This window comes from Bufo gargarizans, chromosome 1, assembly GCF_014858855.1.
Source record: "Bufo gargarizans isolate SCDJY-AF-19 chromosome 1, ASM1485885v1, whole genome shotgun sequence".
Lineage (NCBI taxonomy): Eukaryota > Metazoa > Chordata > Amphibia > Anura > Bufonidae > Bufo > Bufo gargarizans.
The window spans coordinates 545,566,609-545,710,787 of NC_058080.1; the positions used below are offsets into that span (position 1 = coordinate 545,566,609).

The following is a 144,179-nucleotide window of genomic DNA, read 5'->3' on the forward strand; positions in this document are numbered from 1 at the left end:
TCCTTGACATCCACAGGTGTTTTCAATACCTAATCGAAAACACTTGAATGAACCTCTGTTCTTAAGAGTGGTAATCTTTAAGGGGGTTGAATAATTGTGTCAATGAAGAAATCACAAAAAAAAACATTTAATACTGTATTACAAAAACAATTGATGTCATTTTAGTTGCATTTGGTTCTTTAAAAAGTCCTTGTAAGATTTCATTCTGAACACAATTACAAATGTACACTAAATTCCCTAAAACCCTTTACAGCATTGGGGGTTAAATAATTTTGAACACAACTGTATAACGCTCCAGCACTGATAAAACCTCCAGATACATTACATCATACACTGCCCGTCCCAAAAATATTTTGTTGGACCGCCTTTAGCTTTGATTACGGCACGCATTCGCTGTGGCATTGTTTCGATAAGGTTCTGAAAAGTCACAAGATTTATTTCCATCCAGTGTTGCATTCATTTTTCACCAGATCTTGCATTGATGGTGGTAGAGTCTGACTGCTGCGCAAAGCCTTCTCCAGCACATCCCAAAGATTCTCAATGGGGTTAAGGTCTGGACACTGTGGTGGCCAATCCATGTCTGAAAATGATGCCTCATGCTCCCTGAACCACTCTTTCACAATTTGAGCCCAATGAATCCTGGCATTGTCATCTTGGAATATGCCCGTGCCATCAGGGAAGAAAAAATCCATAGATGGAATAACCTGGTCATTCAGTATGTTCAGGTAGTCAGCTGACCTCATTCTTGGAGCACATACTGTTGCTGAACCTAGACCTGACCAACTGCAGCAACCCCAGATCATAGCACTGCCCCCACAGGCTTGTACAGTAGGCACTAGGCATGATGGGTGCATCACTTCATCTGCCTCTCCTCTTAACCTGAGGCGCCCATCACTCTGGAACAGGGCAAATCTGGACTCAGACCACATGACCATCTTCCATTGCTCCAGAGTCCAATCTTTATGCTCCCTAGCAGATTAAAGCATTTTTTCTGGTTTGCCTCACTGATTAGTGGTTTTCTTACAGCTACACAGCTGTTCAATCCCAATCCCTTGAGTTCCCTTTGCATTGTGCGTGTGGAAATGCTCTTACTTTCACCGTTAAACATAGCCCTGAGTTCTACAGTTGTTTTTCTTCAATTTGGTTTCACCAAACGTTTAAGTGGTCGACGATCACAATCATTCAGGATTTTTTCCCGCCACATTTCTTCCTCGAATACGATGGGTCCTCACTATCCTTCCAGTTTTTAATAATGCGTTGGACAGTTCTTAACCCAAATTTTAGTAGCTTCTGCAATCTCCTTAGATGTTTTCTCTGCTTGATGCATGCCAAGGATTTGACAGTTCTCAAACAGACTAAGGGTACTTTCACACTAGCGTTTTTACGGACCCATTGACTTGAATGGAGCCACAGAATGTGATTTGCGGGCAATAATATGACATGTTCTATCTTTGAACGGAAAAACGGAATGAATAGGGAATACATTCCTTTTTTTTGTGGAACCATTGAAATGAATGGTTCTGTATACGGAACGCAAAAAACATCTCGTAAACGGAAAATAAAGACGGTTGTGTGAAAGAGGCCTAAGAAATATAAGAGGCCCCACAAAACAGATGTGTTTTTAGGACGCACCTAAAACTGCGGGTGTCAGCGATTAACCTGATTGTTGGGAGGGGTCACATTTCAGAGAACTGATGCCGCTCATGTCTTGGTGGGAGTGAGAGGTTTGGATTATGGCTACGGTTGTCTTTACGTTGTACTTGTAGTCAGGAAATGAAATTGCTGACGGAGGCTCAGGGCACTGTAAATGGAGGCTGACTGTCCTCCCTAGCTCACAGGTGGTCTCTAAAAGTGGTTGTCCGGACTTGGAGCCTACAACCTCTATCATCCGGAGCTGTGCCCCTAAACATAAAAAGTGAGACTCACTTGCCCATCACTAGGTCACAATGACTTGAACATTACGTCACAGCTGTGAGGTACTGTTCAAGTCGACGTGACCACTGCGGCCTAGGATTGGCTGCAGTGGTCACAGGATTGGAAGCAGCACTGGCCAAACTGTCGTGGCAGGTGATTCTTCTATTTATATTCAGGGGCACATGTCCAGATGATAGAAGTTCTGGCTGGACAATCCCTTTAAGTAGAAGCCAATACTGAATATAAGTGAAAATCCGCAGCATTTTACTAGCAAACAATTCATTCTAAAACTGTAGCCAGAGCCCCTCGATACGTGACATGTCCACAGCAGACCATCGTACAGCCTTCCATCCTCCCAGCTGGTGAGACGCTCTGGAACACGCTCGCTCATCTCTACCATTGCTCTTCCTTGTGACATACCATCGAGTTGACTGCCGCCGCGGTGCATTGTGGGACTGTGGAGGTCTGCGGTTGGGAGGGGCCCGGATTCCAAAGTAGAGCGGCACCGTGATCTGAGCGCCCGGTGTGTCCAAGCGGAAGCTTGAAGTGTCTGCGGTCAGGTGAGGGGGGCCGGCGGCCATGGTCTAGTATCTGCTATAATGCATAGGCTGCCTTCTATGTACTGGGTGGGCACCTGTGTGGTCCATACCTGTCCTGTCACACACAGGATAGGATTGTCACCTAGCACTGCACTACTTCCCCAGGTGCTAGGCTTCCTGATGGCCTCACACTGTATGCATGGCTCCTGGTATACAGTGCCATTGCCTTGATGGGTATATACTCTGTATACTCAGCTGCCAGCTTGGCATATGCAGTCTCAAGGCTGGATCAGGGTTGGCAGATGATTTTTATTTATTTTTTTCTGTGCAGTTTACCCAATAATGTTAGACAGCCAAAATTCTAAATGCAGAAATGTGTGTTTTCTGTGCGTATCCTCTCTCTGGCCTGCTGTCGGGGAGGAGATGAAAGGCCAAGCTTTCCTCCTGTCCGTGTTTCCGGCTGGATAAAGGGGTTGTCTGAGGGAGCAAAAGGGCCAGAATAGGGTAAAAATAAAAAATAATACTCCGCAATCCTCCACCACTGCTCTTTACTGTCTGGCCCCTGCTTGACCCAAATAAATGGCTGGAAATGCCCTCCTGGCTGAACGTTGGCGACCTGACCAGTGTGGGAAAGAAGGGGATCAGTGATTAATGATTTTTTTTATTTTATTATTATTATTATTATTATTATTATTATATATATTTTTTTCTTTTAGCACATCCTGGCTGTTTTGACAAAAATAAATAAATAAAGAGGAGCTGTCATTGCTAACATGTCTGTTTTAGTAACTACTTTTTATTCCCCATGTGATAACAATTCTGGGGTTTCTATTCATATAATTCTATGTTGTGCCGTTCTTCTTCTTCTATTCCCGCCAGAGGTTTGCAATGAAGGTCCACATGGCTGTTACCAGTTGGGAGTATGTCCCTGCAGGATGGGATAGTGGCAGACTCTGCAGGGACACACCACAACGGGTTACCCATCTGGACTTTTATTGCAGACTTCTGGCAATTTACTAATTGTCTTCTAGGAGGAATAATAGAATGGCACACCATAGAGTGATGAGAATAGATGCCCTAGAATTGTTGTTACATGGGGAACGCAAGTAGTTAGTAAAACAGACCTATCAGGAGCGGTGACAGCTCCTCTTTAACCACCTCAGCCCCCCTAGCTTAAACCTCCTTAATGACCAGACCACTTTTTACACTTCTGCACTACACTACTTTCACCGTTTATCGCTCGGTCATGCAACTTACCATCCAAATGAATTTTACCTCCTTTTCTTCTCACTAATAGAGCTTTCATTTGGTGGTATTTCATTGCTGCTGACATCTTTACTTTTTTGTTATTAATCGAAATTTTTGCAAGTTGTCATTATAGAGGGATATTTCTCTCACCCAGCATGGGTATATGTAAAAAGACACCCCAAAACACATTGCCTTACTTCTTCTGAGTACGGTGATACCACATGTGTGACACTTTTTTGCAGCCTAGGTGCGCAAAGGGGCCCAAATTCTAAAGATCACCTTTAAGGCCTCTTTCACACGGGCGTCATATTTTTGGCAGGATAACAGGCGGGTGCGTTGCGGGAACACGCGCGAGTGCAAAACATTGTAATGCGTTTTGCACGCGCATGAGAAAAATCGCGCATGTTTGGTACCCAAACCCGAACTTCTTCACAGAAGTTCGGGCTTGGGATTGATGTTCTGAAGATTATATTATTTTCCCTTATAACATGGTTATAAAGGGAAAATAATAGCATTCTGAATACAGAATGCTTAGTAGGTGATCAATTGAGGGTTAAAAAATAATAATAATTACCTCACCTTCTCCTCTTGATCGCGTAGTTCCCGGTCTCTTCTTTACTTCTTTAATGATGAACTACCGGCTAGGACCTGTGGTGACGTCAGATCACATGGTCCATCACTGTGGTGATGGACCATGTGATTGGAGCATGTGATCTGACGTCACCACAGGTCCTTTAGCCCACAGCTCATCATTAAAGAAGTAAAGAAGAGACCGGGAACTACGCGATTAAGAGGAGAAGGTGAGTTAATTATTTTTATTTTTTTTAACCCTCAATTGATCACCTACTAAGCATTCTGTATTCAGAATGCTATTATTTTCCCTTTATAACCATGTTATAAGGGAAAATAATACAGTGAATAGACTGTCACCTAGAACCCATGCGTGAAAATCACACCGCATCCGCACTTGCTTGTGGATGCTTGCGATTTTCACGCAACCCCTTTCATTTCTATGGGGCCTGCGTTACGTGAAAAATGCAGAATATAGAACATGCTGCGATTTTCACGCAACGCACAAGTGATGCGTGAAAATCACTGCTCATGTGAACAGCCCCATAGAAATGAATGGGTCCGGATTCAATGCGGGTGCAATGCGTTCAACTCGCGCATCGCACCCGCGTGGAATACTCGCCCGTGTGAAAGGGGCCTTAGGATTTCACAGGGCATTTTTTATGCATTTGGATTCCAGACTTCTTCTCACGCTTTAGGGCCCCTAAAATGCCAGGGCAGTATAAATACCCCACGTGTGACCCCATTTTGGAAAGAAGACACCCCAAGGTATTCCGTGAGAGGCATGGTGAGTTCATAGAATTTGTTTTTTTTTGTTTTTTGGCACGAGTTAGCGGAAATTGATCCATTTTTTTTTTCCTCACAAAGTCTCCCTTTCTGCTAACTTGTGACAAAAAGTTCAATCTTTCATGGACTCACTATGCCCCTCAGCGAATATCTTGAGGTGTCTACTTTCCGAAATGGGGTCACATGTGGGGTATTTATACTGCCCTGGCTTTTTAGGGGTCCTAAAGCGTGAGAAGAAGTCTGGAATATAAATGTCTAAAATTTTTTATGTATTTGGATTCCGTGAGGGGTATGGTGAGTTCATGTAAGATTTTATTTTTTGTCACAAGTTAGTGGAATATGAGACTTTGTAAGAAAAAACAAAAAATCAATTTCCGCAAAAAAAATAATAATTCTGTCACTGCAGTGGGGCGGACTGAACGCAAGTGTGCGCACAAGATCAGGCCTGATCGGGCGAACACAGCGTTTTTTGTAGAGCCTATAGAACATGTCCTATTCTTGTCCGCAATTGCGGACTAGAAAAGGCATTTTCTATATAGTTCTGGCAATGTGCGGATCCGCAAAATGCGGAAAGCACATTGCCGGTGTCCGTGTTTTGCGGATATGCGGTGTCCGTGTTTTGTGGATTCGCGGATCCGCAAAACACATACGGACGTCTGAATGGAGCCTTACAGGGAGGTGATCAATGACAGGGGGGTGATCAGGGGTTAATAAGTGACGGGGGGGGGGGGGGTGTAGTGTAGTGGTGTTTGGTGCTACTTTATAGAGCTACCTGTGTCCTCTGGTTGTTGATCCAAGCAAAAGGGACCACCAGAGGACCAGGTAGCAGGTATATTAGACGCTGTTATCAAAACAGCGTGTAATATACCTTTTAGGGGTTAAAAAAAATCACATCTACAGCCTGCCAGCAAATGATCGCCGCTGGCAGGCTGGAGATCTGATGAAACAGAATGTAAAAATACAAAATGAGGATTACGGTGCAATTTGAACTCCCTGGTCTTAGAAACGGACCAGGAGTCACAAAGTAAGTACCTAGAGTAGAGGTTTTCAGAGGCGCCAGGGGGTGAAAAGTCAGTTCTATAGAGAACTATATATATATATATATATATATATATATATATATATATATATATATATATATATATATATATATATATATATATGTATATATATATTATATATGTATATGTGTAGGAGTTATGCTCGTCTGCAACTATAGAACAAGATAGGCAGCTCAAGCGCTTCAGAGGGTCAAGGATTGCCCTTGCCCACGTTTAGAGAGATATAGGCGATGTAGAGAGGACAAAGAAAAAGAAGCCCTTTTACACCCGTGGAGAAAAAGTTTGAAACACGTACCAGGCGCCAAATCTCTTAGTCATTAGTCGTGATAAAGATACAGATTAGTTCTCATCAGTGTTTAAGATGTAGGAAAAGACCTTCACCTAGGTCTATTATGAGAGCTCGGAGTTTTAGAAAAAACACCTCAGCTTTATAGTGGTGATATTGGAAATCATAAAATACTAAAATTAAAATCAAATCCACTCACTTCACAGGGGGGGCAGTCACCAGGATAAGCTCAAGACACCTGGGACTATTTTCCCCCCCGGCCAGGATCGTATATAGAGATGTGAATATTTGAACGCCGCCTACACACGTGGCTTCTGGTCAATCATTTTATTAATTTAGAACTCAACGTGTTTCGAGGGTCTGAAGCCCTCTTCTTAGGTATCTTGCCCTGGCTTTATTTTGCCATGCTGGCAGCTGAATTTCTCCATGCATTCCTGTAATATTAAAGGGGTTATAGATATGCGCTTGGAAGCGGAGGTGCAGTAGCCCGGTTCTGCCACTAGTTCATGGATCCTTCTGCTTCCGGCTGCATTCTTTGTTAGGCTAGGGCTACACGCTGACAACAGAGTAGCGGTGATCCCGTAGAAATAAATGGGGTTGCAGCGCGAGTCGTAGAAAATCCAACACTGCGCTGCAATCCCATTCATTACCACTACTCTGCGAACCTAGTCATGACCAGTGTAGCCCTAGCCTTAGTTCTGGCCGCTGCTGTGAACAGCAGGTTCGGTGCGTGTGTCGGACCCCCACCAATCTGATATTGGTGACCTATCCTGAGGTTATGTCCTCAGTATCTATAACCTGAAAAGTCTTGTTATGAGTTTCTGTTAAAGGGGGCGTTCAATCTCGACATTTATGACATATCCATAAGAATTGGATCGGTCACAGGATGCTAGTGTGAACAGAATCACTCCCATCTGATGGGAGTGATTACTAGTAATGTGGTATAGACATCGCATTCACTCTGATGAGAAGAGCCTTCATCTCCTGCCGGAAATCCAATCAGAGCTTCTGCTGGACCCTGGGCACTTCGTCCGCAGGGCTGTTTCCTATGGCACCCCGGTTTAATCAGCAGCACATCATAGATATTCCTGAGATGCCCGGTTCCCAGAATTGTGCACAATCTGGCCCACAGGCGGCCTGTGAAGGGAGAACGTGCAGCGTCCTGGCACAAAAGAAATGGCACTTTACCCCTTGTCTACGTTCAGTTTTAGGAGGGAAGTAAAATGCGTTCCCAGGAAGTGGGGTCCCTCTCTCTGAGACATTCCACGAATGCTTGTAAAGAGCGCTCCTCTTGTGAGAACCATTGAACGGGGAGGGGCAGTGACACTTTTAGGGTCTCTTAAAAACAACCTAAAAATTCTTAAGGAACAATAGCATCCAAGTGCTGAAATGCAATATATATGTTCTGTCTCCACTGCTCAGTATGCGGACACTTTAGGCACCCACACATGGGTGCAGGTTTCGTAACAGAAACTCTGTGTGGATTTCTCTGCTTTTCCATACCATATAGGCACCAAAATCTACATTTTTAACTTGCAGGTGCGGATTTCACCCTTTGTATTGCAAGTCTACCACACAAACAGTTGACACACTGCCGGTTTCAAAATTCGCACCGCAGGTCAAATTCTGCATGGTAAATATTGTATAACTCGTGATCCGAAGCATGCGCAGGTAGCCTTTAGCTGTCGGCTGAACGAGTGCGTGTATCCGTATGGCTTGTGGCAATGTGACGGCTCGGATAGGAGTGTTTCTCAAGCTTGAGAGGTTCATGATTGAAACATCGTTTAGTGTTTTTTCCTCCCGCAATAACAGAGGTTTGATGATATGATGATGTCCTGCTACTGTAATGGGTGGATGTGCCGTTTTGTGCTGTTTCCTGATCAGCAGGGGTTCGAATGAGGGGGTCCCCCCACCATTCACGAGAACAGGAGCCCTTCTTCCCCTGTTTGAATGGAGCGGTGGGCACACATGCACACTGCGGCTCCTTTCAACTCTAGCGGACTGCTGGAGATAGCCGAGCGCTACTTCCAACCGGAATGAAGTTACAGACATGCGTGCATATCTGCTACTCCATCCCAAATGTGGGAACACAGCCCCTGTGGTCGGACCCCGGGAGATCAGATGCTTAGCCCCTCTCCTGTATATAGGGCATAAATCTGATCCACCGGGGTCCATAGCCTTTAGAACAGCACAAACTCGCATTGTGTTGATAGTAGTGAATAATTTCTGTTCATTCATAGCTAACATTTGGCTGGTGAATAAAACACTGCAAAACCTGACATCCCTGTGTGACTGCGCAGCTCAATGCCTGTGACATCCTGTGCAGGCGCGCTGGTCTGAACAGGATGAGGGGCTTGGCATTTAACACAGAGTTGGGTAAATAGTTTTTCTTGGAATGTGATTAAATGATTTCTGTATCCTGTATTGGCGAGGGTGGGGTGGGGCGGGTAAACGGCTTGGGCATCTGAAGAGACTACATGGCCCCTCAGCTTCTTATTTCTTGGCGGAACTTTCTGTTCACTTTCCTTTTTTCACGGTCAGGTGGGGAGTGGGTTGCCTGCCCTATATTCTTTATTTTTGTTGTTGGTGGACATTTTATTATTAGTGTTGCTTTTCTCAGGAATAAGTGATACTGAAATGCAGATAGAATATTTTACAGTCTCTTAGCATGATATCCATATGGTCACGTGGTTAGGAGCAGCGGGAGCATGAATACAGCCATTATCCAGACAGCAATCTATTATTAATAATATTATTATCTCATTGGACCCCAGCAAAGGGAATCAGCGGCGCATGGCTCTGGAGGGTGGCTTCATCCAGGTTCAAAATCCCACAAAGCTAACGATAGAAAAAAACGCAGCTCTGTCTCCAATATGCAGTTTAAAGAATATAGTAGCTTTATTCACTAAATAGGGATAGGTACATATCACATTTTGCCATCCGTTTAATGTATGCAAAAAATGTATAGATTGTCGGATGCCTCTGCTGGATGCCATACAGTCGCATTGAGTTCCATTGTAAAAAAAAAAAGTATACGTTTTATTACCAGACTCTGCGGGATGGAAAAGCGCGGTGTGCTACACTTTTGTATCCCCTTTTTTTTTTATTTTATATTACAACGTATATATCAAATGGATGCCAAAAAACGTGATGTGAACCCCCCCCACCCCAAGTAGGGCTGCAGTAAACAATTATTTTAGAAATCGAGTATTCTGCAGATTATTTTTTTTACGATTAATCGAGCAATCTATTAAGAAAAAATGAATTAGACTGTTTTCCTTTATAAAAACTCATCAGTCCCCAACTTCCTTCGTCGTCAGCAGATTTGTACCTATGACACTGGCTGACCTGTTCCATGTGCGCTTGGCCGCTGAAGGCATCCGTGTTGGTCCCATGGTCATATGTGCCTGCCTTGCTGAGAAAAATTATGTTTTACTATATGCAAATGAGCCTCCAGGAGCAACGGGGGCGTTGCTGTTACACCGAGAGGCTCAACTCTCTCTGCAAAGGCTAGTTGATGTCTATGATACATAGTATGTTATTCGCTTGCTGCTGAGGCTGGCTATTAGATGGCCCTCTCCTATAAGCATGCTTTCTGGGGTACATGTCTATTTTAATGGGTAGAGGACGGTGTTTTTTGCTGCCTAACATTAACCATTAACACAAGAGAAATGACCAGAATTGTATCCTTTGTGTACCCCCCTCAACAATGATATTTCCGTCTGTCGTGTGGCCATATCTTGATGTTATAGTTGGCTGGTCAGACTAGTAAATGTTTGTGTACTTCTGGACTTCTTTAGTCCATGTTTGGTCCCCATTCACTTCCTGTTTGTGGCAGGGTGACATTTAGATGAGTCTGTATGGAGCATTAGTCATGGTGTGACTCAATCTCGCCGTTAGAACAGCGTCCATCTCTGAGGCTGTCTCATCACCATTCTCCAGCAAGCTCTCTCCTTTCCATCAAACAGTATCAGGATGGGGGGAAATAAACTTTGGGGGACATTTACACGCCGTTCTTCATCCCTCCTGCTCTGGTGGTTCGCCTAAGTTATCTAGAGGTGCCGGCCTGTACATAACTTAGGCTGACTTTAGACCATTTAATACACCTAAAACAGGTGTAGAAAATGATAAATGAGAGGGGCCTGCCCTTTACCACCCCCCCCCCCTTCTTTTTTTTTTTTTTTTTTTTTTTTTTTAGACCTAGCGTGAGCGGCGGAAAAGGGGAAAAAAGTCGCATATTGCGGCTCAAATAAGCCGGAAAGTTCCTTATATCTGTTCGTAAATTACCACCATTGTCTTTTACTTCCCTGCAACAGACTGTGAAGCAGCCACAAAAGCTATCCCTTAAAGGGGTTTTGCTATTGATAGCCTGTCCCCAGGAAAATCAGCAGTTTGAAGAGGCTGCGGTACTGGTGTGACAGATGGTTACCTCGTAATATACACACAAAGATGCCGCATGCTAATGAGCTGATTCGAGTCCGGCGTGATGTCATTGAGTCCAGCGTTTTTTCCACTTCATCACCACGACGGCTACAAGGAGATTGACCCCTGACCTCTGTAGGGGCAGGAACAGAGAGAGGGTTTAAATCCCCCCCTCCCACCACCAACACCAGTGTTTCCTGTCCCTACAGAGGACAGGGGCAGAGAGAGTCTCCCTGCGGGGAGATGAAGATATAGCAGAACTTCCTGACACCTACCGGGTGTTCCCCCTGCCCTCCTGCGGTCTCCGTACTAACGCTGGGCAGGGGCGAAGGAGGGAGGCCTCGCTCCATTATTATATGTGAGCCTGCTCCCGGTCGCGATCTCCCGCCGGGCCTGTTTGGCTATCGCCGGGTGCGCGCCTAAGCGCTTCAGGATAACGGCCGTCGTCACTTCCGGGTGCCGAAAGGAAGTGACGTCATTCAGAGGCGTCTCCGAGTTCAAATTTTCGCGCGCAGCAGCGCCGATTGTCAGTGTACCGGAGCCAGTGTGCAGTCATGTCGGCTGAACCCCGCTCCCCTGGAGACCCTTCTGTGCCGCCTGTAGTAAGTCCCCTGTGGGGAAGCGCTTTTTTTCTTACCCTGTACTTGTCTTTACACTGTACCAGGTTACTTGTTCCTCCTCCTCCACATCTCTGGCTTGGGGCTATATCCTGCTGTTGGCATGTGTACTTACCATAGCTAATTAGGGTTGTTCTCCCCAGGTCACTAAGGAGGCTCAGAGAAAGATCAAAAAACAGTCCAAATGTGTGTCCTGCCTCAAACGGCTACCGGACGACTATCGTAAAAAACTCTGTAAGGACTGCATATCTAATGTGATTGCCGAGGAACAGCCTTCTTTCCTTAAAGATCTAAGGTCCATGATCCATGAGGAAGTCAAAACCTCCTTTTCTCAGATACCTTTACCCAGGGATGAACCCCCTTCAAAAAGACATAGGGGCCCATCCCCTTCACTATCTGATCCAGAGATTATAGAGGAGGAGGCCTCGTCCTCCAGAACACGGGAGGACGAGGTGGTCTTCTCTGATCTTGAGACTCCAGAATCAGAACAAAGATTCTGCTTCTCCTTGGACGAGATGCCTGACCTATTAAGGGCAGTCCGGGCCACTATGGGGGTCGAAGAAACCCCTAAAGCACACTCAGTCCAGGATGAGATGTTTGGGAGGCTCAGGGTTAAAAAAACCCGGGTATTCCCAATCAATGAGAACATACGGGATATGGTGCTGGACGAGTGGTCCAACCCAGAAAAAAGGTTGGGGGTATCCAGGTCCTTTAGAAACCGGCTGTTGTTTGACACGGACGAAGTTAAAATCTTCAGCGAAACACCAAAAATTGATATTCAGGTGGCAAAGGTCAATAAAAAGACTGCCTTGCCCTTTGAAGACACCTCTCAACTGCGTGATCCCATGGACAGGAAAGCAGATAGCCTCTTAAAAAAATCTTGGGAAGCAGCGATGCTTGTCTTAAAAACAAACATCGCTGCTACCTCAGTGGCAAGATCCATGAAACTGTGGCTAGAGGAACTGGAATCTCGTATCACAGATAATACTCCTAGGGATGAGATCTTGAGATCCCTCCCCCTGTTAAAATCCGCCACAGCATTTATGGCTGACGCCTCAGCGGAATCGGTCAGATTCGCCGCAAAGGACGCGGGACTCTCCAATGCGGCCCGTCGCGCCCTATGGATGAAAAGCTGGTCGGGCGACAACACATCGAAGATGAAGCTTTGCTCCATCCCGTTCTCAGGGGAATACGTCTTTGGGCCCGTCCTAGACCGTATCCTGGAGAAAGCGGCGGACAAGAAAAAGGGATTCCCAGAAGAGAGACCCTACAAAAGGAAATATCCCTTTCGGGCCCCCACTAGCCAGAACAATCCCTTTAAGGGTAAAGGGAAGTCAGGACGCTGGAGTTACCCTAAAGGGGGCAGGGGTAGGATTACCCCCTCCTCCTCCCAGAGTAAACCCTCGGATAAACAATGACGTCAGAGTGGGGGGGAGATTGAAGAACTTCCTGACTCCTTGGGAGTTCATTACTCCGAACCCTTGGGTCCGGGACATCATAAGATCCGGGTACCGGATCGAACTCTCTTCATCTCCCCCAAACCGCTTCATTGTTACCAACCTACATTCCCCCAAAGTACGCGGAAAGATATTGGAAGGAATCCAAAGCCTTCTGGCAACGGACGTAATAATACAGGTCCCGCCAACACAGCAAAAACAAGGTTTCTACTCAAACCTGTTTTTGGTAGAGAAAAAAGAAGGCTCGTTCCGTACGATCATAAATCTGAAAGCCCTGAACAAATTTGTCATCTATCGGAAGTTCAGGATGGAATCCCTGAAATCCCTGATTCCATTGATAAAAAGGAATGCCCTGATGTGCTCAGTAGACCTCCAGGACGCATACTATCACGTCCCAATTCATCCAGAGTCACAAAGGTTCTTGAGGTTCGCCATTCAGGACCACAAGAGGGTAATCCGTCACTACCAGTTTACGGCCCTTCCCTTTGGGATATCATCTGCACCCAGAGTGTTTACAAAGCTGGTAGTGGAGATGATGGCCTTCTTGAGACACAAGGGACTGGTGGTCATACCGTACCTGGACGATTTCCTCCTAGTCGGCAACTCAGAGGAAGAACTCAGAACAGACCTGCAGTCCTTTCTGTCCCTTGTCCAGGATCTGGGTTGGTTGGTGAACTTGAAGAAATCAAACCTAGTGCCCTCCAGCACTATCCAGTTCCTGGGCGTTATCCTGGATTCTCAAACACAACGTACCTTCCTTCCGCCAGACAAGGTCAGAAACCTTCAATTAAAGGTCCGACGATTCCAGCACAGGAGGTCCTGTCCTATAAGAGAAGCTATGAGTCTCCTGGGTCTCCTCTCGTCCTGCATCACGTCCGTCCCCTGGAGCCAGTCCCACTTCAGATCCCTCCAGTCGTGGATCCTGAGAGCTTGGAACAGACAGCAGGCCTCCTTGGATCAGAAGGTCATGATCCCTCCGGCAGTAAAAACCTCCCTAGATTGGTGGAAGAACACAAGCAATCTGTCCTTGGGGGTCGTTTGGGAGAAAATCCCCTACATTCAGGTGCTTACAGACGCAAGCGAGAAAGGATGGGGAGCGACAGTGGGAGACCGTTGGTTTCAGGGTTCCTGGACCCCAACTATCCGCTCTCAGTCCTCCAATTTCAGGGAACTAGAAGCGGTCTGGAAAGCCCTGAAAACCGCAGAGATACTTCTGAGGGGTCAACATGTAAAGATTCTCTCAGACAACACGACGACGGTGGCGTACCTATCTCACCAGGGAGGCACGAGATCGGAGAAACTGATGTCTATTACAAAGAAGATCTTCAACTGGGCAGAATCCCACGTGAATTCCATCTCCGCAATCCACTTAAAAGGGATACTGAACGTAGAAGCGGACTATCTCAGTCGCCAGTCGATAGACCAGACAGAGTGGTCCTTGAATCCAGAAGTGTTCCAGCTGCTGGCAGGAAGATGGGGCACTCCACAGGTGGATCTATTCGCATCCAAAAGAAACGCAAAGGTACCGACGTTCTGTTCATTAAACCCACGGGACAATCCCTGGGCGTTGGATGCGCTCACAATTCGTTGGGACTGGGATCTCAGTTATGCGTTCCCACCATTGCCTCTACTTCCCAGAGTAATCCAGAAACTCTACCTAGAAGATACGACACTAATCCTGATAGCTCCCTATTGGCCGAAGAGGAGCTGGTTTCCTGCTCTAAGGAATCTGTCAGTAGAGGACCCATGGCCTCTTCCTGCCAGGAGGGACCTGCTTCACCAAGGCCCAATACTACATCCAGACCCAAGCTTCCTCAAATTGTCAGCTTGGATCCTGAGGTCCAGAAGTTGAGGTCACAGGGGCTCTCGGACCAAGTGATAACTACCCTTAAAGCTAGTAGGAAGAAGGTTACCTTCTCAATTTATCTAAAAATTTGGAAGAGATTCTGTACATGGATGGGGAACCCAGCCCCAAACTTAGAGCCGCCCAATTTCTTGAAGATCTTGGACTTCCTCCAGCAGGGACTTGAACTAGGTCTCAGACCCTCTACCCTAAAGGTACAGGTCTCGGCACTAGCCTGCTTCTTTGATCGCGATATAGCCAGTCATCACTGGATCAGGAGATTCATGAAAGCTGCCTCCCGTCTACGTCCCTCTCTAAAATCTAGGATCCCCAACTGGGACCTTAACGTGGTACTCACCGGCCTAACTCTCGCTCCATTCGAACCCCTATCTGATTGTTCCATCAAACATCTATCATTTAAAACCGCTTTCTTGGTGGCCATCACGTCTGCAAGAAGGATAGGCGAGATCCAAGCATTATCGATACAGGAACCCTATCTCCGTATCACCGATGATAGGATTATTCTTAAATTGGATCCGGGGTTCCTGCCTAAAGTTGTATCGGATTTCCACCGAAACCAGGAGATAGTCCTACCCTCCTTTTGCAATAATCCCTCTAACGATAGGGAATCGGACTTCCACTCTAGACGTAAGACGCTCTGTCTTGCGGTATCTTGGTGTCAAAGGGTTTCCGTAGATCTAATAACCTGTTTGTCCTCTTCTCGGGGAAGAATAAGGGTCTGAAAGCCTCCAGATCCTCTCTAGCACGGTGGATAAAAGACTCCATTTCCATTTCTTACGGGTCCCAAGACCTGTCTTGCCCCTCAAATTTGAGAGCTCACTCTACCCGGGCCATGTCCTCCTCCCAGGCAGAACGGGCCGGAGCTTCCCTTGAAGACATTTGTAAAGCCGCTACGTGGTCTAACATCCACACCTTTACAAAACACTATAGGTTAGACCTATCCAGCTCAGACTTGTCTTTTGGACGGAAAGTCCTTCAGGCGGTCGTCCCCCCCTAAGCTATAATTTTTTATATCTCCTTGTAGCCGTCGTGGTGATGAAGTGGAAAGCCGGAATTAGACTTACCGGTAATTCAATTTCCACGAGATCACCACGACGGCACATATATTCCCTACCCTTCCTTAAGCCTTACCTGGGAGGTTATGAAGTAATACCCTCGGTTTAGTATGTTTTGTTCTCACCACTTTTTTTCTGTCTCTGTAATTTTGGACACACTGGTGTTGGTGGTGGGAGGGGGGGATTTAAACCCTCTCTCTGTTCCTGCCCCTACAGAGGTCAGGGGTCAATCTCCTTGTAGCCGTCGTGGTGATCTCGTGGAAATTGAATTACCGGTAAGTCTAATTCCGGCTTTTTATTCAGAGCTATAGCTACTCCCCTGCCCACCTGCTGCTGATTCATATGGAAAATAACTGTCATTCAGCAGCAGGTAGGCGGGGAGAGTCAGGAGCTCATGAATATTCAGGACTCCTCATTATGAGCTGGAGCTTTTCAATACAAGATGTTGGCAGATTGACTGGGTCAATCAAAGAAAGTGACCCAGCATTTTGCTCAAAGAATCAGTCACTTATTTATGTTGCCCTTAGTTAGGACACCATAAAACTGGTGACGGGTTCCCTTTAAGCCTCTTCCCAGGCCAGTGATGTCATGTTCATCGGTCACATGGCCTAGGTCAGAGATGGCGAACCTTTTAGAGACCAAGTGCCCAAACTGCAACCCAAAACCCACTTATTTAGGGCGAAGTGCCAACACGGCAATTTAACCTGAATACTACAGTCCAATATAGTATATCTGCCATGTACTTTATCATTTAGCTATAATACCCTGCCTACATACAATGCGCGGCCTGTGCTGTTCATAGTGCGCCCTGTGCTGATGAATGGCAGGAAAACTCTAAGGCATATTGGTACACCATAGACTTTTTCCAGGGTGCGGGTGCCCACAGAGAGGGCTCTGAGTGCCGCCTCTGGCACCCGTGCCATAGGTTTGCCACCACTGGCCTAGGTGCAGCTCAGTCCCATTCAGATAAATAGGGCTGAACTGCTATACAGTAGGGTTATTTCGGGTATCGAATTTTCGATACCCAATCGATACTTTTGTCCGGTATCGACCTCGATACCGGGATTAGCCTTTTTTTCAATACTAGGCTTCACTATTGCGCAGTCTAGTATCACAGAGCATGGAGAGCGCTGCTGTCAGCGCGCTCCATGTTCTCCTCAGCAGCACAGGGGAGGAGTCGCTCTCTCCCTCCCCCTGTGCCGCCGCTGCCATCAATGAGGAGAGAGAGGGGCGGAGGAGGGGCGGACGCACTGCGCCACCAATGAAAGTTAACATTTAATACAAATACAGGAGGCTGGGTGCAGAATCACATAGCCGTTGCCCAGCCTCTATGAAAGGAAGCTGCGATCATTGGGCAGTGCGCCCTCCTCCCCAGTATTTAAAATCATTAGTAGCACAGTGCGCCTTCCCCTCCTCCTCCCCAGTATTAAAATCATTGGTGGCACAGTGCGCTCTCCCCCCAGTATTAAAATCATTGGTGGCAGTGGCCAAAGGGTCCCCTCTCCACTCCTCCTCATTGGTGGCAGTGTAAGCCTGGGGCTCCGATCGGTTACCATGGCAGCCAGGAAGCTACTGAAGCCCTGGCTGCCATAGTCAGCTCCCTGCTGCTGTGTGTACAAAGCACAGGGCAGCAGGGAGAGTGTGAAGTTCTATTTACCCTAAGGCCTTTTTCACACTAGTTTTCCCGCGCGGGCGCAATGCGTGAGGTGAACGCATTGCACCAGCACTGAATCCGGACCCTTTCATTTCTATGGGGCTGTGGACATGAGAGGTGATTTTCATGCATCACTGCTGATGGATCATGTGATGTGCGCAGTGACGTCACCAAAGGTCCTTTTCTCCCAGGTCATCAAAGAAGAAGAAAGAAGAGAAGCCGGGTGTTCTGAGGTGAGTTGAAATTTTTTTTTTAACCCCCTCCATCCCTATTTTACTTAGCATTTTGTATTAAGATAGAATGCTATTATTTTCCATTATAACCATGTTAAAATATGCATGATTCGACTTTTTTTTCACCTTGTCCCCCCCAAAAATAGGATAGACTGATCGATTATGGGCCAGACGTTCCATAAAATGCAGAACTCGCTCTACTTTTTCTGGTGTTTTAATTTTTTATGTGTGGTATCGAAACCGAATCAAAATGTTGGCATCGAAACAACCCTACTATACAGTGTACAGCGCTGTGCTTGGTGAACCGTGAGGAAGTTCAACTGAGCTCTGGTGAGTGCTGCAGCCTCCTATTGGCAGGCGTCAGACCCCCTCCCTATTGATCACCTATCCTAAGGATAGGCTATCCGTATGAAAATCCCAGGGAACCCCATTAATCTTATTTACACTCAAGTTTCTACAACAAGAACTGTTGTTCCTTAAAGGGAATCTGTCACCTGCTTTTACCATTTTAAGCTGTCACCATCGCTATGTTCACTAAAGTACCTTATTTCCAGGAGTCTTCTTTTTACTTTATTTCGTTTTGTAGTTTTGATATAAAAGCGCTTTTTATGTTATGCTAATGAGGCTCCAAGGTGCCCAGAGGGGCGTTTTTTTCACTCTCCGGTGCCCAGTGACGCCCCCCTGCAGTGCCCAAGAACGCCTCCTGATGCTCAAATAACCTCCCACAGCCCGGCAAACGGTTCCGCCCCCTCCCCACGTCATAGTCTACCTTATAGAAATGCCCCATCCTTCTTCCTGTCTGCGGCCAGAAAACTCGCGCAGACGCAGTACCGCCTGCGGCCTGCGCGATCATCAACCTCCTGAGGGCAAAAGTCTCACTGGGCATGCGCCGAGCCCAGTGATGTAACCTGAGCGCTGTTGCCCTCAGGAGGTGGTTGATCGCGCAGGCCGCAGGCGGTACTGCGCCTGCGCAAGTTTTCTGGCCGCAGACAGGAAGAAGGACGGGGCATTTCTATAAGGTAGACTATGACGTGGGGAGGGGGCGAAACCGTTTGCCGGGCTGTGGGAGGTTATTTGAGCATCAGGAGGCGTTCTTGGGCACTGCAGGGGGGCGTCACTGGGCACCGGAGAAGGAAAAAAACGTCCCTCTGGGCACCTTGGAGCCTCATTAGCATATCATAAAAAGCGCTTTTATATCAAAACTACAAAACGAAATAAAGTAAAAAGAAAGACTCCTGGAAATAAACTACTTTAGTGATCATAGCGATGGTGCCAGCTTAAAATGGTAAAAGCAGGTGACAGATTCCCTTTAAAGGGGTTGTGCGCATGACCATTTTTTCTAAAGGCAATGTGGGCAGTTATTTTTATTTATTTATTTTTTAAATTATTGCATTCTGCTCTTTTTGGGCTAAAAATAATTAGTCATGTTCCACTGCTGTTTCATGGTTTGGGATGCAGCTGGATTGGTAGACAACCCATGTATTAGGTCATTTCACAGCAGATATGTTGCATGAAATTCTGCGACTGCTCATCTGAACATGCACAGCCCTATCGTGTGTATAAAATGGATTTTCAGCCAAAAAAATACCTGCCAGATAAGGTTATAGTTAGGGGTGCACTGAAATGAAAATTCTGGTCCGAAACCGAAAATTCAGGATGCCCCTTGACCGAAACCGAAACTGCCTTTTTGCCCAAATACTTTTAAAATACTTTTTTTTTAATGATTTTATTAATAATTTTTTCATGAATTTAATAAATCATATTACCCACCCACCCCATAACAGTGCCATCCACAGACCCCCACCCACCCCATAACAGTGCCATCCACAGACCCCCACCCACCCCATAACAGTGCCATCCACAGACCCCCACCCACCCCATAACAGTGCCATCCACAGACCCCCACCCACCTCATAACAGTGCCATCCACAGACCCCCCCACCTCATAACAGTGCCATCCACAGACCCCCCCCCCCCACCTCATAACAGTGCCATCCACAGACCCCCCCCCCCCCCCATTGCCGCTCCAGTACAGACTAGTTATAAAATGTGTACAATTAATAGAAAATAGCGGGGAGGGACTGGGAGCCGGTGCGTTCACTGTGCTCCGGCCCCCAGCTCCAGTAGTTATAAAATGTGTACAATTAATAAGGATTCTATTCATGAGGCCCCCTCTGCAGTAGAACATTCAATATAGCCACATCCTACTCACAGGGCTGTTATCTTAATGCTGGCCGGCCGGGCAGACGAGCGGCAGCGTCACGACTGACGTCACATGCCTGCGCCGCCTCCTTCATTCAGAAAGTAGGCCGGGCACATGACGTCAGTCGTGACGCTGCCGCTCGTCTGCCCGGCCGGCCAGCATTAAGATAACAGCCCTGTGAGTAGGATGTGGCTATATTGAATGTTCTACTGCAGAGGGGGCCTCATAAATAGAATCCTTATTAATTGTACACATTTTATAACTACTGGAGCTGGGGGCCGGAGCACAGTGAACGCACCGGCCCCCCAGCTCCTCCTCCCAGTCCCTCCCTGCTATTTTCTGCCGATATGTACAAATATCGGCCGAAACGGATCAGGTTCATTTTCGGCCGATATTTTCGGCCGCCGGAATTTCGGTGCACCCCTAGTTATAGTCACACATGGCAGATATTTTTCATTAAGAAAAAAAGACAATGCAACAGCACTCTGCAAACCAAATAAAGTACAATAATGCCATAGTCATAGAAAACATTCTGGTGCTAATGCTACGCTTATTTTGTAAATTTGAGATTCTTGGCAAATACTTTTTGTACAAAATAATTTGGGCCCGTCTGCCAAACGTCAAGGCGATCTCTGTAAGGGTTCATTCACACGTCCGTAATTTGGGTCCGCATTCGTTCCGCAATTTGCGGACCCATTCACTTTCAATGGGGCTAGAAACTGATGCAAATCCACATTTTCGGGATCCGCATCCGCATTTTCGGGATCCGCATCCGTTTTTTCGGGATCCACAATTTTGTTCCTTAAAAAAAATAGAACATGTCCTATTCTTGTCCGCAATTGCGGACCAGAAAATACATTTTCTATTATAGTGTCTGTGATGTGCGGTCTGCAAATTGCGGATCGCACATTGCAGGTGTCCGTGTTTTGCGGATCCGCAAAACACTTACGGACGTGTGAATGGACCCTAAGACGGGAACCTAACACTAAATGCTACCTATTATGTGCCATAACGGCCACCATAAAATTCAGGGAGTGCAGGTTCCACATGCTTGCTGGGTCCACTCTGCTTTTTACCATTTTTGGTGCCATAATGGCCTCCATTAAATCCAGAGAATGCAGGTACCAAGAAGCATGCTGAGCCCACTCTATACCTCTCCTGGTGCCAGACGGCTTCCAATGAATGCAATGAGAGCAGGCCACAGCTTTATACTTACACTAACTAAAATGCGCCTATGGGGCAGACGGGCTGGTCAGGAGTGCACGACTACACCTCCAGCTCAGTACAACTGTAAGAAGAGGGGGCTCAGTCAGCATATCCCAGTTGTATATTTTTCATTGGCTTGGTGCTATTTGGGAGCACCTCTCTGTGCACTGCCCTTCTATCAGCATCCCTTGATTTACGCGTTATACCTTATTTTCTGTAGGAGCAGGTCTGCTCTCATCTAACATTAACGAATCCTGAAATTTTCCACGTTGTTAACAGCTACCCAAACCAGGAAAATCGTCCTCGGGCATTGATGAGAAAGTTTATTTCTAGCTTCCTGGAACAAGTGCAGGAAATGAGACTAATTCCTTTCCTTTTTTTCCCTTCTGTCCTCGTGCTTTCCTGCATGTGCGTAGATGCATCTTGTGAAATGAGATCATTGTGGCTGATCCGTCACCGCTGTGGAGGAGCTGGTTAGTACAGTACGTATCAGACCGTAAGTGTCCACGTAAGAAAGTGACACCCATCGTATGGCCATTATTGACTTCAATCTGGAACTTTTCCATCATTATTCATTTTCATTAAAGGGATTCTGTCACCTCCCCTAACCCAAAAAACGATTTTAAAGCAGCCATGCAGCACAGCTTACCTGGATTAGGCTGTGCTCTTTTATCTTGTAATCCGTCCAGCAGTTACTGCAAAAAACGACTTTTATTGATATGCAAATGTAAGGTAAGCTGTGCTTCATGGCTGCTTTAAAATCGTTTTTTGGGTATGGGGAGGTGACAGAATCCCTTTAACCCTGCTTCTACCATTAAACCAAAAACCCACAGATTTTAAAGAAGAAAAATTAGCATTCAGCTCAGTGTGCATATAGAAAATGCTGCTGTTGCAAACGCACAACAGCAAAAAACTGTGGTCCATGCTAATCTGTTCCGTCAGAACGCCAACCTCTAGGTTTTTCTTCCATCAGATGTGGTGGAATCTGTAAGGCTACTTTCACACTGGCATTTTTGGCTTTCCGTTTGTGAGATCCGTTCAGGGCTCTCACAAGCGGTCCAAAACGGATCAGTTTTGCCCTAATGGATTCTGAATGCAGCGTTTTGGTGTCCGCCTAACGATGCGGAGGCAAATGGATCCGTCCTGACACACAAGGTCAATGGGGACCGATCCGTTTTCTGGCACAATAGAAAACGGATCCGTCCCCCATTTGACTTTCAATGGTGTTCAAGACGGATCCGTTTTGGCAATGTTAAAGATAATACCAACGGATCCGTTCTAACCAGATGCATGCGGTTGTATTATCAGTACGGATCCACACCAAACGCGAGTGTTAAAGAAGTAGCCTAACACAGAGGTAAGAGCCTCCGATGAGGATGTGATCTAAGGGTACTTTAACACTTGCATTTTTCTTTTCCGACATAGAGTTCCGTCCTAGAGGCTCAATACCGGAAAATAACTGATCAGGCATATCCCCATGCATTCTGAATGGAGAGCAATCCGTTCAGGATGTCTTCAGTTCAGTCTTTTTGACTGATCGGGGCAGAGAAAAAAACTGCAGCATGCTACGGTTTTATCCCCGGCCAAAAAAAAACTGAACACTTGCCTGAATGCCGGCATTTTTTTCCATAGGAATGTTTTAGTGCCGGATCCGGCATTTAAAATACCAAAATGCCGGATCCATCCGATCCGAAAAAAAGGTGAAAAAAATAAATGCCGGATCCGTTTTTCCGGATGACTGACCAGGCATTTTTCAGACTGATCAGGATCCTGATCAGTCTTACAAATGCCATCAGTTGGCATACGTTTTGCCGGATCTGGCATGCAGTTCCGGCGATGGAACTGCTTTCCGGTTCACTCTGCCGCAAGTGTGAAGGTAGCCTTAGGCTACTTTCACACTTGCATTGTTTATTCCAGTATTGATATCTGACAGAGGATCTCTGTATCGGAATTAAACTGATCTATTTTGATTTTGCACATGAGGATGCATCCGTTCAGTTAGGGTGCCGTTGTGTGAAATCAAAACGGGCAAAAAAAGGGTTCCATCAATAAATACGCTGAAAGTCAATGGGTGGATGATGGATACTTTTTATTTTTTTTATATATTTTTTGGCTCTTAAAAAAACGGAACCGTCACCATTGATTTCAGTGCTCGATCGTTCCCCCAAAGACCCAACCTCCCCCTCCCCCCCCCTTTTTACGACCGGACACAAAACCGAATGCTGCTGGAACGGAAGACACCCTGATGCATCTTGAACGTATCTCTTTTCATTCAGAATGCATGAGGTCTAAACGGAAAAGTTGTTTTTATTCGGTATTGAGATCCTCTTCCGGATCTCAATACCGGAAAACAACAACGCAAGTGTGAAAGTAGCCTGAGCCCTACATGTATGAGGGCAGCTTGGGTTCCTACCTAACTGTCTGCTTGTGGAGCACATTCCAGAGTGGTCTTACAGTTGTTTCCCTCATGTAGTGCGCCGCTCAGCAACGTGAAATCTTCTCCATTTCCTCTCAGAATTCTCCTCCCGTGGAGATTGGAATGCATTTTGATAACGTGTATGCAAAGCAGTGACCGGACACCAGTTATGTACTTAAAAATGCTGCAGTTCCTTCTACATGTTTTCATGTCACTTACGTCATTTGTTGTAAGTGTTTAAAGCGCCACTCTACCCAGAGGAGTACTTTGCACCCAGTGGAAGCCATTTTACTAAAGAACCAGTGTTTTACACGTAGGTCTTAGTAAAAATGGCGGCAGGAGATCAAGCCAATTAATTAAGAGGAGCGTGTCTCTTACTAAATTTACTGTCCGTGTGCCTAGGGCTGGAGTAGCTTTCTGGTGTAATGTACTCCAGTTTTCGGGTGTATGTGTTGGCGTTTCACACCGCGGACCTGTTAATTTCAGTGGGGCCTCAAAAAACATAGTTCCATTCTGTGGCCCCGCAAGAAAGTTAGAGCAAGTCCTATTCTTGCCCGTGTGCAGGCATCCTAAGGGTACAGTCACGTGTGCGGTTTGTATAATTTCGGCTAGCAGATATCCATGTGTTTGGCACAGTAAAAATCCCATACAGATATGTGGAACTACTTTGATAGAAATGCATTCAACAAATCTGCTGTATGTGAATATATCTTTACCGATCCTGCTGTTTTAGTGGGCTCAAGCAACGTTTTGGGGCCTCATGCCTGTTGTGCATGGAAGAAGACATTACTTGGACTGTAAAGCCATTTGTGTTGTAGCCCATATGCCACCGTGTGGTGCCTGAGCGCCACTCCTTTAGGCACTGTGTTCTCCGCTGGTTTGGCCAGGTCTGTAAAACATCAGGCAGTAGAGCATGCCTAAATCCATGAGAGATGACCTTCACACGCAGGTACAGTGGAGGCCATACTGTTCTCTTGTGCCTCATTCTAGGACTTGATTATAATTTGACCCTCACTTTACAAAGAACCATTTCTAGATGGTGGGGGCATTCAGTAGACTAACGGTGGCTTTATGTGGCCCAGTGTGGGGCGGTAATGAGCCCTGATCAATGATAAAACAAGTCAGTCGGTGCTTGTTTAAAGAACCTTAATATTAGCTGATGAAAACTGCATTGGGGGCAAACGATCGTTACCTTTTATCCGCCATGTAGTATACATCATGATGTAGCACATCCCGTTTACACAGAGAGATGTGCTGCAGACAATCGGGCATTTTTACAGTTGCATAAAGGGTCAGCCATTAAGAGTTGATTAATGCCCTGTTTACACTGGTCAGTGATCAGGAACAATCGTCTGCCTGATCACTGGTCCATGTAAGGGGCCTAATATGAAGGTACAGTAGTACAATACATATTGTTCAAGGCAATGTGACCGCTGATTCCTGTGATTGGCCGCAGTGATCATGGGACTAGGCCTTTTCCTGGTCCTGTGGGGACTGGAAGCAGACGGCAGTGGTGCAGCGGTGGAATCGCGGCCAGGGGAGTGGTGCAGTGGTGGAATCGCGGCCAGGGCAGTGGTGGTTTTTCATGTTAAAGAACACTGGTTAGGACCCCAGGGGTTGTCAGCTCCACGGCCAGATAACCCCTTTTAAAATGAGCAATGCTCAAAAAAATCGATTCATATACTCATGTCTAAGTGAACTTGCCCACTGTCGGCCATATCCGACAGTGAATTGGGTTCTTGGTGTCGGAGAAACCTCACCGAAGCGGGATTTTATTATAATTCAACGCTGAACTAGTATATCTTCACATTTCTTGGGGGGGGGGCTAGACACGTATTGACCCTCTAGAGCTCATTAAAGATTTATATGTCCAGACCTTAAGGCTAAATGCACACGATCAGGATTGCGTGTGGAAAATCTGTACCGTAGGTCATGTATATTGTATTCTGTTAGAATTTAAAGTTCTAATGCACACAATGCAGATTTTTTTCAGTGCGGATTTTAAAATCCGCGGCATGTCAATATTTTTTTTTTTCCTGACCGGATTTTCTCCATTCACTTCAATGGGGAGAGTAAAATCCACACTAAATCCTCACCAATTGATGCAGATTCACCTGCAGGGTTCAGTGCGGGTTGTCTGCACATAAATCCTGAACGTGTGCATTTACCCTAAAAGGAAAACATTATAAAAATGTTTATTATTCACAATTTTTCATCATTTCCAAATAAAGTTTTACTGCTGTAGAGGTTGTGGCTACTTAATGGTTGTTTTAAGGATCCTGTTCACTATCATGTAACATGTTTTTTTCACTGTTTTGGTCTAATAGTGGGAACAAAAAGTCATATGCGGTACAAGATAGTGATTCGGTACAGGGTCAGACAGAGGCCAACAGGCAAACAGTAGGTCAGACGGACGTAGATGGGGCTAAGGTCAGAGCATGTACTGTATATATAGTAGTAGTCAATCTATTCTAGTAGCATAGGGCAGAGGACAAGACATGGAAGGACGGAATAAACAGCTTCTTAAGGCTAGAAAGGACCTGGAGCAGGAGGTCAGATTGAAGAGATCCAGGCAATGAACTGGATTAAAAGCATTCTTATGAGGCCTATGAGATTATATGCTAAATGAGGTTCTTTCACGTTACTTTTCAGGTTCTTTTTTGCATATGGCTGTCTAGCTTTCCTTGAAGAGTTCCTACCCTTTAAGGCCTCATGCACACGGCCGTGCCGTTTTTTGCGGTAAAAAATGCCTATTCTTGTCCGCAAAGCGCGGACAATAGGACATGTTATATTTTTTTAACGGGGCTGCGGAACGGCGCCACGGATGCGGACAGCACAAGGATAATATTGTGACTTGAAGAACATCTTATCTTGAATTTATCACATGAAAATGCAGTGTAAGCTACATGCAGCATTTTATAGAGCAGGAGGAGCTGAGCAGACTGATATATAGTTTTATGGGACAATATTCAGTAAAATTTGTATTTTATACATTTATATCTCTGCCCATTCTGGGTTTTGAACCTTTCCTGTATTGCTGCGTCTACAGAGAAAACTGTCAATCACTGGACTGCCTCCTTCAAAGCTCAGAATGAGCAGAGATGTAAATGAATAAAATACAACTTGGGGTACTTTCACACTACCGTTATTCTTTTCCGGCACTGAGTTCCGTCACGGTCTCTATACCGGAAAAGAACTGATCAGTTTCATCCGCATGCATTCTGAATGAAGAGTAATCCGTTTAGAATGTCTTCAGTTCCGTGACTGAATGGCGTTTTGGACGGAGGAAATACTGCAGCATGCTGCCGTATTATCTCTGTCCAAAATTCCGGATCAGTTGCCGGAATGCCAGAGGGCGTTAATTTACATTGAAATGTATCAGTGCCGGATCCGTCCTTCCGTTGCAAATGTGAAAAATATATATAATGGTTCCGTTTCTCATCCCTCTACAAATGCTGTCCGTTTGCATGCAGATTGCTAGATCCGGCAGGCAGTTCCGGCGATGGAACTGCTTGCCGGATCACTCTGCCGTAAGTGTGAAAGTAGCCTTAGGCTAGTTTCACATCTGCGACTCTTCTCTCTAGCAGGCTGTTCCGGCGTAGAACAGCCTACCAGAATTCTTCGGATACTGCCGCCTGCCTGCCGGGCCCTATTGACTATAATGGGCTGAGAATTGGACAAATATGCCGGGAATCACTTGGACAAAAAATGCTGCACGCGGCAGTTTCATCCTGCCGATTCCCAGTATTCTATGCCAGAACCGCCTGCTGCAGAGGACATACTAGTCTTATAATGAATCTTCTCGTATAAAACAGCTCGGACACCATGATCAATGTGAAGGTCCTGTGGAGTAAAGATAGTTTCAGCAGTACTTACTCGTCCGTCATGCCGCCGTCTCCACTGCGCTCAGACTGGCTGCCGTCTCTACATTTCAGCTCCCGATCGGATATGTTCCTATAACTCTCTGTACAGCTGCATATATGCAGTGTAGGAAGACTCGGGAACACACCTGATTGGGACCTGAATGGAAGAGTGCGCAGCGTCGGTGGCGAAATGGATTGGTCAGTACTGAGAAAACTATCTTTCTTCCATAGGTGAGAAGACTCCAGGATTTTCTTAAAAATAAATAAAAAATATGGAGAACCCTTTTAATTTTTTTCTCTGTCACTTTCTTAGACCTCCTACACTGTAAATAGTAAAATGTCTTGATCATACTATGAAAACCTACATTGTGTTAATGTCTTTCTAGGTCCTCTGCTTCAAAGTAACACAGCATGTCTCAGACTGGAGAGAAGGTCAAGGTAAGTGCTATATCATTAGACCAAGTTCTTCCCATTGCCGGTGTCTTCTTAAGACTAGTGGCCTGTATGTTCTCATTTATCTTCTACATACACTTGAGCAAACTGTATAGGGAAGTGCTATATTGGTGGCAAGTGTGCACATACAGACCATCCACCTAACTATGATGTTGTTGTTGTTATTGTATGTTTTTCCTAGTTTTCAGACTCTGCTGGCTATGTGGGATTTGCTAATTTGCCCAATCAGGTTCATAGGAAATCTGTAAAGAAAGGATTTGAATTCACGCTTATGGTGGTTGGTAAGTTGTGTGACCTTTTTCTTCATAAGGCTACTTTCACACTAGCGTTCGGGCGGATCCGTTCTGAACGGATCCGCCCATAATAATGCAGACGGAGGCTCCGTTCAGAACGGATCCGTCTGCATTAAAATGGCAAAAAAAAATCTAAGTGTGAAAATAGCCTCGGACGGATCCGTCCAGACTTTCAATGTAAAGTCAATGGGGGACGGATCCGCCTGAAGATTGAGCCACATTGTGGCATCTTCAAACGGATCCGTCCCCATTGACTTACATTGTAAGTCTGGACGGATCCGCACGCCTCCGCACGGCCAGGCGGACACCCGAACGCTGCAAGCAGCGTTCAGCTGTCCGCCTGTCCGTGCGGAGGCGAGCGGAGCGGAGGCTGAACGCCGCCAGACTGATGCAGTCTGAGCGGATCCGCTCCATTCAGACTGCATCAGGGCTGGACGGCTGCGTTCGGGTCCGCTCGTGAGCCCCTTCAAACGGAGCTCACGAGCGGACCGACGAACGCTAGTGTGAAAGTAGCCTTACATTGTGAGTTTCTTCCCATGAGGAGTAGGGGGATTTATGACTCCAGTAGCATAATGATGGGTTTACACTGGCTGAGGAGCAGCTGATTATTGGGAATGAAGCCTTCCTTCCCGACAGTTGGCTGCTGGTTCAGTGGGGGTGAAGCGCTCCCTTACATGCAGCGATCGCCTCCACGGTATGAGAACAAGCAATGGCTATTGCGATTGCTCGTCCCCATAGAACCGCATTGTTTCTGGGCAGCAGATCGCTCTTTAGATAGCACTTTCTGCTGCCCAGAAACGATAATTTGTGTCTGCATATGAACGATAGTTTCGCCCGATGAACAAGCGTTTTGCTTTTTCATTGTGCGATCAGCTGCACCTTTACATGGGCAGATTGTCGGGAACGAGTGTCGCTGAAAAGTTCGTCCCTGACTATTGGGATATGTAAAACCTCCACCAGGCACCTCTGGCAGGAGGCTTATCTTCCCCAGAACAAAAGAATAGGGCATGTTAAAATCCCTGAATGCCAAAAATGCCAAGCCTCGTCTCCCCCCGAAATCTGCCATCAGGGGAGCTTTGGGATCCCCTATATACAATGGATGATCTACTGATCTCACTAAAATAAGCTGGTTCTACTGACATAGATCTATTCTATGGTCAACTTAAAGGGGTTATCCCATCTTTGACAATGGGGGCATATCGCAAGGATATGCCCCCATTGTCTGATAGGTGCGGGTCCCACCGCTGGGACCCGCACCTACAAGGAGAACTGAGCAGAGAAAGTGGAGGAGGGCGCACTGCGCATGCGCAGCCGCCCTCCTTTCATTTCTATGGAGCCGCCGAAAATGAATGGGAGCGTTGGTCGCGCATGTGCGGTGCGCTCCCATTCACTTAAATGGGAGAGGCGGGGAGCTGTGCCTGGTGGTGGTCGGACCCTGGGAAACCCGGGGTCCTCCAGCCACCACTCTCCTCGGCTCCGTTCTCCTTGTAGGTGCGGGTCCCAGAGGTGGGACCCGCACCTATCAGACAATGGGGGCATATCCTTGCGATATGCCCCCATTGCCTAAGATGGGATAACCCCTTTAAAGTGGGCATTGGAAGTAACTTAGATGCAAAAATGGTCTAAGTTGGCCTAGCAGCCAAGATGAGCTTTACCCAGGGGCAACCATACTCTTAAATGGGGATTCTTATCTTGTAAATTAATGCTATGCCACCACTTCATGACCAGTGGGGGTCCAGCTTCTGAGAATTAAGAGGCTGCTGTGGAGTGCAAAACCGTGAAGCAGACGCGGTGCTACACCGACACTGGAGCCCCTTCATTCTCAGGATTGATGAGTCCCTTCATTTTATAAAGTGATAGCTTACCCTAGTGGTATATCACTTTACAAGATGGGAATACCCCTTTAAGCATTTAGATTTCATGTTGTAGGATATATATATATATATATACTGTATTTGATAGCACCTGTTTCTAAAGATGCTTTTACTTGCAGGAGAGTCAGGACTGGGGAAATCTACCTTGATCAACAGTTTGTTCCTTACTGACCTGTATCCTGAACGGTACATACCTGGAGCTGCAGGTACTTGCTGACACTTGTCTGACCCATGACCTCATTTACACATTCATAGTTGTGTCATTTGCTAGTTTTACCCCTTTCTTTCTGTTCCAATGTTGTCCACACATAAAGAATGAACAGTGATACTCTGTACAGCGCCGCAGAGTATGTTTATGCTATATAAGCAACAGGATGTAAATCGGTAAAGATTTTGCCCTAACGTTGCCTGTTTTAGTAGTGTAAAAACGTTATCATGTTTCTTCTGGTCAGTTGCAGAATATTGTTGACTGCCTTTCCTTATTTATGTTGGCATATGTTCTGACCAGCCTGAGATATATTACAGGGGCTCCGGCTGGATGATAAACCTGGTGCAGGGATAGACTTTTTTTCTGACTCTGTACAGACTATTGTTTGGCTTAGTTTAATATTTTTTACTCCCAGAATTGTGGCGCAATTATGGTGCATCTTAGACCTACCCCCTTCTGTGAAGCGCCACACCTTCATCCTAAGTTCTGCCCCTTGTTGAGCATGTTGTAAAAAAGTGTAGAAATCCTAGATTTGCCAGATTGCAGCAATTTGCGCCAGTTATTTACACAGATTTTTGCCACAGCCACGTTAGTAAATCTGGGCCTATGTTGGATGAAATTCAGTTTTGATACTGCAAGGTACCTAATTGCCGTTCTGGACTCTGCAGGCCCAAATGTGTTTCCTTATAAGAGAGAATATTTTTGTAGCGTCCTTTTTGGTCGAGGCATGCTGCTCGAGACAAATGAATGGCTGCAGAAGTTACGTGACAACGGGACGTCACTGGTCCACTGGGGACCAGAAACAGACGAGACAAAATAATTTTGTGTTGCCACATTTCAAGAGTCATAACTTTTTTTTTCTCTCAATGTACCTGTATAATGAGGGCTTATTTTTTTGTGGGATAAGTTATACTTTTATTGATACTCTTATTCTCTTTAATAAATATCAGTTGACTGACAGCAGATGTGGGGGCCTTTGTCAGTCCTTCGGTTGCTGTGGTAATGCATCAGCATCCTGCTATAATTTCCCTGAGTCAGACACCTTACATGCTGCGGTTGCTATTGATCTCTGCATCTAGGTGGTTAAACAACCAGGATTAGAGTTATCTCTGATCTTGGCAGTGTAATAAAGCCCTGCCTCCATAACAATTTTGTAAGTGCATTATGATGGATATATCTGTCTAGATGTGGAAACAAGCTGTCGCCATGAAGGGATTAACAGAAGGGGCACAATGGTCCATTTGGAAAACCTAACCACAAAGCCTGTCAATATGTGACCTTAAAGAAAAGCATGACATTTAAACGGGTTGTGCACGTTTGCCAACCTCAACCCCTGCCCCCCGAGCAGATGCTTCCCGACTCCCGCGCTCTCCAGCCTACGATTGGGTTCTTAGATGTAAACTTCTGGTTTAATGCTGCTGTTACTGGCCACGGAGCGCAGAGGTGACCTTGAGTCATGTCAAGTGATCACATGACACAAAGGGAGCAGGTGATTGGCTGCAGCAGCTTCAAACCGAAAGTTTATATCTAGGGACCCAAGCAGAGTAGTGGAGGCCGGAGAATGCAGGAACCAGCGTCGGGAAGCAAGTAAGTATCCTTTCCTTGGCACGTCGACCCAGGAAGGTAGGTTTCCCCCCCTAAACGTTCACAGCCACTTTAACCTCTTCAGGACAGAAGGTGTCCTGGTACTTAAGGTGAAATAAGGCTGTGTCCTGAAGGGGTTAATGCATCCTATTCTTTTTATCGTAGTTTTTGGCTATGTCTTTTAAAAGCAGCTCTTGTACACATTCCAGGATCTATATAGTTGACATTAGATGCTGTTGTTCAACCTAGAAATGTATAAATAAATGGACAAGCTGATATCAGTGGAGGGCATGTCTCCGCACCGCCTGACACTGTCCAAGTCGGTGCGTGGACAAGGGGGTGACATAAGTTTCATATGTGGAATGGAGGAGAGGTGCAGTGTGGAGTTGTTTTATGGTGGGAAGACAAGTATTTACTAAAACAGGCATGTCAGGGGTGTTACCAGGGTCAACTTTAATGTAAAGCACTATATTTAGTTGCACGTATTCCACAATATCATTTTACTCCTTATTTATTTTCTAGAGAAAATTGAACGAACGGTTCAAATTGAAGCATCAACCGTGGAGATTGAAGAACGCGGAGTGAAACTTCGCCTAACCGTTGTAGATACTCCAGGCTATGGGGATGCCATCAACAGCCAAGATTGGTAGGTTGAGAAGAACATTTCTGGGAAGAGTGAACAGTTCTTTTCTCTTAGGGCGGGTTCACATCACGTTTTATGCCTCAGTTTGACATATACGTTACAAAAAAGGTTACAAAAATGCAATACACCACGTTCTTGTGACCTGCACAGTCTGATAATTTTTATTTTAATTTTTTTACAATGGAACTCTATGTTGAACGGCTTCTGTTTAATGCAGTGGTGCACAACCTGCGGCCCTTGATACCATTCTGTGCGGCCCCCAACCATCTGGTCACAGACATGTATGTCTGTCTTGTGGCTGCTCACATGTATTTGTCATGTATTCTCCCATTAGATGGGAGTCCTGGAATTGTAACTAGACACTAGTTGTATATACTGTATGTACGCTCTTCCATAAATACAGTATTTCAGTTGCTAATACCCCTGTTAAATTTTTTTTTTATATATATGCGTTAAGTGGATGGGGAAAACATATGAACCCAGCCATAAATGTTAGGCTAAAAGTGTAACTGTTTTGGTTTATTTTCAATCTAGTCTAGGAGCAGGGACGTGAAACATTGTTTGATAGTTTTGTACTAGAAAACATGGTGTAAAGAGTTTTCTTATCAAAGTTCTAACTGAGCTTTGCTTAGAAGAATCTGTCTTCGACGTTCTGCCGATCGCTGCATGACTTGTGGGGATATTCCTGTCCACCTGCCAGTGATGTATAGCTTACTCCCTATGCACAGTAGGGTTTTTTACAAGTTTGTAAATCACAGACGTGATCGTTAGTGTTTATTCATACATTCTTGTTATTTTACCTGACAGTGGGTCAGTGAAGAAACAATGGAGTATTCACTACTTTGGTCCATATTGCTTACCAAACACACCCATTGAAGTCTGTGGAGCCTTGAAAACCACTGATTGAACATGGATAGCATCTGTGTTCTGTCAGTAGTTTATACGGACCATTGGTAGGGGATTCTCTAGAAATGCCTTTTTCAGAGTAGCAGTGCACTTGGAATATGGACAGACCCTTTACAGACACCTTCACAGATTAAACGCTGCTAAATTATAAATATTTTTTTTATGGGTGTAAAATGGACACCGATGTGTGAATAAGACCTAAGGGCCAATGGATCAGTCACAGTGGAAAAGCATGCAACCATGTCTTACCGGTGCTTTTGAGGCCTTACAGGGAGAACGCTATCAGTCATCATTGATGTAGTCAGCACATATAAAATCTTCAGTCTTTATTTCCGCTTTTGATATTTGAGCTTATTTTCTGGTACATTTTCACTTCAGTATTAAGAAAAAAAATCTATTGCTACCTGGAAGTCATTGACAAGCTGACAAATCAGTGTTTTACCTTTCTGCATAGTTTGAGACTGTTGATTTATTTTATTTCCCCCCCCCCCCCCCCTACATTTTCCACTGGATATGGAAGAAACTCAAAAGTTCAAAATGCAAAAAAGTTAATTAATATATATTACAAAGATGATAAATATGACATTTGCCGACTATATAACCCAGTGATGGCGAACCTTTTAGAGACCGAGTGCCCAAACTGCAACCTAAACCCACTTATTTATCTCAAAGTGCCAACACGGCAATTTAACCTGAATACCAATATAGTATATCTTCCATGTACTTTATCATTTAGCTATAATAACTACCTACATTCAGTGCTCTGACTGTGCCATTCATAGCACGCTCTTCGCTGATGAATGGCAGGAAAAGTCTAAGGCTTATTGGTACACCATAGACTTTTTCCACAGTGTGGGTGCCCACAGAGAGGCCCGTGCCATAGGTTCGCCATCACTGCTATAACCTATGCTCAAAGGTGGAACCTGTACCTGAAGATGACGAGATGTGTGTTTGTAAAAGAATACTCCGTGGCATCTCTGGGACCTTGCAGAATTTCCTGTTGATTCACCCTTCCCTCAATATGGCACTGGAAAAAAGCATGAGGCTGTGTGTGTCTCCATTGGATTAGGGGTTAAATGTGATAGCTGTGGCTCGCAGTGGGTAGCTAGAGAGCGATGTGCAGGAGTCCCCCGTTTCCTTCCGTTGCCGTCTTGCCCCTGCGAGAGCTCCCAGCCAGATTATTGTGTTTTAAGCAGTTCTTCCTGTTGATTGTGTGCGAATTCTACTTGTTTATTCCATTGAAATCTTTCTGGCTGCCTTACTTGGATTCTCGTAACAATGCGCAGGTCACGGGCACCAGCTGTAATGTGAAATCTGGAGCCACTACGGTACATGGATTTCTTATCACTAGTTTTCTTCTGGAACACTTTTACACAAAGTTACATTTCATTAACTGTAATCTGATTTAAGGGCGTGGGATTTGGGCTTAGGTCTGCTGGTATTTATTGTAAAGTAGGAATACCAGTCGACCTGCAGCCAAAATGATAGATTATTTAGCCTTATTTAATGGCCCTAGCGGCGACAGACTGAATAATATTTAAAGCACTTTCACTATGAGTGCGAGAAGAACTGGAGTTTGTTCTGTTTGGAGCTTGTTTTGTTTTCTTTTATATTTCTTTTTATATGCTTTTCTGGCATAAATACATAAAAAAAAAAAAAAAAAAAACAATTACGGCTTTCAGGCTGACCTGGCGTTTTTAGTTTTAGTTTTTTTTTTTGTTTTTTTTTAGCAGACACCATATTCATCAACAGGTATGGCGTTCTCTGCCCGTGAAAAAAGAGTTTATCAGTTTAAGACCAAGCAATTTCTCCTCCTTCCTGATCAGACACAAAAAATGTATTTTTAATACATGGAGCTTCAAAAGCCATAACCTTTTTTCTGTATGGTTAGGGTATTTAAATCATTTTTTCATCTATTTCAGTGATGCACAGGACTTTACTTTGAAGCCTTTTTTATGTTACTATTTAATTACTTTTATTTTTTTATACCTGTGAAACTATAAAAAAGAAAAAAGTCTATTTTTCATGTTTTTATTTTGTGAAAGCACAAAATGTGACAAAAATACTTTTTTATGTCCCATTTCCTTTACTGTTGTTTTGATATAGGTGGTATATAGTTTACAGCCACTGGGGCCCAGAGCTTTGTTTTATTTTTTTGCATAAAGTCAAACAAGACCTTTGGGAGGGATTATAACATCACTGCTTTCTGGGGTAGCTTTGGCTGACATATTAGCCCTAGTTACAGGAGGAATACAGCCTACTGACATGAACTGCAGAGGTGATCTGGTAAGATCCAGCAGCTCCTGCAGTTACCTGGCCCCAGCGATTACATGATCACAGCAGGAAGTGGCATTGCTGCTTCCTGATCTGTAGACACAGCACTCATTGTTCTGAGAAATTTCTGACTACATTTAGTTAGGTGCTACCAGTTGGAGGTGTGTCCCTGCACAGTCTACTACAGTCCAACCAGTGCTGACTGTGTAGGGGCACACTTGTTTCACAAGGGAAATGCTAACGCCCAGTTTATTCATACATTTCCAGTAGGAATAGCACAGGTGCATGAGAAAGGTTGCTCCATAAATGATTTCATGGGGAATGCAAAAGGCTAATAAAACAGGCAAGTCAGGTGAGCGGATGGGTCCTCTTTTATTATTCTTCCAGTCTGTGGAACTCTTGGGGCTGTTTCACACGAGCGGATGCCGTGCGTGAATGACAGCCAAGACCCGATGCGGACTAAAGAAGCACGGAGCATTAACATGATTGATAATGCTCCGTGCCTCTCTGTGACCTCTTTACTATGAAATCAGGGTGACAACTTTATCTCATTGTGATTTCGTAGTAAAGAGATCAGAGAGACACGGAGCATTATCAATCATGTTACTGCTCTGTGCTTCTGCAGTCTGCATCGGGTCTTGGCTGTCATTCACGGAGCGGATGTCACGCATGGCATCCGCTCGTGTGAAACAGCCCTTAAAATAATAATTAAAAAAGTTCTTTCCAAGCCTCATCTGATCTGATCCAGTGTTCCTGCTCAGTCCTCCCTGGAACCGTGACATATTGTTTTGGCTGCAGCAGTGATGTCCCTGATACCACTGCAGGCAGTCTACGGCATTAGAACACTGAGACCAGTGATTGGCTGCTGTGGTACAGTAGACGGCATCGCTGCCCCCTGGTGGAGATGACAAAATTTGTAAATGGTTAGTATTTGGCATCAGTATTAAAGCTGGAATGGCTCCAAAACAGAGAAGGTGGTCGATCGTTTCCATCATACCTTCTTGTAAGATTTCACTCCTTGTTTTTGGCAGAATTGGGGGTAGCTTGCATGCCAGAGAACTGCAGGGCGGCCACGTGGAAACCAACACCCATTTCCTTCAATGGGAAGTCCCGCTGCTGTGCACGCAGTTGTGGTTTATCGCTGTGCCAATAAAGGACATGTCCCTTCTTGCTGCGATAATAAACCGCGGCATCCCATTGAATACAGTGGAAAGCGGTTTCTGTATGTGCAATCCGTGCCAACTTCTGCCTGCTAAAGACACTGTGTGAACGGCCCCTAAATAAGAGATTGATGTAAAGAACCAATTATGAAAGAACGGCATTGGTGAAATGAAATTTCTAGTTCTCCTGTGATTTTACAGACATATTGGTGCATGAAATAACAAGAAATGAGTGAAGTCATTTCTGGCCATATGAGGTCACTTCCTGCTGTGTGTTTTTTCGGTTTTATTTTTCACGAACACTGGCCATTGTATCATGCGATGGGAAGCACCTGGTCTCTGAGGGCATATCCTGTGATAACAGCTGAATGGCTTCCAAAGAAGAAGGCGGCCGAACCACTACCAGTATTCAAGAAGGTCTACAAGTAACTGGACTGAAAATCGAGCCCCGGTTATTAACGTTATATTGTTTAGCACAGACGATTGGAATACCAGCATTAGGACTGACGTACTTTCTCAGCTTCTCGTTTGCTCTATGTTTAGCTGGTGTGGTCACTTTTCCTCCCTAGGGTCACATAGTAATGTCACCTGTCTTAATTGCTCCAGCGCCTGGTCTCTGTGCTGACACCGTGCATGCGTATTCTGCAGGAAGCCCTGGTCATTTCGGGCTCTCTCATTTCCTAGGATTTGATGTTTGTGATCTTGGTGCAGGAGGAGGATGAGCCTCTGTTATAACAGCTGGCTCCACTCCTTCAGCTCGCAGTTTGATCGCTTACTGACCTTCACAGAAAATAATGAAAAGTTGTGAAATGTAAGAAGTTATCATGTAGTGTAGCCTTGCATCTAATGAACATTATATTTTTCCTCCTCCTTTCAGTTTTAAAACCATCATTCAATACATAGATAACCAGTTTGAGCGCTACCTTCATGACGAGAGTGGTCTGAACAGACGCCATATAATTGATAACCGTGTGCACTGCTGCTTCTACTTTATTTCACCGTTTGGACACGGGTAATGTACAAGTCACCAACTTGTGATGGAGAAACTTATTTATCAGTAATACATATGTATTGTGAGAGTAATCAACCTATGTTACACAATTATATCTATACGTTTGTTGAATTAATTTACACTTCAATATGCTAGCTTCAGCAGTCTAGAAGAATGTTACCTTTTATCATATATTCCACTGTAACAAAGACTAGAATTAAGGTCATCTGAAAAGAAGTAAGGGGGAGTATAGTATCCAAATTGGCTACAGGAAAAAGGGAGTTATAGGGAGTTTTTATGTTATTGTTTAAACTATTTGATGAAAATTGTGAAATGTCTTGTGATCCTGTGTTCTTGAAATTCCAAGAAATGTGGATATCGATGAGCCAGATGGCCGAGATGTGTCCAAGCCAATTTTGGGAATCTCCTCCTAACAGACTGATGTCTTCCCTTCTTTTCAGATGACCTTAATTCTAGTCTTTGTTACAGTGGAATATATGATAAAAGGTAACATTCTTCTAGACTACTGAAGCTAGCATATTGAAGTGTAAATAAATTCAACAAACGTATAGATATATCTGTGTAACATAAGTTAATTACTCTCACAGTATAATATATAAGTCGAAAAATTAGAATATTGTGCAAAAGTCCATTTATTACAGTAATGCAAATGAAAAGGAATTGCATTAATGCAGCTTAAAATTAGACTTTTGTGAAAAGGTTCAAAATTTTAGGCTCAAAGTGTCACACTCTAGTCAGCTAAGTAATCCATAATCCCTGAGCAAAGGGTATCTGAGATTGGGACTTTAGGGTTTCATAAGCTGTAAGCCATAATCATCCAAATTATAACAAATAAAGGCTTGAAATATCTCGCTTTGCATGTAATGAGTCTCTCATCTGTTAGCTTCACCTTTTAAGTTGCATTACTGAAATAAATTAACTTTGCACGATATTCAAATTTTTCGAGTTTCACCTGTATATAGACAAAATTATTGGGACACACCTCTTAATCACTGAATTCAGGCGTTTCATTCAATCCCATTGCCACTGGTGTATAAAATCCAGCACACATGCAGTTGCCTTTACAAACATTTCTGAAGGAACGGCTCGTTCTAAAGAGCTCACTGAATTCCAGTGTGGTCCTGGAATAGGATGTCACCACTATAACAAGTCAGTTCATGAAATTACTTTTCCCTCCTCCTATATATTCCACAATCAACTGTGAGTGGTATTACAATAAAGTGGAAGTGTTTAGGAACCAAAGCATCTCAGTCATGAAGTGGAAACCATATAAAGTTACAGAGCGGGGTCATGAGAACTGGGGCACAGTGCGGAAAAATCGCCAATGCTGTGTTGACTCAATAACTGCAAAGCTCAAAACCTCCTCTGGTATTAATATCAGCACAAAACCTGTGAGCCAGGAGCTTCTTGGCGTGAGTTTCCATAGTTTGTGGGAACAGTTTGGGTAAGGCCCTTTTTCTGTTCCAGCATGGTTGTGTCCCAGTACTCAAAGCAAAGGTTCATAAAGACAATGTTGGGTAAGTTTTGTGTGGAAGAACTTGACTTGCCGTCACAGAATTCTGACTTCAACCACATAAATGTATTAGAGCAGAGATTGCAAGCCAGGCCCTCTCGTCCAACATCAGTGTCTCACCTCACAAATATTCGTCTGGATGAGTAGGCAAAAATTTCCCCAGGCATGCTCTAAAACTTGTAGAAAGCCTTCCCAAATGAGTGGAAGCTGTTTTAGCTGCAAAGCGCCATAATAATGTCTATGGGTTTAGAACAGGATGTCATAAAAGCACCTGAGGTGTAATGTGTAGGTGTCCCGATACTTTTGTCCATAATAGTGTAAGTTATTACTTGTGTTTTCTCCTAAAATTTCTTTTTATGAATTTCTATCCTATTTATTTATTTTTGTATAAATAGAGGTTTGTTCTATAAGGCTGTGTTCACACCTAATGTTCCTAGATCCATACAAGTCCTGATACATCCCCTATGGTTCTTTTTGTTGATTTCTTTTTACTGGATTGAGTAGTGTGAGCAAAGCCAGAATCGCTGACTCGCTAAAATGTCGCAACAATAGAAATAAGTCTCCATATTCAGGTCCCTTTACACGTGACAATTTAGCAGGTGATTGTCGGGAAGTTGCCAATGTGAAAACTGCAGGATTTTATGGTTTTTATTTGTTACTATAGAGAACATCATCAAAAAGTATATTAAAATATATGGTTAAACGTAAAAATGTGATTTACATAATAGGTAATTTTCTGATTACACATTCCCTTTAACCCGTACAGTACCAGCGCCTGGACTGTGTTTAAAATACCAGCGCTGTAGAGCTATGGCATGCTGATCAGACGGGCGCAGGAGCTGCAACTGCAGGGGTCCGGCAGTCCCTGTATGCGCCAGCATCGGTGAAACCGTTGCCTGCGCATTAACCCTAGATGTGATGTCTGTGGAGGGAGGGAGTTCCCGTCGGGTCCCCGCACTGCTGTGACGGGGACCTGATGGCATGGAAGGCAGCACGATGCCTTCCTTAGGCATCATGGCTGCCTTCCATGTGAGCCTGTGAGATCCTGCCCCCTGGATATTACAGTGTGTAATACACTTACAGCCAATGCATTACAATACAAATACATTGTACAGGGGATCAGACCCCCAAAAGTTCAAGTCCCAGATTGGGACAAAAAAAAAAAGCTTTACACAATAAAAATATTAAGGTTTCAAGTAAAAAAAAAAAAAAGCCTCCTTTTCCCAAAATGAATGAAAAAAAGAAAAGTAGACATATTAGGTATCGCCGCATCAGTATCAACCAGCTCTATAAAAATATCACATGATCCAACGCGTCAGGTGAACGCCGTAAAAAATACAAACAGTGCCAAAACAGCCATTTTCTGGTCACCTTGCCTCACAAAAAGTGTAATACCAAGCGATCAAAAAGGCGTATGTACCCCAAAATGGTAGCAATCAAACAGTCATCTCATCCTGCAATAAATGAGCACCTACCTAAGACAATAGCCCAAAATAAAATGGCTCTCGGAAAATGGCAACACAAGATTTTATTGTGTTCAAAAATGCTTTTTCTGTGTAAAACTTAACAAAAATTACACATTGCATGTCGCCAAAACTGTAACAACCAGCAGTATAAAAATATCACATGAGATGACCGCCCATGGGGGAATACTGTAAAAAAAAAAACAAAAAAACAAAAAACAGCCTTTTGTCACCTCGCCTGACAAAAAGTGTAATACCAAGCGATTTAAAAAGTCTTATTATACCCAAAATTGTACCAATGGAAACATCACCTCATCCCTCAAAAAATGAGCCCCCACATAAGATGATCTTTAAAAAAATAAAAACCAATGGCGCCCATAAACCAATCCATCAAAATCCAAAAATCAAAAATAGTTTCCAAACTGGGGTAACTTTTTGAGGGTTTCCACTGTAGGGGTACGTTGGGGTCTTTTCAAATACAAAATAGTGCCTAAAAACCATTCTACCAAAATCCATATGGCGATCCTTTACTTCTGACCACTGCCACGTGCCCATAGGACAGTTTACCGCCACATATGGGGTATTTCTTATGGGGTATTTCTGTAAACTGCAGAATCAGAATAATGTATATTGAGGTTTATTTTGCTGTTAACCCTTGCTGTGTTGCAAGAATTGATTACCATAAAAAAAATCAACAAAAAATTAAAATTTTAAATTTCACCTCTATTTTTCTTTAATTTTTGTGGAACACCTTTCTAAAATAGGGCAATTTATGGGTGGTTTCTATTACGTAAGCCCCTCAAAATCACTTTATAACTGAATTGGTGCTTAAAAAAATGGTTTTGGAAATTTTGTAGAAAATTTGAAAAAATTGCTTCTAAAATTCTAAGCCTTCTAACATCCTAAAAAAATAAAATGACATTTACTAAATAATGCCAACATAAAGCAGACATATGGGGAATGTTGATTGATAACCATTTTATGAGGTAATACCATCTGTCTTAGGCTACATGCACACGAACGTTGTTTGTTTCAGTGTCCGTTCCGTTTTTTTTTTTTTTGTTTTTTTTTTTGCGGATAGGATGCGGCCCCATTAATTTCAATGGGTCCCCAAAAAACACGTGTGCTGTCCGCATCAGTATGTCCGTTCCTTAGCCCTGCAATTTTTTTTTTAACATGTCCTATTCTTGTCCGTTTTAGGCATTGGTACAATGGATGCACAAAAAAACAAACGGATGGCATCAGTTTTTTTTTTTGCGGATCCGCAATATGCAGACTGCAAAACACATACGGTCGTGTGCATGTAGCCTTTAAAAGTAGAGAAATTGAAATTTAGAAAATTGGGAATTTTTCTAAATTTTGGGTACATTTTTGAATATTTTATAAATAAAGGTGACATATATCGACTCAAATCTACCACTGTCATGAAGTACAATGTGTCACGAGAAAACAATTTCAAAATGGTTTGGATAAGTAAAAGCGTTCCAAAGTTATTAGCACATAAAGTGACATATGTCCGATTTGCAAAAATCGGCCTGGGATTTAGGCTTCTTGCACATGAACGTGTTTTTTTTCGGACCCATTGATAATAATTCCGCATACGGTCCGCAAAAAAACGGAAGTTACTCCGTGTTCATTCAGTTTCCGTATGTCCGTATTTCCATTCCGCCAAAAAATAGGACATGTCCTATCATTGTCCGCATTACGGACAAGGAAAATACTGTTCTATGAAGGGCCAGCTGTTCCGTACCGCAAAATACGGAATGCACACGGATGTCATCCGTATTTTTTGCGGATCCGTTTTTTTTTTCGGACAGCAAAATACATTTGGTCGTGTGCAAGAAACCTTAAGGTGAAAAGTGGCTTGGTAGTGAAGGGGTTAAGTAGCCCATATACAGTTCCTCGTTGTTGCGGTGGATCTAAAGAACATATCTATCAGGGTGAAACTTGCACAAGGAAACTCATTATTTCTTGACAGAGCCATGTACTAGGTAGCCATGCATTCAGTGAAATGTTGGTACAAGTGAACGTTACCAGTCTTACCATCAGTAATGAGCATTTTTACAACAGCATGCTACAATTATAAGTTAATGATAGTTCTATTTGCCATTGTAATCATGGCCTTAACCCCTGTCGTATATGTACGTCTTTAAACATGGCACCTGGGTTTCTGTTGTTTCAAACAAGGCCATAAGGCTGTTCGCATGCATTTCACCTCTCAACTGCCATGGTCAAATGTGACCACGCCATCTGAGCAGTCCAGAAGCTGGAGCCGATCGGGGAACCTGTTACATTGTACTAATAGCCCGAAGTCTCAAGCAGGCTTCGGCAGCTATTAGTGGAATATACCACACAATGGTTAAATCTAATGATTGGCCGTTATAATCACTCAGTGTAAATAATAAAAAAAAAAAAACAACCTCATGGGCATTGCTGCGTGCAAAAATGCCTGCACTATTTAAATATAACAATATTAATCCCATACAGCAAATGGCGTAATGGAAAAAAATTAAAAACAGTCACTTCACCTCCTAAAAATTGATCAAAAAGTCACACACACTTCAAAATACTTCACTGAAAAGTACCGTATCTCTCTGCAAATAATGAGCCCTCACACAGCTTTCTACGCATAATTGCAAAAACGTTATAGGGGTCAGAATATGGTGATAAAAAATAAAAAAAAATTCAAGGTTTTTCATTTTTTATTTTTTTTTAAGTATTAAAACACAAGAAAAACGATACAAGTGTGGTATCGTTGTCGTCATACTGACCTGGAGAATGAAGGTTTACAGGTCAATTTTACCGCAAAGTGAATGCCGTAAAAAAAAGTGTGAATTGCTTTTTTTTTTTGTAATTGCACCCCATTTTGGATTTTTTTTTTCTTGCTTCCCACTACATTGTATGCAACCGTAAAAGGGTGCCATTAGAAAGTACAACTTGTCCCGCAAAAAATAAGCCTTCATAAGACTATGTGAACAGAAAAATAAAAAAGTCATGACTCTGGGACTGCACGGAGTGAAAAACACAAACGCAAAAGTGGAAAATCCCCATGTCCTCTAAGGGTTAAGTGTAGTCATCTAGAGCCTAGAACCAAACCCGTGATGCATTTCTGCTTTCTCTGCCACAGCTCCAGCAGTGCCCCTAACAATACATAGCTCCTCCCACCCAGCTAGTTACATACACCCCCCCCTATCACTGCCCCTGTTGCTGCTTTGACACGCCCATGGACATGACATCACAGGATGCAAGGACACGGTCGTAAGTGTTGAGCAAACTTGTTTTTTAAGTTTGGCGTCTTAAGTTCGGGTTCGGGTTATCGAAGTATTCCATTATGGATTCCGCTACCATGGACCATAACGGAATTTAGAATCCATAACGGGATACTTCGATAACCCGAACTTAAGACGCCCAACTTAAAACACAAGTTCGCTCAACACTAACTGTCATGTGATCACAGCCCAGAACAGACGATAGGAGCAATATAATAGGTAAAAGAAATACATTACAGTTACCCTCATAAATGAGTATTGTGAAGGATCTTGATGCAGACCGCAAGAACCCCTTTAATTCTGGAAAATCTATCTACAGTATCTCACAAAAGTGAGTACACCCCGCACATTTTTGTAAATATTTTATATCTTTCCCTGGGACAACACTGAAGATCTGACACTTTGACACAATGTGAAGTAGTCAGTGTACAGCTTGTATACCAGTGTAAATTTGGTGCGCACTCAAAATAACTCAACACACAGCCATTAATAAACCACTGGCAACAAAAGTGAGTGCACCCCTAAGTGAAAATGTCCAAATTGTACCCAATTAGCCATTTTCCCTCCCCGATGTCATGTGACTCGTCGGTGTTACAAGGTCTCAGGTGTGAATGGGGAGCAGATGTGTTAAATTTGGTGTTATCGCTCTCTCTCATATACTGGTCACTGGAAGTTCAACATGGCACCTCATGGCAAAGAACTCTGAGGATCTGAAAAAAAAAAGAATTGTTGCTCTACATAAAGATGGCCGAGGCTATAAGAAGATTGTCAACACCCTGAACCTTAGCCGCAGCACGGTGACCAAGACCATACAGAGGTTTAACAAGACAGGTTCCACTCAGAACAGGCCTCGGTATGGCTGAACAAAAAAGTTGAGTACACCTGCTCCGCGTCATATCAAAATAGACGTATTAGTGCTGCCAGCATTGCTGCAGAGGTTTAAAGGGTGGGTCAGTGCTCAGACCATACGCTGCACACTGCATCAAATTGGTCTGCATGGCTGTCGTCCCAGAATGAAGCCTCTTCTAAAGATAAAAGCCCACAGTTTGCTGAAGACAAACAGACTAAAGACTTGGATTACTGGAACCAGGTCTGTGGACTGATGAGATCAAGATAAACTTATTTGGTTCAGATGGTGTCAAGCGTGTGTGGTGGCAACCAGGTGAGGAGTACAAAGACAAGTGTGTCTTGCCTACAGTCGAGCGTGGTGGTGGGAGTGTCATGGTTTTGGGGATGCATGAGGGCTGCCAGCTGTGGGGAGCTACAGTTCATTGAGGGAACCATGAATGCCAACATGTACTGTGACATACTGAAGCAGAGCATGATCCCCCTCCCTTCGGAAACTAAGCCACAGGGCAGTATTCCAAAATGATAATGACCCCAAACACACCTCTGAGACGACCACTGCCTTGCTAAAGAAACTGAGGGTAAAGGTGCTGGACTGGCCAAGCATGTCTCAAGACCTAAACCCTATTGAGCATCTGTGGGGCCTCCTCAAATGGAAGGTGGAGGAGCACAAGGTCTCTAACATCCACCAGCTCAATGATGTCATCATGGGGGGGGTGGAAGAGGACTCCAGTTGCAACCTGTGAAGCTCTAGTGAACTCCATGCCCAAGAGAGTTAAGGCAGTGCTGGAAAGTAATGGTGGCCACACAAAATATTGACGCGTTGGACACAATTTGGTCATTTTCACTTAGGGGAGCACTCCCTTTTGATGCCAGAGGTTTAGACATTAATTGCCGTGTGTGGAGTTATTTTGAGTGCACACCAAATTTACCTTGTTATACAAGCTGTACACGGACTACTTTATATTGTATCAATGTGTCATCTTCAGTGTTGTCCCATGAAAAGATATAATAAAATATTTACAAAAATGTGAGGGGTGTACTCACTTTTGTGAGATACTGTATGTTTTTCCGTTCCTGTCAAGCCCAGTGATATTAAATCTAGTCGTTTTTATTAAATGTGGGTTGTCCGTTGTGATATGGCCGTCTGCTGCATCTTCTTTCTAACAAGCAGCTTAGCAGCAAGGTAATCTTTCTATACTGTGTATTAGAGGGTATGTAGATAATGATTGGAGCCGCCACTGACCTGTCTGCAGGTTAACCCCTTATTATAGAAAGTGGATTTAATCTAAATTGTGTTAAAGACCATTGATACGTTGCCTACACCAATTTACGCTTCAGAAATGACTTGAAGAAGCTGGGGAAATTATTTTAATGTACACAAAGCAGCCAAAACATTAAGATCACTAAATGGTGGCGTGAATAACACGAGAGGTATGATGTGTTGGAAGCAGGGGCAATGGACAGGCATAGAGATCTGAGCGACTATGACTAGGCACAATTTGTAATGGTAATACTGACTGGGCTAAAGCATTTCCAGGACAGCAGGGCTAATACCTACTAAAAATGGTCAGAGGTAGGACAACCAGTGAAGTGGTGATGGGATCAGGCTTGCTAGGGCAAAAAAGCTAATACTCTGGAGAAACCCTGTACATTTCCAGTTATATTTGACAGAACATGTTACTCACACGTGCCCTGTTTTCTTTTTCAGATTGAAACCATTGGATGTGGAATTCATGAAAGCACTTCATGGGAAGGTCAACATAGTCCCAGTCATCGCTAAAGCAGACACCTTGACTTTGAAGGAAAGAGAGAGGCTGAAGAGAAGAGTGAGTACTCGTACATTCGTAAAATGGAAGAGTTAAAGGGGTTATCCAATCCCTATAATGACCCCCAGAATGCACGGGTCCCTCCTCTAGAGCATAATTACGTGCACCCCAGCACCTGCAGCCGTGCAGGGACCCGGAGGGAAGCGGGTGCCAGGGAGCATGTAAGTATACTCTAGAGGAGGGCTATTCTGGGGGTCATTATAGGGATTGGATAACAGGTTTCATCAAAATGTATCAATATCCTTAAGTGCACCTTGACGTAACTAGTTTGCTCGTCTTGATATATGGTCACACCACTGGGATTGCGCAGGTTCAGAAGCTGTGTCTGCAAAATCGCATGTCATGGATGGGATTAGTGCTAAAATTGTAACGACAGCACATAGCAGCCCAAAGGATGGTATATGCTCGATGCATGGGGGCCTATGGATATATTCAGTGTGTGCATTGGGAGTGTTGATGAGTGCATATGCTGAATATGAAGAAGAGACTGTGTGAACACAGCCCTAGGGCTCATGCACACTACCGTATGGGTTTTTAAGTGTTATGCTGTCCCTTTTTTTTTCTTTTCCGTATGCCATATACAGTATACAGTAATTACATAGAAAAAACATTTTCAATAGATGGTTCTGCAAAAATGGAACGGATACGGAAGACATACGGATGCAGTTTTTTGCAGACCCATTGACTTGAATGGAGCAAAGCACTGTGATTTGCGGACAAGAATAGGACATGTTATATCTCTTCACGGTACGGAAATACTGAAACGGAATGCACACGGAGAAACTTAATTTTTTTTTCTGCTGAACCATTGAAGTGAATGGTTCAGTATATGTACCGCAAACTGAACAAAAAAAACGGCCAGTATACTGAACGCAAAATACTGTTGTGTGCATGAGCCCTTAGAAGAGTTGTCAACTTCAAAGAATCCCTGATTGTTAAAAAGGTTCTCTAACCATAAGATGGTCACAACTTACCCACTGCTGGGACTCCAGTGATTTACTGTAGTCTGTGGAGATAGCGGCCCCATTGGGCAAATTATACATTACACATTCCTCATTTAAATGAATGAAATGATGGAATCTGTAACCTACCTCCAACAAGACATGAGGATCCTACAGTCTGTTTTTCGGCCGACAGCCGGAATTTGTGCCGGATGAGGCAACTACATTCTATTAACTCAGAACTTCCTTGTAGGGTACATGAAAATGGGTTCCTTAAGCTGGATAATCCCTTTAAGACAGAATGTTTTCTTCCAGAATTAGAACACCCATCCAGCAGGTCAGAACTGATGGAAAGCTGTGTGCCAGTGTGAAAAGCTTTGACTATTTTGCAGACATTTGTTTTTACTGCTTCAGCATTTTTAAGCACCCACAGCCAGAACCCATCCCATCGGCACTGTTGACAAATCCCCTCCTTTTTCCCAATTTGTACTCCTTTCTCATAATATGGCACTTTAGTAGTTCATGTATTGGGATTTTCTGATCCCACTTTCCACAAGAACAACCTGTTGCTATACACTACCTAGGTGTACCTGGTGTTTTGGGTTTTCCTTCTTTCTCCATACAGGAACTCCCTTAAATCTTGCTTCCGTTACCCTTTTCTTTCCAGATCTGAAAGGAAACCATAAAATCTTTCTCACAATGCTGTGTATGCCAGACACCGGGCTGCATGTGATTTGTGCTTGGCAGGCGCACTTTGAGCACAAAACAAAGGCAATTCTTTCTCCCAACTCCTTGGGAATTCAGAGAGGTGGACCTGGTCATTACTCCATCATGTACAGTAAAAGTCCTTTAATCCAGCCTTGCATGTGACTTGGCAAGCATGCTGGTGTACGGAGCAGTCCGTATTCTCAAATTAACATATAGGCTCATGCACAAGACTGTAGCCTGTTTTGCGATGTGCAAAACTCAGATACTGGCCATGTGTGTTCCACATTTTGCTGAATGGAACATCCTGCCCTCTAAAGAACATCTTTGTCCATAAAACGGACAAGAATAGGACATGTTCTTTTTTTTTTTTTTTTTTTGTGGGTGTAAGGGAACGAACATACAGATGCGGACAGCACACTGTGTGCTCTCTTCATCCTTTGCGGCTCCATTGACGTGAATGGGTCTGCATCGGACCCGCACAAAATGCGGATCTGACACAGATTTTTTTTTTTTTTTTTTGTGTGCATTAACCCTAAGAGTAAAGCTGCATTCACACAACCGTATTATTTTGCGGTGGGAAAAGCTTGTATCTGCAAAAAATACGGATGACATCCATGTGCATTTTTGCGGCCCCATTGTAGCAAATCCTATTCTTGTCCACAAAACGGACAAGAATAGGACATGTTCTATCTTCAGTGCGGGACTGCAGAATGGACATACGAATGCACACGGTGTGCTGTCTGCTTTTTTTTTGCGGCCCTATTGAAATAAATGGGTCCACATCCAAACTGCAAAGAATGCGGATTGGATGTGGACCAAAAATACAGGTGTGTGTAGAATGTATGGCTGGTGGCAATTGAGCGCATTCGACCAACTCAATGAGATGGACAAAAAATAAGGAAAAGAGCAAACAGCAGGTGGCGCTATACAGATACATTTCAACCGGCGATTGAACACTCATTCGGCCGACATCTCTCTTTCCTCTCCCCCATGCATGTGCACACTTGGCTTATTCTGAAGCTGCTGACATCTCCGGCAATGGCTTTTCTTCCAGATGTCCAGCGGGCAGTTTGGCAGACATTTATCCAATATGTATCAAGCATGTCCGTCATTCACTTCGATTTTGGTGGGATTTGCCACATTAATTTCAGCTGAGCATGTCTGTGTATGGGGGGAGATCGGGCAGATAGCCGTCAACCAGACACTGGTCCTGCTGTCAGTTATCTCAGGTGTATGGCTAGCTTGTCGTGTATATCTGCCATTCATTTCCAAGGGGCTTTTATCTTCTTTTTATGTCTCTGAAATACTTTTCTCATCTCTGAATCGCCTTTTACCATATGAAAGAGCAGTATGGTTTTGCACCCATCCCCCTACTCTTCCGATGTTCCTTAGGATGTTGTTTTTGGGTGCTGTGTTCCCTGGCAGCTGTTTATTCACGTGCAGCTGCATTGTAAACTGTCGAGGTCCTTGTCGTAAAGTCATTTTTCCCGCCATTGTTTGAGCACAGGCATGTTATCTAGGAAATCTCCCAGCTGACAGATTTCTCTTGTTCCCGGTTCTTGTTTTGGCTTCTGTGCCGGCCGCTTGACGTTGTAGTTAGTACATACATACTTGGGTATATAGGCGCAGCTAGGGTCGACCAAGTAGAGTTCTCTCATGAATGGGTTAAGCTGCAGCTTTTTCATTGTCCATGGCATTGCTATCTGGAAATGAAGCCGTCATCATAGGGTCTTTCTCCTGCAGCCGCCCATTAAACGTTCCCAGATACGCTTTGTAGGAATATGTTCTTTAAGAGTCAAGGCTGACGGTTTGATGTTTTTACAGTAAGCGGGGGAGTCTAGAAAAGAAGACATTTGCCACTTAATGAAAGCGCATTCTCCCAGGATGATTTTGGTACATAGTGTTCAACTGTGAAAATTTGCGACTGTTCCCATGCTAGCCGTCTGTCAAGTGATGTGTTATAGCAATTTACCCTCAAAGTACCTGGGACAGAATGTACTCTGCAAGGAGTCCATGGCGTAGTTCTGACAAGTACAAGTACTTACCCGTTCTTCATTGCAGCTTGATCTGGAGGGCGTCTGGGTTCATCATTCACCCTTTAAATATCATTTAGCAGTATATAGCAATTTCTACCTTTCCTAACGTAGCATCTTGTACAGGGGAAACTTGAAAAATTCGAATATCGTGCAAAGTTCATTTTTCAGTAATCCAACTTAAAAGGTGAAACTAACAGATGAGAGACTCATTACATGCAAAGCGAGATATTTCAAGCCTTTATTTGCTATAATTTGGATGATTATGGCTTATAACTTATGAAACCCCAAAGTCACAATTTTGAGGTACCCTTTGCTCAGGGGGTTTGGATTACTTAGCCGACTAGAGTCTGACACTTTCAGCCTAGAATATTGAACCTTTTCACAAAATTCTAATTTTAAGCTGCATTAATGCAATTCCTTTTAAGTTGCATTACTGAAATACATTGACTTTTGACCGATATTCTAATTTTTCGAGTTTCGCCTGTAGATTCTTCAATCCAAAGGAAACACTGAACAAGAAAAGAAACCCTTTTTCGTGTTGTTGTTGTGTGTTTTTTTTTTTTTTATAATGTTTTTAACCAGTGGATTGCATCTAGTGCAGTATTTCTTCAGGGGAAAGAAAAGCCAGATATTGCTTTCCAGGCGATAACAGGTGATTGACTGTGGTTAACAGAAGCCTGCGGCGATCAGCTGATTATTAGCTGGGTGTTTAGTCTCTCTTCAGGAGACAACCTCTTTAAGGGGATTGCCCAGCTTTTATCCTTGTTTTAGGCCATCACTAGCTGATGGGTAGGGGGTCTGACACTGCTTGTTAGCATTATAGCTCTGGCATCAGAAGTTGGCAGTGGGCACCAGAACTATACAGCTCCATCAACTGGATAGTGGACAGAGGTCATCAGTGCTGCACTGTTCCTATTGACTTCAGTAAGCTCCCTCTGCTGCAGCTGATCAGACCCCTGCATATCTTATACTGAGGACAGGCCATCACCTAATCGGACAGTCCCTTTAAGTAAACAAGAATTATAATGCAGGACTTCCAGTCTCATGTCCTCATCTGATCTATACTGGCACTCAGCAAGTCTGAGCCTCACGTTGCGACACATTTTATTATTACAGTTTTGGATAAAGTTACAGTAACTACAACACTGTGTGTGTAACTGTGCGTAATACAGTCTAAACAGCAGGAGAAACAATAGTAAGCCAGCAGGACGTCCAGCTGGCCCACTGGCCTGGCCACGGGCTCACCTCTGATCATGCCAAGAATGCCGGGACCATACAGCATGCTGCAGGTGCAATTTTCCAGCTTCCAACATTATATAGCGTAAGATAGTTACAAATATAATGTTAATAAAATAATTAATATTTCTTAATTCAGAATACCCTAAAGTATGTTGCAAATATTTCAGATGTGCCACTATTAATTTGGTACGATCCTTTTTGATTTGTGCACAGATTTGACACTATATGAATAGCCAAGTCCTTTTTAGCTTCTAAACTGGGGGCACTTGTTTAGAGACTTCATTGCATAACTGCAGAGCATTCCTGAATAATCCCCTTTGAGATTTTTCCATTGCATGCCAATGTCCTAAAACCTGACCTTGAAAAATAAGAATACATGAGTCGACGCTTGATGTACAGCAGCCATTTGGCTTGATCCTGTAGAAATAACCCGAGGCAGGATTAACTCTGCTCTCCACTTCCAGAGATTCTTCTAGTCTTTAGTTACTTGGTTCAGCTTTGGCCCACTCTAGGGAAATGAGTGTGCTTCTAATACAATACTGGGAGAGATGACATCGTTTCAGATCTTTAATATACTTGCCAAATCATTTCATACTTTTCAGAGCAGACATTTGCTTGGTAGAGGGACTCGGCCTTCATCTGTTACATTTATTCATTTGTGGGCCAGTCCCCATTGTAAGAACATTCAAAGTGCAGATCTTAGAAAAATAATCACAAGGCATTCCTCCCCAGAGAGGAAAATACATCATTTCTGGAGACTGAGTTCATTATAACACACACTTACGCCCAACTTGCTTTGATGTTTTGGCAAAATGTTAAACTCTTGGTTCTCGCTATGGCTTATTATTTTTGCAAAACTCTGGGGAAAGTTAGTGGTGGAACATCCGTTCACACTGAGCCCCATTAAACATTTGTTCCCAGTCTGAAGTCTCCCTTCTACGAGAAAATTTTTTCATTTTGTGAGCTTTGGTAGAACTGGCGCCAGCACTGCTATACCCTCCAAAGATGACTCACATTGGCGTTAAAGTTGGAATCATGACAGCAGCAGCAAATCAGTCACATGACGGGCATCACCGGATCCTGACAGACCCCTTTTACTTATAATGAGCTCAGTCTTGGTGTCCGTTACTTTAACCTGCTTCAATGATCTTCCCGAACGTCTTGACGGCTGTGTAAATAAAATGCCCATTATTCTGCTTTCGCTTATCAGTTATCTTCTTGGGTGACATTTTCTGTTGCTTGGTGGAAAACACACAGTCATGTAATGTTTCCTGTCATTTACAGGTCCTAGATGAGATTGCCGAACACGGTATTCGTATCTACCAGCTCCCCGATGCTGACTCCGATGAAGATGAGGAGTTTAAAGAGCAGACTCGAGTATTAAAGGTGAGGTGTTAGTAAATCCATGCTCGCTATTGTTATGGAAATTACGACTTAATAGTGATATTTGTTTTCTATAAAAGGAAAGTCTATAAGCTCCAACAGCCTAATCTTCGATTCTGTTCTCTAAAAATGAAACGTCTGTGCATTCCATGAAGTAGAAGAATTTATATCCATAGGGTAGGCTGTAATACTCTAGCCACAGGTCGTGGACTATACAAAGCAGAAAGAAATTCCTAATAACGCCACTTAATAAGCCCTAACCAGCAGGATCACCTCTTGAGTGATGGGGGTAGGGGGGGGGGGATTATGCTGCCTTTGCTTTCACTGGTGTGTGGCATTTGATGGTCTCAAGGCTAAGCTGTACATCCAGCGTAAACATGGAATAAATCTCTCAGGCAGAGATTTGGGAGCAATCGCTCGTATAAAGCATTATTGTGCCTTGACGCCATGTGCAGCGTTACGTGTACTTACTCCTGACCCATGCAGTGAACTCTACAGGAGTAAGAGGTCATTATAGTCATAGATGTTTTTCAGTGTGTTGCACAAGGTTGTTACTGCTTTGTAGGTTTTCTTGTACAGCTCCCTGTATTTAGGATGCTTCATGCATCATTTCACTTGAGTGCTCCTATAGCGGTGTTGAAAATGGTGGCAAAGTGAAAATAAGTTGAGTGTAAGGCTAGTGTTATAGTCCCGGCAGAGAGAAGCCTGCCAAAGCTCTTCACATCCAGCATTGCCGGATGTTACTGCAATGCCCGTCGGCGGCATTATAATTAATGGGATCCAGCAGAGATCTGGCCGATACCCGGGAAATATGCCAGGATTTGGCCAGACAAAAAACTGAATTCTGCCTGAATCCCAGCGTATTTTCTAGGTAGCAACCGGATCTCCACCGGACCTCATTATTGTCAGTGGGGCCGGCAGGCATTGCGGTAACATCTGGTAATGCCGGATCCAGAAAGTTCCCGCAGGCTATTCTCTGCCAGGAACTATACCACGAGTGTGAAAGAAGCCTAATAATATAACTGTAATCAGGGGCGGATTGGGAACTTAAAGTGGCCCTGGAAAAAAATACTAAAAGTGGACCCATTTTGGAGTTGGGTCTAAATTGATGGAAGGCAGGGCCATCAATACCATATTCTGGCACATTAAACCAAACCAACTGAGCCAAATACCACAGTCCATCACAAAATACTGGCAGCAGCACAAAATACATCCCCAAAAACTTCCACTCAGGCGGACCTCGGCATCAGCACACCGGGTATTGACTGTAATACTGACTCACAGCATTAGGCTACCTTCACACTCGCATTTTGTGCGATCCGTCATGGACGGATCTGTTCAGATAAAACAACCGTCTGCATCCGTTCAGAACGGATACATTTGTATTTTCTTTAACATAGCCAAGACGGATCAGTCTTGAACACCATTGAACGTCAATGGAGGACGGATCAGTTTTCTATTGTGCCAGATTGTGTCAGTTTGGCTCCTGCAAGCAGTGTTTTGGTGTCTGCCTTCAGAGCGGGATGGAGACGGAACTGATGCAAACTGATGCATTCTGAGCGGATCCTTTTCCATTCAGAATGCAAACTGATCCATTTTGGACTGCTTGTGAGAGCTCTGAACGGATCTCACAAATGGAAAGCCATAACACGAGTGTGAAAGTAGACTAACGTAATTTCAAGTTTTTTTTCATAAATCAATAGTACAAGTAAAGATAAACCTTGTTATCTAGTTATCTATCTTGTTAGATATAAACTGCCTCCTTGTCCACTTATAAGGCTGTCTCTGCCTCCTGCATTGGTCATTCACTTGCAATTTACTGATAAAAGCCATCTTTAGTGAAAATGGGTTAACAGCTTTCAAACTACACCAGTCCAATGCTTCTAGCTGCTACCATTCAGGAGATATCAGCAGCTAAAGCAGCCCTCCCCCTCCACTTCTGCCCGAGCTCAGCTTGGGCAGAACAGTCAAGTACTTTTCCCACAGCAAAAGCTTGTTTTCAAGGAACTATTAGTGTCTGGAATTGAGCTTTTATCTTCCGTTTTGTTTACATGGTACGGTACTTCCACATGTAATAGATTTGCTTTATAACATTTTCCTTGTACAGATAACGTTCTAAAATGATTCCCCTGCCGTTTTTTGTTTCCCGGCCTCCATTGAGGACGTGTCTACTCGTATAACCACTGCAGCCTGTGCTTGGCTGTAGCAATCACTTGTTGACACAGCTTGCATCACTATAGGCCAGAGAACAGAAACTGGCCGGGGACCATGGAAGCGTCCCCACGGTAGCGCAAGGCGATTTGTAACTGGGTGTATTGCAGATCCACAGATAATCTGCATTAAAATCAAACATACTCTTTCCACATTTTTCCATCCTGAAAAATTCCTCTGCATGTATATGATGTTTATTGAAATCTCATCCATATGGCTGGTACTGTAATCTGCTGCAAATCCACAGTATATTGGTGTCTACGGACATACCTTTAAAGTAGTCAGTGATGTAATTGGAGTCATGTTATTGTTTCTACTTAGGCCAGCATCCCGTTTGCTGTCATTGGCTCTAATCAACTAATTGAGGTAAAGGGGAAAAAAATTCGTGGACGGCTGTACCCATGGGGTGTTGTGGAGGTGGAGAACCCTGAACACAATGACTTCTTGAAGCTCCGTACAATGTTGGTGTAAGTATGAAATGGCCAGTGGATGTTCCACAAAAACAGCTATTCTGTCTGGCTCACTTTCTGCAACTTGTAAGATTTCAGATTTTCTTTTTTCTCCAAAGAACAGATGGATAAAAGTTTTCATATGCCTGTGTGTTTATTCTTCCCATAAGAAAAAAAGAGCAATAGAACACAAGCCACCATTTTTTTTTTTATTTTTTTTTTACTTTTAGAAAGGACCTGTCAAAACCAAATGCAGTGCAACCTGCAAATTACTATTTTGTTTTGTGGGAAAAGTTTCAGTAAAACTTATAAAGTAATTTATACATTTATATCTCTGCTTTTTCTGACTTCAGTTGTACATAGGGGAGGTGTTTATCAGTGATTGATGGCATTCTCTGTGTAAGTGTGTATACATAGATAACCGTCAGTCACTAATAACTGCACATGGGTGAAGTGTTATCAATGATTGATGGCATTCTCTGTGTAAGTGTGTATACATAGATAGCTGTCAGTCACTGATAGCTGTACATAGGGGAGGTGTTATCAGTGATTGATAGTATTCTCTGTATAAGTGTGTATACAGAGATAGCTGTCAGTCATCGATAGCTGTACATGGGGAAGGTGTTATCAGTGATTGATAGCATTCTCTGTGTAAGTGTGTATACATAGATAGCTGTCAGTCACTGAGTGTGTATACAGAGATAGCTGATAGCTGTACATGGGTGAAGTGTTATCAGTTATTAAGTGTTCTCTGTAAGTGTGTATACACAGCTGTCTGTTACTGATAGCTGTACATGGGTGAACTGTTATCAGTGATTGATAGTATTCTCTGTGTAAGTGTTGTATACAGAGATAGCTGTTAGTCACTAATAACACCTCTCCTGTGAACAATAAAATCTGAAATAGCAGAGATTTCAATACAAAAATCACAACTTTTACTGAATCTTTTCCGACAACATTATATCATAGCTACCTTTCCATCTCATCTCCTTCACACACAAAAAACTCCACAAAAATCATATTTGACTGGCGGGTGCATAACTTGGCTAATCCTGGGTATGGTCCAAAATAGAAATGCCTATAAAGAATAACAATAGTTAGTTCTGGGAATTGCACATTGGGGGCTGAATGCTAAGACTGGAATTCTGCTAAAGAGCATTTATTTGTTCTCTTGTTGTATCTCTTGCTATTTATAATGTTAATTAGTCAAAACAAGGAAATGGACTATATAAAGATGAATACATTTGAGAAATATATCAATTTTATTAACCCCCTTATGAATCATAATTTTTTACATTTGTATCTGCCATCCTCATGGCCATTACTAACCGGTGAAAAAGTAAGTACAGACTTGTGTGTATACATATTACATTTTATAATTTTACAACCAGTTTGCCAACATACTATGTTAATAAAAATGCCCATCCTTAAACAAGTAATATGACACGCCTGTAAAGCACAGAAGCTATGAGTTATCGCAAACGTTCTCAGAACAGCAAAATATGTTCTGGTAATAAAAGAATTAAAAGGGTTTTCCAAGGCTTTAGAGCTGATGACCTATTCTCTGGATAGTTAATCGGTATCTGATCGTGGGGTCCAACACTCAGGACCCCTGCCAATCAGTTGTCTGAGAAGGCACCAGTGGTCCTTTAAGAACCGCAGTCTTCTCCTTGCTCACCAAGCACATTGTATATTGGCCGTGCTTGGTATCGTGCTCTGCCCTATGCACTTCTATTGGGGTGAACTGCACCTGGGCCACGTGACGTCACTGTTTTAGGGAAAGCTGAGAGAAGGTCACGGCACTCAAGGAAAGCTGGTGCCTTCTCAGACAGCTGATTGGCGGTGGTCCCAGGTGTCTGACCCCCACCTGTCAGATGCTGATGACCAATGCTGAGGATAGGTCATCGGTAACAAGATACCGGAAAAAAACAAAACTTTAATGGGTTAAACTTGTCAAAATAATAGTGGCTACATCCAAAGATACGATATGTCATTATTTTCTGATTGGTGTGGGTCCGAAAGCTTCCAGATGTTGTACAGCTTGGCCATGTCACGTGAATGAAGCTGACTTCAAGTACCTGTACTGAATGAGAGTGGCACTGTGCATGGAAAATTTTATTTCATTCTTTTGTTTTATGAATTATTTGGCTTCCCAGCAGTTGGCCCCCCTACATTTGGCAAGTGATGAGATGGCAATATGGTCTCTTGCTTAGGTAGGAAGCTCCTTTAATAAGTTGCGTCTCTAATGCTAAAGATAATTCTAGATGTCTTTTTATGAACTACTTGAACCACAGCGACCCCTGCTGGTGACAGTGAATACTCTCCTAAATAACCAGTGAACTGTTTATAGATATGATTTTTATTTTTTGCTGTTCTCCTTTGAGTATTGACAGTATTGATTTGGGTACATAAATGTGTTACTATGTGCTTCTCATACTTTAATTACCTTTTTTGTACTTGGATTATTTAATCTTAGATTAATGAAATTTAAGCTAAAGTGTAATTGAAGTTTAATTGTTCATTGCATAAATTCAGCCGTGTAGTGAAGTTCTCCTAATGGCTCCGCTTTCACAGTTGGGGGACTGATCTATATACAACTGAAAGTAACAGATTCCTAAACGAGTCATATTCCCATTACTGATGTGTCTATGCCGGGGATAATGTCGGAACAATTTAATGTGAGCGTGTAAATGAAAGTAATCAATCACACTGTTACAGTGTAGGACTATATTGTCCTATATTCATAAAACCTCGAATGAGAGACTATTAAATGGGTTGTTGGCTTCTTGGTTGTTTTACTGATGATAAGATTAAAGTAGTCGCCTGCTGGGAACTCCTGTGATCAGCTATTATGTATGGGGAAACCTGACAGTAAGTATTTCATTTCCCTGCAGCGCCACCACAGGAGAAATGAAGTATTACAGAGTACCTATTCAAATCAATGGGCTATCTATGTACAGAGGGGGATACTCTTTGTAAGCACTCTCCACTCTGGCCACCATCTGAGGATCAGCTATTAAAAAGGACCCATCACCTCTCCTGACATATGTGTTTTAGTAACTACTTTTATTCCCCATGTGTTAACAATTCTGGAGCATTTATTCTTATAAGTCCATGTTGTACTATTCCTTTATTACTCCTGCTAGAAGTTATAAATGAATTACTGTCAGTTTGCAATGAAGGTCCAGATGGGTGTTACTGGTTGGGGCTGTGTCCCTGCACAGTCTGACCCTGGCAGCACGTATTGAGGAGTAGCAGACTGTGCATGGACACGGTCCCAGCTGGTTCTTCACAAACTGTTAACAGGAATAATTAAATAATGGCACAGCATCGTCGGTAATTAAAGATGCTTCAGGATTGGGATTACATGGGGAATGCAAGCAGTTACTAAGGCAGTCATGTCGGGAGAGGTGATGGGTCCTATTCAACTCAGAATTCCCTAAAAGGGGTGTATGAAAATAGGGTTTTTCTTAATTGGCCAGCTGTACTAATCCAAAGGCATGGGTGTAGTGGTCGACCTATATGAGGGCAGACTGGATAGGGAATCGGGTATCTCTGCTAAGGCATTGGTGAAGATTAATAAGCCACGTAGAGGATTGATGCCCAAGGAGCAGCTTCATCTGTATAGAAATGAGCGTGTACATTCAGTAGATTCAGATCTATATTATAGTTGCAGATATTTAGGGTGACACCTTGGAGCCATATAACCATTGGATGGTTATTATCTTATCTGTCCAAATTTTACAGTGGACTCCACCTTTTTACCAAGTTTAATGTCTGAGCAGCTAATGACACATTATACAGTTGAAAAGCAGTACCAGTGATGTAAAGCAAACTGTTTAAAAGTGCAAGCACGTTTTATCCAAGGCCGGGAAAGTGTTCAACATCGAAAAATATGCAGTCGCATATACGCCGTTCTGACCCAGTGAGTGAGGATGCTCCCGTACCTGCCTCTTCTGTTCCCCTATGGACAAGGAGTGTCAAGCCCTGTCTGGTCACATGCACTGCCGCAGCTATTCACTGGCCTCAGCTGTGATATGTCCCCAAGACGCTGTGTTACCACAGTCCACCAGAGTCCTCAGCGCTGGATCAGAACAGTATGGAATAGGTGAGTATTTTCTTTATGTGAAACACTAACCCCACTTGCATAAATTAGCTTAAAGGTTGGATAACCTCCAGCGAGCCTTACTAAGTATAGTGATACATGTATAGAACGTCTGCGCTGACTCCAGATCAGTTATGTGTCCATACACAAAATCACTACCCGCTGTGTGCCCACAACCCAGTCCTGGAATGAGAGGACTCCTGAGCATGTGCACATAATGTAAAGGACTCCAGGAGATCTCCTCTCCAGGGCGGTGGGGTTGAGTATGGACATACCCATCACTGATCTGGAGTCAGTAGCAGATGATCTGTACATGTATTACTGCACCTAACAGGGCTTGTCAGAGGTGAGTTGCCTTTAAATTTTGGCATACTGTAATTCATAAGCAGAGTTTTCCTTGACATATTTTTATTTTATTTTACAAAGGTTTGTCTTTCTTACATGTTGAACTGACCAAATGTCAGTTATATTACTTATACAGGGAATATGTCCACACAATGTAAAGCATATTGTTCTGAAAAAGGAACTCTTAAGGCCTGAGATCTCCAGCCCAACTCCTATTGTCTAATTGTTCTCCTCAGTGGGAAGAGGTTCTTTCATTTTATGTTGTGTGGTCAAGCACGTTACAATGATGATCTATGAATGTTTTCATAGGCTGGCTTTCATGGTTTAAAGGCTTTGGTGTTTTATCTTCACAGGACGCACATGCAGGACCTACAAGAGGTCACTCAGGATCTGCACTATGAAAACTTCCGCTCTGAGAGATTAAAACGCACTGGAAAGTGAGTGAACATTGATTTTGTTCAACATATCAGTCTATGAAGCTATTGGCAACGTCAAACTAAAGGGCTCTTTACACGGGCCAAGAATGGCCCAGATTATCATTAACGAGCGTTCATAGTAACGCTTGTTAGCGATGATCGGGAGGTGTAAATGTACCACTGATTACCCGATGAACTAGCGAAATGCTCGTTCATCGGGTAATCCGATCGTTTGTGTTCCCGCAAAAGTAATCGTTTACTGACAGCAGATCTTGCCATGTAAACATGATCTCTTGCCGGCAAGCAACAAGTACTTATGGGGAAGAGCGATGGCATTAGCGATCGTTCCTTCCCATACTCTACCGCCAGCGAACAGCAGAATGTCGGGAAGGAACGCTGTCCTCCCAACAATCTGCTGTAATATTGTCCTGTAAAGGGACCTATAAACTCAACATTGTTGTCTTGTTGTAGGCCAGTGGAGGAGGAAGTGATGGACAAGGACATGATCCTGCAGCAGAAGGAGGCTGAGGTGAGTGAGCCCTGGTCATTGCTGGCTTCAGGTTCTCTAACGTGCACTCTAGGCACCATACATACATACATCCTTTTGTGCTCATATTGCTCGACCGTTTCTTTAAAGATTGTCTTTCACTTTTTAGGGTATCTCTGGGATTCCTGGCACAGGGCACATGAATCCTCTCTAAGCTTCTTAGTAGCTCATGTTAAAGGGAGTCTGTCACCTGGAAATTCTGTGTTAAACCAGATGTGAAGCCTGATAGCTCAGCTGAATGTAATGATACCTTTCACTTAGAGATTATTTGCTTCCTCCTGGAGAAAAATAATTATATTTTTTTTAAAAAGGAGCAGTAAAGTGCACTGAGGGCTAGCCTAAGCCACCCAGTGCACCCTAGCTCCTCCTGCTTCCTCCTTGCTCCTCCGCCTTCTTGAATGATAGGGCCAGGTTCCTGCTTAGTCATTTCATCTCGCTTGGCCTTGTCAATCAGGAAGTAGCGGGTGGGACTGGCAGAGGAATCAAGGTTGCACAGAGTGGCTTGGTCCTGCCCTCATTGCATTTAACTGCGTATTTGCAAATGGATTAGCAGTACTCTTTCTCCAGAATGAAGCAACGGATCACTATATGAAAGGTATCATTAGATTCGGCTGAGCTAGCCCTACAAGGCATTGTGCCTTGTGTGAAGTTCCTGCTGACTGACTTCCAGACTCCACCCAGATGCTTCCTTTAAAGTGTTCCAGGCATCTCCAAACCTTTTCCCTCTTTAAACACAGCAAGTACCTGATAACTTTCTGTGTTGAGTAGAATGTGGTTTGTTACTGTATTGTTCTTGACATATAGGAAACCTGTCCCACTTTCTGCTGAGCTCATAATGGGCTTGAGCTCGAATACACAGCTGCCAGTCTCAATAGGAAGTGTTGCTTTGTGTTGGGCATATCAGCAGCATGAGTCTGTAATAGGACGGGAGGTGGACTGTAGACTACCTAAGACTTTTGTTTGACTGTGCAGCCACGCTGCTGCAACAGATGGTAGCTCTGCCCTAAATTTCCTCTCAAAATCCCCATTTAATTTATAGGGACACCTAGATCACAAAATACCATATATTAACTTAGGCCAGTTTCACACTGGCGTTTATCTTTTCCGGCAGGTTGGTCCATACTACAGTGTGCACACGTGTGCTGCCAGAAGTCCGCCCGGCCCCATTCACTATAATGGGGAGCGGAGTAGATCCGGCCACAGTACAGCAAATATGCTGAGAGACTGCCGGACAAATATCGCTGCACGATCTCTGCCACTCTCCATTATAGGCAATGGGGCCGGGCGGACTTCCTGCACACTGTAGTACGGATCCAGCAGGCTGTTCCCTTGCCGGAAAAGATAAATGCCAGTGTGAAACAGGCCTTATGTGAAATATATATATATTTTTTTAACAAACATAATGGGTGAATACTGTTCTGGATGAGATATTTTGAAGTCACCCCATGTATTCTACTTCCTGTCCTGGCTCTTTAAAGAGGACCTTTCACTAGTTTAAAAACAAAAAACTAACTATATCAGTGGGCAGAGCGGCGCCCAGGGGTCCCCCTGCACTTACTAGTATGTCTGGGCGCTGCTCCGTTCGCCCGGTATAGGCTCCGGTGTCTGCAGCTCCCTCTGTTGTACTGGGCAGAGTTTTTGTATTAGGGTTGTCCCTTGCTGCAGTGCTGGCCAATCGTAGCGCACAGCTCATAGCCTGGTTCAGATTTTCAGTTGTCGAGGAGAAAGCCAGGATTTGATTTCTTGATGCATCACACAGAGCAGTTCCTCCCCAGTGTGACTCAGTTCGCCAAGGCAAACCAGGTGCAGAACAGCATGACACTGCCGAGCCCTGCACATGTGGTATGCTGGAGGGGCACTGTGACTTCTCCCTGCAGTGCAGGATGAGGATGCAGAGGCGGACATTGTCGCAGGACCAACGGCGTGAAAACGTAGAGGCGGAACCGGCGTGACCTGGCCAAGTTGCTGGTGTGGCTGTGCAGGAACCACATTCACTCAGTGAGACGTAAAGGACATGTATTGTCCCTGATCGTAGTTACAACTCCACTCGTCGGCGCTGCCATTCACTTTGGCGGACACCGACTGGCTCAAGGACTGGCCCACCTTCTATTCTACATGTGTTTTCAGGGCCGATACTGCCTTTTTCGCAAATAACTGACGGCTTGGGACTCTCCACCTCGGCTCGGCACAAGCCATCAGTTCTCTGAAAGGTGCAAAGTCCACCACTTGGAAAGGGAGGGACTGCAGCACCAGCAACTTGGACAGGAGCACGTTCCGCTTCTGTGCCGTTGGATGCGTGCATGCATACTGCTGTCTCTTGGCAACTGCTTCGGTGATTGGAGTAGGAGTAGGAGCATCTGGACCTGCAGAAGATGGGATTGACAGACAGCTCCCTTCGGCTGAGATGGTGGAGCCTTGACTGGCTGAAACTGGGTGCGTGCCAGTGGGTGATGTAGCGGTAGCTGCGGCAGGCTGGACCACCACATCAGAGCCACGGTTCTCCCAGGCCACTTTTATGGTCACGCTGCATTTGTTGACGCAGGGCTGTGGTGCCAACATTGGCACCCTCCCCACGCTTTACCTTCTGCCCTCATATTTTACATATGGCCATGTTGACCTTCACAAAAAACTGCCACACCACAGAGTACCTGATTTTGCCCCCGACTCTACTCACTGGCTGACTGCTACCGCCGCTGCTTCCGTGAACCCATGCACCACTCCTTTCCGGGCAAGTAGGCTTCTGCAAAGCTGGTGGTCTACCCTGTGCCCGTTTTGGCTCCCGACCGTCCACTGCTGCCACCCTGCTGACTCCTGGCCATGCTAGCGACCCGCTGCCTCATGGGCAAGCTGCCACCCTCTTCTCCTGATGATGACTAAGCCCCTTCTTCACCCGTCTCCCAAGTGCGATCGGCTTCATCATCATCGAGTAGTGTTTGCACGTCACCGATGTCGTCCTCAACGGTCTCTGGGTCAGGAGCCTGACCGCTCGCAACACAAGCTCCCGCGCCACTCTCCTTATCACTACTTGCCCGCGTAGCGGAGGAAGCGGCGGATGTCTCCTCCAGATCTTGGCTGGGCAGTAACTGCTGACTGTCCTCTAGTAGCTCTTCCTCAGTGGAGCTGAGCCCACAGCGTGTAGTACTTCTCGCGGTAAAGGAACAGAAAAGGCCAGAGGCAGGTTGAGGACAGGTGAGGGTACAGGTCCTGCTCCCGGGCCATGCCAACTAAGGATTGTGTGTGACAAACCCACTAACTGTTGGGTGGGGGTGTCTGATGTCACTTGAGTTGATGTGGATGATTGAGTTAACCAATCGAGAACCGCTGAGTTGCTGGTCAAGCCACGACCGCTCGTTGACACCGGGAGCATAGGCCTCTCGGTGTGACTCCTGCTGCCACTCCCCCTTACTCTGCTGCGACCTTTTGCTTGCGCCAAAAACATTCAGGCCACTGCTACTCCTCTGTGCATGGCCTCGCACTTCTCTGCCTGACATACTTGTTAGTGAACTAAACAAATGAAACGGAAATTAAAACACCCCTAAAAGCGACGAATATATTTTTCTTTTTGTACTGAAATAGTCCACTAAACGCTTTCACCACAATTAACTTCAAAACTGCACTGAGAATATATTTTTCTTGTTGTACTGAAATACGACCCTATACGCTTTGACGAGAAAAAACTGCAGCAGTGAACTAAGAAAATATATTTCTTGTTGGATAGAAATAGGCCACTATACGCTTTGACCAGAAAAAAATTAATGAATCTGATTGAAGTGTGTATATATATTTCTTGAAGTACTGAAATATACAACTATACGCTTTCAGCAGAAATCACTGCAGCAGTGCACTGAGAAAATATATATTTCTTGTTGCCCTGAAATTGGCCACTACAAGCTTTGACCAGAAAAAAATTTAAGAATCTAATTGAAGTGCATGAATATTTTTCTTGAAGTACTGAAATACGCAACTATACGCTTTCACCAGAAATAACTGCAAAAGTGCAGTGCATATATATTTCTTTTTTTTTTACTGTAATACGCCCCTATACGCTTTCACCAGAAATAACCAACAGTGCAGTGCGTATATATTTTTCTTTGTTACTGAAATACACCCCTATATGCTTTCACCAGAAATAACTGCAGAAGTGAAATGCGTATATATTTTTCTTGTAGTACTGAATAAGATACTAAGATATAAGCCTCTAAAGGCTTTTCAGCATAACATTTGCAGCCCAATAGCAAAAAGCTGGAATGACAGAGCTGTCTAATGACCTGCACTTGTAAATTACTTTCCTATCAATGTCACTAGCACCTTCTGACGTCTCTCCCTGCACTAAGATGCTGTGAAATGATTCCTCCCTATCCTTTCCCTGCACTTATAAATTGTTTTTTCTGTCTATTTTTTTCCCCCACAATGAGGTTTTTCCAATTGCTGTCCCTAGCGCCTTCACACGTCTGTCCCTGCACTCAGAACACTGGAAAATGGCAGAATCTAAATTTGCTGCTGTATTTATAGGGCTGTGACATCACAGGGCTGGCTGCTAATTGGCTGCATGCAGGCATGTCAATCTGGGTGATCCCGCCTTCCCAGAGTTCCTTGCCCCATGTCCTCAGTCCTCACACGTGTAGTCCCCTTTTAGGAAAAAAATTGAATTTGTTACCATGAAGCGCGAGCAAATTCGCCTTCGTTGCCAATTGAATTTTTCCTGAAGTTCTAAACGAGTTCCACTTTGTCAGCTTTGATTCGCTCATCTCTAATTATAACCATTCTATACCTGCTGTAATGTAACATTGGTACTCAGTGCATTGACTTTCTGATGTAGTTGTGTTCATTGTCAGCAGTCAGTCAGCATAAGCTTCAAAATAAGTATATAAAACTTCATATGCTTCAATGAAGTGGAGGGGGCAGAGTGATAGACTTTGGCATTGATAGAAACCCCAGACTCTTAAAATAACTCTTCTCTTGTTTTTGTTATTCTGGTTCTTGTCCACAAGGCGGAGCTGTGGTACCTTCGGTAATGGAGAATGCTGTCAGTATTCAATTAGCAGCATTGCCATAAACTAATCATTGACTGACTGAGCCCCACCTTGTGCTGTTTGGAACATAAAATACACAGAAGGGTACATGTAATGCATAGTCCATAGTGAAATAGCCCACAGTGTTTCACAAATATATAAAAGCAGCTCATATAAAGCATCTTGTGTATAGTCATTTGCTAGATCAGTTATAGGAGATCGTTCTTACCAGTGATTACCTCTTGAAAATTCAGACAAGCACATCACCCCTGGACCTGCTCCCAGAACAGGGAGAGCCAGGTATTTCCTCAGCAGCAGCCAACATGGGATGGCCAAATCCACCGGAATGAGAGCCACTCTCCTAGTACAGCCCTCTGATTTGGGTTTTAGTAGGGACCCCTCTGTGATGCCCATATGCCATAATAGAATATAATGACATGGGTTGTCTTTGTGAGAGAACCACTTTAATGTCTGTGTCCATGAGCCAAGGAATCTGAGCACTGTTGAATACGTATGCTTAAAGGAAACCTGTCACCTCCTAAATGCATGTAAACCCGCCAGCAGTACCTCAGGGTAGCCCGCAGTGTGATACTAATCATACTTTTCATCCTGCAGTCTGATGCTGTATAAGGTCAGAAAGCGACCTTTTATCCTCCGTCCGTGCTAATTTGCATGTCAGCTTGAAGTCACGGGGGCAGCGGCCTCCTTGCTTCAAGTCAAGGTAACCACACCCCCTCTTGCCTTTGAGTGACAGCCCGCAATTCAACTTCGCTCTCCCAAGTCTCGCGCATGTGCGGTGCCCTCTGTTTTACTGCGCGATGCCATGTCAGGGCATGAGATCGCGCAGTAAAATAGAGGGCACTGCGCATGCGCGAGACCAGAAAGCGAAGCCGATTTGCGGGCTGTCACTCAAAGGCAAGAGGGGGTGTGGTTACCTTGACTTGAAGCAAGGAGGCCGCTGCCCTCGTGACTTCAAGCTGACATGCAAATTAGCGAGGACGGAGGATATAAGATAGTTTTCTGACCTTATACAGCATCGGACTGCAGGATGAAAAGTATGATTATTATCACACTGCGGGCTACCCTGAAGGTGACAGGTTCCCTTTAAGAACTAGTCTGGTCAATACAAAGTCCTCAGTTTGTGCTATTTTGGTCTTTATGAAGCAAAGTAACAAATCGCCAAAATGATGATTTAGTTGGACTTAAACTTTTAGATGCAGTCATCACATGCGCTGTGTGCAGCAGGAAGTGGTGGGAAAGACAGAGCTACGATCATGTGGACGCCTCATCTGCCATCATCTGCAGCTGGGGGGCTTGCTCTGTTGTGTTCACTTGGCCATATATCCTTTTATATACTAACAAACTCCCTATGCACATGCACTCTGTCAGTATGGCCAAGTGTGCATGTTTCTCATCCACCTCCAGCGGAAGATTGGGCATTTTGAAATTTAATATGTCCCATCCTTCTGTCTCTCGACATAAGCTGAGCGAACATCTGCCAAACACTCCATACTAGATGGGTATGACCATTCCAGTGTGTACGACCACGGGACTGCTGTAACGAAGAATCTGTTTGTCCCCTTACTTGCTGTTACAGAAAACACCTTTAGGTGCCATGACCTTATTTATGCCGTCTAGAATGAGCTTTGTGCTGCCGATAGATGGCAGTAATCCTTCGTCCCCTGCTAGCAGATTCTCCTAAAGTTGGGCAAGATGCAAGTCCAACTTTCTGTACTGAGCTGGGATTCAATTGCAAACAGTGGGCGCAGTTACTTTGCATTGGCATGCTCGGGAGTCACAAGCAGTCACGTCAGTCCCTGGTTCACGCTCTGATCTCAGACTGGAATCCACTACATGTTATTCTTGGCCAAGGGATTTGCCCCATCCTTCTCCCCATGTCTTTGTCCAGTCGTAAGGTATTTTTATACCAGCGCAGCAGCAAACATCGTGGGAACATCCTGTCAGACGGGGCTCCTCCTTATTCCTCAGATTCATCCTTTACACTCCTTTCTCTCCTCGTCCAGACAGACATATGGGAGTGACTGCAGTGGGTTTAACGTCCAGCATGAATTCTGTGTGCGCATAGTCGGATAGGGAAATGTTCCTGCTTATAAATACAAGTAAAGGAGAGTAGATCTGCAGGGAATATGAATACTGTATGTGAGCAGAATGTGGTCTTAGTGCTGGGAAATGCCTTTTTAGACATGGCCCTTTGGAGGTAGACTGTAAAGAGCCTTCATGTGCTGCTCTCCAGTAGTCCTCTGGACGGTGTTAGATAGTCACAGTTGTAAGCATGTCGTCTCTTCCTTGATTGATTTCGGGCTCAGCTACTAGCAGTGACGTCATATCATGTTAGTCAGTGAAGAGTGGGCATGCTCACAGGTGAGATGACCGTCATGACTAGTCACCAATACAGACTGCTCTCCACTAGTCATCTGGACGGTGCTGGATAGTCACAGTTGTAAGCATGTCTTCTCTTCCTTCCTTGATTTGATTTCACTCTCAGCTTCCAGCAGTGGCATCATACCATGTCAATCAAGAGTGGGCATGCTCACAGGTGAGATGACTAGTCACCACTACAGACGGCCCCAGACGACTATGGGAGAGCACTGCACTGTGACGTTATAACTTTACTTACTCGCTCCTAGTAAAACTGCCAATTTCCACAGGGGCATGTCTATAAGGGTATGTACAAGCAGTGTAACATTACAAAAACTCTGCTGACGGGTTCCATTTAATATCCTTTGCAAGTCAAACCTAAAAGTTACTTTTAGTCCTGCACACACCCGCTCCCACTTAGGCATCTTTCACACGGGCGAGATTTCCGCGCGGGTGCAATGCGTAAGCTGAATCCAGACCCATTCATTTCTATGGGGCTGTGCACATGAGCAGTGATTTTTCACGCATCACTTGTGCGTTGCGTGAAAATTGCAGCATGCTCTATTTTGTGTGTTTTTCACGCAACGCAGGCCCTATAGAAGTGAATGGGGCTGCATGAAAATCGCAAGCAAGTGCAGATGCAGTGCAATTTTCACACATGGTTGCTAGATGATTGGGATGGGGACCCGATTATTATTATTTTCCCTTATAACATCGTTATAAGGGAAATTAATAGCATTCTTAATACAGAATGCTTGGTAAAATAGGGATGGAGGGGTTAAAAAATAAATTAAATAAATTTAACTCCCCTCAGCCACTTGTTCGCGCAGCCCGTCTTCTGTTCTGTCTTCATCTTTGATGATCTGTGATAAAAAGGACCTGTGGTGATGTCACTGCGCTCATCACATGGTCCATCACGCAGGACATCACCACAGGTCCTTTTCCTCAAAGAAGAGAAGCCGGGCTGTGCGAACAAGTGGATGAGGTGAGTTAAATTAATTTTTAACCCCTCCAGCCCTATTGTACTATGCATTCTGTATTAAGAATGCTATTATTTTCCCTTATAACCATGTTATAAGGGACAATATTAAAATTTACACACCACCTAACCCAAACCCGAACTTCTGTGAAGAAGTTTTGGTACCAAACGTGCATTTTCCCGCATCTTATCAGGCACAAATTCATGACGCCCGTGTAAAAAGGGGCCTTACACTTCTGATACTGGCAAAGTTCTGCTGCTGTTTATTGTTGCATTGGCTCTCTTGAGACTATTTTAGAAATTCTGGATGTTGAAATGATCTTTGGGTAAAGTCTTATGAGTATTTTTCTCAGCTATGGGATGTTCAGGAGTGGTAGACTGCCAGGTGCTGGGTTTTATTGTGGTGCACCCTTCTGCTAAGCAGTGACTTGTACACGGCGGGCCTCCTCCCCCCGTTATAACTTTACATCTTAGCACACTAGTCCTAGCTTTGCTGGCGTTTGTCCATTGCAAGCAGAAGTCCAAGGAGGAGGGTGGGCACGTTTCCTGAGTGTACCCAGCTAATGGAAATTCACTTATTAACTAGGACAAGGGAACTGGCGGCCAGACTGTGATAAAAATAAATGTCAAGTGCAGGAATATTAAGACAGTATAGACTGTTCATGTTTTCTTTAAAAGTGTGACCCCTTAGTAGCTAAACCACTTTGAACATATATATATATATATATATATATATATATATATATATATTTTTTTTTTTTTTTGCACAATGTCCCATTCTAAAGCTCATTTTATAATGTCTAATAATTCCATTACCCATAACAGTGAATACATTCATTGCCACTGTTGGATTAATGAATGCACATTTCATGAATACATGAATCCTCAAGTTTTTTTTTTTTTTTTTTCAATATTGCTCACTAGCTCCCCCTTGTGTTTTGATTATTTTCCAGTTACGGAGAATGCAGCAGATGATTGCACAGATGCAGGCTCAGATGAGGATGAAACCTCCCGGAGATGAGTGAGCTGCTCCTTTAAGGTAAGACGCTCTTCATGGCGGTTGTGTATGCACAGTATTCGGCCAGCTCATTGGATCTGGGGCAGCCTTAACATTCCCAGCCTCTCCTCTCGGGACAGACCTCCTAGTCCGGGTGAGATGTCTGGTTTTCATTCCCCAGTCATATCAGGTCTGGTCAGCCCATTGGTGGTAAAGCTTTTCTAGGAGAGAGAGAGAGTAAAACTCCCTGTTTCACAGACTGGATTTTACATTTTCATTGTTTAGATTATATTCTCCTCAGTAATCTTGTTTCTAGAGCCCACATTCCTTGACCAAAATAACCAGCTACCCCCAACCTCCCCATATGTAGATCACAAGACCACATCTGTCGCTCCACCCCTTGTAATTCTAGTCCAGTCAGCTGGAGCACTCAGCCCTCATATTGATGAATCATACCTTCAGATTAAAAGATCCGCTGTATCTTTTCACATCACCACTGGTCTTTGCTAGTCTTTAATGCATATTTATATTGTATTTTTAGAATCGAGTAATTTAACTGTCCAAAACTAGTATATTCATAGGACTGACTCCCACTGAGCTTAGGGAGCTGTCACTACCAAATGCAGTGCTCCCTGCAGACTGCAAGTGAGCAGGTGATGCTGAGCAGATTGATATATAGTTATATGGAAAAAGATTTAGTAAAACTTTTAATTTATACATTTATATCTCTGCTTTTTCCGAACTTAAAGGGAACCTGTCACCTGGATTTTAGGTATTGAGCTGAGGACATGGGCTGCTAGATCGCCACTAGCACATCCGCAATATCCAGTCCCCATAGCTCTGTGTGCTTTTATTGTGTCAAAAAAACGATTTGATAGATATGTAAATTGACCTTAGATGAGTCCAGCGTTCTCTGACTCTGTGGATGGCACTGTTTAGGGGAGGGGGATCTGTGGATGGCACTGTTTAGGGGAGGGGGACCCGTGGATGGCACATAGGAAGGGGTGGGGTTTAGAGAGAAAGGGGTTTGGCCTTGACAGGAAGGGGGGGTCAAATTTATATTCGGGGGGTGCCGAGTTTAGTCTCGCCTAGGGCAGCACAAAACAAGATACACCACTGACTGACCCGTGATATATTTATACATACACTGAGCAAAAATACAAACGCAACACTTTTGGTTTTGCTCCCATTTTGCATGAGCTGAACTCAAAGATCTGGAACCTTTTCTACATACACAAAATTACTCTCAAATATTGTTCACAAATCTGTCTAAATCTGTGTTAGTGAGCACCTCTCCTTTGCTGAGATAATCCATCCCACCTCACAGGTGTGGCATATCAAGTCGCTGATTAGACAGCATGAATATTGCACAGGTGTGCCTTAGACTGCCCACAATAGAAGTCCACTCTGAAATGTGCACAGTTTTGCCTTATTGGTGGGGGTCAGTATCTGGTGTGGCCACCATTTGCCTCACGCACTGCAACACATCTCCATCGCATAGAGCTGATCAGGTTGTTGATTGTGGCCTGGGGAATGTTGGTCCACTCCTCTTCAATAGCTGTGCGAAGTTGCAGAATATTGTCAGGAACTGGAACACGCTGTCGTATACGTCGATCCAGAGCATCCCAAACATGCTCAATGGGTGACATGTCCGGTGAGTATGCTGGCCATGCAAGAACTGGGATGTTTTCAGCTTCCAGGAATTGTGTACAGATCCTTGCAATATGGGGCCGTGCATTATCATGCTGCAACATGAGGTGATGATCGTGGAACAATGGGCCTCAGGATCTCATCACGGTCTGTGCATTCAAAATGCCTTCAATAAAATGCACCTGTGTTTGTTGGCCATACCATAACCCCACCGCCACCATGGGCCACTCCATTCGCAACATTGACGTCGGCAAACCGCTCACCCACATGACGCCACACACTCTGTCTGCCATCTACCCTAAACAGTGAAAATCGGGACTCATCCGTAAACAGAACACCTCCAACATGCCAGACGCCATCAAATGTGAGCATTTACCCACTCAAGTCTGTTACGACAATGAACTGCAGTCAAGTACAGACCCCGATGAGGACGACGAGCATGCAGATGAGCTTCCCTGAGACGGTTTCTGACGGTGTGTGCAGAAATTCTTTGGTTATGCAAGCCGATTGTTGCTGCAGCTGTTCGCGTGGCTGGTCTCAGACGATCATGAAGGTGAACATGCTGGATGTAGAGGTCCTGGGCTGGTGTGGTTACACGTGGTCTGCGGTTATGAGGCCTGTAGAGAAATGAGCATTCATTGCACGGGCAACAGCTCTGGTAGACATTCCTGCAGTCAGCATGTCAATTGCACGCTCTCTCAAACGTTGCAACATCTGTGGCATTGTGCTGTGTGATCAAACTGCACATTTCAGAGTGGACTTTTATTGTGGGCAGTACAAGGCACACCTGTGCAATATTCATGCTGTCTAATCAGCACCTTGATATGCCAATCCTGTGAGGTGAGATTGATTATCTCGGCAAAGAAGTGCTCACTAACACAGATTTAGACAGATTTGTGAACAATATTTGAGAGTAATGGGTCTTTTGTGTATGTAGAAAAAGTTTCAGATCTTTGAGTTCAGTACAAGCAAAATCGGAGCAAAACCGAAAGTGTTGCGTTTTATATATTTGCTCAGTATAGTTATTAGATCTCCCCTCAGTCGTCTTTTTTCTAAAGTGAATAACCCTAATTTTAATAATCTTTCAGGTACTCTAGTCCCCCCATTCCAGTTATTACTTTAGTTGCCCTCCTCTGAACCCTCTCCAGCTCCGCTATGTCTGCCTTGTTCACAGGAGCCCAGAACTCTACACAGTACTCCATGTGTGGTCTGACTAGTGATTTGTAAAGTGGTAGGACTATGTTCTTATCACGGGCATCTACAGTTGCAAGAAAAAGTTTGTGAACCCTTTGGAATGATATGGATTTCTGCACAAATTGGTCATAAAATGTGATCTGATCTTCATCTAAGTCACAACAATAGACAATCACAGTCTGCTTAAACTAATAATACACAAAGAATTAAATTGTACCATGTTTTTATTGAACACACCATGAAAACATTCACAGTGCAGGTGGAAAAAGTATGTGAACCCTTGGATTTAATAACTGGTTGAACCTCTTTAGGCAGCAATAACTTCAACCAAACGTTTCCTGTAGTTGCAGGTCAGACTGTGCACAACGGTCAGGAGTAATTCTTGACCATTCCTCTTTACAGAACTGTTTCAATTCAGCAATATTCTTGGGATGTCTGGTGTGAATTGCTTTCTTGAGGTCCTGCCACAGCATCTTAATCGGGTTGAGGTCAGCACTCTGACTGGGCCACTCCAGAAGGTGTATTTTCTTCTGTGTAAGCCATTCTGTTGTTGATTTATTTCTATGCTTTGGGTCATTATACTGTTGCAACACCCATCTTCTGTTGAGTTTCAGCTGGTGGACAGATGGCCTTAAGTTCTCCTGCAAAATGTCTTGATAAACTTGGGAATTCATTTTTCCTTCTGTGATGGCAATCCGCAGCAAAGCAGCCCCAAACCATGATGATCCCACCACCATACTTCATAGTTGGGATGAGGTTTTGATGTTGGTGTGCTGTGCCTCTTTTTCTCCACACATAGTGTTGTGTTTCTTCCAAACAACTCAACTTTGGTTTCATCTGTCCACAGAATATTTTGCCAGTACTGCTGTGGAACATCCAGGTGCTCTTGTGCAAACTGTAAACGTGCAGCAATGTTTTTTTTTTTTGAACAGTGGCTTCCTCTGTCGTATCCTCCCATGAAATCCATTCTTATTTAGTGTTTTACGTATCGTAGATTCGCTAACAGGGATGTTAGCATATGCCAGAGACTTTTGTAAGTCTTTAGCTGACACTCGAGGATTCTTCTTCACCTCATTGAGCAGTCTGCGCTGTGCTCTTGCAGTCATCTTTACAGGACGGCCACTCCTAGGGAGAGTAGCAGCAGTGCTGAACATTCTCCATTTATAGACAATTTGTCTTACCGTGGACTGATGGAGATACTTTTATAACCCTTTCCAGCTTTATGCAAGTCAACAATTCTTAATCGTAGGTCTTCTGAGGGCTCTTTTGTGTGAGGCATCATTCACATCAGGCAATGCTTCTTGTGAAAAGCAAACCCAGAACTGGTGTGTGTTTTTTATAGGGCAGGGCAGCTGTAACCAACCCCTCCAATCTCATCTCATTGATTGGACTCCAGTTGGCTGACACCTCACTCCAATTAGCTCTTGGGGATGTCATTAGTCTAGGGGTTCACATACTTTTTCCACCTGCACTGTGAATGTTTACATGGTGTGTTCAATAAAAACATGGTAACATTAAATTTTTGTGTGCTATTAGTTTAAGCAGACTGTGATTGTCTATTGTTGTGACTTAGATGAAGATCAGATCACATTTTATGACCAATTTGTGCAGAAGTCCATATCATTCCAAAGGGTTCACATACTTTTTCTTGCAACTGTATGCCCCCTTTGATGCAACCCCTTATCTTATTGGCCTTGGCAGCAGCTGCCTGACACTGGTTTTTACTGCTTAGTTTGCTGTTCACTAAAATCCTAGGTCCTTTTCCATGTCAGTGTTACCCAGTGTTTTACTATTTAGTATGTACGGGTGATTTGCATTATTCCTTCCTATGTACATAACCTTACATTTGTCAGTGTTAAACCTCATCTGCCACTTCTCTGCACAAGCCTCCAATTTATCCAGATCGCTCTGTAGTAGTATACTGTCCTCTTCCGTGTCAATTACTTTTTGGTGTCATCTGCAAAAATTTATATTTTACTGTGCAAGCCTTCTACAAGATCATTAATAAATATATTAGACAATAGGGTCCAATACTGACCCCTGTGGTACCCCACTATCGACAGTGACCCAATCTGAGTGTGTACCATTAACCCCTGTAAGACCAAGCTAGTTTTTACCTTCAGGACCAGGCCATTTTTAGCAAATCGACATGTCGGTTTATGTGGTAATAACTTTAAAACGCTTTTACTTATCCAGGCCATTCTGAGATTGTTTTCTTGTCACATATTGTGACAGTGGTAAAATTGAGTAAAAAAAATTTCATTTTTATTTATTAAAAAATTTACTAAAAATTTGGAAATATTAGCAAATTTCAATTTCTCTACTTTTATAATAGACCGTAATACCTCCAAAAATAGTTATTACTTTACATTTCCCATATGTCTACTTCATGTTTGGATCATTTTGTAAATTACGTTTTCTTTTTTTTTGAGACGTTAGAAGGCTTAGAAGTTTAGAAGCAAATCTTGAAATTTTTCAGAAAATTTCTAAAATCCACTTTTTCAGGTCTGAAGTCACTTTGTGAGGCTTACATTATAGAAAACACCCTAAAATGTTTTCCATCCAGTTCGGCCTGTTATCCTGCAAGTTGATATCTGACAGGTTAGATCATGTGGTATTTTTATAGAGCAGGTTTGTTACGGACACGGCAATACCAAATATGACATCTTTTGCGGCCAAATATGGCATCTTTTGAGGCCCCATTGAAGTGAATGGGTCCACATCCAAGCCGCAAAAACTGCGGCTTGGATTAAGACCAAAACAGTCGTGTGCATGAGACCTTACACAGAGAATGCTATCAATCACTGATAACTCTACTCAGAGGAGGTGTTATCAGTGACTGACAGCTATCTATGCATACACAACTACATAGAGAATGCTATCACTGGTAACACCTTTCTCGTGTATAAAAAAAGCAGATATTTAAAGGGAGTCTGTTAAGGACTTTTCACTTATAAAACGATCAGCTGTGGCCATCAGGATGTGGTAAAAGAATTCCAAACATACCCGTATGTCATTTGGGTGTTCATAGATTGTCCAGGAAAATAACTTTTATTCAAGGCTTTGCTTTTAGAATTGCCCAAGCCCGCCTCTCTTCCCCAATGTCTGCTCCTCACCTAATCTCCCAAGGCTTCCTCCCCTCTCCCCTCACGTCAGTGATGCATCTCAAAATCTCACGTAGGCGCATGCGCCTACAAAAAGGAATGTGGTGTGCAGACACCGGAAGCGCAGCAGAGGGCGCCTCCACGATATTTGGAGATGCATCACAGTGATGTCACTCCCCTGCTTGGTTTACAGGTTTTCCTATGCACAAGGAGGGCAGGGGAAGCCCACATATCTCTGGATTCCTTGCTGGCTGTGTACTGCAAAGCTTAAAGGGATTCTGTCACCTCCCCTAACCCAAAAAACGATTTTAAAGCAGCCATGAAGCACAGCTTACCTTGATTAGGCTGTGCTCTTTTATCTTGTAATCCGTCCAGCAGTTTCTGCAAAAAACGACTTTTATTGATATGCAAATGAGTCCTGAATGTGCCCAGAGGGGCGTTTTGTTCCTCTTAGAGAGCCCAGTACCGCCCCTCTTACAGTGCCCAGCCCGCCTTCCTTGCACTGTCTAACCGCCCCCAGCCTGCCACAGCCTCTCCTCCCTCTCCTCCCCCTCCCTCACGCCGAACGAACTCTCGCACAGGCGCAGTACCCACTGAGGGCTGCGCCTGTGCGATCAGCAGGAGACTGAGGGCAGGAGCTTCATCCTCGTCACTGGGCATGCGCCGAGCCCAGTGACGTCCGATGCTCGCACTTCCCTCAGTCAGCAGCGAGTTTTTTGCAGAAACTGCTGGACGGATTACAAGATAAAAGAGCACAGCCTAATCAAGGTAAGCTGTGCTTCATGGCTGCTTTAAAATCGTTTTTTGGGTTAGGGGAGGTGACAAAATCCCTTTAACATGTAAATCAGGGGTCGGCAACGTTCGGCACTTCATCTGTAAAACTACAGCTCCCAGTATGCACACTTGTCCAGCTGTTCTTGCAACTACCATAGAAGTGAAAGGAGTATTGTGGATTGCTGATTTAAAGGGGTTTTCTCAAGACGCAGGTTTATACTTACCTGCTCCCGGCGCGCCGTCCACTTCCTGGTTTCGGCAGGGGGGCGGGCTCCATCTTCATTGATGTCTTCTCCCGGCCGCGCCGCGCGCTGTACTTACGCCGAGTCCGCGCATGCGCCCTGGTGACTTCTTCCTGGCTAGTATAGTATACTTGCCAGGAAGAAGTCACTAGGGTGCATGCGCGGACTCGGCGTGCGCGTTCAGTACAGCGCGCGGCCGGCCGGGAGAGGAAAAGAAGACGTCTGCGCACGTGCGGCCACCGCGATTCCTGAGAAGAGCGGTGGCCGTAACCAGGGGAGACGGAAGACAACAGTCAGGTAAGTATAGGTTTATTTTTTTTATAAGGGGTGGGGATTTGTTAATTAAATATAGAAATTTAAATTTAGAAAAATGATCACTGTTAAATCATTAACAGATTTAACAGTGATCATTAAGATGATAATACCCCTTTAAGTACCCGAAAACAACTTCATTTTAATTTAGAACTGACACACCACTGAAATAATTTTGCCTATCACTACAGAGAGGACATCATAAGGAACATAACAGGTTCCCCTTAAATGAAGCTTGGCAGAAGGAGCCGGAGGTTCAAAGTTCAGCATCAAATAGCTCTGATCCCTAGAACAGCGTATGAAGGAAACTGTTGAGCAGAATTTTACTCATTTCAACAGTACCATACCCTTGTATAGTTTAGCATGTGAATCGCATCTGTGTGACATTGGACGTTTCGTTCTAGGATTTGGCACCACGGTTTTCATTTTCAACGTGTGTGATGCTTGGTTCAGACACCACTCACAAACACACAAGACACTGACAAATCACCTGCAGATTAAACAGTCATATTTTCTATGTGCATTGTGATGTCTGTAATGAGAATTAGTTGGATGTTTTGAAGAGCAACTCTGTTCTTTGTACAAAGGCCATTACATGAACAAATTCCAAAAAACATGAACATCTGGACACCTTTTGTGGATGAACAGCCAATAGTACTTCTTTGAGTTCTAGAAACGTCTTGTATGATAGGGTCCACTCCTTGAGGCTTACAGCATGTAAGTTCCTATGACCTAGATTTGTGAACGTGAACATTACGTACAAATAACTGATGCCATCCCAATCTACATCTCCAGAATTGTACCACCCCTAATTATGCATTGATCTCCAAGATCTGTGACAGCGAAAAATGCTACTCGTTGAGAAGGCAAGCATCTGCTAACAGTGACTCTGACCTGGGGTCATGTGAGGTTTATCTCATCTGAAGATTGCACATATGGTAGACATCTGTCTATCCAAAGGACTTCAGTAGTTACCAAAGCACAGCCCTTTCAGCTCCTAAGTGTGCATGATGTCACCTATGATTCTCCAAATTAGCAATTTGCTGCATTGTTCACTACCCTTCTTAAGATTCTGTGCACATTCCGATCAAGCCCTACACTTGGTTTATACGCTGGCTATACACAGTTGAGTCCCATTATTATGACCTCTTCCTACTTTCAATGTCAGCAGCACGTAGCTCATGAAGGAAGTCCTGTGTTGTGAGCTGGCATGGTGGGTATACAATGTGTGGAATAGGCTATCTGCACACATATCCATCATTGCGGTCATGGGTAAAAAGGGTGATTTATCAGGGTTACAAAAATGAATGATGAGGGTGGCGGTATTTCTGAAACTGCATTTTGTGAACAATTTGCGTGCTGCTGTGGTGAAGGTGTACAGTGAGTGGACTAATGGTACCATTGTGACTAAGCAACGTGGAAACTGCAGAGCACCAACAACAAAGTTGCATCTGCAGAAAAGACTTAAATTTTTTTGCTGCAGTATCGGAATTGGACCTCTGCAAATGATTGCCTTCTCCAATGAGTCACATTTTCTGCTTTATTGAACGAATGGACGTTGGTTTATCAAATGAGAAACAGAGAACACACTGCCACCCTTACTGGAAAAACACAAGCTTGTGGTGGCAACGTTATGATCGGGGGAATGTTTTCCTGGCATTCTCTGGGCTCACTCATCTATGTGGAAGGCACTCTCACCCAATTTGGGTATGAATCCATCCTTGCAGATTATGTACACCCTATACATGCTGATCATCTTGCCTGGGGTGGATTGGATCTTCTAGCAAGACAATGTGACATATCACACCGGTTGAAATGTCCGATATTACTTGGGAGTGCATGACCAAAACTTCCAAGTACTACCCTTGCCCCTAAATCTCCAGATTGAAACCCAATTGAGCATCTGTGGGACGACCTCGATCGTCGTCTTCTCTCTATGAATCCTCTCCCACGCACCCTCCAGCAGCTGTGAGAAGCAATGCAGTCAGCATGGCTCCAGATACCTGTGACCACTTACCAGGACCTTAATGAGTGACTCCCAGCAGAAATGTGTGGTGGTTTTGTTTTCTTTTAACCTTTGTGGTCAATCTTCTGACAAAATGCACAGAGACTGAGCTGACTCTGGTAATCTGGCCTTTGTCTCCAAATGGTACAGCACAAAACCATGCAGTTGCAAGTTTTTCCTGGTTTAGCAGTTTATGGTTTTCCTGATTTTATTTTTATTTTTTTCTTCTTCTCCACTGTGAAAATAACATTACCCAGATGTCAGGGATAGAGCATGATGTGGTTTTTGTGCTCCAACATATGATCAGGCTACTGCTGTAAAATATTCAGAAAAACTAAACGTGGCTTTGGAAATAATGTGATTGGGAAATTTGACCTTTTTTTACCGTTTCACTATATTTGAACAGATAAAATGCATGCTAGATATTACTTTATCCTTGAAGATTTCTCCATGTTTTTATGCGCTGTAGATTTTTTCCTTCTGTACTTGGAAAATCCTGTAGTTTTTCTAGTTTTGTAAATCCTGTCTGCAGCCCATCACTTGACAGTTCCCGTGGCCCTAAATTTAGTATATGAAAACAGAGTTATAAATAGGATTTATATGGAAGTAGAACCTTGGCCTGGATAAATGGACGTACAAGTCCCAGATTGTCCTCCAGCAGCCTTCACTTTCCCTCCCTGTGTTTTTTTTTCCACCATTAAGAGATCTCTTCCTGTAGACATCTGCAGCCAAATACAAGCCCTTCTATGTCCTTTGCCATTAAAGAGCTACTACCATCATATAAAGTGGTGCAGTTCCCTGCCTAGTGATTGCCAGGGGCTGCTGTACCGGTATAAACAGTGCAGCGCTACAGCAGCACTGCGCCCTATTCATTCTTAGGATTCTGGGGGTCTGATCATAAAGTGGTAGCATCACTTTTTAAGATGGGAATACCCATTTAAGCAGTAATAGGGGCCAGACCCTCCTGTTACTAGCCTTCAGCACGATTATTAGGCACACGGATATGTTATGTGACTGTTCTGCTGGTGGGTTTTTTAATTTGTTTCCGTGGAATAACAACATATTTTGGTATGATGGAGATCACCATGGGTCTCATGTATGAAAGCTAAGAGAAACATTTGTCTTGTTGCCTAGCCCCCAAGTGAAAGTTGAGCATTTATGTTGTATTAAGTACTGGGAAAATGAAACATGATCCCTTCGGCACCTGAGCTAAACCACATGATTTTTTTTTACCACATTCATGGAAAACCTGCGTTAAAAACATGAATTTGCATTTAGTTTTGCCATGTTGCAGCAATTGTGTGGCTGTCTGCTGCACTGTGCTATGGTCCCATGCCACCAGGGGGAGCTGACTACTTGGAGGGCAGAACCTCAAGAGACGTGCATACCAGACTCCTACATCCTTGACTGTAATTATAAAAGATGTCGCTTTGTTTCAGTGGAGGCTGAGATCTCATTGAATGTGAGCTGACACGGGAAATTTACATTAGTCTTGTAAAACAGACTACACACAACTATAAAACAGCAAAGCTAAGCCGTGATATTTATGGTGCTGAGGATATAACCGTACACACCCACCTCAGTCGTGTTTCATGTAATACACAGTCATTTCTTCTGGTAGTTTTTACCATTTTCTCACTAAAAGTGAAAGCTTTGCATTCAGTAGAAGATTTCTATAATGGTTCTGCATCAGCTAAGCAGAATTACAGGATCAATGACCCAGGTAGACTTCCACCTATGTTTCCAAAGCGTATGTGTGGATTAGTCTCACTTAAAGGGGGTTGTCCACTTTTTATTATGTGAATGCCCATCCTCCGGAATTGCTCCAGTACCGGAAGCAGACAGCTTAGTATACATTGCAGTGGACTTAGCTTGCTGCCCACTACAGAGTAGACAGAGTTGTGCAAGACCGGCACTTGTGCTACTGCTGACCGGCGGGATGTCCGAATCCAGATGATCAGCTAATGATGGCCTATCCATGATTAGGGGGGGCGTGACCCCTGAAATATCGCGCTGCATGGGGTAGCAATCAGTTCAGCGCTCTCAGGATTACTATGCATTATAGCGATTTATTTATATGAAAAATAAAAGGACTCAAAAAATGCAAGCAAAGCTTCAAAAGAGTGAGTATTATTTATACCTCACGAATAACCTTTTAAACAAGACTAATACGACTGAGTGGATTATGTGGATATCCTGAGGATAGGCCCTCACTTAGTAAGTAGTAAAAAGTTGGACACTCCCTTTAATGTTCCATAATATCTGGCAGAAAAGAGCACAGCATGCAGCCCTGTTTTTGCAGGTAAAATGACAGACGCTATGATGGAAGGCCGGTGCTTGGCACGGATGCCTTTCAACGCTGTGGTCCTAGGTTAGAATGCAACCAAGTAGAACATCTGCATGGAGTTTGTATGTTCTTCCCGTGTTTGCGTGGGTTTCCTCCCACACTCCACAGATTGTGAGCTCCATTGGGGACATTGAGTGATGATCATGTCTACAAAGTGCTGTGGAATATGTTGGTACATACAGAACACCGGTATTAGTCAGTGGGGGGGTCCATCTTCTGTTGCCCATTATAAGACAGATCCAGCACTTTTAGTTTTGTTTCTCTGCTCCTAGAACAGAACACAAAAACTGAAATGTTGATGAAATTACAGCGCATCAGAATAGAGGAATGGGACCCCTGTTTTTGTGATTGGTGGGAGTCCTAGCAGTTGCCCTCCCCCTCTAGCCTTCAGGGGATAATTTGTAAACTTGGCACAACCCCTTCAAGCTGATGAAGATGGGTTGTCTTCCAGCCATGTGTAACAGAAATTTAACCCAAATCTTGACTTAACCATTCTAAGGACCTGGATCAGTCTTCTCATGTAGTCTCAGAGGCTTGCAAGGATTAAGCAGAGTATCTGAAGTATGTGCATTCCTTGAGCCGTGGTGTAATGATTAGTAATCCACACAGACCTGAAGCCACAGTGCTGACTGTGTACCCAGCTGTACATCCTACTGCTCTCTGAAGCCAAATAAGTGGTTTGCTCTGAAATCCTGGTAGGTGAATATAGACATAACAGGTCTGTTTATCTGCCCCTTGCCCCGGCTGCAGATTTTAAACCTGAAATGCCCTGCAGACAGCTGTTTATGCTGCGGAAGTTAGCTTAGTCTGGTAAGAGCACACAGCTGTCCTGGATGAGTCAGGAATCTGATTCCAGACGGTGAGACTTTTCCTCTAAAGCAGTGTTCCTCATCTCCAGTCCTCAGGGCCCACCTGCCGGTCATGTTTTCAGGGTTTCCTTCGTATTGAGCAGGTGATATAATTAGTGTCAGTGCATCAGGACGTACCACAGGTATTTGTTCTGTGGGATGTTCTCAAATCATGGGCAGGTTGAGGCTGTACACAGAGTAGGGCAACAACGTCAACTGCTTCAAAACTTTAATGCAGTTTTTTCATAGTTATTTTCATACCCGTGACCTTTACCGTCATGGGTATTGTGCTACAAAGTCTCTGCATCTTCAAATTCTAATGCATTTGACTCAAAATGATGGAGCTGTTTATAAAAAGGGTTTCTATCACCAGAAATACTGTTATGTAGCTGACTGACATTAGCGATGCGCCAATGTCAGCACTACATAACAGTATGTTTCTAACTTTAGTCCCTGCAGCCGTTTTTATGCTAATGAGCCTCTAGGTGCTATGTGGGCGTAAAATCAGCACCTAGAGGCTCCGTCCACTCACGCTATATTCTGCCCAGGTCCAGTGTTGTGCCCGCCCAGCTCCTCTTGATTGATGCCACTGTTCCCTGCATCGTTGGCGAAATCCCGCGCCTGCGCCGTTCACTTCTGTCTTCGGCGCAGGCGCAGTGAGTGAATGATGCGATCCTGGTGCCGGCTTCCTCACTGCGCCAACGATGCAGGGAACAGTGGCATCAATCAAGAGGAGCGGGGCGGGCACAACACTGGACCTCCCGTCCACCCATAGACTAAAAACGTCCGGGAGGTGGTTCGATATTTCTGAATGGACGTTCCTGAACGTTCATTCAGAAACTGCAGCTGCACGTATGCAGAGCAGGAAGCGCTATGCGCTCCCTGTTCCGACCCGGCGGTCACATGTAAAAAAAAATAAAAAATTCCCCATGTAAGGAATTAAAAAAAAAGAATAAAAATATAAATAATTTAATTAAATAGACATATTTTGGTATTGCCGCATCCGTGGGTTTTGGCAATTTTCTTAGAATTTCAAGAATTGCTTCTAAACTTCTAGTCCTTCTAACTTCCTAAAAAAAAAAAAAACATTTCCAAAATGATGTCAACATAAAGTAGAAATTTGGGGAATGTTACGTAATAAATATTTTATGAGGAGGTATCTTTCTGTTTTCAAAGCAAAGAAATTGGAATTTAGAAAATTGCGAACTTTTCAAGATTTTTGGTAAATTTGGGATTTTTTCATAAATAAAGGTGAAATATATTGACTCAAATTTTAACTATCATGAAGTACAATGTGTCACAAGAAACCAATCTGTGAATGACTTGGATAAGTAAAGGCACTCCAAAGTTATTACCACATAAAGTGAGATATGTCAGATTTGCTAAATTAGGCCTGGTCAGGAAGGATAAATCACAGAAAAAATGCACCACACGGATATGCCACTGACTATACTGGCTAGTCATAAATGCAGATATTAAAAGCTGAGACTTTTGCCAATATATTCCTGTCAGGAAGATATCGGAGCCCCAAGCACCACGTCACGGTTCTCAGCATGGCAAGGGGTCCTACCACTACGCTACCTATGGTGTGAACAAGGTCTGAGGGTGATGTAATCCAGCTCACAGCCAGGCTTCCACACAACCGCCTAGTAGGACAACTAGTGCAATGTGAACAAAGCCAGACTGTAAGCCACACCCATATCAGACTATGTAATGGAGGCTACCAGGTGCAAAGAGTGTTTGAATGCCAGGTGAAGGCACATACACTACATATAAAACAAGACAAAAACACAGAAATATAGTGGCAAATCTGGGGGAGCTGCTCAACCCCTAACACTGTAGCGTGTTTTTCATTGGGGGAGCAGCCCCACCGCATGTGGACCGCAGCAAACGACTATCCCCAGCAAAAAATATTTTGCATACGGTGGAGGATGTCGGCGCGGTCCACATGCACCACAAAGGCATCCTACACAAAACGGAGCATTGTGCGGATGAAAATATAATCATAAATCACAGAAAAAATGCACCACACGGATATGCCACTGACTATACTGGCTAGTCATAAATGCAGATATTAAAAGCTGAGACTTTTGCCAATATATTCCTGTCAGGAAGATATCGGAGCCCCAAGCACCACGTCACGGTTCTCAGCATGGCAAGGGGTCCTACCACTACGCTACCTATGGTGTGAACAAGGTCTGAGGGTGATGTAATCCAGCTCACAGCCAGGCTTCCACACAACCGCCTAGTAGGACAACTAGTGCAATGTGAACAAAGCCAGACTGTAAGCCACACCCATATCAGACTATGTAATGGAGGCTACCAGGTGCAAAGAGTGTTTGAATGCCAGGTGAAGGCACATACACTACATATAAAACAAGACAAAAACACAGAAATATAGTGGCAAATCTGGGGGAGCTGCTCAACCCCTAACACTGTAGCGTGTTTTTCATTGGGGGAGCAGCCCCACCGCATGTGGACCGCAGCAAACGACTATCCCCAGCAAAAAATATTTTGCATACGGTGGAGGATGTCGGCGCGGTCCACATGCACCACAAAGGCATCCTACACAAAAGACCATTACATAGTCTGATATGGGTGTGGCTTACAGTCTGGCTTTGTTCACATTGCACTAGTTGTCCTACTAGGCGGTTGTGTGGAAGCCTGGCTGTGAGCTGGATTACATCACCCTCAGACCTTGTTCACACCATAGGTAGCGTAGTGGTAGGACCCCTTGCCATGCTGAGAACCGTGACGTGGTGCTTGGGGCTCCGATATCTTCCTGACAGGAATATATTGGCAAAAGTCTCAGCTTTTAATATCTGCATTTATGACTAGCCAGTATAGTCAGTGGCATATCCGTTTGGTGCATTTCTTCTGTGATTTATATGATTATATTTTCATCCGCACAATGCTCCGTTTTGTGTAGGATGCCTTTGTGGTGCATGTGGACCGCGCCGACATCCTCCACCGTATGCAAAATATTTTTTGCTGGGGATAGTCGTTTGCTGCGGTCCACATGCGGTGGGGCTGCTCCCCCAATGAAAAACACGCTACAGTGTTAGGGGTTGAGCAGCTCCCCCAGATTTGCCACTATATTTCTGTGGTTCTGGTCAGGAAGGAGGCAAATGTTCCGGATGTGAAGTGGTTAAGGGAAAAAACTGGACCACTGAAGTTCTTCGATATCCTAATTTGTAGGTTTTCCAAATGTGCAGTTAGAATGGGTTCATGTGGGTACCATGTGAACACCTACAGAGGACAGTTTCAAGCTGTTCGTCCTATTGATGCACCTATTGTTTATGGATGACAAATGGAACACATATCTTCAGTCTCCTTTGATATTTATAGAGGAACAGGGGTTTGCCAAATGGTCTGATGGTAGATTTCAGCAATACAGGCTATGTTACACAGCCCGATTCTGCAGACTATTGTCATTACGGCATCGCTCCCCATGCTGTTTGCTGGCAGCACGTAGTGACTGGACAGCATGATCTGCTGCCAGTTAACAAGGATTTTTAAGCATGCTGAAAGATTCCGATCGCCCGATGAACGGGTAATCGGCAGCAGCATTAGACTGCCAGATCATCACTAACGAGTGTTCCTGGTCGACAATTGGCCAGTCTAATACAGGCTGTACCTTAGCAGCAAACAGATGAGCAGTTAAAGACGATTTACTCACTATTTCAAGGGCCCCAGGCTAAGTATTTGTACTACCTTTTACAGTGTTATCTGCGGTAGCTTTCTCTTAGGTCTGAAACTGAGATTTTACATGTTCTTGCTGTAATTTCTTTTTTTAATTTATTTATTTTTGTTAGTTTTTTCATTGTCTCTAAACAGGGTCCTGGACCAACTTCAGGCTGATCCCACCCGGATGAAATTTCGACAACTGGGCTTCAGCTGAAAAGGGACAAGCCTTACCCCCTTTTTCTATCTTTGCTTACTTGTAGCTATGTAACTTGTTTTTTTTATATTCACATATTTGATATTAGCATTCAGCATATAACAGACGTACAAGAGGCCCGGCTCTTGGCTCAAGTTTTTAATTTTTAACCCTCTGATACAGACAGGAAGTCACAGGGTTCTCTCTGCTGTTTGTACTTGCACTGTCTAGATCATTATTGCTAACGTCTTCAGTGACAAGTTCCCAGCATTATTCTTATCATGTAGACTGGGATGCGCACATAAATCTGGGCCATTTATCACAGAGGGGGGGGTTCCAGATCATGAAAATAAAATTGTACCAGCAGCTTTGATGTATGTAAGGTACGATACCGGATCTATTACCAGGCAGACTGAACCAGAGGTGCAAGGATTAATGGTACGTGCTCTCCTCCCTAGTGCCTTCAGAAAACGGTTCTTTTCATAACTCCCCAGAGGCATGTATGCCAATGACAAATAATTGCTGTTAAACCAACCAGTGCCTTAAGTTTGAATGTCTCAGTTTAACGCCATTAAACAATGTGGGGTTTGTAGCCTTACTCTTCTCCTTTTGTGCAATGGTAGTTAATGTCATTCACGGAGGATTATCTATAGGTTGGAAGCTTTTTGCCACAGGCACTTAAACGAGGCGCTGAGGAAAGTCTGTACTCCTGTGAGAGCTCCTGGCATACCTGCCTCATGCAGCATACATAAAAAAGCTAGCTGGGTGAAAGTGAGGATCAGGCCCGGAGCTTCTCCTACCGTTATGTGCTGAAACGTTTTCTGTCTGTTGCATTTCTTCAAGCTGGACCTGGAAAGAACAGGGAATAGTGTTCGGCTCTGTGGCTGTGTTTTCTAGATACGAATGAGATAATCGGGTCATCACTTCTGCACTCGTTTGGTAACATCCTGAAGGTTCTAGCCATACAGAGCACAAATTGCGACTTTCCAGACCTGGCGAATACACGTTATTTAATTCCTCTTAAAAGGTTGCACTCTCTTTCTGCCGATTTCCTTAGCAGAAGTGAGGGGTTAAACCTGGCAAGATTTGACTTGTTATGTATTAACTTATGTAGTAACACATTCCTCCTACTTTTGGTATTTTTTAGCAGGTGCAGGACCAGAACGCATGACCTCTTTTCTTTCTTATTTTAAACCCTGACTGAAGTAATATCTAATAAACTGTACAGATGATCCCAGCTCTGTGTGGTGCGTTTTTGATACTAACTCCTGAAGTGTAAAGGAATGTGGATACCAGACTGTTTCAGTATGTGACCTATTCCTGACTATGTCTATGAACAGTCAACCCCAAGCTTTTTTTTTTTTATTTGAGCTACATGGTGATAATTAGTATTTTTATTCTATCCACTTTCATGTGCCTAAGGCCGAATGCACACGGCCGTGTTCCGCAGTCGAGAGCGGTCCGTGGTATGCCGGGCTGGATTCCTGTTCAGAGCAGGAGCGCACAGCGTCATTTATTGCTATGTCGCCGCTGCACTACAGTAATACACTATACGAGTGTATTACTGTAGTGCAGCGGCGGCATGAAGTGCACGGCGTCATAGCAACCAATGACGCCGTGCGCTCCTGCTCTGAACTGGAATCCAGCCCGGCATACCACGGACCGCTCTCGGCCGCGGAACATGGCCTTGTGCATTTGGCCTAAGGCTGGGATTATGTACACAGCAACTTACGAATGTCTGATATTTTCCCCATCTATTGCAAAGTCAGAGCACATGTAATTAGGAAGAAATGAAGGGGAAAGTTGGCCACAAGGGTGCGGCCACAAGTAGTGTAGATGCTGTGGATTCCCCAAAGTAGAGATGTGTGGAAAATGCACAGCGTTTACCCTAGCAGCACAGGAGGTAAGATTTTCACAAGTCTCATCCACACCAGAATCCATATATAACTTGATATGCAGCGCAGATTTTAACACCGCAGCATGTCAATTTATGTTGTGGACAGGGTGACATTTGCTGTATTTATGCACTGTTAGGCTACATGCACACGACCAAATTGTGGAAATTACAAAAAAAACAAAAACGAATGACATCCGTATGCCATCCGTTTTTTTTTTTTTTTTTTTTTTTGCGGATCCATTGTAACAATGCCTAAAACGGACAAGAATAGGACATGTTCTGTTTTTTTTTTTGCGGGGTTACAGAATGGACATACTGATGCAGACAGCACGCGGTGTGCTGTCTGTATTTTTTGCTGGCCCATTGAAATAAATGGGTCCGCATCCTATCCGCAAAAAAAATGGAATGGAAACAAACAACATTTGTGTGCATGTAGCCTTATCCATAGCAAAATTCAATTCCACAGCAAACTCTCCATGTGTGGCAATAACTAAGACATGGCTGGATGATAGCTATGACTGGGCAGTTAACGTACAGGGTTACAGTCTGTTTAGAAAGGATCGTCAAAACCGGAGAGGGGGAGGGCTCTGCTGTTATGTAAAGTCCTATCTATAGCCCAACTCCGGGAAGATATGTGTGGGTAGAAATACTATGAAGTCCATAGCAAAATTCAATTCCACAGCAAACTCGCCATGTGCGGCCATACCCTTGAAGTCTCTACACACAAACAACCACATCTCCAGTTTGTCATCTGGATATGTTCCCTTCAGATGGCTTAAAAGGGTTGTCCAGTTTCCTCTATTTAAGATAGGTTCATCAAGATCAGATTGGCGGGGGTCCAACTCCCGGCACCACCTCTGATCAAAAGTTTGAAGAGACCACAGCACTCGTATGAATGCGGTGTTCTTCTCACTGCTTACCTGTTCGCTGTTGGCATTGCAGCAGCAAGCAGCTGTAATTACAGGTCATCAATATAGGAAACCAGACAACCCCTTTAAGGGGGGTTGAGGACCCCACTTACCAGACAGTTATGGAAAATGATTAGCATTGTAGCACGCTTTCAGATTTTATGTTAAATGGGTTGTCCAGCAGGGAATCCTTTTTAGGAAAGGGCTCAGATTGGAATAAAAAATGAAAAGAACGGATACTCCTCTCACCAATACCCCGCTGCGCCCATACCAATGGTAACTGCACAGCCATGGTGGATCAAATACCAAATCTCATAACATGGTACCACAACAGACTCTTTGTGCTGCCGCACAGTTTTAGGCGCATTGTTGTGCCGTGTACATGAGTCTTGTTTGCCAACCAGAGGTTTTCTATCTTTGGGGGTCTTTATGTAGAACCCCGACATAGCTGGAGCTGCAGAGGGAAGCATATTTACTTGTTCCATTGCTGCAGCACTGCAGTTCCCTTGTTTCAACAACCGGTTTGACTGGCGCTTCAGCCGATCACTGACTGCAGCAGTGACCCGTTGACAGGCCAGTGACTGGCTGCAGCAGACCTCATGCTATCATGCAGGGACTTGAGTATAGCAATGGGGAGCAGGTAAGTATGCTTCCCTACACAGGTATAGCCACATGGGGGAGATCTGCCTGAAAAGCCCATGAAGATGGAAACCACTTTAAGGTCCCCTCTACATATTTGGCTCATTATTGGTGTATTTTCGATCACTGCTTAAACAGAGTTCAGTGAATTAATTAGGTTTGTTTTGGCAAATATCTTAAGCATTAATTGAGCAAGACTGGGGAAAAAGTGAAAGTACATATCTAAAGTGCCCTTTAGTGTGACATCTGTTCATTTTTTAGTTAGTAACCACTTTAAAGAGGACCTTTCGCCACTCCTGACATGTCTTCTTTAATAGCTTCATGCATTCCCTATGTAATAACAATTCTGGAGCATCTAGTCTTATGGCTCTGTGTTGTGCCATTCCTTTATTATTTTTACTAGAAGTTATGAATGAATTGCTATTAGCCTTCAGTAAGTAAGTGTACAGAGGGGTGGTAACCAGTTGGGGGGTGTCCCTGCGCACACAAACATGGCAGCACTGATTGGATAGAATGAGTCTGCGCAGGTACACACCCCAAACTTGTTACCACCCCTCAGTACCCTTATTGAAGGCTAATAGCAATTCAATTATTACTTTTAGCAGGAATAATAAAGGAACAACACAACATAGTGATGAGAATAGTTGCTCCATAATTCCCACATTATTACGTGGGGGATGCATGAAACTATTAAAACAGGCATGTCAGGAGTGGTGAAAGGTACTCTTAAAAAAAAAAAAAAAAGGAGAGGTAATGGTATGCAGTTTGCATTTGTATGCTTAGTGTGTGTTAATTATAAACCATGCATGAATAAAGATTAATTTGTGCATTGCCCTTTGAATTTGATGGACTGGAACTGCATTTGTGCCTTTCAGCCTGTAACATATCGGAGAAGTTTTATTCATTTGAGGGTCCTCTGTAGATACTGTATTCTACATTTCTATGCAGTACACACAAAGTCTCAGCACTACCCTGCGGGAGCTAAAAAGTGCATTAGCATGTAATATTTTTATTATTTTAAATAGCAAATTTAAATTACTGCTTTATTCACTATGCATATAAACTTAATGTTCCTAATGTAAATTTTGACAACATTGTGTGAGCCCGCCTGGCACTACAAGGCAACATCACGATGCCTCCCTAAACCACACTGTCTACCTGAACAACAGGTTTGTTTGGTTCTGCATTGCAGTCATAGTAGATTTGCACCAGCCCTTTTTTTCCGTGCTACTTTTGTCTTTTGCGTTACACACATTGGGCGTCATATACTAAAGACATGCGTTTCACTGGTCTGGTGTATGTAGTACACAAGTACAAAATCAGGAATATCTCAATTGTATAGCTCTGTAGATGTGTAAGAACTGTCTCATTCATTTCACAGGAACTAATTCTTGTCTTCTCTGGGACTGTAGAATATTCACTTCATTGCGCGCACAGACTTTGTAATTAGCTCTGTCACTTAGGGGCTATTCAAACGACTGTGTGCCTCCGGGTCTGTGCGGCTGCACCGCAAAAGATAGGACGCGCAGATTGTGGACCAAGTGATGTCAATGGGACCACATCGCAATGTGGGGTCCACATAGCTGGTGTCTGTATCTGGCAGGTCTGCCGTTTGCAGTTGGCCTTGTGAATAGCCCCTACATAGATACCTAAAATTGTACACAGTATTCAGTGTACAGTCTGACAAATGATTTCTTTAGAGATTAAACAATTTTCTTATTTGTATCTGTGTGTTTTGAAGCGTCTCATGATTTTATTTGCCTTGGCCTTGGTTGCTAAAGTTGTTTACTGTCCACTAGTATCCACACAAGTCTTTTTTTTTGAGTGGCAGTTTTACCATTTATAACATAGTTGTCCTTTTGTAATAGTGGAATGTTCATAAGAATACACTAAGTGCTCGCCTCTACTTGCTGACATATAATCCCAAAATATAAAATCCCTGACCTAGAGGTTGGATTTACTATAAAATCTTATTTTGCAGAACCAATTAGTTTAGCAAGAATAATCGGTGACAAGTACTGTTCTTGTTCCGATGCATTATACAAAAGCACACATGAAAAGAAAGGCCGGCACCCTGATTAATATGAATTAAAAACACTTAAAATGGCTGAAAAATGCTTTTTATTGTTTTTGAAGTGTTTTTAATGTGTATGTGGTGCCTGATGTTTCTTTGCGTGTGTACTTTTTATAATATACAGTAAGTATACTTGTATAAAGCATACTAGGCGTGCCCTCCAGTGTTGCTTTGGTTGTGTCTACTAAAATAATATAATCTGGTCTTATCCTCTAAGAAAATATTCTTGATCTCAAGAGACCTGATGCGTTTCCACCCTTAATGATTATACAGCTTATATCGGTCTTCTGTAGAAAGACTTGGGGGATGGGTGTGCCTGAAATAATAGTTATTTCTTACTTAGTCGACCCTGCACCATCGCTTCAGCTCTCCTGCCCAGGCTCTGCAGCCTGGCTGCAGTGGTGACAACATGTGACTGCAGTAGCCAATCATTGGCTTCAGCAGTGCACTGCTTTAGGTCAGGGATTGCCTACAGCAGTGATTATAGGAAGATATTGGGTATACTACCCACGTCTATGATACTCAAGTAGACAACTTTCTATCAATGTCATATACTATCATTTCAAATTCCATTTAAATATTAAAGGGACTCTGTCACCAGTTTCTGACCCCCACTTTTAAAAATATGGTTCTGTGCATGGAGCCCTTGTGATTCCTATTGTGGTCTTATAAGCTAAATCTGCAGGCTCATTTAGTTAAAAAAAACGTTTTATCTAACCTGTAAGTCATCTTGTTAAGGTGCCCAGGGCGTTGCTCATGGCTTGCAGATGCCGCCCGCCGCCGTTCGTGCCCAGCTGCTCCTCTGTTCTCATCAGCGCCGCCTGAAAATACTTAGATACGCCTCCGACTCTCCCTCACTCCCCCCTCCTTCTTTTCTAAGATCCCGCGCGTGCGCGCAGGCCTGTGCCTGATGCGCCCATGCGCGGGCACTTCGCTCAACCTCCCGATAACGCGAACACTGCCGCACGCGCAGGATTATGGCTGCTAAACACTTGTCAGTGCTTGGAAGGTCACTTTGCAATATCACATACACCTTTGTGACCCTTCATAGCCGTAAATGCCTTTCCTTTGCCTTGATGATCACTTCTTGCATTTTGTTTGAGATGAGCCTTGAGGATGCTTCTGACATAGTACTTGATCCAGTTTGCAGGTAACTGAGCAATAGAAACTCTATTCAAGACATAGTAAAACATTTGGAAAGATCAGGACTGACCGTAAGAGGTTGCTTTGCATGCTCTTCTAGATATAGTGATGTCTGCTCTGGCACATGCGCAATATATCTGTGAAGCCAATGTCCATAGCAGAGATTGTAGCACACATGGGAAAGAACAGTGCATGTGTGGGATTTTCAAGCAGGATTCAAGTTGTGTCTGAAGAGAAGTGTTGGGGTGGGCCTAACAAGTGAAACCTGGAGCACTTGCTGGGATTGGGAACAAAACCACAGAAAATAATACACGAACAATAGATGCAAACATTTATATATGGACTATAGATGCAGATATATATAATATATTTTGATCAAAACACATCTGTGCCCACCTACGAGCCCCGAGGTGGTCTCAGTCAGGCAGGTCCTACTCTAAACCTACCTATGCTGTTGGGCATCTACATTCAGGAGAGCAGACCCTGCACATATAGTATGCTGCTCCTAGTTACCTCTTTGTGTAGGACCTGCCTGACTGAGACCACCTTGGCACGGGTAGGCGGGCACAGATGTGTTTTGATCAAAATATATTGTCTGAGAATCTCAGATTTTATATCAGAGTGAAGGCTTAGTCCATATATAATATATGCATATATTGTGTTAGTGCATTATTTTCAGTGATTTATTTTTTTCGTAAATGTAGCCATGCACATCCGCATTTTCATTATATCGTGCTGGATGTTTTTTTTTTTATATATATTTTTTCTGTGAATTTTTGCTGGGCTTGGGAACACCCTCTGGCACTTGCTGTCTAATTTGCATGCAAGATAAGTTATTTTTCTCAGCGAAAGAGAGGCTATGAAGGGATGCAAAGGAATGAGGGAACATGTTGCTAGTGAATCGACCATTTTATTTATTTATTTTCCATTATGCCATTCACTGTATGGGATATGTTTTTTGTTTTGTTTTTTGTTTTTATATATTTAATTACCGTATTTTTCACCCTTTAAGACGCACCGGCCCATAAGACGTACCTAGGTTTTAGAGGAGGACAATAATAAAAAAAAGATTTCCCATTGCACCCTCAGATCAGACCTCAGCTAACAGCCCCAATCAGACCCCCAATGTTAATAAGACCCCAACAAGTCATGTGAATGACCCCCAATCAGACCTCAGACCCCAGTCAGACTTCATAGCAGCCCCCACTGCCTCTCATATTGGCCCCTAGCAGCCCCTATTTCCTATCAGCCATCTATTGCCCCCATTGCCTCTCATGTTGCCACCATTGCTTCTCATATTTTCCCCATTGCCTCTCATTGTCCCCATTGCCTCTTATATTGCCCCCAGCTCCTCATATTTTATAAAATAAATAAACCACTTACCTCTCCTGCTCCTGGACGCCACCGCTCCTCCAGCACGCTCTGTCTTCCGGCTGTGCTGTGAAGGCTGCGCACAGCATCAGATCACAGAGCATAATGGAAGCGCTCATTAGTATTCGCCCCATAAGACGCACTTTTGGGGGGGGGGGGGGGAATGCGTCTTATAGGGTGAAAAATGCGGTAGTAAGGCATTTTTTTTAAAGCCTTTATTTACTCAGGCATTGTCACATGTGACAATGCCCATGATGTCTTTTTTTAAATGATTTATTTTGATTTGGGGGAATGGGGGTGATTTGAAAATGTATACTTTTTTTTTATTTTTTTATTTTTCTAAACTTTTTTTTACCTTTTTTTTTTTTTTCTTTTTTTACTTTTGGTTAGGTCCCCAATTGGACCCCATCTTGCATTCATCAGATTGCAATTTGTATAGAATCATGAAATTTGCTCCTTTATTATATACAGAATTTACTATATTACACTTCAGTGCTGCTACCTGCTTGCCTGAACTGTAATATACAAGTAATGAGTCTGGAAGCCTAGAACAGGCTCAGGCTTGATTACTGCAGTGGAACGCCTTCACCGATCTCCACTGGGGAAGGCATTTCTTACCCGGAAGCGCTCGCTTCTGGGTTTTAGCCCTCTCAGCCACCGTGGTCACATTTAACCACAGCATCTGAGAGGCTAAATGTCTGATCGCGGACATTAGCAACGGGTGTTTGCTGTATGAAACAGCAGACACCCGGCAGCTATGGCGATTGCTCCACTCCTCAGCGGGCACCATCTATAAAGACCTGACATCTACCATACATGTTAAATAGACATTTAATAAGTACTATTACTTAGCTTATGGTAGCTCCAATGTTACTTTGTATATCACAAACCAGTCATGTGACAGTCCATCCCACCCTTCTCCCCATTCCACACAGCAACCTATAATTAAATCACAACTCTATAATGTATAAGAATTATAGCCTAAATACTTTGAGATGGTTGAATCACTGCCTAGATTTATTTTTAGTGTTATGAAGCTGAAACACCCATGTAATATTGCAGTCATTTTGTCCATGCAGTATTTGTCTCCAAATTCCTGACACCTACAGTCATGAGAGAAAAAAAGTACACCCTGACGTTTCAGGAAATACTGAAAAAAAACATCTGGTCCTTAGACTGTCAATACAACCTGAGATGAACAGCAACGGACAAATTACAGTGTCATTTAACCAACACTATGCCATACTGTGTGTGAACGATTAAAGGGGTGACCACTTTCTTGTCGCTGTTTCGATGTGTTTGTAAGGTAACTATAAGTCACTTACTACTTTAGCCATTGTTGAAATTCTGTGCTATTTTCTATATTTCGTAAGGTATGCCCCCTTGTTGGCCAAGTCCTTTGTTCTATTCGGGTCTTGTCCATAAACTGACCAGGAATATCACCTTCGTGTGATGTCTCCTCCATTCAAATATGGTGCACCTGCCATCTGCACTTTCACTGTTGGAAGTTTAGTTCAGATGTAGTGTAAATGAAGGAGGCTGACTGACGTGTATGGTCACATGACCCTCTGTCAGCGGCCATCTTAAAAATAGGACATCTATGCTGCCAGCAGTGGCATGCTGGGGGAAAGGGGCGGTTCTTCCTGGGTGCCAGCTATGAAGGGGGGTGCTACAGCGCATGTTGCAGACTGCTTGCTGTCTCCGCTTTGAGAACACCTCTTCTCCAGATCCAGCCCAGTCCTCTGCTCACCTCCCCCCAGCTATCTAGCAGTGAGCAGAGGACTGGAGAGTAGGTGGGGCTACAACTTTTCATTCTATCTAAGGCCGTGATTGGCAAACTGCAGCTCTCCAGCTGTTGTAAAACTACAAATCCCATCATGCCCTGCTGTAGGCTGGTAGCTGTAGGCGGACTGGGCATACTGGGAGTTGTAGTTTTACAACAGCTGGAGAGCTGTAGTTTGCCCATCCCTGTTCTAAGGCAACAGCTCACCATCTACAGTAAGCACTGCAGGACCTTTTTTGATGTCACATGATCAAGGTTCTTCAGCCAAGCGCTACACAAGAGGGGGACTAAACTATGGGTGAATAGGGTGTCATGTGTAGTGTTGATCGAGAGACCCGTTTCCGTATAGTATTTAAATATATGGGCTTCACGGAGGGGAAATTTGTTATGTCCGAAGTTTCGCAAGACATTGTAAAATAACTTCAGACTTCGATTATTCAACTTAAAAATCATTTTAAAACACCTTTTTTTTATGTCTTGCTGCACAAAACCATACAATTCAAAAAGATTAAAGCACAAAGGTATGAAAGTTTCGTAGGCGGTGCTCACCTGGTCAGTCTTGCGATGGAAGCACGGACTGTGCTTGGAAGGGGCACCAGTTGCAAGCTATATGAAAAATAAGAAGGGATGTCCAGCTTCCAAAAAAATACATTGTTCTTTATTCCAAAAATTACAAAGGATAAAAACAATCCAATTCAAAAAGATTGTATTTGGTTTTTCTCATGATTGTACATTACTGTGCCTGTTTGGTTTAAAGGGTTTCTACCACTTGAATATCACATATTTGGTGTTCAGACACTAGCGATCTGCTAGTGTCTGTTCTTGCCTACAAGCTAATTATCACATTAATCCGGCCTGCCGATATCTCAAAAAAAGCACTTTTATCTTTATGCAAATGAGCCTCTAGGTGCTATGCAGGCGTTTTTCATAGCACCTAGAGGCTCCGTCTACCTTGCAGTTTGCCGCCCTGCGCCTCGCTCCAGCACGCCCATCTCTGCCTGTAATCGATCCTCCCCCTGCTTCAGCCTTCCGAAATCTCGCGCCTGCGCCGTCCGTCGCGGCATTCGGAGGCATTCGGCGCAGGCGCAGTCCATGTCTGATCGCTCCGTGCTCAGACATTTCCACTGCGCCTGCGCCGATGTCATCGGCGCAGGCGCAGTGGAAATGTCTGAGCACGGAGCGGTCAGACATTGACTGCGCCTGCGCCGAATGCCTCCGAATGCCGCGACGGACGGCGCAGGCGCGAGATTTCGGAAGGCTGAAGCAGGGGGAGGATCGATTACAGGCAGAGATGGGCGTGCTGGAGCGAGGCGCAGGGCGGCAAACTGCAAGGTAGACGGAGCCTCTAGGTGCTATGAAAAACGCCTGCATAGCACCTAGAGGCTCATTTGCATAAAGATAAAAGTGCTTTTTTTGAGATATCGGCAGGCCGGATTAATGTGATAATTAGCTTGTAGGCAAGAACAGACACTAGCAGATCGCTAGTGTCTGAACACCAAATATGTGATATTCAAGTGGTAGAAACCCTTTAAGTGATATCAGAGGGCAGTTGGACTGTCCACACAGACATAGGATTGGCGAAATCAACAGGATCCAATGTCCAGATTTAGGAAGAAATGACTGCACCCAAAATATGTGCACATTTTCTTAGACTTTTGTGGTAATATAGGTGTTTAGGCACTACAATTGGTCCATATGTTGCCATTTAGACTTTAACTTTTTATGTTTACTGTGAAAATGTATGTCAGCTTGACTCAACTAATAATTTATTCTTTCTGCCAGCCAACCTGGTTGGCAAATTGTGGCATTGCTATGTAATCAACATGTAACTGATAATTGCTACTCGCAAACATAGAGGTAGAAGGATTAACGCTGCAATAATTTAAGGAACTGTCTGCAGACAGAAAATGGAAATCCACCACTGTAATAACTTTAATATTCAGAGCCACCATTGAGCCTTCCGTTTCACTTTTCAGTATTTTCACACAGTCTGCAGTGTCATTAAAAATACTGGAACTCTGACAGAACCCCCATGGACCTCCTAAGGAGTCAATGAAGTCCATCTGGATTGGCCAGTATCCATCAGAGAAATAATCTGGCACAGCTAATGTTATGAGCAGTAGCTACAAAGCTTAGATGACTGCATGAGATGGTTTCATCTACTCCCATCATAAAACTAGGATCGCAGTTTGTGTCTGTCCTATGTGCCTTTCTTAAACCTGGATAATCACATTTGCAATGCATAAACGATATGTGCAGCAAGTCTGGAAGGAGAGACCGCGAGAATGGGAGTGGCAGCACTTATCGTGGTAGTAGTACTCACTCTGGCAGTCCTCACTCTGGTGCTCCCTGGACTATGCAGTGAAGGGAAGGGCGCCCCCTGGTTTGGGGTCTCCTGCCTGGTGGTAGGTGGGGTGCCCTTGGTGTTGGTGGGTTTTGCCACACAAAGCAGGGATCGCTTTAAAGGGAACCTGTCACCAGTATTTTGGCCATAGAGCTGGGGACATGGGCTGCTAGATGGCCGCTAGCACATCTGCAATACCCAGTCCCCATTGCTCTCTGTGCTTTTATTGTGTTAAAAAAAACAGTTTTGATCCATATGCAAATGAACCTCATGTGTGTCCTGTATCCGGAGATGAGTCCAGCGGAAAGGAGCCCAGCACTGCCCCGCGTCCTCCGAATCTCCTCCTTGCTGGCTGACGTCACAGAGCTGGAGCGCCGAAATCTCGCGATGCGCGAGCTAGCGCATGCGTAGTTCGTTCCCTGTGCTGATGCCAGCACAGGGAATGAACATGATGCCGACACTGCGCATGCGCTAGCTCGCGCATTGCGAGATTTCGGCGCTCCAGCTCTGTGACGTCAGCCAGCAAGGAGGAGATTCGGAGGACGCGGGGCGGTGCTGGGCTCCTTTCCGCTGGACTTATCTCCGGATACAGGACACATATGAGGTTCATTTGCATATGGATCAAAACAGTTTTTTAACACAATAAAAGCACAGAGAGCAATGGGGACTGGGTATTGCAGATGTGCTAGCAGCCCATGTCCCCAGCTCTATGGCCAAAATACTGGTGACAGGTTCCCTTTTAAGCCTGAGACACAAAGGGGCACATTTAAGATGCCGGTCTTAATAAACCTCTAAGCTGGCAGTGGATCCGCTGAAGTTATGAAGAGGCGTCAGCCTCTTCATAACTTCGTCGGATCCTCTGCCAGTTCTACATGTGAGACAGCTTCCGAGCTGTCTTACATTTAGACTTTTCTACGCCTGAAACAGGCTTAGAAAATGGTAAATGAGATGGGCCTACTGGCCTGTCCTCTTCCCACGCCACGTCCACTTTTTTAGACCTGGCATGAGTGGGGAGAAGTTGCAGATTGCAATCTTTTGCCTAAAATACGCCTAATATAGGCAGATTTCCGGATCATAAATGATCCCTAAAGTGCATGATAAAGTTACATTAAAGGAGAGTCTTTCACCTCCATATGGCCATATACAGTGCTTACATGGCTCTGTAGCACACCTATACAGGATTGTAACGGTACCTTTGTTCTTTTCTTTAGACTTGCACCAGCAGGAAAAACGAAGTTTAATTCATATGCAAATGAGCACTCACAAGTGCCCAGGGGCGGAGTTCAGTGTGTAGGTGCCCAGGCTGCTCTGCCTTCTTTTCACTTTACTCCTCCCCAGCCTCTGCCTTTGCCCGCGCTCCAAGTCCGGACCTATCGATGAGGCAAGTGAAAAGAAGGCAGAGCACCACCACCAGCAGCTTTACATGTGGAAAAATTCATATTCACCTAATCCCCACCCCTCTGTTCTGGCTCCCTAGCTGTCTTCACTGCACTGGCTTCAGCAGTGACTTGTCCCCAAGCTGGTGGGGGGGGGGGTAAACCCTTTCATTGTATGACAACTAGTGTTCCAATGTGTAGTATAATTTTTCATGATTTTTGTAGATTTCCATTTGCTGCCAATGAATAGTTTGACTCACAATTTCATCAGTCTAGGAATTTCTTCGCCAGTTAAACATTTTGGACTAATATATTTTGCCTACACCATTAATTTACATAACATAGCGCAAGGGTTCTACAACAAAGATTGTGATAAGATTGCCAGATGTATACCGTCATTTTATCTCCTGGCTATTGTACTCTAGAAGATGAAGCCAGCATTAGAGGAGCCTGTACTACATACAATGATACATACCATTAGAGCAGTGACCACATGAGATCATAGTGTTATTAGGCAGCAGTATGGAGTACACGGCAGCTTAGGAGGCTGCAGTGCCAGCAGGACTGGTCTTGCCCTATTGTGGAAGTGGAGCAGCACATTCTTAGGCTATGGAATATTACTCATTACACTGATGATATTAAGATGCTTGTGGTTTAGCAGCTCATGAGCTGAAGTCATCAAGTAGACTCTTCCAGGCTTTGACTGTTTATATAGGTTGAGGCAAACCTCCTTACTGTTATACATATACAGTACATGTAAAGTGAAGGGATTGACTAAATACAACTTGCAGCTACTTAATATACAACTGCATGTTAGATCATACTGTGCTAATGCTAACCATGCGCCAAATGTAACACCTTTTTAATATAACTTTTTGATAATTGTACTTTCTTTTCTCTGTTTTGCCTGACATAGCATGAGGGTAGCAGTACGCGAGATAGGCATGAAGGAGACATGGGTCTCCTAAGGAGGTAATACAGCTGGTCTAGGACTTTCGATCAGGTGTTTATGGGATTCCCTGTGCCTAAAGGACATTTGGGGTCTTTAAATAGTTGGATAACACCTATGGATATTGTGTTAATTAAAAACTATTGTAATGTGGGTCTGGAACCACTGTGTTAACCAACAGATTTGACAAATTCTAACGGTGTTATCCTGGCAGTCACCTAGTATTCACCCTTTAACTCCTATACAGGCATCTGGTCTTCGATGCAGGGAAGCTGCCAGGCAGCTGCCCACTGGAATAGACTCTGTGGTTAACAGCTAAACTACAGGGGTCAGAGAAGCCAGTGTGGGGCACCAAGGGGTCAAACGGCAAAAGCGTAGAGTATGTGCAATAGAAAAATAGGTCACTGGTCTGGGCAAGCCACATAGGATCAATACAGATAACAGGCACAGGTCAGATCAGGCAGAGAAAGGTCAATTGTGGGTAAATGGACAGAGGTTAGTACATGGACAGACAGAAAACCTTTGCAGAGAGCTTAACATGATAAGAAACATTATTGTTCAGGCACCGTCCTACAGACCCCAGGACTACCAGCCATTGTCTAGTGAAGATTAGGGCACATGCATGCTGGCCCTTTTAAGAGCCAGAAGGAGCACACATGCGCCCTATGGATAGAGGTGTAGAGGCTTTGCCAGCTAGCAGGCCTCAGCCTGCATGGAGTGACAGAATGGACCCACGGTTGGGCTGCCTGGAAGACGGGGGTAGGAGGCAGGTCTGGAACTCTGGGTAAGTTTAATATAACAGTGTAAGCTCACAGTTGTAACAATTATCATGTTTGGAAATCCATCATATATCAATGTTATCCAACCAGGCTTTCATGGAGTAGTGGCAGGACAAGTTCTGCTGAAGAATGTGTTCACACACACACAATGACACTTGGTCCCTGAAGTTCACCAAGATAGTTTATCGGAGGTTGGACAATCATTTAATGATTCCCTGTTGCACCTTTCCCCACCAATCCTTTGTTTTCATATTCATAGAGAGAAACAATTCAGCTGTGCCCTAGATGAATACATACTTGCCCTACCCCTCATCATACCTCTGAAATCTTGGGTACCTGGACATCCAGTCAAGGGTGTCCCTGTTGGGTTGACCTTCAGTTATACAATGCTTGGCGCAATGGGGACAAAACATTCATAAGAATCTGAGCTGTTAAAGAACATTTGTTAGCCTATTAAACTAGGCATATTGCCTGTCAGGATACAACCACATGGTGCGGTAGTAATGTGGCTGTGCTGGAGTTGAGTACTGTGTGGCCTTACAGGTCACGGCAGGCCCTAATTGAACTAATGAGGACCGCAATGTTTAGTCTGTCTGCGTTGGGAATGGTCATGTGGCACCCTACCATTAACAATGCACACTGACTAAACAGTGTGGTCCTTATTACTTTAATTAGTGCCCATGTTAAGTTGTGACTCAACCGTCTCACCCTCTGGATTGATCATGTGGATTTAAACAATCCATTAGTGTAACACCCCAGAGTGGTATTACTATTCTTTCACTCCGCTACTGTCTTTTATTGCTAACACCAATGTTATGCTTGTATTTATTTCCAGGTCCTTCACCATTGTACATTGATAATATTGTTATGCAACTGTTTTGTTCATGTAATATGCCTGGTTCACCAGCAGGTGGCAGCGTATATGGCAGAGATATCTTTTGTCACAATGGAACTCACCATTCCATTGTCCCTCCTTTGGGCAGAAGTAGGCCAGTCCTGCTTCCTACCAGAAGGGAGGGGTTGCAGTTCTAGTTTATTCCAGTTTATATTCCATATTGGAACACAGATGATCTGAAAGAAGTGGCAGCCAGAGGAAATAGTTCTTTGGCTGGAGCAGGAGCCACCAAAGGGAAGTAGCTTTCAGAGCACCTGGACTCCATGCTAATTTACTTTACTGAGGAGAGGACTTGCGTATCTCACAGTAGACCTACCTACAACACTGGGCTTGGAGCTGTCGACTGATAAACTTCACATCGAACGGGCACACAGAATTGGACCACCTAAGCCAGCTGGTGTGGGCAACCCGAGACCCCGCACGGTCATCGCAAAATACCTGAACTGGGCGATCAAAGAGCAGATCTTACACGTCTATCGGCGCCAACACACCCTGAAAGTACAAGGCCACTCTAAAGACTTTTCTGCATCAGTCTTCCAGAAGCGGAGAGCATTCACCCCAATATGTCAAAGTCTCTACGATAGGCGATCCGATTCCAGCTGATCTATCTGGCAAAGTTATAGGTGCTTAATAATGGCAGACAACTCATCTTTGAGGATCCACGTGACGCCCGCCGCCACTTCCAACTGGACCATGAGAACTGAAGCCTGTTCCATCATACACCTCTCCATGCTCATGATCTTACCAACATTGGAGGCCCACGGGTCTCACTACCCCCGCAGTAATAGACTGCGGGGTGTTGTCTCAATTTTACTGAGGCTCACATTTGTTAGCACTAATGTGCAATTGTTTCTATGGTTTTTGACATGTTTTGTTTTCTTGATTGCCCACTTATCACCTCTTGTTCTTTTTCTCCAGGCATTTGGCAGCGGCACGCGGACCCCTGAGCACTCCATCTCGGTCTTCCAATTATTTTCTCTGTCGCTGCTGGGATGACGGGAAATGGTCAGTTATGACACACTCTTTGAACCTTTACATCACTATCCTGAGGTCAGATGACATCATACACACCCCATGACACGGGGGATTACAATACCCCACCACACGTAAATTGATATCCTGGAACGTGGCGGACTTTAACAACCCAATTAAACGTAAAAAGGTCCTCACCCACTTAAAATTAACAAAACCTGATATAATATTCCTTAAGAAAACACACTGGAGGCGAGGGTCTAATAGCTGACTACAAACAGCATGGCTTGACAGTTGCCACTCGTCGGACTATACGTTAAAAAGCCAAAGGGGTAGCCATATTATATTGTAGAGGTTTAGGGCTATTAGTAGAGGAGGAGTTTGAGGATAGAGGGGGCAGATATTTACTGCTGCAGGGAAATAGCGGGGAAGTCGTATACACGTTTAAACATGTACGCAACTAATCAAACAAACACAGATTTCTTCGCTAGGCTCCAGGCCCTTCTACCCAGGTCAGATGTCAACCTAATCATTGGGGGGCGATTTTAACACCACTATATATTCAATTTTAGATAATTCCGCTTTACAAGCATCACCTAGAACGTCCTCTAGAGATCTTAGTAATCTAATCGAAGCAATCTCATTATGTGACCTATGGAGAATCCAACACACCACCGCCTGAGAATATACTTTCTATTCGGCAGCACATGCTAGTTTCTCAAGACTCGACTATCTATTAACATCAGCATACCTTTTTCACTCTGTTAATGACACCTCGATCATGGCAATTGCAATTTTGGATCATGCACCCATCACCATGACTATACAAGGCTTAGAACCACAAATCAGAACTAGGTTATGGAAATTTCCCACATATCTCAAAAAGTCAGATGAGTTCCATGAATACCTGAAAATACACTGGGTCAATTTTGTGGACGATAATATTGAACACATAGATAACCTGACACTTTTATAGGCAACCTCTAAGGCAGTCCTCAGAGGTCATATCATCAACTACATACGCCTGAAACGCAAAAAGGCGGCTGAAAAATTCTCCTCCCTACATAGAGACCTACTCAAAGTCCAACAGTCATATATACATTCCCCTTCCTCTTATACCAAACGAGTATATGAAGAAACTAAACGGGTACTAGAATCATTTGATCAAAGCCAGGCAGTTTGGCTGACTCGCCTGGATCAAAATAGATATTATAGAGAAGCAAACAGGCCGGGACGCAGTGGCGTACATAGAGAAGTAAGGGCCCCATAGCAAGGATCAAACCAGGCCCCCCATACAGGACAGAAGAATTTCTGCCTAAACCCTTATCAATGACCCTTGGACCATTTTTCCACTGCCTCATTTGCTAAAAGTTGTTCCTTTAGAGGGTAGAGTCCTGACCACGTTTTCACCTCCGGTAGAAGAGGAAATCATCCCAACTAAGACTGGGCTCCCTCTTGCCCTGGGCCTCATAGCAGTTGCATGGTCTGCCGCTATGGTAGTTACGGGACGTCTCCTGGCACGTCTAGCCCTAAACTGTACTGAACATGTACATATCCACCCCCTGTACGACCCTGCCTCTGCAAGTACCACCACTGAGAAAGGAAAGATTAGGGATGTATTTCACTCGTACCATGAGGATCTTTACAGGGCTGCCCCAACAGATCAGGACAAGATTCTCGATTCTCTTGACCTTTACACTCTTAGTGAGGACCAAAGGACAGCCCTAGATGCAGCTATCACTAAAGCTGAGGTCCAAAATGTGATCTCCTCCTCGCCCAATAACAAGGCCCCAGGTCCTGACGGGCTCTGCAATGAATATTACAAAATGCTCAACCCTGAGATCATCCCTATACTGACTGTATAATGCCATATATACACAACATGCCATGGTGGACTTGTTTCTAGACTCCAGAACAATACTGATTCCCAAGCCCGATAAAGACGTGTCACTGCTGCCACAATCTTATAGACCCATAACCCTTTTGAATGGCGATTACAAATTCTTGGCAAAAATTCTATCTAACAGACTACCAAACATTCTCCCCAGCAACATACACCCCTCCCAGAGAGGATTCATTAAATCTAGACATCAGGGCAGCCATAGCTGCCACTCTTGAGACACTAGATAATAACGGCCCCCCTACCCTACTACTAAGTCTAGATGCCGAAAAGGCATTTGACAAGCTGTTTTGGCATGTTGTGGCAGTGTCACGGGTTTTGCTGTGTGGCCGTCACTTGCTGGCCACGCATGCTGTTGTCTGCAGCAACCTGTTGCCTTTTGTTTGTGTGTGCAATTCCCCTTTAAGTAGTGTCTCCCTGCTGTGTGGTGTGTGGGGTTAATTCGCTGGATGGAGCAAATTGGTGAGTTAGGTGTGGTCTCAGGTCTCTTTATATACTTTGGCTTGGAGACTGAGATCAGTTTGGTTTGTCTGCCTTGCATGTGAGATGCTTGCTCAGTGCATGGATGAGATCTGAGGGCCATCCTAGTTGTCATCAATGTTACCCCGGTGTCTCCTTCCCTTCCTATCCTTATTTGTTTGGAGTGGGTTGTGTTCAGGGTGTTTGTATGTCTAGTTTGGTGTTACATGTCTGGTGGTGTTTGGTGTCTAGCATGTTTGCTAGACATTCCCCTGTCTTACGTTGTATCCTCCGAAAGGGGGACCTATTGGTTTTCCGGAGGGGTGAACCAGAAGTCTAGGATGTGCAGTTGCTGGAGTGCTGGTCCCTGTGTGTCTGTACGTACTGCATACTTATGGTGTTAAATGGCAGTGCGTTTGTATGGGTTCCAGTTTTCTACGGTGTCTTCTTCTTTGGTGCCTTCCAGCAGCTGCGGAAGGTAAGTGACCAGGTTTACTGAGCTTGGTAAAAGATGAGGCTTCTCAAAATCTTACACCCTCATTGCTCATTACAAATGACCTACCTGGCAAACCCACATTTCCAAGCAGGGTCACCCCATAGGGATTTCTATGATTGGCATAAGGAAGGACTAACTCTGATTAGTCACTTGGTAGACCACACCACACACAAGATTCTACCATTTGAAGATCTTACATCTAAATACCCCAACATTAATTTTAACTTCTTTCCCTATTTACAAGCCAACAGCTATCTCTGGAAATTACTGCCCAACTTAACCCCCCCCCCCAGACAATGGAGCCCAGCTATACAGTCCTCCCTCAACCATACCCCTACCCTAAGGGGACATACCACTAGCTACTATAAATTTCTACACACCCCTCTGGACTATGGTAAGGGTGAATGGGCAATAGCTAAATGGCTCAAGGACATCCTGCAGTTAACGATGTCCACCCTATTTCAGGCTCTGGAATGCAATCGTCGTTATTTGCCATCCAGCCGCTACAGGGAGATGACCCTACAGATTTATTACCAGGCATATATCTCTCCAGTTCGGGGCCATCGTATGGGCGTCTTTGAATCTGACAACTGCTTTCAGTGTAAAGAGACAGGAGCAGACATTTTCCATTGTTTGTAGATGTGCCCGGCGATACAATCTTTCTGGCATAAAATCCACACGTTTACCACCACCCATTTGACATCAGCATATATGGGCCATCTTTGGGTACATTGACCCGACTAGTACACGCTGCACCCCTGGTAGTAGGAAATTGTTATGTCTTAATGCAGCATGAATCAAGACTATCCTCCACATGTTGGTTGACCCCACACCCCCCACCGTTTAAGCTATTTCTTGAGAAAGTCTCCTCCTTAATGAAGATGGACTGGGTAGAGGCGTCTTCCAGGAAGGAGATTCATGTGAAGCAATTCTTTGCATGCTGGGAGAGCTTCATAGATATACAGGTCCTTCTAAAAAAGTTAGCATATTGTGATAAAGGTCATTATTTTCTGTAATGTACTGATAAACATTAGACTTTCATATATTTTAGATTCATTACACACCAACTGAAGTAGTTCAAGCCTTTTATTGTTTTTATATTGATGATTTTGGCATACAGCTCATGAAAACCCAAAATTCCTATCTAAAAAAATTAGCATATCATGAAAAGGTTCTCTAAACGAGCTATTAACCTAATCATCTGAATCAACTAATTAACTCTAAACACCTGCAAAAGATTCCTGAGGCTTTTAAAAACTCCCAGCCTGGTTCATTACTCAAAACCGCAATCATGGGTAAGACTGCCGACCTGACTGCTGTCCAGAAGGCCATCATTGACACCCTCAAGCAAGAGGGTAAGACACAGAAAGAAATTTTTGAATGAATAGGCTGTTCCCAGAGTGCTGTATCAAGGCACCTCTGTGGGAAGGAAAAAGTGTGGCAGAAAACGCTGCACAACGAGAAGAGGTGACCGGACCCTGAGGAAGATTGTGGAGAAGGACCGATTCCAGACCTTGGGGGACCTGCGGAAGCAGTGGACTGAGTCTGGAGTAGAAACATCCAGAGCCACCGTGTACAGGCGTGTGCAGGAAATGGGCTACAGGTGCCGCATTCCCCAGGTCAAGCCACTTTTGAACCAGAAACAGCGGCAGAAGCGCCTGACCTGGGCTACAGAGAAGCAGCACTGGACTGTTGCTCAGTGGTCCGAAGTACTTTTTTCGGATGAAAGCAAATTTTGCATGTCATTCGGAAATCAAGGTGCCAGAGTCTGGAGGAAGACTGGGGAGAGGGAAATGCCAAAATGCCTGAAGTCCAGTGTCAAGTACCCACAGTCAGTGATGGTCTGGGGTGCCATGTCAGCTGCTGGTGTTGGTCCACTGTGTTTTATCAAGGGCAGGGTCAATGCAGCTAGCTGCAAGAGATTTTGGAGCACTTCATGCTTCCATCTGCTGAAAAGCTTTATGGAGATGAAGATTTCATTTTTCAGCATGACCTGGCACCTGCTCACAGTGCCAAAACCACTGGTAAATTGTTTACTGACCATGGTATTACTGGGCTCAATTGGCCTGCCAACTCTCCTGACCTGAACCCCATAGAGAATCTGTGGGATATTGGGAAGAGAAAGTTGAGAGACGCAAGACCCAACACTCTGGATGAGCTTAAGGCCGCTATCGAAGCATCCTGGGCCTCCATAACACCTCAGCAGTGCCACAGGCTGATTGCCTCCATGCCACGCCGCATTGAAGCAGTCATTTCTGCAAAAGGATTCCCGACCAAGTATTGAGTGCATAACTGAACATAATTATTTGAAGGTTGACTTTTTTTGTATTAAAAACACTTTTCTTTTATTGGTCGGATGAAATATGCTAATTTTTTTAGATAGGAAATTTGGGTTTTCATGAGCTGTATGCCAAAATCATCAATATTAAAACAATAAAAGGCTTGAACTACTTCAGTTGGTGTGTAATGAATCTAAAATATATGAAAGTCTAATGTTTATCAGTACATTACAGAAAATAATGAACTTTATCACAATATGCAAATTTTTTTTAGAAGGACCTGTACTGCAGCTCCAGGTTAGAAGATGCATCCAGGAATGTTTTCAACTCACTTCTTGGTATCAGACGCGTGTCTTACTAAACGATCCGCCAATCTCAGGGATATAATACTACTTGAGGGCTCAGCGGGGGTCCCTGAGTGCCTGCTTGGATTCTAACTCCACTAACTGTGGAGGAGAGGTGAATATTTTGGGCTACTGTTATGTTCTATTCACCTTGCGGTTTGCAAGGAGTCAAAGTATGGGTTTTGTACTACTAATCCCCAATAATTCATCCTTTCTCCTTTCCCGCTCACCCCCCTTCTAAAAACCTACTGGTGTCGGAAGGTTGACGTAAAAGCTCCTACATACTAATCTGATTGTCTATGTTGGGACTTTTACCGAAGACTTGCTGTAAATGATGCTGTAAAGTACTACTTCTCATATCACACTGAATGTACTCCTTTATTATGTCAACCTTAAATAAAAACATTTTACAATTATTTACTTTACTGAGTGTCAGGAGGGGTGGCAACAGCCGAAGGCACCCCAATCCAAGGATACCAGAACCGACCAAAAGTCCAGTAACCAGAACCAAGCAGAGTTTAGCACATCAGAGAGAAAGAAAGCATAGTTATTAAACAAGCCTGTCAGACCAGCAGAGAAAGAGAGAAAGCACAGTTACCAAGTTTGCCTGCTGGAACCAAGAAAAATCCTGAATATCGTCTGGAATCAAGTTTACCCAAGTAAAGCTGCTGTTAAAGTTTACCAAGGTCTGGACTCAAGTTATTCTTCATCCCCTAACTCAACTATTCCCCTTTTTTTGCTTCAGAGCCTAAGCCTGGGGTCCCGCTGTATCCTGGGATGAGCACCGTGACTCATATAGGCCACACCACACCACTTGGCATTCCGCTAAACCTGGGATGTGGTAGGGCCCTGGGGGGCAGCACGTTGCATTAGTAGTTGACATTATCTTCCTTCATCTAGCATTGGGTGGACCAGGCAGAATGCTTGAATCAGGGGGCTCCAACAAGGTGAGTAGTGTTTTTTTTATTTTCAGCCTTTGCCCGGCCACCCATAAATTTTTTTTTTGAGATCTTTGACAGACCCTTAATGATGTCATATTCCTTCATTTAGAATTATTAGTGATTGTGACATCTCTAGAATACTCATTGATCAGTATTAAATGACTAATTGTTAAAATGTTAATTATATGTTAAATGACTACCCTGCATGATGAGTATTTTTGTTCATGTGTACACTTTATTGTAAATTGCAAAAACTTTATTAAAAATACAACTTGGTTGAGTGGTGCAACATGAGATTGTGCAATAAATTTTATAGTGCCTTTAATGCTTGATAAATAGTGTGTTTTCTGTGTACTTGTCAGTATGTGTGGATGTATGTAGCCATACACTGTTTGAGGTTCATTCAGACATGGTGATGTCACAGCTGATGGCTCCCAATACTGACAGCATGGGTTTGAAACGGCTAGAGATGTCATATAATGAGAAGCAGAAGTGCCAGTATCATTTAGCTTCTTGGAGCCTGCCTAGAAGATTACTGGGCTGATGTCCTCACATTTAATTAATATCACTTGTGTATAAGTCACATAATGTTCAGAATAGATCAACTGCAGTCACACTTCAAGATCAGAATTCAGTGACCACCTTTTAACACAGTTACTACATGTCTGCTATTGGGCAGACTAGCTGGGCCAAATGGTTCTTATCTGCCGACACATTCTATGTTTCTATGATTACTCTTATGCCTCATGCACACTACCGTTGTTGTGGTCCACATCCGAGGTGCAGTTTTTTGCGGCTCAGGTGCGGACCCATTCACATCAATGGGGCCACAAAAGATGAGGACAGCATTCCGTGTTCTGTCCGCATCCGTTGCTCCGTTCCGTGGCCCCGCAAAAAAAATATAACATGTCCTATTCTTGTCAGTTTTGCGGACAAGAATAGGCATTTCTACGATGGGCAGCCTGTTCCGTTTTGCAAATTGCGGAAGGCACACGGCCGGCTTCCGTGTTTTGCGGATCTGCAATTTGCGGACCGGAAAAAAGGAACGGTCATGTGCATGAGGCCTTAAGAAGTAAGGCTAGTTTCACACTAGTGTTGTGACATCCGTCAGGGAACAGCCTGCCAGGTTTCTCTGGATCCAGCATTGCCAGAAGCCACTGCATTCCCGTCCAGCCCCACTAAACTACAAGGTGGCACACGAAAAAGTAGCCTGCCACCAATATCTCCAAATCGAACTGCCTAATAGTAAATCTGGACTCATTGTCCATATCAACCAATCAGAGCTCAGCTTTCATTTTTTCAGAGCCCTGTAAGAGCTGAAAGCTGAGCTCTGATTTGTTGCTATGGGCAACTAAGACAGATATATTATGAATCCGTTTCTTGGTTACAAGAGGACCAACAAGCTCCACCAGGGAGATGTATGTAAAAAAAATAAAACATACTTCATAGTTATACCCATATCAGACATTAATGACATATCGCCAGGGTATGCCATCAATGTCAGATAGGTACACTTGCCACCTCTGGGACTCGCTCCTATCTCCAGAAAAGGGCCCCTGAAGTGAAGAAGAGTGCACTGCACATGTGCACGGTGTGCTCTCCATTCACTGCCGTGGAAGTTACGTAAATAGCTGAGAGAGTGCACTTGGATATTTTTGAAAGTCCCATATCGGTGATGAGAAAGAGTGCCATGCATGCATTGCACAGTCACCCGGAAATAGCTAAGCCAAAACATTTAAAACGCTGAACTCTCCTTCACTTTCAGGGACCCATTCTGGACATAGGAGCAGGTCCCCTACATCTATCTGACATTGATGGCATATCCTAGAGATATCCCATCAATGTCTGAGATAGGAATATCCCTTTGATGGAGTGGGTATGACCATTGTGCATGCTCTACAGAAGTACACCACCAATACTTGCAGTTAATTTGGGTGATGCATACATAACTCTACAGTCTCACTTCAGCAAATGACATTTATCATGTAGAGAAAGTTAATACAAGGCACTTACTAATGTATTCTGATTGTCCATATTGCCTCCTTTGCTGGCTGGATTCATTTTTCCATAACATTATACACTACTCATATCCATGGTTTCAACCGCCCTGCAATCCATCAGCAGTGGCTGGCCTTGCACAATATAGGAAAAAGTGCCGGCCTCCCTAGTGGCTAGGACCATGGGTGCGCACATAGGCCAGCGCCTTTTCCTATAGTATACAAGCACGAACAGTGCTTTAGGGTGCCATAAATGTGAAGATGGGACAACCCCTTTTAATTAGTCGAATAACTCCATACTAAATACTGTAGGTGCAATAGGTAACTCCAGTTGATTTTTGTCCAGGTAGGTACTACTTTCCTTCAACTTAAGTTTCACCAAGAGCTATACACATAACTTACTATTTTAGTCAACTGGGTGCGGTTTGCAACTCTAGTCACAGGTTACATTTTTTTATAGAAGTTGCGCCTAGCTTTTGGCCACGTATTGGGAGTGGTGTATCATGGAATTCACAGCTCTATAAGTTCTCTGCTTCAGTTCTTTCCTTCATAGAAGGAAAATGAAATGTATCACAAAATAAATCTTCTTAAGATCTATAAGCTTCATTGCATAAGTCCATCCACAAAAGGAAGCAGGCGTATTCCTCATTCACATTCACAATGTTTGATACGTGATGTCCATCAGTGATTTTGACCCAAAACCAGGTGCAGCTCTTTACCTTATACCTTATGTCTGTGGAGGCTTCACTACTGGTTTTGGCTCACAATCACTGATGGAAATCACTGACCGAACACTGATGTGCGAATGAGGCTTTAGGAGACTCTGATGCAATTAGTTATAAATGCACAATAATAGCATTATACAGCCATTATTCATCCAACCAATCCTAGGGTCTGTTCCGACTGAATATTTTTTTGTTCAACTTTGTTTATTAAACAATTTTTGGTATACATGAAGAACAGTCTACAGTGACATATTTCAAAGGTATCTTTAAATAGTACCAAAACATAGGCATATAATGCTATTGCACCTACTTATATCACAATAAGCAGGCGAGTATAATGTGCGAAAATAAAAAGGGGGGTGGGATATAAAAAGGAATAAGTAACAAATAGTTCTCTCCTTCGGTCTACAAGTGCAAGTAAATATGGTGGAAATCCCAGAGGGACCAGATCTGTAAAAACTTGTCTACATTCCCTTGCGATAGAGCTGTGTAATATTCCAGTGAGCGTATTTCCTGAATACGGGAGTAATAATTCGCCTTGGATAGAAGAGCAGTTCTCTTCCAGAAAAGTGCTATAAGACATTTTGCCGCGGTAAGTAAATGAGGGAGCAGCCTGGAGACATGACTTCTCAAACCCCTTGGGGGAACATTTAGTAGGTATGTAAGTGGGTCTAAAGTCACTGAACAGCCCAGGACCTCCTGTATTACAGAAGCTACTATACTCCAGAAGGGCGACACCAGAGGACTCTTTTGAAAGAGGAAAATTTGAAAGATTGAAGTGCCATTAGCTGAGCATCTCCAGCATACATTGGGGATAGTCCTGTTTAGGGTGTGCAGCACCTCCGGGGCATGATACCAGTGCATCAGTAGTTTTATTTGGTTTTCTTTATATATTACACAGGATGAACTAGTGAAAGCCCTTGACCAAATCACACTCCAAAGATCCACCAAATAAATCTGGGAGGAGAGCAAATCATATATATCAGAGATGAGGCCTGTAGCTGATGGACCTCGTAGGCATATTTTCTCAAATGGGGTAAGAAAAGGTATTAATCCAGAGGCAGTGGCAGAGCGACAGTAATGGGCTATTTGTTGGTAATACAATGCAGAGAAAAAGGGGAGATTATGTTCACTTTGTATTTCTGGAAAATATAATAGTTGGTTTGTTAACGGGTTACGTAGGTCATGGAAACGATAAAGTCCCCTTTCAATCCAGGGTCTAGCCATATGTGTTTCACTATTGCCTAAGTGTGGGGTGAATAGAAATGGTGTAAGAGAAGAATTCAGAGTGGAGAGGTTGAATTTAATCTTGCAGGTTAGCCATAGTGTCACTACAGAGGGGAGGGATAAGTGCTGCCCTAAACTCCACCTCACCTCTGTCCCTGCCTACTTGCACGACCCGTCCTAACCTACGGCGTACAACTTGGCGGCAGCCCCTCGCTTAGATACGTGCAGGGGCCTAAGAAGATAAGAGGAATACGTAACAGAGTGAGGCAAGCAAGAGTCAAAGCCAGGAGGTCACACAGGTACACAGGGAGAAATACAATAACGAGGTCAAAACACAATCCGGAGTCAGAAGCCAAGAGGTCATGTCAAATCCAGGGAGGTCACAGAACACAGAAGTGCACTAAGAAACTGCTGGTGAGGGTAGCAAGACCAATCACAGGCAACCTGTGGCCAGCAGGTTACCTGTTTAAATAGGTCCTTCTGATAGGTCATGCAACGTGGCCAGCGTCACATAACCCGTCCTCCGGAACTCAGAACAGCTGAGCGCCGACTCATCAATATCGGCGCTCAGTTCCCCATGTGCTCGTTGCCTAGGGGATGGAGGACGCAGGCCACGCCGAAGAAGCGTGTGCGGCTGGGTCCTCCTCTGGTTGCAATGGAGATGAGGACGCCGGCCGTGACCTCGCTCCTCTTCACTAGTGGCTAGTGGGATGCCGCTGCAGAGGGGAAGAGCTTCGCCGGCTCCCTGTTACACATAGATTTCTAGTAAAGGTTATAGGACCTAGCAAATTCTGGGGCAAGATATCAGCTGGGCGACCCCAGATCATAGCACTCATATGTATCGGGGCTAACCAGAGTTGTTCTGCCTTTGTCCATTTATTGAAGGAATGTAATGTAGTCCAAGAAGCCACCGTATTTTTCGCCCTATAAGATGCACCTAGGTTTTGGAGGAGGACAATAAGAAAAAAATATTTCTCATTAGACCTCAGATCAGCAATCAGACTCCCAATGTTAATTAGACCCCAGCTCACAGCCCCAATCAGATCCCCAATATTAATAAGATCTCAGATCAGACCCCAATGTGAATGACCCCCAATCAGACCTCAGATCAGAGCCCAATATAAAGATGACTCCAATCAGATGAGACCCCCGTGCCCCATATCAGCCCCCAGCCATATAATCAGCCCCCAGTCATATGTACTCAGCCCCCAGCCATATGTGAGCAGCCCCCAGCCATAATTCAGCCTCAGATCACAAAATAAAAAACCCACTTACCTCTCCTGCTCCTGGATGCCGCCGCTCCTCACATCTCGATCCTCTTCCTCCTGCTGTCGGCTGTGCTGTGAACTGGCGTGCACAGCGTGAGGTCACAGAGCTCCCTCATGCTGTGCGCAGCCTTGACAGCCGAGGACCAGGAAGCGGTAAATACAGATCTTTCACCGCTTCCTGGTCCTCCGGTACTAATGAGCAGTTCCATAATGAAAGCGCTAATTAGTATTCACCCCATAATACGCAGGGGCATTTTCCCCCCCTTTGGGGGGAAAAAAAGTACGTCTTATGGGACGAAAAATACAGTAAGTGTCTAAGATGTGTGGCGTAGTAGTAGAGCGCTATATCTGGTAGCAAGAGGCCCCCTTGGGATTTCTTAGAGGTTAGGATTGACTTAGCAATACAATGTCGTTTATTATCCCACATTAATGTGAGAAAGGCAGACTGTATCTTGCATAGGATCCCCATAGGAACTTTAATTGGGAGCGTCTACCAACGTTGGCAAGTACCAGGGAAAATTCGCTCCGTATAAAGTAGGATAAGTTGAAGTGGTATAGACCTCTAAGTATTATATAGAACAGGTCTGCCAGGAGTAGTTGTAAGAAAGCTGCAAAGCTTTTAATGTTTTAGGTGGGTTATTTAGGGGTAAGGCTTCCGTTTTTGTATTATTTATTTTATGTCCTGATAATCTACTGTAGCTAGCAATAGTGGCATGTAAATAAGTAGCGAGGTGATTGGGTTTGTTAGTGTTAAAAGGACATCATCTGCAAATAAAGATATGGTAAAGGATCAGTCTTTTATTTGGATGCCCTTGATGTTTGGATTTGCCCGAATCCGACCGGCCAGGGGCTCAATACTTAATACATATAAAAGGATATAAGGGGCAACCCTGCCGGGTTCCATTTTTAACACGGAAAACAGAGGAGCATGCGTGGGGCAAATTGACCCGTGCTGTTGGAGTCGAGTAAAGACTTCTAAGTGCTTGTAAAAATGGGCCTTTAAACCCAAATCTCTGTAGCGTATGAAACATAAAGGACCGATTAAGGCGGTCGAAAGCTTTTTCTGCATCAAGACTATGAAGCAGAGCTTCTCAGTTCAGCTAAGGGAGCCAGCAATTTAACCGATTGGCAAGCAATTTACAGAAGATCTTAAGATCTGAATTCAGTAGACTGATTGGACAGTAGCTAGTACATTCTGAAGGATCCTTTCCTGGCTTAGGTATTACTGTTATAAAAAATTGGAGCATGGACTCCAGTATAGGTTCTCCTGCTAAGAAGGAGTTAAATAAAGGGACCATATGTGGTAATAAAATCTCACTGTAGGTTTTGTAATAATGATATGTGAGGCCATCGGGTCCTGGCGCTTTGTTCCCCGGGAGATCCCGTATCACCTCTTTCAGCTCCTCTAATGTGATCTGCTGGTTCAGGTGTGACAGGCCTCTGGAGGAAGAGTGGGCAAGATACAATCAGATAAATAGTTATCTAGCGTGTGGGATCTGGTCTCAGGATTACTAGGAAGTTCTGAAGGAAGAGAGTAGAGGGAGGCATAATATGAGTGGAAAATGTTAGCAATCTGATCCGGATCAAAATTCTGGGTGCTCGCTGAGTCTAATAATAGTTTATTCCCAAATTCAAAAAAGCGCTGTCTGGAGTATCGCAGAAGTTTCTCTGTTTTGTTAAGTGAGAGGTTTTTTAATTGGTTTCTGAGGTCAAGAATCTCCCGTAGAAGATGTTATGATGGTCTGGAAGCCTTTTGATCCGAGATGCTGTTGAAATACTACACCCCTGGAAGACTGCCTTATGGGCCTCCCATAATATCCCAAGTGAGGATACTGACGGCTTATTAATCTGGAAATAATTGATTAAGTGGGATCTTAGTTCTTCTCTTGTAATTACATTAGTCAGAAGGGTTCGATTTAAACGCCAGTGGGTACGTTTCGGAGAGGAATCTGCCAAATCCAGGTCTATGTTAAGAGGGGCATGATCCGACCATGTGATAGGGCCCAATAGTGCTGAGGACAGCAATCGGAGAGTCAGTATGTTGCCAAAAATAAATCAATTCTTGTATGTGTTTGGTGAGGGTGGGAAAAAAAAGAATACTGACATGCAGTGGGATTGTCTATTCTCCATAGATCGTAAAGGGAATGTGAATGTATACGTTTACGGAAGCTTCTAGACAAACGGGAAGAGATTTGAGAAGGGGGGTGGAGAGTATGGTTAGTCTATCAGCCGTATCAGAGAAATGGACGTTGAAGTCCCCCCCCCCCCCTCCCCTAGTATTAGAGCAGAGTTATGTAAGGTCTTTAGGATAGACAGAACAGAAGAAAGAAAATAAATCTGACCTGAGTTAGGAGAGTATATATTGCATAGAGTTAACCTCCTTCCAGACAAAGTGCCATTGAGGATGAGAAAGCGACCATTTGGATCGGCCTCTGTCTTTTCAACTTGCAGGGGGCATGTCTTGGCTCCCGCTGTTTTGGTTGGGTCGTTTGCAATGTAAGATGTAGGGAACTAGTGTTTTGCAAACTGTAATGACCTCACCTCTAAAAGGTGTGTCTCTTGGAGAAATATTATCTCCGCCTTAGCCCTATGCATCTCTTGAAGAGCAAGTCTTCTTTTAGAGGGGGAATTTAGACCTTTAACATTTAAGGATAGAAACGTAACCATATTGATCAAAAACGGACCTTAACCACATGTGATGAGGGGGTCTATATTCAGCATCCCACACACCAGGTTTTACCAGGGTCGTCTCCAGGCTGCTCACTTCTCCCACATCCGACCACATACTTATATAGATTAAGCTAGAAAAAAACTTCTGGAGAGCGAAGGAGAGAACAAAACATAAGATAAAAACTAAATCTTAATAAAACCACTATCAGTGTATATCACATCAGTAAACATAGTCTTAATAATATGAGATCTTATCATCTCGATATAGGGTTCTCTTTGCAGTCTTAGTACAAGGCCCATAAGTAATATTAGGCCAAAGACTAATAGGCTCCTGGTGGGAGCCTGACGGGAGCCACCGAGGACCGTAGTACAATATTTGGAGACATCTAACGAAGGCTCCAATAAGAATGGCTTTGTAAGTCTCATAAGAAAAGTGCTATGGAAAGAGAGAAGAAAGGTTATGTCCTGTGAGGGTGCTGGTCCAACAGACATAAATCCTTGGGGGTGCCCTCTCTTTTGTACAATCGAAAAAATGTATATGATTTAGCTAAGGAAAATGAAAGAAAATGCATGTTTAAAGAAGGCGGCCCGACAGGTGGGGCCTGAGGGAAGATAGGAGAAGGATAAAATAGTCAAAAGCATAAAGTAGAAGTCATCTGGCTTTAGTCACATAAGCAGGTTCCCACAAAATAGGGGCTACAAAAAGAGGAGCGAGTGAGTGTGTACCACTAAGGGGATGGCCTGAAATTCTCAACTCCCCTAAGGCGTACCCCTCCTGCATAGGCAGAGGAGTGTGTAAGATTCAGTAAAAGGGGAGAAAGGAGAATGTACTTAAAGAGGTTATCCTTAAGAGAAGACAGAAGAAGGATAGAAGAGTCAAAAGCATGAAGCAAAGGCAGACTGGTTATAGGCACAATAGTAAATTATCTGCATGAGAAGTCCTTCTCTGTCTAGTTGGTGAATTCGGTTTTGGTTCCTTTAAGGTTTCCCCTCTACTGTGGGGGATAATATTGCATTTAGGAGTGATCAGAGTCAGTGGGCCGTAGACGTCTCTTCCTTGGAGGAAATGAACAAAAAAGAGACGGAGGTGCGCTCACCTGGCTTTAGATGATTACGGAAGCACGGAACACGCCGGGAACATAACAAGGAGGCAATATCCAAAAAGAGAACAGAGATCCAGCTTCCATGACCATGAGTAAGGATCAGTATGCCATGATCCAAAACGTAGACATGGACTTCCATTTTGGTTTTTAATGCACTACTTTAATAAAAGCTGCCGCGGTTTGTATTGGGAGCTGGATCTCTGTTCTTCTTTTTGGATACTTCCTTGGAGGAACTTTCGACCAAGTAGATGAGATCAGAGGGCATAGTTGAGAGGCGGTCCAATCTGGCAGTAAGGGTGTAGGTAGACCCAATTGGGAGCAAAAAACGGGTAGATCTTCTGGGATACTCAGTGTGTATATTCTACCCTATATTCTTTTCTAACCAGAAGACTGAAAGGGTAACCCCATCTGTAGGTAAGATTGCTCCGATGCTCATGTCAGGGGGGCTGCCGGGGTGAAAATGGAGGGATGTCTTGGTTCAGCTCTGAACCCGGACAACCCCTTTAATACTTCTTTGTGGCTGTAATCATTTATATAGCAAATAATATCTCTGGGGTTTCCCTCCAGGTACTTAGGTCAAAGTGCCCTGTGAGCTCCATCCATTTTAATGGCAGTCTCTGCAGGGCGTTCAAGTATGAGATTAAAGATCTGTTGTAAAATGAATGTTACATTTTCTTCATTTTCTGACTCCGGGACCCTCTTAACCTCTTAACCTCACATTGTGTCTGTTCAAAATAAGGATGAGATCTGCAGTAAAACCACAGCAAATCCACAACAAAAAACGCAATTAGAAATTGCGGTTTTTGGTGCAGTTTGGATGCAGAAACGCACAGATATCTGCAGGGTAATTCTAGCAGATCTTCTGGTACCCTAATATTTAATCCTCCTTAGGGCTCATGCACACGACCGTATGCATTTTGCTGTCCGCAAAACACGGATCCGCAAAAAATATGGATGACATCTGTGTGCATTCCGTACACAGCTGGCCCCTAATAGAACAATCCTGTCCTTGTCCATGATATGGACAATAGGACATGTTCTATTATTTTGTGGAACGGACATACTGTACAGAAACCGAATTGCAAAAAAAAGTAACGGACATGGAAAGAAAATACATTTGTGTGCATGAGCCCTTATACTTCTCTAATAATCCACTAGTTACTATGAGCCATGAAATGAACACATTTAGTCCCTTACATGCACTCTAATAAACAGTGGGAAGATTTTATTTTAACAGTGGAAGGGCTCCCTTACCTTCTGCTGTATAGGTTTCATATATAGTCTATCCTCCCCTGGGGTGGATTATAGACATAGCCTAATTGCTCCTGTAATATAGCTGTGCTCATTTAGGTGTGTTTTAATATTCTCTGACTTGGTGTGAACGTTCTCAGTGAGGAATGCTTAAATACCTAGATAAGAGATCCTCCTTCTCTAAGCTCAGCATATCTGAACTGAAGGTTATACTGAAGAAGCAGGAAGTTTAGATAAGTGAAGCTCCTAACATCTACAACTAATTTTGAAGGGAACCTGTCACGGTCAAGGAGACGGTCCTATCCGTGATTGACAGCCTTCCCTCTATGACTGGGAATACACAGATGTCAATCACTGATAGGACCACCTACTTGGCTCCAAAACCCAGAATGAGCAGTCATTTACATGAATGTAATACAAGGTATACTGAACCTTTTCCCAGAAAACTGTATATCAATCTGCTCAGCTCCTCCTGCTCTATACCGTGCTTGCAGATTGCACTGCATTTACATGGTGACAGGTTCCCTTTGAAGCAGTGTTCCTCAAATCCAGCCCCCAGAGCCTACCTGCTGGCCATGATTTAAGAATATCCCACAAAATGAATACCTGTGGTAAGTTCTGATGCATGGACACTAATTATATATCCTACTTAAGAGTAAGGAAATCCTGAAGTATGACCGTCAGGTGGGCCCTGAGGACTGGAGATGAGTAGTGTTGAGCGAACTTGTGTTTTAAGTTCGGCGTCTAAAGTTCGGGTTCGGGTTATCGAAGTATCCCGTTTTGGATTCTGCTACCATGGACCATAACGGAATTTAGAATCCATAACGGGATACTTCGATAACCCGAACCTGAACTTTAGACGCCGAACTTAAAACACAAGTTCGCTCAATACTAGAGATGAGGAACACTGCTTTAAAGGACAGAACTTCTAAATTCAAACCCAAACTAAAGTAAATGCTGTTATATGTGCAAATGTATTGTCGACTATACTTCAAGGACTATCTGTTGGTATTGTAAAACTTTTTTCCCACAATATTACATGCATATTTCTGGGTAATGACAGAATGGCAATTTATCTACCAGCTTTCTAAATGAAATTCAAAAAGGAGGAGTTTTTTTCGAGGACTGTAAGGAGGCAATCAATATGGGTCCATTAACCTGTTGGGGACATATGACGTACCGGTACGTCATGATGTCCTGGTACTTAACCACCTCAGCCCCCCTAGCTTAAAGGGAACCTGTCACCAGTTTTATGGTGTCCTAACTAAGGGCAACATAAATAAGTGACTTATTCTCTTAACAAAATGCTGGGTCACTTTCTTTAATTGATCCAGTTAATCTGCCAACATCTTGTATTGAAAAGCTCCAGCTGATAATGATGAGTCATGAATATTCATGAGCTCCTGACTCTCCCCGCCCACCTGCTGCTGATTGACAGTTTGTTTCCATAGGAATCAGCAGCAGGTGGGCAGGGGAGTGGCTATATCTCTGAATTAAATATACACTGGACTCAATGACCTCACGCCGGACTCGAATCGGCTCATTAGCATGTGGCATGCGGCATCTTTGTGTGTATATTATGAGGTAACCATCTGTCACACCAGTAAGTGAACACATCTAAGGCACTTTTTAGTAGTTAATGATTGTATATAATTAGTTAGAATATAATCAAATATCCACATGACAGGTTCCCTTTAAACCCCTTTAATGACCAGACCACTTTTTACACTTCTGCACTACACTACTTTCACCGTTTATTGCTCGGTCATGCAACTTACCACCCAAATGAATTTTACCTCCTTTTCTTCTCACTAATGGAGCTTTCATTTGATGGTATTTCATTGCTGCTGACATTTTTACTTTTTTTTGTTATTAATCGAAATGTACCGATTTTTTTACAAAAAAATGAAATTTTTCACTTTCAGTTGTAAAATTTTTCAAATAAAACTACATTTCTATATAAATTTTTAGCAAAATTTATTGTTCTACATGTCTTTGATTAAAAAAAATGTTTGGGTAAAAAAAAAAAAAAATGGTTTGGGTAAAAGTTATAGCGTTTACAAACTATGGTACAAAAATGTGAATTTCCACATTTTGAAGCAGCTATGACTTTCTGAGCACCTGTCATGTTTCCTGAGGTTCTACAATGCCCAGACAGTACAAACACACCACAAATGACCCCATTTTGGAAAGTAGACACCCTAAGGTATTCGCTGATGGGCATAGTGAGTTCATAGAACTTTTTATATTTTGTCACAAGTTAGCGGAAAATGATGAATTTTTCTTTTTTTTTTTCTTACAAAGTCTGATATTCCACTAACTTGTGACAAAAAATAAAAACTTCCATTAACTCACTATGCCCATCACAAAATACCTTGGGGTGTCTTCTTTCCAAAATGCCCTGTGAAATCCTAAAGGTGCTCTTTGTAATTTGTGCCCCTTTGCCTACCTAGGCTGCAAAAAAGTGTCACACATGTGGTATCGCCGTACTCAGGAGAAGTTGGGCAATGTGTTTTGGGGTGTCTTTTTACATATACCCATGCTGGGTGAGAGAAATATCTCTCTAAAAGACAACTTTTCCCATTTTTTTTAAACAAAGTTGGCATTTGGCAGAGATATTTATCTCACCCAGCATGGGTATATGTAAAAAGACACCCAAAACACATTGCCCAACTTCTCCTGAGTACGGCGTTACCACATGTGTGACACTTTTTTGCAGCCTAGGGGCGCAAAGGGGCCCACATTCCAAAGAGCACCTTTAGGATTTCACATGGCATTTTTTACGCATTTTGATTTCAAACTACTTCTCACGCATTTTGGGGCCCCTAAAATGCCAGGCCAGTATAACTACCCCACAAGTGACCCCATTTTGGAAAGAAGACACCCCAAGGTATTTCGTGATGGGCATAGTGAGTTCATGGAAGTTTTTATTTTTTGGCACAAGTTAGCGGAAATTGATTTTTTTTTCTCACAAAGTCTCCCTTTCTGCTAACTTGGGACAAAAATTTAAATCTTTCATGGACTCAATATGCCCCTCAGCGAATACCTTGGGGTGTCTTCTTTCCAAAATAGGGTCATTTGTGGGGTGTTTGTACTGCCCTGGCATTTGAGGGTCTCCGCAATCATTACATGTATGGCCAGCATTAGGAGTTTCTGCTATTCTCCTTATATTGAGCATACGGGTAATGAGATTTTTTTTTTCCGTTCAGCCTCTGGGCTGAAAGAAAAAAATGAACGGCACAGATTTCTTCATTCACATCGATCAATGTGGATGAAAAAATCTCTGCCAAAAAAAAAAAAAGGAGGGGAAAGGCGTCTGCCAGGACATAGGAGCTCCGCCCAACATCCATACCCACTTAGCTCGTATGCCCTGGCAAACCAGATTTCTCCATTCACATCAATCGATGTGGATGAATAAATTATTGCTAGGATTTTTTTTTTTTATATATATACAAAGTGTTTGCCAAAGCATATGAACACCACCTCCCCCTCAGCTCATAAGCCTCGGCAAACGTATCTTTTACTGCAGAGGAGATATCTCGTCTTGCAGCGCCGCATACACCGACCTTTGTGTAATCTGACAGCAGCGCAATGCTTCTGTCAGAATGCACATCAGTGCTGCAGCTGGTTCATCGGTTGGTCCACCTAGAAGGTAAAAAAAACAAAACAAAAAAGAAAAAACCAGGCCGCAACACAATAAATTTATTAACATTATAATAACATTTGAACAGAACATTAACTTTATTTAACTTTTTGAACAGAACATTAACTTTTTTGCTTACTGGTGATTTTTTATTTATTTTTACCTTTTTTATAGGACAAACCTCTCCTTCCCCATGGGACAATATGCAAAGTGCAGATCGCCCAGAGATGTGGCGAAGTACATTATGCACTTTGTCCCAGGTGAAAGGAGAGGTTTGCAGCAGCTGTGAGTGAAAGGGCCCTAATAGCCCTGTGTGCCTGTCCTGTGAGATGCAATCCCTATGCTAAGTGTACCTGTGTGTGGTACTTCCGGAAACACTTCCCTAAGCATAGGGCAGGGTGGTCAGGGCAGTCAGGACAGAAATAGCGGGTGTCACGCCTTATTCCACTCCTTCTACAGACACAACATATTTTTCAGGGTGACGCTTGGGTTGAGGTACCAGAAACGACATTGGGGAAATGTCGCTCGTGTAGACGGCTCACTACACTGGTGGATGGGGCCACGGAACCTCCTGGATACAGGAGGTACTCGATGATCTCTTCCAGAAATTTGAGAAGGATCTTGTTCTCCCAGCCTTACTGTAGAGAACAAAACTATTATATACAGCCAATTGAATCAAATATACAGACACCTTCTTATACCAGCGTCTGGTGCGGCGGGACACTAAATAAGGAGCCAACATCTGGTGATTGAAGTCCACCCCTCCCATGAGCGAATTATAGTTGTTGACCGAGAGGGGCTTTTCAATGACACTGGTTGCTCGTTCAATTTGTATTGTCGTGTCTGCGTGAATGGAGGAGAGCATGTAAACGTCACGCTTGTCTCTCCATTTCACCGCAAGCAGTTCTTCGTTATACAAGGCAGCCCTCTCCCCCCTTGCAAGACGGGTGGTAACGAGCCGTTGGGGGAAGCCCCGGCGACTAGGTCGCGCGGTGCCACAGCAGCCAATCTGTTCTAGGAACAAATGCCTGAAGAGGGGCACACTTGTGTAAAAATTGTCCACATAAAGATGGTACCCCTTGCCAAATAAGGGTGACACCAAGTCCCAGACTGTCTTCCCACTGCTCCCCAGGTAGTCAGGGCAACCGACCGGCTTCAGGGTCTGATCTTTACCCTCATAGATCCGAAATTTGTGGGTATAGCCTGTGGCCCAATTTGACCCCATACCGGGCGAGCTTGCTTGGGATGTATTGTTTGAAGCCAAGGCGCCCGGTAAAATGTATAAGGGACTCGTCTACGCAGATGTTTTGCTCAGGGGTATACAAATCTGCAAATTTGGTGTTAAGGTGGTCTATGAGGGGCCGAATTCAGTGGAGCCAGTCAAAAGCTGTGTGGCCTCTGGGACGGGAGGTGCTGTTGTCGCTAAAGTGCAGGAAACGCGGACCAATATGACCGCAATTCATGCTTTTTGGTTAGGCCCATGTTGAGGAGAAGGCCCAGAAAAGTTTTAATTTCGGAAACTTGGACGGGTTTCCACCGGAAAGACTGGGCATAAAAGCTTCCCGGGTTGGCGGCTATAAATTGAGTGGCATACCGATTTCTTTCTGCCACAACTAAGTCCAAGAGCTCCACAGTCAAGAACAGCTCAAAAAATCCCAGTGCCGAACCGATCTGAGCTATCTCAACCCGAACTCCAGACTAGGCGGTGAAAGGGGGAACTACTGGTGCGGCTGAAGTTGGTTTGCCAGCACCTCAGGGACTCTAGGGGCTCTACGGGCCGCAACGGGGGAACTACTGCATGTGCCACCGTACCAGCTTCAACTGCCCTTCTGGTGCTCGCCACTTCACCATGTTCTACGGCAGTGCTGGTACTAGGTCCAGGATAGGCTGCGCTGCTGGTGTATGCCTCACCACGTATGAGTAATACACACTGTATTACTCATACAGCTAATGCATTCCAATACAAAAAATAAAGTGAAAAAAAAGTTGAAAAAATAGAGTTCCCCCCCAAAAAATTAAAAGTTTCAAGTAAAAAAAAAAACATAGGGAAAAATTAAAAGGTTGACATATTAGGTAACGCCGCGTCCATATCGACTGGCTCTATAAACATATCACATGACCTAACCCCTCAGATGAACACTGTAAAAAATAAAAACTGTGCTAAATAAACAGTTTTTTTGTCACCTTACATCACTAAAAGTACAACAGCAAGCGATCAAAAAGGCGTATGCCCACCAAAATAGTACCAATATAACCGTCACCTTATCCTGCAAAAATGAGCCTCTACCAAAGACAATCGCCCAAAAAATAAAAAAAAACTATGGCTCAGAATATGGAGACACTGAAACATCATTTTTTTGTTTTAAAAGTTTGTGTAAAACTTAAGTAAATTAAAAAAAACTATACATATTAGGTATCGCTGCGTCCGTAATAATATGCTCTATAAAAATAACACATGACCTAACCCTTCAGGTGAACACCGTAAATTATATATTTTTTTAAACGGTCAAAAAAATGCCATTTTTTGTCACCTTACATCAAAAAAAGTGGATAAGCAAGCGATCAAAAAGTCATATGCACCCCAAAATAGTGCCAATGAAGCCATCATCTCATCCCGCAAAATTAGACCCTACCTAAGATAATCACCCAAAAACTGAAAAAACTATGGCTCTCAGGCTATGGAGACACTAAAACATGATTTTTTGGGTTTTAAAAATGAAATCATTGTGTAAAACTATATAGTATACATATTAGGTATCGCAGCATCCGTAATAAACCTGCTCTATAAAAATATCACATGACCTAACCCCTCAGGTAAAAAAATTGAAATAAAATGGTGTCACCTCACATCACAAAAAGTGTAACAGCAAGCGATCAAAAAGTCATATACACCCCAAAATAGTGCCAATCAAGCCGTCATCTCATCCCGCAAAAATCATACCCTACCCAAGATAATAGCCCAAAAACTGAAAAAACTATGGCTCTCAGACTATGGACACAATAAAACATGATTTTTTTGTTTAAAAAATGAAATCATTGTGTAAAACTTACAATTTAAAAAAAATATACATATTAGGTATCGCAGCGTCCGTAATAATATGCTCTATAAAATTATCACATGACCTAACCCCTCAGGTAAAAAAATAAAAATAAAAACAGTGTAAAAAAAAGCAATTGATCAAAAAGTCATACGCACCCAAAAATAGTGCCAATCAAACTGTCATCTCATCCCGAAAAAAAAAATGAGCCCCTACACAAGACAGTCGCCCAAAAATTAAATAAAACTATGGCTTTCAGAATGTGGAGACACTAAAGAATCATTTATTTTTTTATCTTTTTATGCTTTGTTATGTAAAACTGAAACAAACAACCAAATCATATTTGGTATTGTCGCCTCCGTGACAACCTGCTCTATAAAAATACCACATGATCTAACCTGTCAGATGAATGTTGTAAATAACAAAAAATAAAAATGGTATTTCTTGTTACCTTGCCTTACAAAAAGTGTAATATAGAGCAACCAAAAATCATATGTACCCTAATATAGTACCAACAAAACTTCCACCCTATCCCGTAGTTTCTAAAATGGGGTCATTTTTGGAGTTTCTACTCTAGGGGTGCATCAGGAGGGCTTCAAATGGGACATGGTGTCAAAAAACCAGTCCAGCAAAATCTGCCTTCCAAAAACCGTATGGCATTCCTTTCCTTCTGCGCAATGCCGTGTGCCCGTACAGCAGTCTACGACCACATATAGGTTGTTTCTGTAAACTACAGAATCAGAGCCATAAATATTGAGTTTTGTTTGGCTGTTAACCCTTGCTTTGTAACTGGAAAAAAATTATTACCAGTGTCATGAAGTACAATATGTGATGAAAAAACAATCTCAGAATAGCCTGGATGAGTCAAAGCGTTTTAAAGTTATCACCACATAAAGTGACACTGGTTAGATTTGCAAAAAATGGCCTGGTCCTTAAGGTGAAATATGGCCGTTTCCTTAAGGGGTTAAGGGCCTTCTGCCCATTCCTGTCTTTACTGAAAAAAAAAAATTCTGTAAAACTGGGGAGATTGATTTGGTGATGATAACTGTGAATCTGCATCACAAGACAATTTTTGGACTTGGAGACACTGGATGTCTACAGAAAATGTACATAATATTTTTCAACAATTTTTTTTACTTCTACAGACAATAACCGAAGAGGCTGATATTAGGTGACTATATATGGCTGATATGACATGCTATATATGGTAAGAGTGCCATATCTGGGCTGAGCTGCAGCCTCCTCATCAGCACCCTACCAAAATAGCAGGTAGACTGATATTTACACCATAGCACTGCATTGGGTAACTAACACACACTATATGGACACAAGTATTGGGACACCTGTACATTACACCTACAAGAGCTTTTATGACATCCCGTTCTAAATCCATAGGCATTTACCGGTATATGAAGTTGCCCCCCCCCCCCCCCCCCATTTGCAGCTAAAACAGCTTCTACTCTTCTGGGAAGGCTTTCTACGAGATTTTGGAGTGTGTCCGAGGGAATTTTCTGCCCATTCATCCAGAAGAGCATTTGTGAAGCTTTCACTACCCCAAACCTGGGGGTATATGCAAATTGTTATATTGTTATGTATTTTTCATGTTTTCACCATACCTTCCAGTAAGAGATATGGTTGGCAAATGGTTGGCAGGAGGAACAGAGCTAACCATCCTGTTCCCCTCCTCTTGGTAGGAGTGGGCTGGTCCTGCTTCCTGCCATCAGGGGAAGTTGCTGATTATATATAGAGAGAGTGGAAGCAGACTGCAAAGCTCCTGCTCCTGATAGAGACTTTTCCGAAGAGACCAATTCATTTCCAGTCTCAAGCAAATACTTGAGAGACCAGACAGCGGGATGAACAGCTAAAAACTGCATTACTGATACTGCTGTAAGGTGAGGGATTAAGGCTCAGACACCCATCACTCAAGACTACTATTAGGCCAGTTAAAGCTCAAGTCTAGACCTGATAGTGGACAGCTACACCCCCAAGTTCTAAGTTGAAGCCATTCAACCTGCCTCCATACATTCTTACTGGTGCCAGAAATTGCACTTTGAATCCACTGCTATTGAATGTACCAGACATTGCAGTCCAACAGGACCTTCCGCCGCGGTTATACTGCTCTTGTGCAAGATGGCGTAATATGAAGGCGTCATCACCTTATGCCATCTTGCACAGGCACACTATAAATTTACAGATGCTGGAGCTCCCAAGCACACGATCCAATATTATCCTAGCTAACGTATTCTAGCCATAACCACTGAGGAAGGTCCTGTTGGACCAAAAAGTACGTTTTTAATATAAATTGAGGTGTTCTCGGGATCCATTATACATATTTGGATCGTTTTTTGGATGTTGATTTCACAATAAAAATATATATTAGCTACATGGAACCTGAGTGCTGTGAGATTTTGAACTATATTATTGATTGACTGACAAGTCCTTCGTAAGTACCAACTTATACAAAAAGGTAGAACTCAATCTTTATTAACTCCTCACTTCCCCTGGCCAAGTTAATATAATGATCCCATGCGCTCACTGTTATTTAACACTGGGAGCATCAGGTACTTATATACTTAGGTAACTGCAGGTGCCCTCTTGAATTCTATTGTATCTCTGTCCTCAAGATGGTGATACAGTTGAATGTTGTGGCAGGGCATGGGTGTCCATGCTGTTCCCTGAATGCCACTATATGTGGCAGTGTACAAATGGTGCAGGGGCACAGGCCGCTGAGGCCGCAGACTGGAAAAGGCCTGTGGCCTTCACCAGAGATGGTGACTTGGAACAGGACTCAGGTGTTTTTTGTTCTTTCCTTGACCACTTGGGGAGCATACTGCTGGAGTAATATAGGGATCATTATTAGAGGAAGTCCAGGCAGCCCCTTAATTTTCATATCTTAATTAAAGACAAGTGAGGACAAAATGTGATAACTATTGATGACCACCACTGAGGGACAGCTTCTAAGGCCTCATGCACACGACCGTTGTGTGCATCCGTGGCCGTTGTGGCGTTTTCCGTTTTTTTTTCGCGGACCCAATCTGAAAATGCACCGTTTTGCAGCCGAGTCCGTGATCCGTGTATCCTGTCCGTCACAAAAAATATGACCTGTCCTATTTTTTTGACGGACAACGGTTCACGGACCCATTCAAGTCACTGGCCACCAACGAGTTAACTACAGGGGAGGGAGGGGGGCCCACATGGCCACCAACGAGTAAACTACAGGGGAGGGAGGGGGGCCGGCCCCACTGGACAACAAAGAGTTAACTACAGGGGAGGGCTGGGGGGCCCACTGGCCACTAACGAGTTAACTACAGGGGAGGGAGGGGGGGGGGCCGGCCGCACTGGACAACAAAGAGTTAACTACAGAGGGGAGGGGGGGCCGGCCGCACTGGCCACCAATGAGTTAAAAACAGGGAGGGGGGGTCTGCCCCCTGCTGCCTGGCAGCAGGGGGCAGTCATGTACACAGTTCTTTTAGTATATTCTAACCTGAAGCGTCCCCATCACCATGGGAACGCCTCTGTGTTAGAATATACTGTCGGATTGGAGTTTCACGATCTAACTCATATCCGATAGTATATTCTAACATAGAGGCGTTCCCATGGTGATGGGGACGCTTCAAGTTAAAATATACCATCGGATTGGAGAAAACTCCGATCCGATGGTATAAAAGGGACTCCTGACTTTACATTGAAAGTCAATGGGGGACGGATCCGTTTGCAATTGCACCATATTGTGTCAACGTCAAACGGATCCGTCCACATTGACTTGCATTGTAATTTAGGACGGATCCGTTTGGCTCCGCACGGCCTGGTGGACACCAAAACAACTTTTTTTTCATGTCTGTGGATCCTCCAAAAATCAAGGAAGACCCACGGAGGAAAAAACGGTCACGGATCACAGACCCACGGACCCCGTTTTTGCGGACCGTAAAAAAAAAAAAACGGTCATGTGCATGAGGCCTAAGAAAGTATTTTATGCTGCATTACTGAATTGTTGACATCGCCTACTTGTGCTGGTCCCATCTACTTGTGTTGGCCTTATCTGGTGGGGTTAACCCGCTTTTTGACAATTTGAACCTACGTACAACATGTGGGGCATTTTAATTATTATTATTTTTTTTAAGGGCCACCTTAATTTCCAAGTCTGCCCTGAGAACAGCCATTCCGGAACAGAAAAAGGCCTTCCCAATACTGTTCCTACAAGGTTTAAAGCTTTCAATTGTCCAAAATGTTTTAGTAAGCCGAAGCATTGAGATTTCCCTCCCCTGAAAACCAGCCCTATAGCATTATCCCTCCACAACTGTACAGTTGACATAATCCAGTCAGGCATGTTGTTTAGGCAGTAGGTGTGGAACCACTCTGTCAACCATTTGACTTTTAAGCTAATTCTAAGGTCGTTATCCTGGCTGTCCCCTGGTTTTCAGCCTTTAGCCACTTTAGAGGCTACCTCCATAAGTAGTCTCTTTGTGATTGAAAGCTGACCCACAGGAGCCAGAGACCCATATACAGAGCATAGAGGGGTCAGACAAAATTGTAGTCATGGACAAGTCGAAGTCGGGCAGTGAAGGGTCAATACAGAGGTTATTTACGGTTCAGTTCAGGCAGAGGACGGTCAGAATCCAGAAAATGGGGGCCGACGATGTAACAGAGGTAATATTATCCTGCCATTTTCCATATCCAGAATCATCCATTAGTCTGCCAGATAGGGATGTGGGATCCATTACTGCACAGAACACATTTCCTCTGCTCCAGAGTCCAGTCGTGACATGCTTTCCACCACTCCATCTGACACATGGCATTGTGCTTGGTGATGTAAGGCTTGCCTAGAGCTGCTCGACCATGGAAACTCATGCCATGAAGCTCCTGACTCACAGGTTTTGTGCTGATGTTAATACCAGAGGAGGTTTGGAGCTCTATAGTTATAGAGCATTGGTAACTTTTATGCACTTTGAGCCTCAGCACGCGGTGACCCCGCTTTGTAACTTTACAGGGTCTGCCACTTCATCGCTGAGGTGCCGTGGTCCCTAAACGCTTACACATTACTATAATACCACTCAAATTTGATCTGTGAATATCTAGGAGAGAATACATTTCCATGAGCTCTTTAGAACAGGTCACTATTTCACAAATGTTTGTAAAGGCAGACTACATGGTTAGGTGCTGGAATTTATACGTCTGCGGCAATGAAGTACCTGAATTCATTGATTACGAGGTGTGGCCCAATACTTTTCTCTCTAAGCAACATACCGATACATACAAAGGAATTCCCGTGTTACATTGTATAAATGGGATGTACATTTTTCACAGTAAGCATGTGGTTTCGCTCAGTGTGGACATTTGTCATGCACAGCAACTTTCATTGTGACGGTATTTTGTAGTTTTTTTGTATTCCGTGATCCTATAATTAGGCCTAGTTACGTCATCCCCCTTACTCTACATTTTCCCCAAATTACCTTTTAGTTATTCTGGGTATGGACTGTCTGGATACAAGAAACCTATGTTCCTGTGTATAGTCCAGTGCCTAATGCTTCATATTTTTATTGGACTAATTCAACCAAGAGCAGTGCAGTCATGTGTCTACAGAATGTGTCATCTGACCACATGGACATGGTAGCACATGGACACCTTGCTATGTAAGCCGTGTACCGGAGTCACGAACGAGGAAGCAACTCCAACACTAGCTTTTGCCACAGAATTTTACTAAAACGTGGTAATGAACACAACCACAAATGCTGGGAACATAAAATAAATTTACATACACCCTGCCCGAAGGCTGAGACCCCTGTGCTGCAGAGCATGGCGCCCTCTGATGGATGCAAGAGGAAAATGCTGTAATTTACCTACTGGCGAGCACAACTAAACTGCCACACCTTACCTGTTATTACCCTAAAAGACCAAGAATCACTGTATGGGTGTGCGGTACGGGCTAGACTGCGGTGCAGCACAACAGCTTACAAACTTACAATGCTCTACAGTATTCCACCTCCCATAACTGGTCCTGTAGCACAGGCCTGAGTATTCCTTCTGAGCCAAACACCAGCCTGGCTTGAGTTTGTGGGAATTTTATCAGCTCTCCAATGAGAAATGTCACTTTAAGTTATGGAGTCCTTGCAATGAACAGTATTAACACTTGTGGCCTGACACAAACAGAGACCCTAACTAACTAACTACAGGCCTGGTCTCAGTCTCTAGGCGCCAACACTGTAATTAGGTGCGTGCACGATCTTACCAACCCGGGTCTGTTTTGTATCCGCTGGTGACTCTGAACAGAACAAACGTCTCTCCAACAAGCATGTGGTAACGCAGTGTATGTTGCTTTTTTCCTCTGCTCTCATCAGCGTTCCTGGCCACAATCTTCCTTCCTCTGGACAGGATCAGGGTCTTGGACACGATCAGCTTCACTCAGCTGCAGCTCTGGTATCTGAGGGTTGCTCTCACACCTGGATGCCGTCAGACTCTCTGCTCACACAGATCCTTAGGTTCACCTCCCTCCAAGATGGCTGCTGCTCTCCTTCTCATGCTCTGAAAAACCACACCTCTCATGAATATGTAAATATATATGCATTTAGTCAGCTGTGCCTAGGAAACAGTGGCATCTTGTGGCCAAACAGCAGAATTTCAGTCCAGAACATTTAATTTAATCCACACAAACAGTGTTCAAACAATGAGAGCTGTTTTCCCATCTCACAGCTATACTGTGGATGGTGTTTACAACAGATAAGGTTGTTGTGGGGAGAAGAGCATTTATCGATAGCTACATTATTTTATGTAGGTCTGTACAAAGAAAATGAATTTCCGAGAAATCTCTGTGAAGATATAAAATGATATTCCGGCAACATTCAATGATAATTTACAGCCGTACGATCTGCTGCAATAGGCCATTGAACGAGAAGTAAGGTGCATGTAATGGACCCTGAGTATCCCCTTCTCCCAGCAAGCAGGGCCACCGGATCAATTACCAACAGCTTGCTCCTGGTCCAGAGGTACATGCTGTCAGTGTCCTGTGGTGTCCTCAAGTTTTTACTAAGCCTTTCGGTCTATTGCCTGCAGCCTCTCCTAGGGTGCTCAGACATGTAACCCTTGGCCTTTTAAAGGGCCACTGCACACACACCTCCATCTGCTCCAAGCTATGGCAGCCTTCACTAGGGGATATACTTTCCCAGTGGGAGGGTGCCTGAGAAATAGGTTGTAGTAGCTAGATTCCTGCAAACGTGTGCCATATTTCTGTACATTTACCTGTGTATTGATTCCAGCTCTTTCCTGGATTTGAGCCTATGCTGTCTGGCCAGATACTCACCTGTTCTTTGTACTGACACTAAGCTGCCTGCCTTGATTTGGTTTGTTTACCAGATTTGCACAAATTCTGCCTGCTCTGACCCTCAGTCTGTTCACGGAATTTGCAGGAGCTCTGGCTTCCCCGACCTCGGCTTGTCTCAGACTACAGTTTTACCTGATCCCGTGGTGCTCTCCCCATGGGTCAGCAGCCACTGAGCACAGACTACTCCAGGAGGTATTGGCCTAGTGGTTCCCCTGCAGAGGTACAGGGAGAAAAACAGAGGACTAGCAGGGCAACGTCCTGAGGAGTAGCCTCAAGTCAAATCTGTTCAGTGGATGCACACTGACTGACTACCATAATACTGGAGAAAAAATATTATGTTTAGTTAAGGTTATGAATAGAACTCATAACGTCTAGCTCCATTCCAGTGTTCTAGTTTATTTTACTACTAATTTCACAAGAAAACATGCCTAGAAGCGATATAAGTGGAAATCAAATAGTCCCCTACTCAAGTATGGTTGACATCATCCACAACATTGTTCCTTTTCACATCTGATTAAAAGGGTATTCCGACTGCTTAATACTGATTACCTATCCCCAGTCATTAGTATCTGATTCGTGGGGGTCTGACACCCGGGACCCCAGGCGATCAGCAGTCTGTAGAGATCACAGCTTACCCTATGCCAGGTGATCTTTTGTCACATAACCGCGGAGCAGCTCAGTACCATTCAAGTGAATGGGGCTGAGTAGCAATACCAAGCAAAGCTGTTATACAAAGTATGGCACTGTGCTTGGTAATTAGCAGATAAGATACTGATGACCTATCTTGAGAAAAAGTCATCAGTATAACAGTTTGAAAACCCCTTTAATGACCTCAGTTTGACATACGCCAGGAAAAGCTCTTATGGAGACCTTAGACGTATACAACTGTAGGAATATACATCGCCCATAGGGCCCCATTGTAAAGAAGTGTACAGTATACAGTGCAGTATACTTTTTTGACTGGATACTGTTGTATAGATTAGCATTTTGTACTATGCTATTCCATGCTTTTTTCTGCAGTATTCAGATGTATAAACAGCCCAATGGAGGCCAAAAGGTCACATTTTTGGCCTCTGCTGGGTTGATGGAACCCCACGGACACACCTAATATATACCAGGAGCTTTTCCCAGCACACACACTGGGCGGAGGCTCTCCACAGGGGCACACATAGGGAGGTTAAAGACATTCAGATTTTTGGAATGTTAACAACATACGTGAAAAGATATTTTGTCATTATCCATATAGAAAATATAGTTAGAATGTTATCTCCCATGGAAAATTCTTGGACAGTTGTTATGAAAAGGAACTTTTATTATGTCAGATGAATTCAATGGTCATTTTGACTAAATTATGACATCACACGTGTTGAAAGTGTTGAAATACTGCCACCTGTGCCACAGTTCAACTGTATAGCTGTCCTGAGGACATCAATACAGTTGAATTCAGGAGGGCTGCTGGCCAGATGAGTAGGAGAGAATCAGATCATTGTGTACCCAGCTTGCAGCCATGAGGTAGGTTTGGGTGGCCCTCCTAGGCATTGGCCCACTGGGAAATTTCCCTGCAGGGTCTATGGCCAATCCGCCCCTGAGAACGAGGACTTCAATTTGTGGCTCTACCTACAAGGTACAGAGAGTATACTTTTATTAGTTAAATTGCAACGTGTTTTTTAGGACCCTTCATCAAGCATTAACATAGTGCATCAGCTCTGTTTATAAGGTGGAAAAGAAAGAAATGTAACGGGCTAAGCAACCCTCGCAACGCGTAGTAACCTGATCAAGTGAGACTTGCTTCTGAAATAGCTGTCTCTATAGAAACAGGTATGAACAGTTACATTACCAAAGCATGGTTCCTGTAGTTTGTGTATCACTCACAGTTTATTATGTTAGTTTAGTATACTGTATTTTATTACTATATATCTATATTTGCTGTTTGATGCCCTAGGTAGATTAGGCCAACTGTGCACTCTCCCTTTCCCCACTTTGAATCAATTCAAAACTAACTAATCAGTGATCATATAGCGGTCATATACCAGGTATATAAAGGGGATCTGCTGATTATTATACTGTAAGACTGCAGATAATTCAAGAGAATGCAGTACTGATCAGATACATTCACAGGCAGAATACAGGGTCAGACTGGTCTACCAGAGGATCCACTGGTGGGCCCAGACTCTGAAGTAATAGTGGGCCCCAAAAGTCCAGAAGAAAAATATATTTGAAGCTGCCTGTGGAGAGAATCACTTACTACTAGTGCTATTTTTTTAAATAAAAAACCTATTAGACATTATTGATGATATTAGGGTGGAGCCTTGAGAAAAATTTCATCTGGTAGGCCCAAGGAATCCCAGTCTGACACTGGGAGAATATGTAACAATTACACCCAGTCAATTACATGTCTTCTCTGTTTGGCGGTGTTTTCTGTGTGGTGTTGTTTTCTTTTCTCCTCCATCTGACCCAGACCACCATGACGACTTTACCTAACTGACCAGAGCAGACCGTCAAAATCAATCAGATACCAGACTAGACCTTAAATGGAACAGACCCCAGACTAGACCCCAAAATTAATCAGACCTCATACTAGAACCTCTAAATTAATTCAGAGAACAGATCAGATATCTAAATTTTATTAGACCCCTGGCAACTAAACAAACCATGTTGATTTATGTATCCTGAGAACATTTTTATTCCGAAGCAACTAACGAAACAAAAATGTAGGTGATGCTTTTTTTTAACTAATACTTCCCAGAAGGGTTCAAAAGTGGGTCAATTGTGCTGTCAGGATAAGTGAGATGACAACTGCAGCAGAAAGAGAACCTCAAACTTAATAAATAGTAACAAACCTCAAATTCAGCTTTTGTTATCTGTGGCTTTAGATCAGGTTTGAACCAAGTAGCCTTCTTCAGTTTGGGCATTACTGCATTTGGCTGGTTGTTGTGTGCGTGATGCTCCTGCCTTTTACAGTGTCCATCTTAGGTTTCTGCCTACTGTATATTTATAGTATGTCTAGCATTAGAGTAGGTGCACACTTGTGATTATATTGCAGTAAGGACGACCTTCTCTCTGGCATCTTATTTTCGGCTGATAATTGGGGAGTGACTGTGTGGTGCATATATCTGGTTTACAGTAAATGGACTTGCGCATCTTTTGTGCATGGTGTTAGTCTAGACTGTGAAGGAGACCACCGTCTGACATCTGCTTCCTTGTCAAAGGGTCAGCAACACCAGCAAGGGCATTTTGGCATGGTTATCCATAAGAAGCAGAATGGGACAGAAGTCACAGCCCTCCCCTGTGAGCCTTGTGCACTCGATCGTACGGAGGATCCAGCTTTTTCTTTGGGAAGATTTCATCTCTATATCTGCTGCTGCCGCCATCATCCCAGCACCTAGATCCTTAGTTCTCCTCACCTATACCTGGGGGCTCCAGGACTTCCAGTTCACCGAAAACTTCCATGGGTTGGATTCTGCCCTTCAGTGCTGGCTCAGGCACCCACCAGAGAGTTTGAACTGTGGCATCAGTACATTCAGGGTCAGTGGCTTTTAGGGAGTAGAGGTTCCTCTATTGGACTGAGGAATCCAATAATGTTTTCCTACCCAAATCTCAGATTTCTGGTCTCATCTTACAGCTCAGGAAGCTTATCATAGAAATCCTGAGCTCAAGAGCATGGGAAACCCAACATGGGCGGTCCAATAGATGTGGAAGTTGAAATACCTTCAGGTGGACGTCAACGGGAGAAAAAATAGAAATTCATCAACTTCCTAGCATCTCAGCTTGTCTGAAATTGTACATTGGTGAAACATTTCTGGACTGAAAACATCCATAATACAGTGGGTACTGAGTTAGTATATAGCTACTCAATGTATTTTACTTATTTATATGGCACCAACAATATTCCACAGCACTGAACATAGTTATCATCACTCATCTGTCCCCATTGGGCAGGGCTTACAATCTAATGTCACCTATTGATGTTTTGGAGCATAGGAGAGCATACAAACTCCATGCAGATGTTGTCCTTGGTAAGATATGAACCCAGAACCAAGCGCTGCAAGGGAATGGTGCTAACCACTGAGCCACCGTGTATATGTGTGGGCTGGTGGTTTCTAATATCAAATAATAGTAAAGTCCTCTTTTTTGTATAAAGAGTTATTAAAACATGAGAAAAATGAAGGGATTTTCAGGGTGTTGATACTGATGACCTGCGATCAGCTGTTTGAAGACCTCAAAGCTTACAAGGGGGGTTTGTTCTGCATTTCTATGTTTCAAACTCTTACAGGACATCTGTCACCAGTTTTGTAGCATTAGAACAGGCTGAGCTTAGACCTGACCACTGGTCAGGAGAATCAATCTGTTGATCCATCCCGATAAGCGGCCGCATTCAGGGAAAAATAAAGTTTTAAAGTGAACCTGTCACTGCCCATGTCTGTTTTAGTAACTACTTGCATTCCCCAAGTAATAACAATTCTGGGGCATCTATTCTTACCACTCTGTGTTGTGCCATTCTTCTGCTATTCTTGCTAGAAGTTTATGGATATAGGTACAGATGGGTGTTACCAGCTGGGTGTGTGTCCCTACACAGTCTGACACTATCCAATCAGTGCTGCCAGTGTTAGACTGTGGAGAGACACACCCCCAGCTGGTAACTCCCATCTGTCCGTCAACTTCTAGCAGGAATACCAGAAGAACGGCACAACATAGAATTATAAGCATAGATGCTCCAGGATTGTTATTACATGTGGAATACAAGTAGTTACTAAAACAAATGTCAGGAGAGGTGACCGCTCCTCTTTAAAGCCTCTAGGTGCAACGTGGGTGTTGGTGTTACTCCTGGAGGATCCGTTCTCCTTGCTGCACCATGATTGACAGGGCCAGGCTATGTGAACATCATCACGTCTGGGCCTGACTTCTCCTAAAGTCTCACACTGCTCCACACAGACGCAGTGCAGGGAAGAGGCTCGTCAGTGGTTCTCTCCTGTACTGGGAACTACACGGAGCAGACGCGAGACTTTATGATAAATCAGGGCCAGGCGCAATGACAGGGAGGGGGCATCGGGCGCGGAAGCAGGAAGATCGAAACATCTAGGAGTAACTGCAACGCCCCTGTTGCTCCTAGAGGCTCATTTGCATATATAAAAAAATATTTTTTCACTGAAATGCGGCCACGCATTGGGATGGGAGCAAGACCTAGATCAATTCTGCTGACCAGCGGTCAGGTCTAAGGTCAGCCTGTTGATGCTATGAAACTGGCGACAGAAGCCCTTTAATAAAAATATCTTATTAAAAGAAAAAAAAGAGAACATTGTAAAATATACATGTCATTGACAACATTCTAATAGTCGGCTCTTATGTTTCAGTTATGAAGGTACATCATATGTAGTTATGGGTTATTCATTTACAGTGGTGATGTTTGGTTATCTGGGTTGGGTCGTCTACTGACATAGTAAAGTCATTACCTTATATTATAAACTCCTCGGTACATGTCTTTTGTTTTGTGTGCAGCTATTAGGTTCTATACTGTACTCCTGTCTGGATACAGAAGTGACAGGATGCCCTTGTTTTATGGGTTGCTCGGTAGATCTGCCCTCAGCTATTAGGTTATATACGGTGTCCAGCTTGCCAGCCATATCAGTGAATTAGCAGATAGTGTATCTTGCAGGTGCAGCCTACAGACCGGGGATTACATGTATTTACATTGGTCTACATTACAGAAGGCCATTGAAGAGATCGCCCCAGCTGTGGCAGAACATAGGGGGCGCTATAGTTGATTGCAGCCACTGGAGGGTTCCATGGGTTGGGTATCCTCCGTGTACGGAGGTAATTTGCAGGTGCTCCCCCGTACTGGGGGTCGCTGCTGGGTGCAGGACCCTCTCACAGCGGACCGGAGCAGACAGCGGGGGGCGGGCCCGTCCTGTGTACTCGCTCAACCTCATTGGCTGCTCGCTGTAGGCTGGGACAGGCTCAGCCAATGGCAGGAGGCCGTGAGCCCAGTAATGCAGCAGCAGCCTGGTCTCCTCATCCCTAGGAGTCTATTGTAAGGGAGCAGCACAAAGAGCGCACTGCACTGCTCACTGCATCTCACTGGAGAGCGCCGCATTGTGGAAGATGAGCACCAGCATCAGGTACAAGAGCAAGCTGCTGAAGACAGGTGAGCTGGGGCCCCTGGGTGCGGGGTGGGGGGCCCGTCTGATCGCATCTCTGACCTGTCTGTTTTTTCTCTCCCCTCTCTCTGCCGGATTCCGTGCGGCCTCTCTGGTCCCCCACAGATGAGAAGGAGGTAAGGGCCCCCGTATTGTGCATGCTGATCGCAGACAGGTATACAGTACATGGCATCAGGATGCCTTCTGCAGCCCCAAGCATGGCATCGGAGGAGCTGCCAACCATGTCTGCGCTGCTGCCCCTGGATGATGGCACAGGGAGGGCTTCCCTATCATTACTGATATAGTAGGCAGTGCCAGCCATCTCTGGGGCTAGTGGCCTCCTACAGCCCTGTTCTGTAGGAGTGAGGGGAAGCTGTCATCTGGACGAGGATTTAACCCATTCATCATCTGTTAGGGGAGGGAACAAGACTGGGAGGGATTCAAGCATTCCTAGGATCACTCATCCATGTGTACACAACATGATGGGGGTAATCATAGTGTGTACAGCTATATCTATATACTCACTTATATAGCGCTACTATATTCCGCAGCACTTTACTATCTATTTATCTATAGGTACTTTCACAATTGCGGCAGAGGAATCCGGCAGGCAGTTCCATCGCCGGAACTGGCTGCCGGATCCGTCAAAACATATGCCAACTGATGCCATTTGTAAGACTGATCAGGATCCTGATCCGTCTTACAAATGCATTGAAATGCCAGATCCGTCTTCCCGGTGTCATCCGGAAAAACGGATCCGGCATTTATTTTTTTCACATTTTTTTCGGTCTGCGCCTGCTCAGACCGGAAGGACGGATCTGGCATTGCGGTATTTTGAATGCCTAATACATTCCTATGTAAAAAAAAATGCATTCCGGCAAGTGTGCCGGATTTTTGCCCGGAGATAAAACCGTAGCATGCTGTGGTATTATCTATGTCCTGATCAGTCAAAAAGACTGAACTGAAGACATCCTGATGCATCCTGAACGGATTACTCTCCATTCAGAATGCATGGGGATATGCCTGATCAGTTCTTTTCCGGTATTGAGCCCCTAGGACGGAACTCTATGCCAGAAAAGAATAACGCAAGTGTGAATGTGCCCTAACTATTATCTATCTATCTCTATCCATGCCTACGTATGTTTACACCCCCTTTCATCGGCTTTATGCTGCCCTCTCTGAGTAGTGACGGATATGCTGATCTATTATCTGGTCTCTCATGAGCTAAAAGTAAGACCTCTTTAACTCTTCATGGATGTGTGCTGTGTTCTCCCCAAACTGCACAAGGATCCATTGACTTTATGTGTTTGTTGACTCATCATTGGTTTTCCACTGACTAGGATCAGCGGGGACATGCACTACTTTGGTCCATCATACAGATCAAACACGCGCCTGTCCATAAAAACCACTGACAGAACACAGATGGCATCCCTACTACTGGCCTTTGGTAGGAGAGGCTCTGGGAATCCTTATTCAGCCTAGCTGTGTAATAGGGGTGACACACAGACGACAAAAAAACGGAGCCATAGCAGGATATTTATAAAAACTGGCTTAGGTGCCCATAGCAACCAATCAGATTCCACTGTTCATTTTTCTGAGCTGGAATTTGATTGGTTCAGTCAGTTTTCCTTTACAACAGTTTTGATAAATCTGCCCCATGGACATCTTCACAGATAAAACACTGACTGTCATCATGGATGTCACCACTGACACGGACGTGTGAGAGAAGCCTTAGGCTACGTTCACATCTGCATCGGAGGCTCCGTTCAGGGCCTGGGTCATAGAGTTTGTTGAAAATAGCGGAGAGAAAAGTCCTACATGAAGGACTTTTTTCTCTTGTAAGAAAAAAGATCCCATTGGTATCCTTTAGGCTTCATTCCTGTCAGTTATTTATCGAATCCGGCACTTCTGTTATTTTCATTCTTCTGCTACTAAAATGGAGTAGAAATATCTATCGCTGACGTGAAAGTGCCCTCAGTGGTTGCTGAGAACCAGCGTTCTAATAATCGTCTCATCTTGGGCCTGAGAAGGGTCATGGATATTCATGAGTGCTCAGCCCCCCCCCCCCCCCCACTTGCTTTATGGGAAAATACTGTCAATCATCAGTATGTGGGCGGGGAGAGCAGGAGCTCATGAATAGCCGTGACTCTTCTCAGGTGGCTGTGACTCTTATCCAGACCTGGCCTGCGATGATTCTCAGCAACCACCCGCTCATGAGTGACAGACCGCGGAAATAAGCATGTCCGTCACTACTTTAAATCAACAACAGTAACAAGCAACCAGTAATGTTTGCCTCTATTATATATATATAGTATACAACCTACTATCCTCACTGTGTGCAGTAGACACAGAATATATACACACAGAGTAGAATTCCTTATAGATGCATACCACCCTACAGGGTCCTTGTATACCGCACTGCCATGTACATGAGTCCTAAGGGGAGCTTTATCAAAATGGGTTTAAAGTAGAACTGGCTTAGTTACCCATAGCAACCAATCAGATTCCACCTTTCATTTTCCAAAGGAGCTGTGATAATTGAAAGGTGGAGTCTGATTGGTTGCTATGGGCACCTGAGTCAGTTTTCCATTGCACCAGTTTTGATAAATCTCCCCCTAAGTGTCTTCTTGATGCATGTGCATACCAGATTGGGATGTAGGCTTCTGTATGCCGCTGCTATCTGTATTATTAATATGTCCAGGACCGTCTGTGGATGTCACATCTCAGGAATGTCTCGGATGATGTAAGGATGTAGTGATTGACGTGCAGACAGCAGGGCACTCACACTTGGTGTCCTCTAGTCGGATACAGGTGGCCTGGTGTTGGAATTCTAGTACTAATATAAGGCATGTGTTGAGCAGAAGCTCCAGACCATTTATCATTTGCAGGAATGTGGGCCCTTCAGCTATATCACTCATGAAAAGATTGTGATAGGATCAGGACTGGGTGATAGGCACCAAATCCCCTGTAGCAAAGTCACATTATATTACTTTACCAAGCTGTGTGAGATCTGTGGCTTGTGGTGTGATGCGAGGGTTTCATGGCGTGGTCCCTGAGAAATGGTGCGTTTCCTTCTTCTAATGCATCGCTTCTTATAGTCCAGAAGAAGCACTGTCAAATAGTTCTGCTTCACAGTGCCAGTTTACAGTGCCAGACACTGCCCCATAGTCTGCTTTGTGTGCAGCATCTCTCTGAAGGAACTGGAGACAGCTGATTTCTGTCGCCTTAAGGGCTTGTTCACAGCACCGTATGTCTTTTTCAGTGTTTTTCGGGCTGTTTTTCTCGGATCCGTTTTTCCTTTTTTTTTTTTTTCAGTAGTGTTTCTGGTTCCCTTCTGTTTATCCGTTCCGTTTTTCCGTATGGCATATACAGTATACAGTAATTACATAGAAAAAATTGGGCTGGGCATTACATTTTCAATAGATGGTTCCACAA

At 43.9% G+C, this 144,179-nt stretch overlaps 1 protein-coding gene and 1 long non-coding RNA gene across 5 annotated transcripts in view; both read left to right on the forward strand.

The window, feature by feature from the left end:
- The first annotated feature begins 2,346 nt into the window (after window positions 1–2,346).
- On the forward strand, window positions 2,347–88,061 carry LOC122924465 (septin-2A). Of its 4 annotated transcripts, none has more exons than XM_044275564.1 (14): window positions 2,373–2,474; window positions 21,532–21,611; window positions 27,781–27,832; window positions 28,029–28,128; window positions 30,134–30,220; window positions 32,329–32,452; window positions 37,667–37,801; window positions 46,604–46,721; window positions 52,930–53,031; window positions 55,561–55,706; window positions 60,492–60,575; window positions 61,026–61,083; window positions 70,425–70,510; window positions 86,782–88,061. In XM_044275564.1, exons 3-13 carry the CDS (start codon window positions 27,806–27,808, stop codon window positions 70,494–70,496), a joined length of 1,053 nt encoding a protein of 350 aa, XP_044131499.1. In that variant the 5' UTR covers window positions 2,373–2,474; window positions 21,532–21,611; window positions 27,781–27,805; the 3' UTR covers window positions 70,497–70,510; window positions 86,782–88,061. The 4 variants fall into 4 exon arrangements, with proteins under 4 accessions (XP_044131497.1, XP_044131496.1, XP_044131499.1 ...); XM_044275563.1 differs by having other exon boundaries at window positions 21,532–21,597; XM_044275562.1 differs by lacking the exon at window positions 21,532–21,611 and having other exon boundaries at window positions 2,347–2,474; window positions 86,760–88,061.
- A 52,239-nt stretch (window positions 88,062–140,300) lies between these two features.
- LOC122924467 overlaps window positions 140,301–144,179 on the forward strand; it is a 35,843-nt gene continuing 31,964 nt past the window's right edge. The window contains exons 1-2 of the long non-coding RNA XR_006387402.1: window positions 140,301–140,752; window positions 140,871–140,881. This is a non-coding gene — a long non-coding RNA (uncharacterized LOC122924467). The remainder of the gene's footprint in view (window positions 140,753–140,870; window positions 140,882–144,179) is intronic.

Excerpts from the sequence above, each read along its gene's own strand:
- LOC122924465 (XM_044275562.1), top strand. The coding sequence starts at position 27,806 with ATGTCTCAGACTGGAGAGAAGGTCAAG. Across the intron at positions 37,802-46,603 it reads ATTTCACCGTTTGGACACGG|ATTGAAACCATTGGATGTGG; the intron begins GTAATGTACAAG and ends TTTCTTTTTCAG. Across the intron at positions 61,084-70,424 it reads TGCAGCAGAAGGAGGCTGAG|TTACGGAGAATGCAGCAGAT; the intron begins GTGAGTGAGCCC and ends ATTATTTTCCAG.